At 44.9% G+C, this 104,209-nt stretch overlaps 3 protein-coding genes and 1 pseudogene across 3 annotated transcripts; 2 read left to right on the top strand and 2 right to left on the bottom strand.

Annotated features, from left to right (window-relative positions):
* Positions 1-2,696: 2,696 nt before the first annotated feature.
* Positions 2,697-8,904, top strand: ALDH1B1 (aldehyde dehydrogenase 1 family member B1). The gene is made up of 2 exons (XM_023201451.1): positions 2,697-2,802; positions 7,191-8,904. The coding sequence occupies exon 2, from the start codon at positions 7,201-7,203 to the stop codon at positions 8,752-8,754; it is 1,554 nt and encodes a 517-aa protein (XP_023057219.1). The 5' UTR covers positions 2,697-2,802; positions 7,191-7,200; the 3' UTR covers positions 8,755-8,904.
* A 9,110-nt stretch (positions 8,905-18,014) lies between these two features.
* IGFBPL1 (insulin like growth factor binding protein like 1) lies at positions 18,015-30,570 on the bottom strand. The gene is made up of 4 exons (XM_023201443.1): positions 30,126-30,570; positions 20,730-20,839; positions 19,872-19,988; positions 18,015-18,164 (listed from the first exon to the last, which is right to left on the bottom strand). Exons 1-4 carry the CDS (start codon positions 30,568-30,570, stop codon positions 18,015-18,017), a joined length of 822 nt encoding a protein of 273 aa, XP_023057211.1.
* Positions 30,571-55,882: 25,312 nt separating this feature from the next.
* LOC111536724 lies at positions 55,883-57,798 on the bottom strand (annotated as a pseudogene).
* Positions 57,799-58,654: 856 nt separating this feature from the next.
* Positions 58,655-97,625, top strand: LOC111536832 (stimulated by retinoic acid gene 6 protein-like). The gene is made up of 18 exons (XM_023203354.1): positions 58,655-58,707; positions 59,539-59,614; positions 61,785-61,885; positions 65,846-65,976; positions 73,622-73,742; positions 75,651-75,696; positions 77,175-77,303; positions 78,167-78,237; positions 79,979-80,090; positions 82,132-82,285; positions 87,989-88,064; positions 90,922-91,003; positions 91,192-91,240; positions 91,713-91,830; positions 92,894-93,013; positions 94,273-94,436; positions 95,169-95,315; positions 95,943-97,625. The coding sequence occupies exons 1-18, from the start codon at positions 58,655-58,657 to the stop codon at positions 96,086-96,088; spliced, it is 1,896 nt and encodes a 631-aa protein (XP_023059122.1). The 3' UTR covers positions 96,089-97,625.
* The last annotated feature ends 6,584 nt before the right edge of the window (positions 97,626-104,209 follow it).

The following is a 104,209-nucleotide window of genomic DNA, read 5'->3' as shown; positions in this document are numbered from 1 at the left end:
TCCCACCACTTGTGTTAATATTAATCTCTTCCTACTCAAAACACCTACAAACAAACAAACGAAACTAAGCTCCTCACTCATTTCTGATGTACAGCTAAGTTTGGGAGCCCCTTGTCTAGTTCTTATCTGATCTAGGATTTTGCCAGATGGTTATCTGTCCTTCCCTGTACTCCTCCAGTGATGAGAGGCCCACTGCCTTTCAAGGGAGGCCTCCCAGCCTTAGCCAGCTCTGCTTTGTCTGGGAGTTATTCCTCTGTACTCTTCACTGGTCTGGCTCTGCCTTCTAGGACCTCACAGATCCTGTCTGGTTTTGCCCTTCAGAGAACTGGAGGGCACAGCCTTGTCTTTCAAGTTCTAAAGGGTGAATATCCCAGATCCTTCAGCTGCTCCTCAAAGGGCACAGCCTCCAACCTTGCCCCATGGGGGACACTTCCTGTCTGCAACTGGCCTTTCAGATCTGCCACAGTTTCCAATGCACTGACATGAGGACTGATATTCACTTTGCCATAAACTCACTCCCTCTATCAATGAGGCCTCTTAAGGATTGCTCAGTTAATCATTAAGTCAATCAATCCTGGAGTGCTATGCCAAGCCCAAGGGAAGCTAGGCTGTTCACATGCTGTGGGGGAGGCAGGAGGGCCTTGGCAAGGGGCTCATGTGGTTGCTGAAGAAACCGGAGGAAAGCATGGGCATCAAGCTGATAATATGTCAATCATAGTGCCTTCATGGATGGCTAACTTTTGCAGCAAGGGCTGTGAACATCCTAAGGATGATATGGAAGCAAAAGATTCCATAGAGATGTAGCTTAAGGAAAGAACTAAGTGAATTAGGTCCAAGCAGTTGCATGTGAACACCCTAGATAGGTGGAGAGGCAGGGATTTAATAAAGGGAATTGGGTGCTCACAGAGCTGCTGCAAGTGTCGGAGGCAGAAGCAAGCCTTAGCCAGACCAGGACTGACTCTCAGGACAATACGGACATGGCCCACCAGCCTCGTGACTGTCTGAGGCCACTTCAGACAACCTCCTGCAGCCTCCATTCAAAGAGCAGGAAGCCAGGTCAAGGAGCGACTGCAGCCACAGCAGCCAGTCCACAGCCAGGAAGCTGGAGAAGGGACAAGGAATGCTGCCACAGAACATCTCCTATTTCTGCTATCCTGCTAGTGCCACCCTACAGGGGCAGGATAATACCCTCCAACACGTGCCCGCCTTCCACATCCGGCAGAGTACTACTGATTGGCAGCATCTAGTCCACATCCAGAACTCTTAACTGCAAATGAGGCTGGGAAACATGGCAGTTAGCTTTTGGACTTCCCTAGCCAGAAGGAAGGTGCAGTGAGGGTGGAGTGAGTGAGATGCGTGTTCATCTTGGCAACCTTTATAGCAACAAAATGGAGACAACTAAATGTCCAACAGTTTACCCCTACAACAGAATTCTATGCCACCTTGGAGAGGATAATGTCATCTGTAATTAGTGATAGGAGAGAACTTCAAAATACAGCGCTAAGTGTTTAAATTTTTTTACAGCAGCACAACAGAGGTTACTGTTTGGACTAACGGAGGCAGGATGGTGCACTTCCGGGTTCTTCTTCACCACCAACTCTTCCCGTGTGTGCGAGAATGCAGCTGACTCCCGGGAAGGTGCAGATTAATCAGGCATGCACCAGGTGATGTCAATCCGAAGAGACCAAGATTTACCTGGTGGCACCTGCGGAGCGCCCCCCCCCCTCCCCCGACATGCCCGTGCCCCGCCTATTGCCCTTCCACTCCTAGAAAAGTCGCTCCCAGCAGATGCGCCAGGGGCGGGCTTTCTCAGCCCCCACTCTTGTCCGGACTGTATTAGAAACTCCGCCCCCCCCACCCCCCCAGCTCCGGTCCCTGAAGCTAGATGACCAAAGAATAAATTTGCAGTTTTGCTTTTAGCCTTGCCTACTCGCTGGTTCTTTTGTGCCCTCTCTGGTGGTCTTAGAAAAACAAATCAGTTACTATATGATTTTATTTTTATTAAAATAATTCTTCAAAGATGCAGAGGAAACAATACCAGCAGGACGAACACCCAACCGTAATAATGGCGACCGTGGGTGAAGAGATTACAGGTGATCTTTTTCTTCTTTTTTCATCCTTTCCTGTGTTTTCCAAGCTTTCTACACTGTGCATACATTCTCTATGTCCTTATGTACAAAATGTCCGTATGAACAAAAATGTAGTTTGAAAAATGCCCAAATATAAAATCTTCTTAAAGGAACTGAAGAAAGGGGCAGTGAAAGTGGAGGACAGAAATTAGTGAATCCCGGACAAAAAAAATGAGGGACAGGCGAGGCAGAGAGGAGGTTAAGGGGAGTCTAAAGGATGGCAGTCAAGCAGCATCTTGCAGCGGGGAGAAAGGCAAAGCGTAGTTGGGGTTTGGTCTCCGAAAACTTTGCTGTGTGACCTGGGGAAGCCCCTGTCCCTCTCTGCGTATCTCTGTTTCCGCTCCCAAACCAGTGCCTTAGGACCCTAGATCTGAGCAACGTGGACACTGGGCATGCGGAGACGCGAGGGAGGGAGAACTGAAGCGGTGCGGGCTGCGGGGGGTAGAGGGGCGGGGACCGGGAAAGACCGGGCTGGGCGAGGGAAGAGCGGCCTTGGCCGGTGGCAGGAGGTAGGCAGCGCCCCAGGCGCAGGCGGAGCCTCACTGGCCTCTGGGTTCCAGGCTGCGCGGAGGCGGGACCTGCGGCCAGCCCTAGGCGGTCCGCTGGACAGAACTGGGAGGACCGGAGCCTGAACCCGAGCTTGATCCTGAACCTGAGCACAAGTCTGCTGCAGGTAACTAACGCGGGTCTTCCCTCGGCTCCCCCGGGAAGCCGCAGCTCCCGGCGCCGCGTGGGGGCTTTCCTCTCTGGGCCCCGGCGTCCCCATCTGGGGGCTGGCCTTTCCGCCATTGTGAGAGGTGACAATGTGCTAGGAGCCCTCACTCTCTGCGCCTCCTCTGCCTCCGGCCTCGGCGTCCACTTTGGCGGCGCTTGAGGAGCCCTTCAGCCCGCCACGGCACCGTGGGAGCCCTTCTCTGGGCTGGCTGAGGCCGGAGCCTCCTTCCTCTGCTTGCGGGGAGGTGTGGAGTGAGAAGCGCGGGCTGGAACCGGGGCTGCGCTCGCGGGAAGGTGTGAATTCCGGTGGGCGCCGGCTCGGCTGGCCCAGCACACGGAGCGGCCGGCTGGCATCGCCGGCCCAGGGCAGTGAGGGGCTTAGCACCCGGGCCAGCAGCTGCGGAGGTTGTACCGGGTCCACCAGCAGTGCCGGCCCGCCGCGCCGCACTCAAATTCTCACTGGGCCTTAGCTGCCTCCCGGCGGGGCAGGGCTGGGGACCTGCAGCCCGCCATGTCCAAGCCCCTCCCCTGCGGTGGGCTCCCGCGCGGCCTGAGCCTCCCCCACGGTCGCCGACCGCTGGGTGGCGCCTGGTCCCATGGACAGTCCAAGGGCTCAGGAGTGCAGGCGCGGCTCGGGACTGGCAGGTAGCTCCGCCTGCAGCCCGGGTGCAGGATCCACTGGGTGAAGCCAGCTGGGCTCCTGAACTGGATGGGGACTTGGAGAAATTTTATATCTAGCCGAAGGATCGTATGTGCACCAATCAGCACTCTGTATCTAGCTCAGGGCTTGTGAATACACCAATTGGTACTCTGTATCTAGCTAACCTAGTGGAGACTTGGGAGGACTAGCACTCTGTGACTCTGTATCTAGCTCAAGGATTGTAAACACCGCACCAGTTAGCACTTTGTGTCTAGCTCAAGGTTGGTAAATACACCAGTTGGTACTCTGTATCTAGCTAACTCTGTATCTAGCTAACTAGCACTCTGTGACTCTGTGTCTAGCTCAAGGATTGTAAACGCACCAATCAGCACTGTCAAAACAGACCAATCAGCTCTCTGTAAAATGGACCAATCAGCAGGATGTGGGTGGGGCCAGATAAGGGAATAAATGCAGGCTGCCAGAGCCAGAGAGCAGCAACAGGCTCAGGTCCACTTCCATGCTGTGGAAGCGTTTTTCTTTCGCTCTTTGCAGTAAAACTTGGTGCTGTTCAGTCTTTGGGCCCACGTTGCCTTTATGAGCTGTAACACTCACCACGAAGGTCTGCAGTTTCACTCCTGAAGCTAGCGAGACCATGAACCCACCGGGAAGAATGAACAACTCCAGACGCGCTGCCTTTAAGAGCTGTAACACTCACCACGAAGGTCTGCAGCTTCACTCCTGACAGCGAGACCACCCACCAGAAGGAAGAAGATCCAGACACATCTGAAAGTCTGAAGGAACAGACTCCAGAAACACCATCTTTAAGAACTGTAACACTCACACCGCTAGGGTCTGCGGCTTCATTCTTGGAGTCAGTGAGACCAAGAACCCACCAATTCCGGACACAGTTGCACGGTAGGACTCTCTCCACACCCCCTAATCCCAACCCCTGCCTCTGGGTGACGGTACAGGGGCCCCGAGGACACAGACGCCCCCAGACCTTCCCACGTTAGCTCGACTTCAACACTCCTGCCCACTCGGCCCACTCCAACAGAGGGCCCCTGATCATAGCCCAGAGGCTTGGACAAGCCCAGAGGCTGCGCCCTTTCCCCCACAGAAGGGGTGAAATGGGCACCACTGCAGTCCTCACGGATAGAGAAGATCCGGTCCTTCCTGCAGTGAATGAACTGTAAAAAATTGCCCATATTCTGGAGGATATGCAAAGCTAGGGCTGTGGAAATCCGGAGTGAGGCTCCTATACTTTCTTGCTGTGTATCCTCGGTGAGTCCCTGAACCTCGCTGGTGCCCAGCCTTCTTGCAAAATGGGGGTCATCATCGACCCTGATCAGCTAGGAGCTGAGAGAGGCTTGGCAAATTTCCCTTGAGAAGACTGCCTGCAAACTGTAAAGCATGATGCTCTGTGAGCTGTGATCTTCCTATCTGCAAGTGGAGGCCCCAGCAGGGACCCCATATAGGCCCCAAGAGTAGGAACAGCCTTTGTGTGATTGCAAAGGTTTGCCAGCCTTGGCCTATGACCACCTCTCCTGACTGCTTCACCCCTTCAACCCTTACCCCATGGATTGGTGACTCCCCTTTCCCTTTCCTCCTTTTGGTCTCCTCACCCTCAGAGCCAGGCCTGTTGTTGGCAAGGGCGCTCTGTCCCAGCATGTGGCAAAGTCGTGAGCTAAATGGAACCCTGGGGCACCACTGGCAGACCTGCTGACTCAGCTTCCCCCTATGGGATATGATGAGGTTTCTCTTCAAATAATCTTATCAATCTTTTATTCTTTAATTCATAGTAGCCCCCACCCCCTTTTTTTTTTTTTTTTCATTTTTTTCCTTTTTGCCTTTGTTAGATGCCCAGGCACGCCACAGTGCCAAGCGTTATCAGTTACCAGCTCACATTCCTTTGCTTGTTTGGAAAGAGGACTAACTTTCTAGCTCATTGCAGACACCCCTTTCCCTTTCTCTCCACTTTCTTTTACATGCCCACTCTATCTAAAAAAATCAAATGTTTAGCCAACCAGGATTAGTTTAGATTGTACGACCCGACCCCAGCCAATGGGGAAAGGGTACAGGGGCAGGACTTGTGTCAGGAATAAAGGCTCTTGTGCCCCTTTGTTCAGGTGTGCTCTCATGGCAACTGGCCAAGGAGGCACCCCTCTGCGCAGAAGTAAAATTGCTTTGCTAAGAAATCTTTGTTCGAGTGTTCAATTTCCTTAGGATTTTGAGCCTTATTTCTAACACCCCCAAGGGGAAGGGAAACTTTCTTGGTCAGCATTGATTATTATTATTGTTATTTTTAGATACAGTCTTGCTCTGTTACCCAGTCTGGAGTGCGTGGCACAATCATGGCTCACTGCAGACTCAACCTCCTAGGTTCAAGTGTTTCCCCCCAAGCAGCTAAAACTACAGGCATGCACCACTATTCTCGGCAAATTTATTTATTTATTTTTTGTAGAGACAGAGTTCTTGCTATGTGCTCAGGCTAGTCTCAAACTCCTGGCCTCAAGCAATCCTCCCACTTTGGCCTCCCAAAGCGTTACCAGCGTAAGCCACCATGCCTATCACATTGATTTTTATGGGGCTGGGGACCTACATGGAGCCTTGCTTTCCTGATTGAGTTTTTTGTTCCTCTGCCTGCCCAGGGGTGGAGGGTGAGAGGCTGGGGGTGAAGGGACAGGCAGGTGCAATTCCATTTTACTGTTGGGCGGAGCAAGATTCATGAGATATCAAAGGCAGAGAGATTCAAATTCTGACTGAAGAATAACTGCTTCAACTAATCTGGAAACGTTACACTCTGTTTAATTTTCATTTAATATGTATTATCCGCTGTTTTAAGTTTTGTAACAGTAGTTGTTTTAACGAAGTCTACACTTCTCAGAGTTGTAGCTTTTCTTCTCAGCTGCCTCCTGACTTGCTGCACTTCTGGGAAAGCTGAAAAGGCTATGCTGAGACCTGTGGTTAGGGGGTGCTGGGCTAGTTCAATTTCTGAGGCACGGCCGGTCCTGATGTCCTGAGTGGAACTTGCCAGGGTTTTTATATGCAAGACATCATTCAACATAACCCCATGAGGCATTTCACATATTGGGGAACTGAGGCACAGAGGTGAAGTGAAGCAGGTCCCTCTCAGAGAACAACTGTCTCCAAGTCTCTTTGATTTCTACTCAAGTCTTAGTCAATTCTTAGACAGCCTTTGTGGCAATTTCAGTGTTTCCCCTGTGTATCATTCAGTACTATGTGTTGAGCCACTGCTCTGTAGCAGGCATATCCCTAGGCTCGGGGACATAGCGATGAATGAAACAGAAAAATAAGTTCCTGTGCTCATGGAGCTTGCATTTTATTGTGGGGAGACAGATAAACATAGAAGCCTGTAAAGATAGTATTTGGGATGTGAGATAGAGAAGCAGCAAAGCAGGGTGGGGGGGATAGAGAGTGTTGGGGTGGGAAGAGTTGCAATTTTATAATGGGTCAGGGAAGGCCTTGCTGAGACCCAGCAGAGGTGAGGGTGTGAGCTGAGGATAGGCGGGACGTGATAGAGTTGGCCCAGAATGTTCATCAGGGCCCTCACAGCTCTTACAGTCTATGTTTTTAGAGGTGACAATCCTTAATGCTGGAATCTTGGAATGTCTGAGCTGGTGGGCCCTTGGGTACCGCCACCTGCCTTATCCCACCTTCTCACCCTGGTTTCTTTTGTCCCTCTCCAGAGTGGTCAGCATGCTGTGCTTCCTGGCACCCCGGCTGCTTTGCCTCCAGGGCAGGACTGCCCGGTACTCCTCGGCAGCAGCCCTCCCAAGCCCCATTCTGAACCCAGGCATCTCCTACAACCAGCTGTTCATCAACAATGAATGGCAAGATGCAGTCAGCAAGAAGACTTTCCCCACGGTCAACCCTACCACCGGGGAGGTCATCGGGCACGTGGCTGAAGGTGACCGGGCTGATGTGGATCTGGCCGTGAAAGCAGCCCGGGAGGCCTTCCGCCTGGGGTCCCCATGGCGCCGGATGGATGCCTCTGAGCGGGGCCGGCTGCTGAACCGCCTGGCAGACCTAGTGGAGCGGGATCGAGTCTACTTGGCCTCACTGGAGACCTTGGACAATGGGAAGCCTTTCCAAGAGTCTTACGCCTTGGACTTGGATGAGGTCATCAAGGTGTATCGGTACTTTGCCGGCTGGGCTGACAAGTGGCATGGCAAGACGATCCCCATGGATGGCGAGCATTTCTGCTTCACCCGGCATGAGCCCGTTGGTGTCTGTGGCCAGATCATCCCGTGGAACTTTCCCTTGGTAATGCAGGGTTGGAAACTCGCCCCGGCGCTTGCCACAGGCAACACTGTGGTTATGAAGGTGGCAGAGCAGACACCCCTCTCTGCCCTGTACTTGGCCTCCCTCATCAAGGAGGCGGGCTTTCCCCCTGGGGTGGTGAACATCATCACAGGCTATGGCCCAACAGCAGGTGCGGCCATCGCGCAGCACATGGATGTTGACAAAGTTGCCTTCACCGGTTCCACCGAGGTAGGCCACCTGATCCAGAAAGCAGCTGGTGATTCCAACCTCAAGAGAGTCACCCTGGAGCTGGGCGGCAAGAGCCCCAGCATCGTGCTGGCCGATGCTGACATGGAGCATGCCGTAGAGCAGTGCCACGAAGCCCTGTTCTTCAACATGGGCCAGTGCTGCTGTGCTGGCTCCCGGACCTTCGTGGAAGAATCCATCTACAATGAGTTTCTTGAGAGAACCGTGGAGAAAGCAAAGCAGAGGAAAGTGGGGAACCCCTTTGAGCTGGACACCCAGCAGGGGCCTCAGGTGGACAAGGAGCAGTTTGAACGAGTCCTAGGCTACATCCAACTTGGCCAGAAGGAGGGTGCAAAACTGCTCTGTGGCGGAGAGCGTTTTGGGGAGCGTGGTTTCTTCATCAAGCCTACTGTCTTTGGTGGCGTGCAGGATGACATGAGGATCGCCAAAGAAGAGATCTTTGGGCCTGTGCAGCCCCTGTTCAAGTTCAAGAAGATTGAGGAGGTGATTGAGAGGGCCAACAACACTAGGTATGGCCTGGCTGCAGCTGTGTTCACCCGGGACCTGGACAAGGCCATGTACTTCACCCAGGCACTCCAGGCCGGGACCGTGTGGGTAAACACCTACAACATCGTCACCTGCCACACACCATTTGGAGGGTTTAAGGAATCTGGAAATGGGAGGGAGCTGGGTGAGGATGGACTTAAGGCCTACACAGAGGTGAAGACAGTCACCATCAAGGTTCCTCAGAAGAACTCATAAGAGCAGCTGTCAGGGAGGCCCAGTCCCAGTCCAGCAGTTCCACAACCACCTTGACCAATGCTTGCCAAACTCTTTTAAAGCCAAGAACACCCTTTATTTGTTCCAAATTAACTCTTAGAAGAAACCCCACAAATAAAGCAATTCAATCAAGGCCGTTCTATTTAAAGCAGGGATGGGCACCAGGCTCAGAGTTCTACCTATCCAACCTCCAGCCACAGCTCCCTTGGGGGCCCATGAGTTGTTTGCATGAACTCTTAGGAGTCTCTGGAAGACAGATTAAAAACCAATGATCTGTAATTTGTAGCTCTTCCTGCTGATCCAGGGACTTTCCCATGGGTTGACTTGACGGTTTAGTGAATTGACTCAACTCAGACATAGGCTTGGAAAGCGTTAGGGGTTTTGAACTAGGTGTATACCAAATCTCGGCCCCACTCTTCATTGGCTTAACCTAAAAACCAAAGGTGCTTTTCCTTGTCTGTATGCCAGTTGCTGGCTCTTTTAGTTGCTTGCCCTTCATTTTGCTACTGATTTTCCTTAATTTGTGGGAAGGAGTAGACAAAGAATATGCTTACATAATTTTTGCTTGACCTTAAGAATGCCAACAAGGAGTGAGCAGAGAATGAGGAGGAGCAGGAGGAAGACCCAGGAGAGAGGAGGCAGGAAGTCAAGGAAGGCGGGTACTTTCCGGGGGAGGGAGACCCCAGCGAAGCCTGAGGCTCCCAAGAGGTCAAGTAGGATGAGCACTGAGCAGTGTCCCTGGCGGCAGCCACCAGGACTCCCTGTAGACCTTGGTAAGAGCAGTTGGTGGAGTTGGGCACAGAAGCCAGATCAGCCTGGGTTGAGAGTGTCACTTAATCCTCCCAAGCCCCAGTGATCTGTACATTAATCCTGGAGTTAGGAAGACCCTCAAGGGAAAACAAGAAGTCCTGGTATGAGGCCCTTTGAGAGCCTCTGGTGCCGTCCACCTCACTTAGCTGGAAATGTGGACAGAGCAACTTGGACAAGTTGCTCCCAGCCAAGGTTCTTCCCATGTGTATTAGCATAATGTTAGCTGCCACAACGAATAAACCCCAAATTTGAGGGTTCAATACAATGACGATTTAGTTTTGCTTATGTAACAATCTAATGCAGGTACCTGGCAAATTGGCATTTTCCTTCCACGTGGAGATTCAAGGACACAGGTTCCTTTCATCTTGTGGTTCCACCGTCTACAATGGTTCTTAACCTTTTTTTTTTTTTTTTTTTTTGAGACAGAGCCTTGCTCTGTTGCCCAGGTTGGAGTATAGTGGTACGATCTTGACTCGCTGCAACCTCTGCCTTCTGGGTTCAAGCAGTTCTCCCTGCCTCAGCCTCCCGAGTTGCTGGGATTACAGTCGCCCACCACCATGCCTAATTTTTGTATTTCACTATGTTGGCCAGGCTGGTCTCGAACTCCTGACCTCAGGTGATTCTCCCGCCTTGGCCTCTCAGAGTGCTGGGATTACAGGCGTGAACCATTGCGCCTGGCCTGTTCTTAACCACTTTTATGTTTTGTATTCCTTTGAAAAGCTAATCAAAGCAATGGACCTTTTCACCGTGAAAAGGATGTACACATGCACATGCACACAGTTTGCACGCTCTCAAGGAGTTCACAGAATCTGTGAATCTACCTGTAGAACCCGAAGGGGTCTAGGGATCCAGGTGAAAACCCCTGTCCGGGGCCTCAGAGATCTCCGTGTCAGCTGGCAAATGGGGGAGACAGTGCAGAAAAGGCACAGTGACTTTTTGAAAGCCCTGGGCTCTGCATAGAACACATCACTTCTACTCACATTTCACTAGCTACATGACCCAGCCTAGGTGCAAGAGGAGGCAGGAAGTATAGTCTGTGACAGGACAGTTCAACACTGTGGAAGACCCTAGATTTTGCTGGCAGCTCGCCCCAGTTCAGCCGCCTGTGGCACGTCCATGGAGATGTGCCAACAGGAAACTGCTTCTGACAAGGACGCTTTTTGAGTTTAATGCTCTTGTGGGCCATTTGCTGCCTCTCATCCAGCCGTGCTCACGCTGTTCCTTTTCCTTGGAGCCCTACTTAAGGGCCACCCCCTCCAGGACGGTTCCTCTGAAATTCTCATTTAAGCAGTCTCACCCTTTGAGCTAACCTTTTGTGCTAACCGCTGTGGCAGCACATGCTCTCTTAGCCTCTGAAGAGGTCTCTGGGCACCCTTCATTTGGTCTTGTGCTGAGGCAGCTCTCGGTGGTTGAAACGGGGCTAATGTTTCTGTCCTGCTAGACTGTGCCTCACATACTCCGAGCATGTTTGATTTCACTCCCAGCCCTCTGCCTCCAGCACACAGCCCTCCAAGATCTGTGCAGAACAGACAGTGCATGGCCATTCACACATGGGGCTCTCAGAGCAACAGGCCAGGGCAGGGATGCCACCCTTCCCGATTGAAGAGGAAATGGAGGCCGTAAGAGATGATGGAAGTGACCCAGCCTTGCAGCCTGTGACAGGGCTTGACCTTGGTTCTGGGTCTTCCAACTCTAAAGCTAGTCCCCTTTCCACCCGAGCAAGAGCTGCCTACACCTTCAACCGCAGAGAGACAGGGGCACGCCACCTGGCACCACAAGCAGCCCTCTGTGCCGGAGCTGAGACTCCAAGATCTGTGAGCAGTTGTAGACCCTTCGCAACCTGGCGATGCCTGGTGCACTGGAGGAGCTCTGCAACTGTGTGTGATGGGTGGATTTATGCATGGAGGAAAGAGGGGAGACTGGTCCCCGACTCCCTAGTACTCAGGATTTTTACTCTTCCCTCAAGAATCAACTGTTCCCTAATATGGAGGGGAGATGTAGGCATGAGGAAGAGACAGCCACAGTGAAAGCCAACACAGACAAGTCTGCCTCCTCGGACCCACACACTTCTCACTGCTGGATGCAATGAGGCTGAACTCAAAAGCAGCCCCGGCCGTAAAGGAGTTCACCTTCCAGGAGAGAGGTCAGCCCCAGGGAGCCAGAGCGTGGGCAAGTGTAGGTGTACAACTCAGCCCTGGGCACTGGGCTTCCACGTTCTGAATTCATTAAACTGAGACACCAGAGCACTTGGCTTTCCCTTAATTAATTAAAATATCACGGAATAATCATCATCTGATTTAATGTTCAAAAAGCCCTGGTAAAGACTGGGAAGGAGGACATTCATGAGCAGAGACTTTTACTGTCGCTGGATCTGCTGTTCTTACTCGTTTCTCCTGCACCATCCATCCCTGGAGGAAAGGGCGGGGCAGTGCTTTTAAAGATGTTGGTATTAATTTCACCATAAAACCTGAAAGAAAAAAAAAATCCACCTTAACTAAAAACTAGCCTTATTTGTATTTAAGGGGGAAAGCAGATACATTTGGGATTGAACATGGGCTATGGAATTGTCTTCCTCAAGCCCAGTGGACAACAGAAGGCAGAGATTCAGGCTGTCCACTGCTTATGGTAACAAGTTCAACCTCCTCTGTCAGCATTTACGGTTGTGGCCCAAAATGACCGCCGCCCACTACCACAGCTCTGAGCAGCAGCAACTGGCCATTCCTCCCTGTTCACAAACTACACTGCATTGCTCTACCCTGACTCCTTTTTGCATGCTGTTTCCTTAGCCTGGAATCCCCCACACCCACTCCCGCCAGTTCAAATGCCTGCTTCCTCTTCTGGGAAGTCTTCCTTGATCTCCCTCTGCTTTAACCACAAAGCAGACACAGTAGGCTGCCAGGGATAGTGACCTCATCTCACCCATGCCTCCACTGGAGTCTGAGTTCAGGACCTGATTCTACCTACTTTCATATGGGAGGAATCCAGATGATTCCATCCATATGATTTTCAGTGTCTTGTACCCGTCTGGCACCTGGAAAATGCTACTTAGTGTGTGTGGGAGAGGATAGAGCACATATCTCAGCAAGTGAATGAAGTACTAGAATGCTTATACGGCAGGACACACACAGTCAAGGGCAGTAGTGTAAGATGATTAGGGCTGGTTAAAAATTGTGGGCAAGGTGAACGGTGGGGCTGTGATCATAGCCCAGGAGTGAGAGGTAAGGAGGGTCTAGACTAAGTAGCTGAAGTGGGCATGCAGAAGAAAGGACAGGATGCATGAGGGATGATAAAGGAATACCAGTGGGACCTGCACCCACCTATACAGCATTCCTACAACAAAGACACCACAAAGACCATCCTTAAAAACATTTATTTTCAGGATGCAGAGATCGTTACATCCTGACATCTACAAAAACAGTAGAAAAACCCAGGTTCGGCACAGGGAGGGGAGAGCATTGTGATTATGTCTGCAAATGCTAACAGCTGCGGCAGCGGATGCTCGCTTAGCTTCTGAAGAGGTCTCTGGGCTCTCACACTTGAAAAACCATGAGGTTGGAACAATCATGTTAATGTGCCTTTTTGGTTTTGGTGAGAATTTCAGACAGTGTGACATTAATTATTTATTTGTCTTTGCACAGAATGATGATGCTAAAGCCAGCCCCATGCAGTCTTGATGCTCAGTACTTCCAGCGTGGGCTCTGTCCACCCTGCTCCTGGGTCCACATCCAGCCTTTCAATTTTCACTAGGCAAATTTGAGCGGAGTCAACTGAGTTAGCAAAATGTGCTTATTAGCAGGTGTGGGATGTTCTACTACCTTCTTCAGAGCCACAGTATCCCTGTTCCTTCTCACATCATTTCACTAAGGGTCTGACCAAATCATCTCCCAACCACTCAAGACACAGGAGAATTAACTGCAGGCCCTCCCACATGGAAGTAAGTCAGTGCGCGGGGAAGGGAGGGGTGGGAGGTGCTGAGTGACGAGGAGATGTAATTAACTGCAGGCCCTCCCACATGGAAGTAAGTCACAGTGTGTGCGGAAGGGAGGGGTGCGAGGTGCTGAGTGAGGAGGGGATGTGAGCAGGTCCCCTGGCAGCTCCAGACCCCCATGGACAAGAGCAGCTTCCAGTGCCATCCATTTCAATTCTCATCTTCTGTTTTCAAAGAGAACTTCCAATGTTTTAAAGTTTGAAAACCACTCATCTAGTTTTATTCCCCTTTTACTCAAATAAGGACACTGAGGCACAGAAAGTGAAGGAGACTTGCTCAGGGTCACACAAGCCAGGGATTAATATGCAAATAGATCTCATGTTTCCAGAATCCCAGGCCAGTCTCCTGCTGCTGCATAGTACAGAAGGTGATGCCATCCCAGTATTTTAGATATGGAATTGCAGGCTTACAGGCGGAAAGTTCACTTCGAACGAGGACTCCAAAATGTAATGCACGATGTGAGCAGTATGAAAGGGTGCCTTAAAAGTTGGGAAGAGTCTTGATAAGAGTCTCTGAAGCCTGTGGATTGGCAACATCTGCCTTTACATACTTTTGAGATGACCCTGAGTAGCAGCACCGTGAAGTAGAAAAGTGACCAAGGAGGGCCAGGTGCCCAGAGCTCTGCTCCTCTTTCAGAGGCCTTCAGACCTTGAGCAAGTAACTTTTCCTCTCAGAGCCTGGTTTCTTCATCTGCAAAAGGCAGGGACATTAACACCTGTCCTGACCCCTCTCCCAGAGTTGGGATCAAGCTTTATGAACTTAAAGGACTGTACATAGTAAGGGATCTCAATTCTTATTTTAAAAATTGTAATAACCTAAGGATCTATTTTTTTAAAGACAAGATAGCAAATATTCTCCTTTCTTTTTTCATTAAAAAAGAAAAAAAAAAGAGAGCTTTATTCTTGGGTGAGGTCAAAATGTTTATGGGTAAAATATATTCGACTACAACCTAATTCCACAGTCTAGAGATAACGGCTAATCCCCCGTTTTTTTTTTTGTTTGTTTGTTTGTTTGTTTGTTTTTTTTACAATTTGATCATCAGAAGCCTGGTCTCCACTGCTTCTAACCACCTGTTTAGAGAATGCTAGGCTAAGCCAGGCATAGTGGCTGATGCCTATAATCCAGCACTTTGGGAGGCCAAGGCAGGAGGATCACTTGAGCACGAGAGTTTGAGACCAGCCTGGGCAACATAGGGAGACCCTATCTCTACAAGAAAAAAAAAAAAAAAATAGCTGGGTATGGTGGAGCATGCCTGTGGTCCCAGCTACTCAGGAGGCTGAGGTGGGAGGATCACTTGAGCCCAGAAGGTGGAGGTTGCAGTGAGCCATGATCACACCACTGCACTCCAGCCTGGGTGACAGAGCATGACCCTGTCTCAAAAAATTTTTTTAAAAAGAGAATGCTAGGTTAATAAATGGATGCTCTGGTCTCCAAAGATCCAGCCAAGGTGCTCCTGAGTCTGGTAAAGCATCCCACATAAAACTAAGTCTCCTTAAAAGGGAAAAAGGTAGGAATAGAAGAGCTACAGCCAGCTGTCCACACCCTGGGGTAAAGCAATGGAATTTGTTTCTGAGGGAATACCATTTTAGAAAGAACACGAAGACCACATCTCCTGTAATTTTTCCAAAGGGCCATCTTACTCTAGGATGGCAGGGCTAAAAGGGACATTGATAACATCCAGTTAAAACACTATACTCACAGATGAAGGGACCAGGGCCCAGAGAGGGGAAGAGACCTGTCCAGGTCACACAGCACGTTACAGTCAGGCAGAGGACAACCGGGACCCTCATCCCTCCTTCTACAACACACACTAAGTCACAGAGCACCACTAATAGGTCATAGACAAATGAGGTAAAGAGTCACAGCTGACACGAGCCCTTTAGAAATTGCAAACGTGCCAATCTGTGATCTCCCTGGAAAAGAGTAATTAAAAAAAGACTTCTCATGGAACAATTCATTTCAAAAGTATAAAAAAGCCACATGCAAATCCGTTTCTCACTGTTTGCCCTGCTAAAAACTACATCTGCCTACAAATCTAGTTTGCATCTAATTTTAAAAAACATACAAAAGGGGTCATCTACAAACACAGGTTTTCCAACTCTTCACGAAGCACAAAGATCCATTATTTGACTTTTCCATCATCCTATGATCAAGACCCTAGGAAGAAAAGGATAAAAAGAATTAGCGAAAGTCAGCCTGCTCTGTTACAATCAACTATGTGTTACATGGAAGGCGGGGGAAATGATCCTTCACTTCAAATCTCTCCCCAGCAGGAAATGGTGCCAATGGGGAGTGAAGGGCCCTGTGGAGCCCCAAGAAATACTTTCAAGACCAAAAGGTGGATGTTTCAGAGTGGCAGACTCCAGCTTAATAAGAAGAAGACCTTTTCAACCACTGGAAAATCCACAGATGGCTATCAGTGGTAGTGAGCTCTGTATCCCTGGAGGTATGCAAGCCAGAGCTGGCAATACTGTGTGTCACAGAAGGAACCCAAGACCTAGGCAGCAGTGATTGTCTTAAAATTCCACAATTTTTCATGATATCCTTTTGATGTATTCACACCCCAGAATCATTTCTGCCTCAAAATAGATGTGTATTTGAAAATTATAGATATATATATTTAAAACTGGAAACATGTCTATATAAAACAAGTCACATATCATCAGGAAGACAATTTTAAGACCCAATCTCCTAACTCTTTGTTGAATTCCTATTTCACAGTTTTACATTTTCATATTTTTCTCCCCATTTCTAGGGCCTCTTAACTACTCACATACACCCATCCTTCAACCCTAATGCCACCTCCTTGATGATTCTTCCTTCATTTTCCCCAGTTCTAAGCTGCTTTTTGTGCCTTAACATCTCCTCCCATTCCCTTAACATCGCATTCCTTGTATTATAATGATGTCCACTTTTTGTTTTTCTGTGATCCCCTACAGACCAGAAGTAAGGCCTGGCACACAGAAAGCGTGCAACAGTAGTGGCTAAAAGAGTATTATAACTAAAACCATGGCAAAATCCTCTTGCTTTTGAGAAACCTTATCAGACTTGTTTCTAATTTTTCCTGTTCTATTAAGCACCTGTTGATCAGTCTTGGTAATGGTGCCTGTTTACCACTGCTCCCCCATTCCTGTAAGAGGATCATGCAGGCCAGGCGCGGTGGCTCACACCTGTAATCCCAGCACTTTGGGAGGCCAAGGTGGGCGGATCATGAGGTCAGGAGATGGAGACCATCCTAGCTAACACGGTGAAACCCCATCTCTACTAAAAATACAAAAAATTAGCCGGGCGTGGTGGTGGGCGCCTGTAATCCCAGCTACTTGGGAGGCTGAGGCAGGAGAATGGTATGAACCCAGGAGGCGGAGCTTGCAGAGAGCAGAGATCCCATCACTGCACTCCAGCCTGGGTGACAGAGTGAGACTCCGTCTTAAAAAGAAAAAAAAAAGGCGGGGCGGGGGGATCATGCAATCCCTGCCCTTTTGCCTCTGGCGAGTGAAGGGCACATCCTCCCACACACGATCCCCACTGGGAATCCCAGACCTATTGATTGGTCTGTAAGTGGGCGGGGCACACATCACATCCGAGCAGAAACTTTAAATGCAGTGGTGTGTGCAGCTTGGCCACAGAAAGGCCATGTTCCACACTGGAGCTGTTCCTCCAGCTGGGTCCTGAATGAGGGGGCACATGGGGCAGGGCCACAGCCAGCTCACAGCTATAACATGGAACATGAGCAAGTGATCAATGTCTGTGGCTGTGAACCAGCAAGATTTTGGAATTTTTATGGAGCAAAAGCTGGCTTATAAAGTGATTCCTTTCCCGAATTCCCAGTTCACCTGTGGGCAGGGAACAGCTGCAACCCCAGCTGTCAGCTGTGTGACTACCGACTAGCAGGCCCTGGCCAGAGGGGATGCGGAGATTCTCTCTGCCCCCACCCACAAGGAGATGTGTTGCGAAGCAGCATATAGTGTTGAGGACAGGAAGGCAGGGCCTGAGCCCCAGGAAGGAAGCTCAGGCGTCCTGAACAAGGAAGAGCTCCAGGAACACATAAAGGAAGCTCAGGCATCTTCTTTGCGGGAATATTTTCACATGGACGTGGTCACGATGACACTGTCTGCTACCTCTCTCAGTGCTCTTTCTAGAAGAATACAGAGGAAATATTCCCTCCAGCCCCAAAACACAACTGGTCTTTTCATCTCATGGACACACATCATGTTCACAGCCCTTGCCTTTGCATGCTAAGAAGCTCAGAGGGAGATGTGTGCAGAATATGCCAGAGATTCTACTGCTCATCTTAGTATGCTCCTAATCTTCTTTTGCTCTCTCCCTGGTTTCTCCATTTATGTATTTTTCTTCCTTTTTATTACAGGTCTTATAAGCCACTTCAAATATCTCATAACTTGGATGTAAAATACTAAAAATGACTTAGAACGTGTACTTTTCTCCATCACATGCGGTCATCGGGAGCTGGGAAGCGGAAGCTCCTGTATTTACTCAGATCTAGAACCGTCACCGTGCTGTGGGACTCAGCCTCTCCCACCATGTTGGCTGCATGGCACTGGTACACGCCCTCATCCTCCTTTCGTAGGGGGTTGATCTAGAAATACAACAGGCAAGTTTATACAGTTATATAAGGTACAGCAAAATGACTTCCTTAGTTCTTAATGATAAGTCTGCACACCTCTTCCTTTTCAGAATAAGGTAAAACTTGCTCTACTTCTCCCCTTGCCTTGGCTGCCAAGGAGCACGAAGGTAAATTTCCTTCCCAGGGACCCTCTTGAAAGGCACGCTCCCTACTGTGGCTGTCATCTGAATGATTCCTCCACATGCCTGCCATGTACTGTGAGCTACCTGTAAATGGTATATCATTTTGTATTAAAGGTGCAAGGTATAGATTATTTGGAAAATACCTCAAGTTAAAAAAAGAACAAAAATCTACTGACCAAAGAATTATCCACAAAGTATGCCCTATGGGGCAGCCTCTACAAAATATCACCAGAGATAACCTCTTTGTCTTTTCTCCTAAGAAAATGAGGGAATGTGCTTGATTTGAAAAAAGCCACACAACCAATTGCATTCCCAATCTCTCAGCTGGGTGGAGAAGAGTCACCAAGCCTCCCAGAGCTGTGGGTGGAATGAGGAGGTTGTCCTTAGGGAGCACCCCGAGGATACTCACAGCCAGGTCCATAACAAGCTTGTTTCTCTTTTGCTTTCTCTTGTTACAACCAACCGCTTCCATCAATTACAAATCATGCTACGGGCCACACACTGGGGTATGCACATCAGCTCATTTTAAACTCATGCCAGTCGGTGGGGGGAGAAGTGTGAGCATTATGGTCTTCTTTTTACAGGAGACTCACAGGTAAATCACAGACTGTCAGGGCCACAAAGGCCCTCAGAGGCCATTCAGTTTGAAGCCCTCTTTTAACAACAGTGGAAATCGAGGCTCAGAAAGGTACAGTGACTGACCCAACATGGACCCCTATCTCCTCATTCCATCACTCCTTCGAACATGTGGCATTCTTCATCCTAGTAAAAGTGCTGCGAGTGGCAGGAAAGAGCTCTGGAGGAGGACTCGAATGTGCCACCTCCTCCTTTACCAGCGGGTGACCTTAGGCAGGTGTACTAGTTTCCTTGGGCTGCTGTAACAAATCGCCACAAGCTGAGTGCCTTAAAACAAACACATTTATTATCTACAGTTTTGGAGGTTAGAAGCCCAAAGGGGGCTAAAATCAGTGGGCTAAAATCAAGGTGCCGGCAGGGCTGCGTTCTTTCTGAAGGCTCTCAGGAGACTCGTTTTCTTGCCTTCTCCAGCTCCTAGTGGATGCTGGCACTCCTTGGCTGTGGCCCTTTCCAACATCATCAAAGCTAGAAATGGTGGGTCAAGCCCTCCTCACGTCGAATCACTTCAGTCTGCCTCTGACTCTTCTGTTTCCCTCTTCTATACTTAAAGACCCACCTTTAAATTGGGCCACCCGGATAATCCAGGCTAATCTCTTTATCTTAAATCTCCTTATCTCAGCTGTTTAGCAACCACAACCTCCCTCCCACCACCTTGCCATGTAACGTTGTACGGTTCTGGGGGTGAGGACGTGGACATCACTGTGGGGCCATCACTCTGCCCCTGGCAGCAGATCACATGTGTTCCCAGCAGATCTGAAACCTGCCCTGCCTGCCTCACAGTTACTGGAGGGGCCAGTGAGAAATGGGTAAGAACAGCTTTGAAACATGTAATGCGTTGTAAAAATATAAAGGATGGTTTTTAATGGTCAGTCAATAATATCCAATAATCCTAAACACTCACCAAAATCCAGGCCGTGGCCTCATGGTCGGAAGGGCCCCCTCGCACCTGGACAGCTATATTGACATGGTCCCCAGGCAGCTCCTCCAGCGCTTGGGTGCCCTCAGGGGACTGCATGACCTACAGGGGACAGGAACGCCAGGAGGGGCCTCAGAAAAAGCATTTCTGGATAAAAACCATCCCACAGGCTTCCTCACCCTCCTCCTTCCTCCTCCTCCCACTGACTCAAAGACTGAAACCCTAACACTGCTCATTCCTATGCAAATGACATCAGTCATTTTTTAAACCTACTTGTACATGTAGACAGCACGCTCCGCCACACAGCAAAGACACAAACATCGCCACTATCCCACAGAAGGATTCAGAATTTCAACGCCCGTCTCAGGCCTGCTGACATTAAGGGGACAACATACACTGTGATCCTTGCCGGTCTCTCAAAAACTAGTCTTTAGAAGATTTGGTTTTGGAATAGGACTGAGTCTTCTGCCATCAGCCAGGTCTGTCTGAAACACAGCCCTGAAGTGAAGCAGGATACACACGCACACGGCCACCGCAGCTGATGCAGACTGGGTAAAAGCAGAGCTTTCTGGGTCCTTATGTGGCCAAAGGTGTAAATGGCACAGGAAAGGTTGCAATGTCCCCTTCTAAGGGGAGAGCTTTGGGCTAGAAGTTTCGAGGCAGAGGAGTGGTACAGAAGATATCTTTTCTTCATCCTCTGGCCCACCTATAAAAGCATATATACAAACACACTTAAAAGAAAAACATTTTACCACTCACGTCTTTGCTTCTCCCTGTTTCTTTCACACACACACACACACACACACACGCACACGAGACGCATGAGTTCTTGGACAGAAATACCTTTCTCCACGTGATGACTGGGGTAGGCACAGCCCTCACTTCACAGGACAGGCCCACCTGCGCCCCGGTGACATTGTGAACACTTCGGGGAGGAACGACAACCACAGGAGCTAAGAGGAGGAGACAAGGGGATGCAACCTTTACCCTGTCAGGTTCCAAGCAATCCACCTCTGAATTTCCCTGCCCACTGAGAGCCTGCTGGGATGTCCTGAAATGAGGGGAGCGGCACGTCACACTTGGGCAGGAATCCTAAAAGAGAGATTTCCTCAGACCTGGAAAGCTGCCTACCGATCTCCTGATCCATCTTTGTTTTACCAGTGGGGAAACGGGTCCAGAGGGGAAGGGCAACTTCCCAAAGTCCCCCAGCGCCATCTGTGGCAGAGCTTGGGCCTCAATGCTCCCTCCCAAGGCCTGTTCCAGGCTCCGGCTGCCATCTGCTGTAACTCAACCAGGAAACACGGCAGCTGACCCCTAGAGGGGCTGGTGTCACGCCACCAACGGCAGAGTCTTCTAATAAATGGGCCTTTCTCCTTCCACATGGAGGGTGTCAGGAAGAAGAATGCCAGGCAGAACAGCTGCACACACCCTGGAGCTCAACCCCCTGTGGTCCATTCAAGATGCCCATTTGCATGCACAGAGTAAAGACTCCCCAAGGCTCCCCCACTCCCTCTGCCTCCCCATCCCCAGAAGCCGACCCAAGCCTGGGCAAATCAGGGAATCAGACAAATGTGGTTTAGACTGCCAGAACATGACAGAGAGGAGAGGGAGGGTGTGGACTCTCTGGACAGGACCCGATGTTAGATGTTTCAAGCTGCTACTCCACACTCTGCCTTCCTCCCTGTGTCTGGCATTTGCTCTGCTCATGCTGGGCTGGAATAATCAAGGCTAGGCGTTTCTACCTGCTCTCACCTGCACCGGACAGCAACTCAGCCACCCTGGAATCCAGCACCACAGTGTGTTGGGCAAGGTGCAGTGTGGAGGCCTGGCCAGATAATGCTCACACACAGCTATCATCAATAAGGTGGGGATCACACCCCTGCTTCCTAGGGCAGTCGAGCTGATCTAACCATGGAATGACGGTGAAAAGCGTAAGTTAACGTGATATGCAAGTGAGGGCCAGGAGCAAACAGATGACTGGATGAACAAACACATGACAAATCAAGGAACAAACATGTTCATTTCCAGGCCATCAAACTGCAGAGTCTAGAACTCCTAGGGCTTTGCCTGGTGACTCAAGGACAGCCCTGTTGTTCTCCACAAGCCTGCACCTGCATAAGGCTGTAATACAAAAGGATGGCAAAGGGAAGAGACAGAAGGCAGGAGGAAGGAGGTGATGCACAGGGTCGCATCACACCCAAATGCACAGGAGGATCAGGGTGCAGAAAGGAGACTAGTTTGGCCCCTCCAGACAGACTGGGAAGCAGACCCTGTCAAGCCAGTGCCAAAAAAAAATCTCTGGAAAATCGCCTTAGAGCCATAGTCTCAAACTAGAGAGGCTCTTTAGCATCCTAATTCTCTGTGATTCTGTGTCTGACCATGTATGACATGCTCACCAAGCCTCCATTTGCATGCCTCCAGGGATGGAGAACTCACCACCTATCAGGCCAGGCCATTCTTTGGAGGGCTCTACTGAAAGGACATCCTCATCTAGAGCTAAAGCCTGTGACTCCCACCTGTTGACCCTGGGGCAACCCTCTGGAGCCCCGGAGCCCCTAGTTGTCCCAGCAGCCCACCAGGGAGTTGAATGCAGACTGCCCTCCCCATCCCAGGCTGCTTTCCTCCTCTTCTATCTGATCCACCCACTCCTTCAGCTGTGCCCATCTGAGGGCCCTCTGAAGGCTGGTGCCCAATCCATGTACCTGAGTGTAGCCAAAGCCCCTGGAACCAAGATCCTAGATGTCTAACGTTGCCTGACAGCCACAGAGAGCCACAACACTGAGCTCTCTGGCAGGAGCCCTATCTGTGATGACAAAGGCAGTCTAATTTATTCACATTGTTCCGCCAGTGCCTCCCCAACCACCCAAGTGCTGGGATGCCGCCTCCAGGGGAGCCCAAACCGGTGCTCCAGTGGCTCACTGTGGTGACAGTCAGAAGGACCTGGACACCAAGGGGATTGTCAGTCAGCGTGGTTTACTTTTGTTCATGTAAAGTCATACATTTAAAATGTGATTTCATCATTTCATTAGGCCTTCCAGGCCTAAATGAGTAAACCAGTAAATCACAATTCATCTCTCTCTCCTCATATTTCAGTCTCTCTCTTTCAACAACTACAGTTAAGAAAGACTGTCTTGGAAATACTGACTTCATAACTGATTTTGTGACAAAAAATACCAATTCTTTTACAAAAGAGGCCCTGCTTTTAAAGGGAGGTCAAAGCACATTAAAGGGACGTTTAAATTTTTATTTATTTATTTATTTTTAAATTTACATAAAGCATAATTCGTTCTTTCTGGTGTGCAGTTCTAGGTTTTGACAAATGGATACAGTCATGTAATTACCACTATAGCCAAGATACAGAACAGTTGTTCTGTGACTTCAAAAGATTTCATGTTGCTTGTGCCATAATAATCTGGTTCTATTTTTTTTTTTTTTTTTTGAGGCAGGGTCTCATTCTGTCACTCAGACTGGAATGAAGTGGCACAATCATAGCTCACTGTAGTCTCGAACTCCAGGGCTCAAGCAATCCTCCTGCCTCAGCCTCTTGAGTAGCTGGGACTACAGGCATGCACTACCATGCCCAGCTGATGAAACAAAATTGTTTTTTTTTTTTTTGTAGAGATGGGTCTTGCTATGTTGCTTAGGCTGGTCTTAAACTCCTGGCCTCTAACAATCCTCCCATCTTGGCCTTCCAAAGCTCTGGGAATACAGGCATGAGTCACTGTATTCCCAGCCCTGTTTTTAATTTTAACATATCTGATTTTAAATTTAAAATATTTTTATCCATAGTAGCTCTTTATGATAAATAGTTATCACAGTACCAGTAATAACAGTAATTATGCTATCAGTTAGCATAGCGCTCACTGTGTACTAAGCACTTTTCTGCCTACAGGTATTAACCTGTTTATCTCTCCAGCAATCTCACCAGCTGCCAGATGGTGGCGCTGCCCTGGGTTACCCAGCATTAAAGGGTGCAGAGTGAGTTGGCTATGATCCCAGTGATCTGGCTCCAGATCTCAAGCTCTTCTGAACCACTGTGCTAACACATCCTCCCTTTTCCCTAGAGGACCCTTCCATGTACACTACCCTTTAATCCTCACACCAGCTCTGTGAGGTAGCTGCTTCCATCCCCATTTTACAGATGAGAAAACCAAGACTCAGAAAGGTAAAGTGCTCGGAGAAACAGGGACTCAAACCCAGCACCATGATTCCATTCACTCCCACACTGGTTTCTAAAGTGGAACATTTGTTATCTGTATGGTCTCCTTTCCAGAATAAGAGATGAGTTGCTTAGGCATTGTGTTGGGAGATCCCCAAAACAACTCTCCAGTTCAATGATTTCCTAGGAGGACTAGGAGGACTCACAGGACCCAGCATACAGTGGTACTCAGGCTGTGATCTATTACAGTGAAAGGATTTTCCCATCTGGCAAAATCAGTCAAGGGAAAAAGTCAGTGTGGGGGAAGCAGGCACAAGCTTCCAAGAGCCCTCCCCATGGAGTCACAAGCATGTGAAATGCTGTCTACCAGAGAAGCTCAAGAGGGACCCGGTGCCCAGGGTTTTTACTGGGAGCTGGCCACAGGGGCACTGTCTGCCTAACTGAATACCTAAATTCCACACTCTGAGAAGGAAAGCAGGGGTTCCGCATAAACCACATGTTTGTACAGTTCAGGCACAGTGAGCCACTCTCATCAATTCTGAGAAGAGTGGAACCCCCCTGAAATCTAAGTCCCCAGATACCAGCCCAGGGTCAACCTTGCCAGCAAGTCTTTCTGAGGATATGGTCACAGGCCTGCCATGTTAGCTCTTTTCTATACAATAATGAAACATCCCAAACATCACCCCCAGGGAACAGCTCTTGTGAAGATAACCCCTAACATGAGCAATGTGTCCTTAACACCAGCAGGACATTTCCAGTTCCTACTATCCCCAAGGGCTCACTCCAGCATGGCACTGGAACGCTCAATGTCATGGCTGCCACCACAGGCAGGAAGGACAGCATGGCAGGCAGGGGTGGAAGAGTCCAGGTTCAAATCCTTTCTCTACCAGGTCTTGGCCTCAGTTTCTTCTTCTTTAAAATGGGCACAGGAATCTATTCCCTCCCCAGCCCACTCCCCAAAGGCTGCTGTGAGGAACAAAAGACCTCTGCAGAGGGACTTGAGGACTCAGCAGGGTGTGCTGTCCCTAGGCAGTCTCCTCTAAAGCTCTTTGCCTGCATGAGACCCTCCTCTGGCCTCAGGTGACAGGCACCAGGGGCCATGACTACAGCCCTCACTCTGGGGAGCCAAGCACATACTCTGACTGTTGCCAGAGCCACCACACTGCTGGAGGAACCAGGGCTTTCCTTTCCGCTTGCCTGTCACAGGAATGATGTGGCTTGCAGGAGGGAGGATGGCTTCTAGCTAGTCCAGTCTGTGAATGTGGAAGCTTCATCCCCCTAGAGCTCTTCCTTGTTGATACTTGTTTCCTTCTGCTTGTGCCAGCAATAGCCCTAGAATTGCACAAATCCAACCATCCAAGGGCTAACCAGCAGGTAAGACAGTCACCCAGATGCACATGGTCACAGGAGGCAGTACTGTGGGGTGAGCAAAAACAGTACCAGAGGGAGACTCAAATGCCCAGGAATCTGGCTGCCAACCACTTGAGCTAGGGCAAGTTGTTAATCATTTCCTTTTTATCTGCAAATGAAGATAATGACCACAGCCTCCCATCCTTGGGGTGAAGGGAGAAAATGGATGTGACTAAGTTATTAACTGTGTGGATCTGTACAAATGAAAGGGATCAATATTATTATTATAGCATGTGGTGCTTTGTCCCCCTACCTTGTCAATTATATCAGTCATTGATGGCTGGAATGAAAAAATCTTCCCTTGACCGGGCGCGGTGGCTCAAGCCTGTAATCCCAGCACTTTGGGAGGCCGAGACGGGTGGATCACGAGGTCAGGAGATCGAGACCATCCTGGCTAACACGGTGAAACCCCGTCTCTACTAAAAAATCCAAAAAAAAAAAAAAAAACTAGCCAGGCGAGGTGGCGGGCGCCTGTAGTCCCAGCTACTCCGGAGGCTGAGGCAGGAGAATGGCGTAAACCCGGGAGGTGGAGCTTGCGGTGAGCCGAGATCCGGCCACTGCACTCCAGCTTGGGCGACAGAGCCAGACTCCGTCTCAAAAAAAAAAAAAAAAGAAAAGAAAAGAAAAAATCTTCCCAAATGCCTCTGAGATTTCTTTAAAGTTAATGGTGCTAGGGAAAGAAAGAATATCAAGTCATCCCCCAGGACCCCATCTGCTTGTATTAAAAAGCACACAACCAAAGATTTTAATAATCAATGCACTGAACAGCCCTGATAATTTATGCTAATAGTCACGTTATGATGTGGAACGAGAAACAGCTTAATCCTGCTCCCTGCAGCCTCCGCCTCAGATCTCCTCCCTCGGCATGAAAGGGTTTTGAGCACAAACCCCCTTCTTTGTCCCTCTCACGAAGTGGCATTTGCTGCCTCTCCTGGTTACCTGGTAACACATATTAGCACAGACCTAGGTTTCTAAGTGGAGCTGGAATTTCACCCAAGGTGTATTTTCTAAGATTCAGGGTCTCAGGAGCTCACGGAAGCTGCCAGGGCTCAATGCCCTGCTGTCCTGCTGTCTGTAGGATCCCAACCCTCTCCCAATGCTAACAAATAGGGCACACACACTGAACAGTCCAGCCTTTAAAGTAACGAGAGCAATCATCATCATCATAATACTAAGGCCATACCACCTTACCGGTGAGAAGCTCAACCAATGATTCAGAATGTATTGAAGACCCAAGTATGAATAATTCTTACTGTTGGAAATTGTTTTTGCATCCTTCTTCTAATTTTGTTTTTGTATTTTTAGTACAGACAGGGTTTCACTGTGTTAGCCAGGATGGTCTCGATCTCCTACCTTGTGATCCATCCGCCTTGGCCTCCCAAAGTGCTGGGATTACAAGTGTGTGCCACCGTGCCTGGCCTGCCTGGCTGTTTTCAGATGGTCGCTGCACAGCTAGTCTGCTAGCAACCTGATCAGTAAAGTGCTGTGCACCCGCCAGCCTTGAATCTTGGGGGTTTCTCAATCTGGGTCCACCTTCCTGTTTTTCCCAAGGTTCGTCACTTGTCCCTCTATTTAGCACTGGGCTATAGCTCCTGAGAGAAGCCTTGAAGGATGGGGAGAGCATCCCAAGGCTGGCAAGGGGGAGGCACAGCATGAACTGAGGCTCAGAATTGGGAACCCTTTGGTGGGTGTGCAAGTGGGTCCATGGGGCCGAGGCCTGGTAGGATGGTTGGGAAAGGAGAAGACACCCCAGAGTAGTTTGGGGTAGGCCATTGCAAGCCTTGGGTGCCAGGCCAAAGGGGGAAGTTTCATTCTGCACTTTGGGAGACTGAGGTGGGAGGATTGCTTGAGACCAGGAGTTCAAGGATACCCTGGGCAACACAGCAAGATCCTGTCTCTACAAAAAATTTTAAAAATTAGCTGGGCATGATGGCATGTGCCTACAGTCCCACCTACTTGGAAGGCTGAGGCAGGAGGGTTCCTTGACCCCAGGATCACAGTGAGCTGTGATCAAGCCATTGTATTCTGCCTGGGAGACACAGTGAGACCCTATCTCAAAAAAAAAAAAAAAAAAGATGGATGCAAAAGCAATTTCCAACAGTAAGAATTATTCATATGCGAGTCTTGCGTACATGTGTGTGGATCAAAGGATCACTCTCATTATGTGGCAGTTTGGGACGTTTCAGGGCATAGGAGGAAAGGGCAGAATTTAAGCCTGAAAACTGCTTCCCCAGGCTCCTGAGAGGCATGTATAAGGACCCTTCACACACTGTGACCAACACAATAAATACTTCCCGAGGCCTCATTCCATGAAATCTAGGTGCTTGGGTTCCAAAGGAGTCAGGAGGGGTGATTTTATTGCCAATATTGAAGCAGAACAGCCCTGCTCTGACTCACAGTCTGCTTCCCTTCAACCGGGGTCCCCAGGGGCATTGTTAAAAAACTCCCGCTGTGTCTTCTGAATAAAAGATGGCTTCAGGGCAGCACAGAATGAGCTGCTGCCTGGGCTAGGAAACATCCCCTGTCCAAACCTTCATGCTTTATCCGGACACAAGGGCAGAGGCCACACAAGCACTTCAGGACAGAGAGTGACAGGCAAACAGTGCCCGGTTCTGTGGTGGATGACACAAAGGCTGATGCGGAAGAAGGGCTGAATCCCGGGGAGGCCTGACGCCTGTCGCTAATGAGATCATGAAAAGCAGTTCTGAGTTGCTTCTGTGTGGCCCCGCGAACAACTTTATTCCCTGCGTCTGTGCCTGGGGTGGGCGTCAGAGCCCGTAGATCAGAGTGGAGGGGCTGTCACATTTACTTGTCATTTGGTAATTTTCAGTGAATTAGGGGTATGGAGTTTCCATCTGCCATCTGGCCTCACTCTGGTAACCATGGTAACCACCATCTGCCTGACTTAATACTATCAAGTCCTATGCCGAAAGAGCACTGGACAGGGTGTTGGGACCAGGGAGCTGGTCATCCTTTACTGGTCACCCTGGACAAGGGCTCTGACCTTACTGTGTCTCAGTCTCTTTCTCTGTGTAACAGCAGATTTGGTCTGAATGTCTTTAAGGTGCCTTTCTCTTAGGAAGAGAATGCCACTCTGGGGAGAAATTATCTGAGACCATCAGCACCACTTACAGTCTGGGGACCTGGTCAGCATTTCTTATGTCTCCTGCATATGGAGTTAAAGTGTTACCTGTCTGGAGACAAAGAGAATTGCCTGTGAATTAACTGCTGAGGAAAGCAGATTATAAAAACGAGTGATAGGAACTAGCAAAAAAAGAGACAGCACTGCTTAAGTGCCACATGGCGGAGACAAACTGTTCCAAGTGAGAGGGACCTCAACAATGACTCCACTGGGGCTGATATGGCCAGAGAGGAGAAGGGGCCTGTCCAGGGCCACTCAGAGAGCCAGCGGCAGCACAGATGCACCCCCAGCCAGCTCTGTCCTCCATGGGGAGCTTCAGCTAGGAACAGTCAATGGTGACTGTCCTGTGCTCAACTGGCCACACACTGGTTTTACGTTTCCCAGGACAGGAGGCTTCCTGCCCCATCTCCAACAACCCATTGTGTCTCCTGGACTTGGGTACATCTACCTGAACTACTTGAGGGGAAAGACTACTAGATCCTTCTTAAGGCTTGGGAAGAACCCCACCCCAAGCTTCTTTCTTGAAGCTAAGTCATTACATTGTCTTAGGCCCTAAAGTCTGGACTTGGGCCAGAATTATTTCCCAGAAGCCTGAACCCCAGGCTGAAACCTAGGCTCCTTGGGACTCACTGGTCACCTTCTCACTCAACCTAAACTCTTCACTGCCCACTCCAGACAGAGTACACAGGGGCACTTCTCCAATACCTAATGGGCGGGATACACTCATGCTTAGGAAGCCGGTAAAGCAGTACTAATGTTTTGGTTTCTTTTTGTTTGGTTTTCAAAAGGTACATAAAGAGAGTGGGCAACTATAGCACACAGAGATTATTTTACTTTGATGTTAATGAAGCTTAAGTTTCTAAGTCCCTAACATTTCATAATAAGTTTCGAAGTCCCTAGCAGTTCTATTCCTTTACGTTACACAGGACTCTCCAAATTATTTATTATTTAGACCCACGAAACCTGGGTCTGCCCCTAATAGCACCACAATCTTTTCAGATCTTACGTCTCCAGAGGTCTTACTTTTCCTGGGTGGAGCTCCCTCAGCATCCCAGCTCAGCCCCATCCCACATCTGGGGCCCTGGTGCTCTGGTGCTATGGCCTGGTGACTCCTGATTCCCCAGTCTGGAACTCATCCTCCTCCCGCATCCTCAACTTCCCTTCCTCCCCATTCAAACAATCCACCTAGCGCTGGATACCTGGGAACTCTGATCCCCCTCCTCAACTCCCAGTCTCCTGCCCGGCAAACATACCATGCCTACAAATAAGTGACTGCATCAGCAGGTACTTACGTACCAAAAGGGGTAGCAGGCTCACCAAAATTTCGACTAGCACGGTGAGTGGTGTCTCCAAGGATTCTCGCCCCAGTCTCTCTGAGCACGAGGAGAGATACGAAATACTGCTCCCTAAAGGGAAACTGAGTCCTAGGCAGAGCTGTCCACCACTGGGCAGGAGGATCCTTCGCTCCACACCCCAGAGGGTTGGAATACCCCCTTCTCTACCCACCCGATCCCCGACGCCGACTCACCGAACTCGCAAGGGCCGTCGCGTGCCTTGTGCAGGTGACCGGGGTGCGCGCGGGGCTTGTGCCGGGCGCGCAGGCGCAGCGCGCAGACACTGGGGTAGGAGCGGCCGTCAGAGCCACAGACGGTGCCGCGCTGCGCGCACACGCAGAGCCCAGTGCCCTCGGGCGCCGCCCCCGCGGCCCGGCTCGCGCACACCAGGCCGGGGCCACAGCGCGCGCCGGCTCGGCCCCCGCAGTTCGCGCCCTCCGCTCCCAGGCAGCGAGAGCAGCAGCCGCACTCGTCGCGCGCCGAGATCCCGGGCGCCGGGCAGGGCGCGGGCGCCGGGCAGCGCTCCGGCCGGCACGGACCACACTCGGGGCGCCGGCCACCCGCGTCGCGGATCCCGAGGCTTGGGGACAGCGGCGGCAGCAGAAGAAGCAGCTGCAAGAGCAGCGACAAGCGCGGCATGGCTTACTCCAGGACAGCGGCGGCGCCTCTGCTTCGCGCTCCGCTCGGCGCCCGCCAAGCAGCCACCGCTCCCGCCCCGCGGCCGCTGATTGGCCGGGCCTGCACCGCGGGGCGCCCGCAAACCGCTGCTCCAGCCCGGGACTCGCGTGGTGCCCGCGGCCCAGGGCTCTGAGCTGGAGGGACGCCCCGAGAGCAGCTCTCCGACCTCCGATTGGACTCTTGAGGGAACCGAGACCCAGTCGGGGGGAGAACTTGCCCGAGGTCGCTGTGGTAGAGGCAGGATTGGATAACCGTACAGTCTCCGGATCCAAGGCTGGCTCCAGATAGTATGCCCGTAAATCCTGCCAGAAGGATGTGCTGTTTTATTTAATTTTATTTTGCATTCAGTAGTTTAAGAAGTTTTATTTTATAAAGAGAATATATGTTTTAAAATGTGTATTTTACATATACATCTAAGGATAAAAAGAGGGGTTTCCCTACCACCTTATATCACCATCCTCCAACTCGGCTTCCGGAGGCCACTATTGCTATCGGGTTTTTGTGTATCTTTTCAGAAATTTTCTCTATGCCTATAAAAGCACATGTGCCTATAAAAGCCCCTTCCTTTAAAACACACACACTCTGTTTCTCTCCCACACACACGGAGTAGCGTGCCATACACATTAGTCTGCACTTGGTTTTTCCACTTACAGTATTTCACAGTTTCCCCACCTCTTGTCATCTCTGAAACTGAGTTTCTTGTACAATCAATGGGAGCATAGTTCATTGGTTCTGTGAGTGTGTTTCTTAATGCTGCATAAAGTCATGGTGCATCTCTGTCCACAGTGACTTTGTTGTGATGAGATAGGTGATATGTTTTGGAGTTCATATAGAGTGGCCTTTCCACAGGGTTTAGTTGCAGTTACTTAACCAGTTGTTTTCCATCCTTCGGTTAATACGAATAATGCTCTGATGAAGTCTCGGTGCACAAGGGTCAGTGTACCTGTGGCTTAGTGGGGAATGCATGTTGGAAAAACGCAGGTTCTTGTAGTCAGTTATTCATGCCGCCATTGTGCCTTCTCTGGGCCAGGCTCTGTGCACACCATCCTGCCTGAGTCCTGGCAGGGCACCCAGATGAGAAACCTAAGAGAGTCTTGGCTGCTGGGATTTGATGTGTTGCCAGGTAAAAGCATTGAATGGAGGGAGGGACTCGCTGACCAGGTTTTATGGGAGACTTTTCCTGCCTTTACTGGCCACCCCTCATTTGTCTTGTGCTCTGTTGTTTTTTCTTTGCTGAACTCCTAGAGATGGAGAAAGCCTCTTGCAGCCTGGGAAGACCAGCTACAGTATTCTTGGGTGGAGTTCATTTTGTTTTCAAGCCTAGTTCCTTCCCAGTTTGCAGTCTTCTTATCCCTAAAAAGGAGCCTCTTCTGAGGCCACTTTATGTGGTGGTCAGAGGAGGGCCATCTGCCTGGTGGACGCTGGGCCTTACCTTACAATCAGCCACACAGAGCAGGGGTGGTCAGGCACCATGAAGGGGTGGTGGTAAGGAATAAATATAACAATATTGGTAATGCACTCAGTGCAGCTCTCAGAACGTATTAACGATGACTTTCAACCTGAAGGCTGCTGTCTTTACCAGGAGTGGCCTTTTAAAGTGCTCTCACCCCTTGACCTCTCTGTGCTCTTCTAGGAATCTCTCCTAAAAAAAAAAATCACTATGTGTGAAGATTTCATCCTGGAGTTGGTCACTACAGCAAAAAAAAAAAAAAAAAAAAAAAAAGGAAATGACCTTAATGCCCACTGAGAGGCAATCATTAAATAAGTTATGGTGCATCTAACAATAGAGGATTACATAGGCATTAAAAATTAGAAATAAGATATGGGTTAATAGAAATGAAAACATGCTTATAATACATTGTTTAGTAAAATAGCAAATTAAAAAGTGCACATCTAATGTAATGGCATACTTGTAAATATGTGAATGTGTAAACATGCAGAAATTTAAGATTGTTTAATGAGGTGAAGGAGCACTTTTTTTTTTTTTTTTAAAGAAATGGTACCTCATTCTGCTGCCCAGGTTGGAGTGCAATGTCATGATCATAGCTCACTGCAGCCTCGAACTCCTGAACCTCAAGCCATTCTCCCTTGCTCAGCTTCCTGAGTAGCTAGACTACAGGTGAGCATCACCACGCCTGGCTAATTTAAACAATTTTTTTTTCTTTTTTTTCAGAGATGGGGTCTCACTATGAGAAGGAAACACTTAACAAAGCAGGATTTGCAAACAAAAGAGATAAGCGAACTCCATGCTACTTTACAGGGACAACTTTGCTGGTAAGTTCAAACTTTCTAATGGTTCATAGTTGTTCAAAGAGAGATTAGGCTGCTCCAGAGATAGTGAGGTCCTCGTCAAAGAAAGAGTTTAAGAATGAGTCTTGGCAAGGAGCATCGAGAGGGTCAGAATTAGGGGTCAGGGGAGTTGATATTTGATTACCTCGAACTGAGCCACCATTCCCATAGTACAGTGCCTGACCCTGAGACCTGGACTGGACAAAACGTGGTCATGATTGAGAAATAAATGTGTACAGAAATGATTTGCCTCCTTTTTATGCAGACATTAAAGGAGCGGTAAGTGAACGGTGTCATTATAATGAAGTTAATGTGTGCTTAATGCAGGTTAGGATACACAATCTCACAGAGGCACATTTACATATGATCTGCATTCCTTTTAAATGGTAGGGAGAGTATTAGGTATGCATAATGACTCTTTGGGAATTAAATCAGAAGACTCATTTTCCAACACTGAGCCTGTGGCATCAAAGCCCCTGTATCTGGGTGGAGAAAACATTCCCAAGCTTTGAAGGTGATCAGTCGTGTCTATTTCCTTTTAAAATTGCCCGCAAGCCCATAGCCCAGCAGAGGCTTTTGTGCTCTTTCATCTCTCTGGTTCCCAGGGTACCAGTTAACACTGTGGGCCACACCTGTGGGCCCCCTAAGATGATGGGAGAAAGTAGGGACAAATTCTCCCAGTCGGGAAGGGGGTTGAGGTGCCTCTGTTGTCTGGCAGGTGGAGAGATCCCATGCACCCGAATAAGTAATTAGGCAACAAGAATGGGTGTGATTTTCTTCCTCTTCAGCTTCCAGCCTGAACACAAACACAGCACAGGGAAGACTAGTCAATCCCCCATTCAGAGCAGATGTATGCACACCCAGCAGCTGCTGAAGTGGATATGAATGTCCCATTCACTTATTCCTCCCTTGAACGTAGAGATAAATGGCAGATGTTCTCTGTCCTTGGAGAGCTTCCAGCACAGAGGAAGAGGACAGGAGCTCAGTTGAGCAAAGGCCACTCCATAGATAGGCCATGGATTTGAACCTCAAGCTTTAACAGTTAGGGCAATCATAGATAGTCTTCCTCCAAGCTAAGGGAAGGTGAAAGCCCTTTCTCCAGACCTCTGGTGGGCCATTACAGAACAGAAGGCAAGGTGGGTATCTAGAGGGAAGTTCCATAAATGACAGATGAGATTTTTAGGGAGACAGATTTTACTTCAATATTGCATGCAAGGGGGTGTAGCAAGATGTAGAACTCTGCAAAGATGGCAATTCAGATACTGAGCAGACAAAAAAGAATGATAGAAGATTTGCTGTCCTGCTGTAAACCACTATATAACTTTGACAAATTAAAGAAAACAGCTATGGACAGGCACTGGACAGTGTTCTAACACAGGGCTGTGATCCTTGAGAGTGTCAGGGGGCACACAATGTGAGCCCCACATCTACCCAAGCTTTCTTTCTGGGGATACTTTCCAGGCCACTGTGCAGGGAGGTGGAGGCCAAACAGTCTCACTGAACAGAAGAGGTAGACGTCAGAATTCAAGACTAAGGCAGAGATTTGGGGATCTAGGACAGAAAATGAGGAACCACAGAGAGGGAGTCCCACAAGTCTTAGACCTTTGGCTGACCCTGTACTGTACAAGTACAGGGCAAGACTTGAGGGCAGTTGCTGGGAAGTGAGAGCTGAGCAGAGATTTGGGGCTTACACAGTGCTATTAAGATTTTAGAGTTCAGGCCCAACCAGAATGAACCACCCCAGCCCCCCTGGAGTTTTTTCTCCAAGCTCAGTGACACTAGCATCAGCCAAGTGGTTGCAGGGTCTGAGTTTGAGCTCCAAGGACCCCTCCTATATGCATCTAAGTTTTAGTCATTCCAACCATTTCCATTGCTCTCCTAGCCCTAATGGTGGTAGCTGCTTCACAGTTGCTACCTCCAAGTTGCCTAATTAATTCTTCTTCTTCTTCTTCTTCTTCTTCTTCTTCTTCTTCTTCTTCTTCTTCTTCTTCTTCTCCTTCTCCTTCTCCTTCTCCTTCTCCTTCCTTCCTTCTTCCTTCTTCCTTCTTCCTTCTTTCTTCTTTTTTTTTGAGACAGGGTCTGGCTCTGTCATCCAGGCTGGAATGCAGTAGCATGATCTTGGCTTATTGCAACTTCTGCCTCCTGTGCTCAAACTATCCTCCTGCCTCAGCCTCCTGAGTAGCTGGGACTACAGGCATGTGCCACTATGCCTGGCTAATTTTTGTATTTTTTTGTAGAGACAGGGTTTTGCCATGTTGTCGAGCCTGGTCTTGAACTCCTGACCTCAAGTGATCTGCCCACCTCAGCCTCCCAAAGTGCTCAGATTACAGGCATGAGCCACTGTGCCCAGCCAATAATTCTTTTTCTTTTTTAAATTATTATTTATTGAGACAGAATCTCGCTCTGTCACCCAGGCTGGAGTACAGTGGTGCTATCTTGGCTCACTGCAACCTCCACCTCCTGGATTCAAGCAATTCTCCTGCCTCAGCCTCTCGAGTAGCTGGGACTATAGGTGCGTGCCATCACACCCTGCTGATTTTTGTATTTTTAGTAGAGACAGGGTTTTGCCATGTTGGCCAGGCTAGTCTCGAACTCCTGACCTCAGGTGATCCACCACCCTCGACCTCCCAAAGTGCTGGGATTACAGGCATGAGCCACCATGCCTGGCCCAATAATTCTTTATATTACATTCCATTTGTAGGCTTGGCACAGTGGCTCACGCCTGTAATCCCTGCACCTTGGGAGGCCAAGGTGGAGGGATTGTGCCAGGAGTTCAACAGCCTGGGCAACACAGTGAGACCTCTTTTCTGCTAGCAAAAACTTACAAAGTTTGCTGGGCATGGTGGTACATGCCTCCAGCTACTCAGGAGGCTGCGGTGTGTGGATCACTTGAGCCTTGGAATTCAAGACTGCACTGAGCTGTGATCAGGCCACTGCACTCCAGCCTGGGAAACAGAGCTGTTGCTTGCCTGAAAAAGAAAAAAAGGGAAATGAATTCTATTTGTCATCTGACTAGGCCTGAGTGATCCAGCTAATAGAACAAGGAGTGGTCCCAGGAAATAACTGTCAAAGATGGGTCACAATCAGAGAACTGGAAAGCTTAACTACAAATATGCTTCAAAAATAATACAAATTATTTATTTAAATGATAAATGAGAATATGTTTCTTGCAACTACAGGGTCAATATTGCTGAAAATGACACAAAAAATGTAATTGTGTGTGTTGCGTAATTATAAGTTGAATTCACAGGCTTGCCAGTCTCTTACGTGAAAGTTAGGGAATGAGAACCTGAGACTTGGAATGGGGAAATCTGGGTGGACTCAAATGAAGCTGAGAATCCTGAACTGTTGAGTCATTCTGAGCTTCCTTTGCCAATGGAAGCAGCTTGCCTGTCATGTCTGAGAAGACTCTCTTTCCCTTGCTTAAGGACTCTGTGTTAAGATCACCCAAGGCAGTTGCCTTGCAAGGGATACCTTTTCTCCTCAAGACCTATGGCTTGTGGCCGCTAGACTCTCAACTGACATCAGAACTCTAGGCACTTGAGTAGGGCACATACAAGATTTGCCCTGGGAAGATTTAGCTTCTATACCAAAAAAAAAAAAAAAAAAAAAGGCAAGATTTTGCTACATTACATTGTAGAAACCTGGAGAATGTATGCATGAATAGATTCTTAGGGTGTTAGACCAAGGAAGGCAGAATAGAATTTAGCATCAAGTCAAATTTATTGATACAAGTGCACTGATGAAAGATTCTGGATTCAATGTGTTAATTTGTGCAGGGGGAAAAGGCTCTACAGTTTACTTAGCTGCTTGAGTGGAACGGGGATTCAAAGGTGACCTGTATTTAAAGATATTGAGATGCCAGAACATCCTTGGTGTGTTGTAGGGGATGGGATAAAAAGGCTTAGGGAGATGTTGGAATCAATTTGTTATAGACAACTCGCACACTCACCCACCCAACCAACCACTACATTCTCCAAGGGGGCCCAGAGGGCATTCCCTTCACTATGACATTGGGAAATTCATTAATCAGGGGACCGCTACTGTCCTTGAAGACTTGGTGGTGGCTCTCCTCTTTTGGCCACATATGAAGATAAGAGATGCTACCACTGAGATGGACTCCTTAATCCACTGGGAATCATAGGATCCCAGAATAGCAGAGGCCAAGTGGTAGCATCCAACTGCCAAGGGCAGAGCAGGGCACATACATTGTAATGGGCAGTAAGATGGTGAGCATCACTGTGTTTTGACTCACAGGAATCTTGGCATTGGCTAGTTGTCACAGTGTCCCTAGGACTGAAAGAGATGGGCATCCTACTAAAATGCTGTATGCTCCATATAACAGGGAAAACTCCACATCTGGTGTCCAGAGCCTGTTTTGAATCACCACAGTGGAGAGCCAGAAGTTCTTGTCCCATTTTCAGACCTAGTATTAACCCAGAGCCTCTTCTTTGAAAGGATGGCTGGGTCCCCTTAAAGAAGGACTCTTTACAAATGTATCCTATAAACCATCCTGTAAGCCCCTCCCCAGAGGAACCTCTGACCATTTACGAGAGTGAACCACCATAGGCCACAGTTAAAGTCGGGGCATACAGCGCTCAGGGCCCAAGTTCAGATCACAGAGCACACATCCTGTGGTTACTTCCCTGCTTCCTAAATAGAATAGTTGCACTTGGCAACCAGCAAAATCCCAACATCAGCTCTGTGACACAAAGTGGAAGCCCCTGGAACTTCCTTTCTGACCAGGAGGGTAAAATATCTGCTGCCAGTTTCCTCACAAATAATTGACAGAGAATTCATCTTGCCAACGGGAGAATTCACTTTCTTAGAAGGCAGCACAGCCTAGTCTCATAGGAGGAAAGCACTTGCCCCCTTTTACATGCCTTTGGCCCTTTTCCTTTCAAAATAATAATGTGCCATTATTGTGCTAAGAGCATTTGATTGCTTTCTGATCCAGATCAACAAAAAATTACATAGCAAGTCCTTGTTTAACACCGTGGATAGGTTCTTGGAAACTGACTTTAAGTGAGACAACGTATAACAAAACCAATTTTACTTAGGCTAATTAATACAGGCAAGAGGTTGAGTTCCTATGGCATATTTGTGGTTATAAAAACATTACCAAACTTCTAAATAAAAACCCCAAAGACTTCTAATCATAAACATTAAAATGAATGTGAACATTTAAGAAAGATTAATAAGAACAAGGTAATTATTTACTCAGGGTAGCGAGGGGCTGAACCCTTTCTGAGCAGCTCAGTGCCCAAGGCAGGAACAGACCATGACCATCGCAGGGCGCACTCACACACACGCACAGTCACTCACACTGGGACCGTGCAGACACGCCAGTTCCCTCACCGGTGCACATCTTCAGGCATCCCACACAGACATCAGGATAATGTGCAAACTTCACACAGACAGTGGTCCTGGCTGGAGGTGGTTTCCTTTTTTCTCATCAGTGTTGTAAAAAAAAATCACGTTGAATGTGACAGCTTTATTCAAGGACCTGCTATAGCTTTCCACCCGACTTATTCTCAAATTTCTCCCGTATTGGGGAGGGGTACAAGTCTCAGTTCATCTTGCCACGTCACATCCCTAATCTGTAGATTCGCTGATGCATTGACTCATTTGTTCTTCATCCAGCAAGCTCTCAGAAGGCTCACTCTACACCTGGCCTGTGTTGGACACTGGGGAGTAGCTGAGGAAGCCATGCTCTGTGTGCTCAAGAAGGTGGCCCAGGTAGGGTGGATAGGGAAGCAGTTTCAGTGCAATGAATGTTACTATTGAAGAGTATTCAGGGAAAAAGAGAGTCAAGGAAAGCTCCTAGACAAAGCACTTCCTAAATTAAATCTCAGAGAGCCCATAGCTGTTGGCCTGGAAGGACGATAGAGAGGGGGAATCCACATGGAGGGAACAGTGTATGGGAAGACATGAGGACCAGAGAGAGGACAGCACAGTAAAGAACAGGAGCAAGCTCAGCGCAGCTGCAGTGCTGTGTGGGGTGTGGAGACATTGGAGGGGAAGCCTGAGAGGTCAGTAAGAGCCAGACCACCAGTCTTTCCCAGCCAGCTGAGAAGCTTGGGAATGGTGCAACCTAGGCTTGGGCATGGTAGAGCAGGCCTGTATTGCTTTCTGACAGATGGACACTTCACAGGTGGAGGGGAAGGGGACAGCACATACCCACCAGGGGCCAGAGGATGAGCCTTTTGGAGAGTCCTTCTAGTTCTCCTTTCCTCTGTCTCACAGGCGGGAATGCAGTAGTGCAATCATAGCTCACTGGAGCCTTGAACTTCTAGACTCAAGCAATCCTCCCACCTTGGCCTTCCAAAGTGTTGGGATTACAGGTGTGAGCCACCGCACCTGGCCCCTTCCTGGGGCTTCTATCCAAATGTAAGGTTTGTGCTGGGACCACCTGTAGGAAATTGCCACCTTGTGGGTAATGCGGGAATTACAGATCTAGAAAAGACAATATTCCTTAATTCTCAATTCAGTATGTATTGCCTAATAATTACAAGCCACAGTGCTGGAATAAGGAGCTGTCTATCAGGTGGAGAGAACAGAAATGCATACAGAAGTCACTGAATGTTCAGAGGTATGCCTGAAGCAATAGGTTGGTGAGGGAGGACATTGAAAGCTTCAAGATGACACCTGCACTGAGTCGGGTAAAAAGTGGTCTTTAGGGGCCATGTTCACTTTCCATCCTGCAGCACAGGATAGGAAAGGATTCATCACACAGCTCTTCAGGGCAGGGCTGGGGCAAGCACCCAAGTTTCTGGGTATCTCAGCCCTGAGCTCTTTCTTATATATGGTTGGCCTTCAGTTTAAATGGATCCCACTCCTGGTGCTCTAGAAATGGCTTTTGCAGAATCTGATCTTCTGCTCCTGACTGTTCCCAGGCCCCGTCATGGTAATTGGTCACAGCCAGCTTTCTGATGCAGTAATCTCTTCCTTTGTGATCTGCATTCTGTCTATGTGAAACTGCAAAACACTAAAACTCTCCCTAGGGTGAATACTGTGCTGCAGCCAGGATCTTGTCCTCCCTGGGAAGAAGAAACAAGGTGTGTCCCAAGAGAATTTATCCTCAGGGACTAGCATAGTCCTTGGTACGTAGGTATTTTGTAAATATTTGTGATATGAATGAATGAGTGAAGACAGGAGAGGTGGGTAGGCCTGAGAGGTTAGTCCCAGCTCTCCTGTGGGCTTATCCAGAGTTGAGTCTTCTCTGGAATAGTCTGGAAAGATTAGTTGGGGACAGATTACAAAGGTCGCTGAATGCCCAGCTAAAAAGATTGGCTTTCTTCTACTAGCAGAGGGGAAGTAAACCTGTTAGAGAACAGGGAAGGAGCAGGATCAGAATATAGGTTGATTGCATTTCTTGTCAAAGAGAGAAAAATAGTCCCAAGTCAAAACTCATATCTGTCCCAGAAAGCCATTGATATTACTTTGTGAACCCAAAAATATCGGAGACAGGTTTCAATCAATTTAGAAAGTTTATTTTGCCGGGGTTAAGGACACACCTGTGACACAGCCTCAGGAGGTGCTGACAACATGTGCCCAAGGTGGTCGGGGCACAGCTTGCTTTTATACACTTTAGGGAGAGATGAGACATCAATGAATACGTGTAAGAAGTACATTGGTTCTGTCTGGTGTGGTGGGACAACCGGAAGTGGGGGCTTCTAGGTCATAGGTAGATAAGAGACAAATGATTGCATTCTTTTGAGTCTCTGATTAGCCTTTCCCTGAATACAGAGTTTACGTGTGAGAGGAAGGTAGAGGAATAGTCACTTATCCATTAGTCTGGCTCAGTGAATCTGCACTTTTACATAAACAATAGGGCAGAGGAAGCAATGAGATGTGCATTTGTCTCGGGTGAACGAAGGGATAACTTTGAGTTCTGCCTGTCCTTTGTATGGCACGTGTGAAGATAAGCCATCAATTTACATAGCCAAGGTGAAATTCAACAGAACCATTTAGGGTAAAGACCTTGAGGCCCACAAAGAATTTCCTTGTGGCTAAATTATGAGAAAGGTATGTAGCTCTTTTTTTTTTTTTTAATTGAAACTTTGTAGCTACCTTATTTAGAAATAAAATGGGAAGTAGGTTTGCCTGACTTAGTTCCCAGCTTGGCTTTCCCCTTTAGCTTAATGAGGGTCCAAGATTGATTTTCCATTCACATCTTAATGAAGAAATTGCACTAGGTCTTCTAGATATCTGAGTTCTTTTGTTTCTAATTTCTAGTTCTAGTTTGGTTTCTATTTCTAGTTTCTATTGCTAGTTCTTAATTTAATAATTAAGCCATGTCTCTAGAGAATAACTAGAAGCTGGCCTGTAATAAGCTTACAAACACTCAGGAAACAAGCACAACCTTTGTGATACACTGTTGAATTTCCTTCTGTGACATCACCCAGGCTGTGAACCCTACTACATACAGGGCCCCAGGACAGTAACTCTTCCTAACCTGGATCTGGTGTAGTCAGTCATCTCTTTCCTCACTCTCTGCCAACTGCAGCACCATTGCATAACTCCTGGAAAAAAGTCTGTAGTGGAGTGCTATAGGGCTCTGTTCTATTAAATGTTTTTATTGGTAACCTAGATGAACTCAGAGAGAGTATTCAAATGCCCCCAAAGAAATTAATGTACATTGGATAGGAAAAACAATATTCAAAAAGTCTTGTGTAGCTTAGCATGGTGAAGAGAAATCAAATGTTGAAATGTTCTGGAGATACATGTCAAGTTCTATGTTTGAGTTCAATGCAAACATGAGAAAGCCCAAGAGAAGGGAAATGAAATCTATCGTGCTGGTTTCAAAAGGATCCAAGTCTGGAGCATGGCAGCCCCTCAGAAGAGAGTCTTTACTACTATAAACCAAATATTCCAGAATTTTGCATTTTAAAACCAATGTCCAGAATTTAGACATTTTAAAACCAATGTCTTAGCTTTTTTCCCCCACTTTAAGGTGGCTGCCTTTCCAATGTCCCCAGAACGGTTGGTGACTACTCAATAATGATTCTTCCTTAATGATATAAAGAGAGGAATTGTAAAATTGTGAGGAAACTTGCCATGATCATCCAAGAATTTAAAATATCCATTTGAAGTCTGGGAAATGGAGCCAGGAAGCACACTGCAGATGGGCACTCCTGGAAGTGATAGCATCTCTGCGTACCTAGAAAGAGAAGAGCTTTGCAATTATTTTCTACGAACCATCTGACAGAGATGTACCAAGAACCGCTTCTTTCAGTGAAGGAGACAGCCTGATTTCAGAGGAAATGCATCTACAGTGTTTCTTTGCTTTTAGACATCCAGCAAAAGAGGTATGTTGTACTCAATCTTTGTATTTCTCTTTCTCTTTTGTTTTTCTTTCATCATTTTCATTTTGAGGATAAGTATGTATGGAGCCTCCCCTGTATCCCAGACATCATGCTGAATCAGATCTAGCTGTGGCTTCCAAGCCACTCTGGCCTAGAAAGGGGCTGTGACTTTGTGACTGTGTGCTCAATACCTGGCACATAGTCGGCTCCCAATGATAGCTAATGTTCACTGAGTGCTTACTGTCTGTCAGGCACCCTGCTAAGTATTCTATGTCTACTAGCTCATTTCAGCCCCACTGTCCATAAGGTAGGTATAGCTTATCTTAGATACAACTGAGGCTCAGAGAGGTGAACAATGAAACTTGCCTGAGGTTACACAGCTGATAAATGATGGAGTTGGCCCTCAAGTCCACACTTGGAACCACTGCACCTATTTCTCCATAAGTGTGTGTTAAATGAACAAATAAACATATGACATGAAAGGATGTAGGTCAAGCCCAGACAGAAGATTGCATCATGGCAATCAGAAGATATTTCATGGCAGATTCTGCTTGAGGCAGGACTTAATGAACAAGAGCCATGCCAATCAGTAGAGGTGGGAGGAGCCGCTCCAGGCAGGAGTGAAGAGGTCAGGGTTGGCAAACACAAATGGCCTGAGTCTGTCAGTTATGGTGTTTGTTCACTGCCTCCATGACTCTCCTACTCCACCATGGCTGATTCGATCTGGGGTGTTATGGACCAAACCGTGTCTCCCTCCCGAATTCCTATGTTGAAGCCCTAACTCCCAGTGCTTTAGAATGTAACTGTATTTGGAGATAGGACATTTATAGAGGTAATTACATCAAAATGAAGCTTTATCCTTAAAATAAAGGATGGACCACGTGGTGCTTGCAAGTCCTCTATATTCTGTGCTGTGTCTGCTATGGTAACACCAGCTGCTAGAACAAATAAGCCCCACTCTTCACCAGCTTATTACAATAGAACTTTGCTTCTTGCTCATGCACTAGTCTGTGAGACGACAGCCTGTGTAGAAGACAGTTTTGTCTGCATGGTGATTCATGGACCCAGATGCCTTCCATCCTGTGATTCTATATCCTTTAGAGCCTTAGAGTCCAGCCAACAGATGGGGAAGGAGAAGGTGGGAAAGACACGCTTGTTCCTTGGCCATCTTGGCGTAGAAGTGACACACATCACTTTGGCTCACACTCCATGGGTGAGACCTAGTCCATGTCTGTCCCTAGATGCCAGGGAGGCTTGGGAGTATGGCCTGGGATGAAAATATCCTTACTTTATGGAAAGGGAGCAGGAACACCTGGTGGACAGCTAACGGGTCCACCATGTGGTTGGAATTCAGTTCTGAACTTGTCTCCAGCCTCTTCTCCCCACAAATGGGCTGCCTTGTTTCCAAGAGAATCTAGAAGCCAGTGCTCCTAGTGTATTGCCTTAAGGCAGAGTCCTAGTTTATTGCCTGTAATAATTTTTACACCTGACCAAAGGGGCCATGGCTGTTCGGCAATGCTCCGACAGCTCAGGGGGATGGTGCCTACAGCAGGAGCTTGAAAGGGCCAGCAAGAGCCCAGGAGAGAGGAAATAGGAGTGTAAGTCCTACGTCTGCAGCATGAGAAGGGGAGCTGAATAGTCAGCAGTGTTCTGGAATGAGGAAGCAGGCTGCCTGCTTGCTTTCATTTCTTAGGTAAATATTTGCTAGAAGTTTGCCTTTTCTCTGAGTTTTTCGGTGCTGTGACGAGAACTGGGCAGAACATAAGCTCATCAGAAGCAGTGACATCCAAGAGCCCTGAGAAACCCGAAGAACAATTGAGAGAAGTCTCCTTTGCCAACACGTTGCCCACTAGGGCTGCACGTGGTACCCCCACTCCAAGATGCTTCCCAAAAACACCAGGTAAGCTTTAAGAGGCAGATCTGAGACAAGTCATGCTGGATAGCTGCATGTTCCTAGTAACTGTCTTCTTTGATGCTGGTGATTAATGAAAACCGGGAGAAAGGCATGTTTTAGCTAATTCGTAGACAGGTTGGCATGGAGGAAATAACATAGATATGTTACTTGGTCAGTGAATAGATTTCCTTTCATCCACAGTTCAGAGACAGAGTGGAGTGGGCAGTGCCCAGATGTGTTGTTAGGGGGCCTGGGTTCAAATCCTGGAGTTTCCTCATCTCTGAATCAGGTGTGATAACCCCTGCCTTACCTAAACCACAGCTTTGTGAAGATCATATGAGAACAAGAATGTGAAAGGATTCGAGATCCGTAAAGTCCTGCCCTAATGGCAGGAATTAAGAATTCTTATTCTAACCTTCAAATGTTTTAGATCCAAGAACTGAAAGCCTACTCCAAAATATAACAAAAAATGCAACCATCACCTTCTGGCATCACAGTATCTGTTTAGAACTGTGGAGGATCAAAGAGGGAAATGAGCCATGAAAACACCAACAAGAATAATAAGAGTCACTTGGGAAAGGAGATACCCGGAATCCCACCCACGGGAAGGGGGAGGGAGCCTGAGTGCAGTGAATGGAAAAGACCTGAGGCCGGAAACAGACCAGAGGGACGGCTTGTAGGACTGGTGGACAGGGAGCACAGGAGACAGCCAGAGGTAGGCAAAGACTGGAACTGGAAGGTCTGAGAGCATTATTCCTTTTCCCCCTCTCTCCAGCTGGCCCCTTGGGCTTGGAGAAGATAAAGGCTAAGAGGACAATTTTTAGGAAGATCCCTCTGGTCACAGGATGGAAAATGGGTAGGAGGTAGGAGCCCGGACAGGAGGCGACTGAGATAGTCCAGACAAAGGGGACAGTGGCCAAGACGAATGTGGTGGCTTTCGGGGTGGAGAGATGTGTCTGGATTTGGCAGGGATTGGAGAGGAAGGAGTAGAGGATGACTTTGGGTGCATGACTTGGATGAATGGGTCTGGGGTGGTTCCATTCCTGAGATAAGGATGCCAGGGGAGGAGCAGGAAGTTGGGGTGTTCAGATGGGACATGTTGGACTGGGGTGTTCAGATGGGACATGTTGGACTGGGGTGCCCATGGGACATCCAGAGACAGATAACCAGGAGGCTGACAATTGGCCCTGTGGTCTGGAATTAGAGGGAAAGTCCAGGATGGACCCAGAGAATGTGGCCTACCCTTTGGTGCCAGCTGTGCCCCTTGGACCCTTGACGTTCCTTTGAAGTCAGCACCATGCCCCTGAGAGCTTCTCCCCATCCCTCTCAGGGCCCCCTTTCCATCACGGTCCTCTTCCTGGGTACGGCTCAGCTAGTCAGGGCCCTTCTCACAGGGCAGGACCCAGCCTGAGCAAGTAATTCTGATTTGTCTACCAGTGAGGGGTGGGGAAGGGGTGTCGCTGTCCCCACTAAGGACCCCAGAAACCTTTATCAATGTTTTAATGTCATTGTAGTGCCTGAATATGTTTCCTCTTTGGAAAATATAAGAAGGGTTCAAACTCCAGCTCTGCCAGCCTCTAGCTAAGTGACTTTGGGCTTTTAGTTAACCTCTCTAAAGCCTCAGTTTTCTCATCCATGAAGCGGGAATACTAGTACATGTTACACAGGTTGTGAAGGGTTAAGTGAGACAATAACTGTAAGAACCTTATCCAAATGCCCAGCACACAGCTCACATTCAACACACAATGGCTATTATTATTGTTACTTTTGTTAAGTGAAAAGAAATGAAAATGAGTATGGCTTTATTAGACAGTTAAGAAAGGAAGGAGGTAGAAAAGAAAAGTTTTTGTCTTCTTCAACCACCAATTTTTTTGGTAGCATTCTCTGAACTTTTCAGACATGCATGAAAACACCCCCATGTTTTCTAAAGCAGAGCATCAGCCAGAGCTGACAATTCCTAGCCATACAGCAAGGTCAAAATGAATGGAGAAGTCAAGGCAAAGACAAAGAGAACAGAGATTTGAACATACAGAGAAGAAAGAGAGAGGCTCCAGGATAAAGTGAAATAAAAACAGGGTGTTTATGTGTGGGCTTGATTGCAGAACTTTTCCCTGATTCTCAGAAGGTCATAGAAAGTGGCAGACGCAGAGACAAGCCAACACAGAGAGAGAGAAAGGCAGGGAGCTACATGTGATGCTCTGAGGGGCTGTCAAAGGCAAGCCTGCAGGGGAAAAGGAGAAACTGGGAAACAATCAGAAAGACAGTCAGCAAGCTTATGTGGGTTTATGGTAGTCATGGACTTCCTCTTATTTTATTTTAAAAATTTAAGCTTTTTATTATGGAAATGTACAAACCCATACAAAAGAAAAGAGAATAGTATCATGAACCACCAGCTTCAACAATTGTCAACACATGGCCAATCTTGTTGTACTGATACTCCCCCATCCCCTCCTCCTCTCCTAGGCAGCCTATTATTTCATCATGAATTTCATTTTGTGTTTTTGTTTGAGACAGTCTCACTCTGTCACCCAGGCTGGAGTGCAGTGGTGCAATCACAGCTCACCACAGCCTTGGTCTCCCTGGCCCAGCTGATCCCCCCAGCTCAGCCTCCTGAGTAGCTGGGACCATAGACATGCACCTCTAAGCCCAGCTAAGCTTTTTATTTTTTGTAGAGATGGGGGTCTCCCTATGTTTCCCTGCTTGGTCTCAAACTCTTGGGCTCAAGTGATCCTCCTCTATCAGCCTCCCAAAGTGCTGGGATTATAGGCTTGAGCCACCGTGCCCTGCCTGGATTTCATTTTTGAAAAGAATTCTGCTTTCTCCATGGAATTCTTAAAGTGGTGTACAAGTGATCTTGAGAAGTTTGTTCTCAAACCTCCACAAGCCCCTGCCATTCTCTTGTTTTGATTCTGAGAGAGCCCAGACTGCCCTGGCCATAGGAGCTGAAAATTACATTGAAATCAGAACTTGGCAGTCAGAGAGTTCTTTTATGATCATCCAGATTGTTAGCATTCAATGCCTGGCTCCCCAACTTGCTAGCTGTGTAAGTTGGACAATATTCTGGATCTTTCAGTGCCTCAGTTTCCTCATCTGTGAAATGGAGTGATAATGTACCTTTCCCATAGGGCTGTTGTGAGGATGAAACGAGGTGGTAAACATACTAAATGTTTAAAACAAAGCTTTGGCACATAGTAGACCCTTAAGGGATGTTAGCTTTCCCTTCACCTGTTTAGGAAACATGAGCGAGTGCCAACTGTTGCCAGAGGTATGGGCAGGAGCTGGGCACAGGGAGCTGAATGAGAAGGGCTTCTGCCCTCGAAGAGCTCCCCATTCAGTGGGGGACACAGACCTATGAAAAGTTAGCTCCAAACAGTGGACTGGTGGCTGTGACACTGGGCCGTGTCCCAAGCAGTCCATCCCATCCCCTCAATTCAGAAGTGAGCAAACAGAGACCTAGGGGTCCCCTGAGCCTAAGGAGCCACAGTGGTTAGCAGCAGAGCTGGGATGGGCTCAAAGTGAATTTTCCTGACTGGGCCTCTTCACATGAAGGCTTCAAAGGAGGTCAGCGGCTCAGGAGGGCACGTGGCCTATGCTGGGCAAAGGTGCTGGGCTTTGGGTCAGTCTTCCTGCAGTAGGGAAGGGTAAGATTGGTCATGGGGCCAGGCGTGGGCAGCCGTTCTGGTTACTGGTTAACCAGGTGGGGACTGCAATTCACTGCATGGTCAGGGGCCCAAAGGTAGTGGAGTCCTTGGCACTTTCCGCCCTAGCAGAAGGCCAGGGATGCCAGCCTGGCTGAGCACAGCTATGCATAGCACTGGACTAGGGCTGGGGGATGGAAGGCAGAGCCTGTGGGGAACGGGAGAGGTTGCCAGGGCTTACCAGATGCTCTGGGGACAGAGAAGCAGACAGGGTCCAGGCTCTGAGGAGGTAGAAACGCAACCAGTGACAGTCCCCTCTCAGTTCTGTGAAAGGAAAAACACCTTTCTTTTGTCAGAGTTGTCCAAAAGCGGGGAAAAGACTGAGAATAAGTACAAGTGATCTGATACAGAGGTTTGTTCTCAAACCTCCACAAGCCCCTGCCATTCTCTTGTCTTGATTCTGGGTAGTTGAATAGAACTACTCTTTGGGCACGAGTCTGGGCACTCGACTCTCATTGTATCTCATCCACACAGAGCCCTGGAAGGGGGACACTGGATCCATTTTCAGGATGAGAAGAGTAAGACCCAAAGAGGGGCATGGCTCGCCCACAGTCACACAACTGGCGCGTGGTGGAGCTGGGACTCACTCTCATGGTCTTCCTGGCTCCAAAGCCCACACTTTCCCACTGATCCTGGCTGACTCAGCAAGATGGCAGGGTTGGCCTGGGAGGTACAGGGTTCCTACCCTTGAAAGTGCCCATATGGAGCTTCAGGGCTGCCCTGTGGGGAGGGAGAGTGGCAGAGAGTGCAGAGGCATTCACACTTCCCATGGGTGGATGCTAGTCTGTGATTCCACTACTTGGAGTGGATGAGGGGCCAGGAGGCAGCTCAGCCATATACAGGCCAAGTACACACACTGCAGAGTGTGTGTCTCCCTGGCACCCGCCCTTCCTGCATTCTTTCCTTCCTTCCTTCACTCACTTATTCATTCAGCAAGCACTTACTTGGATTTATTATGTACCTTGCCTGAAGTCTAGAAGCTCAGGGTAGGGGTTGGGTAAGGGACAGTTGGAATTCACAGTTGAATAAAACGTGTTTCTAGCTCTTGAAAAGTTCATAACTGGAAAGTGAGAGATGAGACGTGAAAAATAGCATGAAGAAGATTTGATGAGTGCTAGAGAGGACCCTCAGCCAAGTTCAGTGGGGCTGGGGGAGGAGAAGTGGGAGGGAGGAGGGAATGACTTTGGGTCAGGGAGGAGCGAGGAGGAGGGCCCAGAGAGGCAATAAGGTCTGAGCTAAAGTTTCCACCCGACCTCATTTGCTGTTTACACATCTGAGCAGGTCGCAGTGTTCAGGATCCTACAGTGTGAAGACACATATTTGCAGAATGCATCAGAGGCCTTCATGGACAGATGGCCCCCTAGCAATCATCTGATAGTCAAGTTTGTGTTTTTTCCAAACACTTGGTTGCAACCCATTAGTGGGCTGTAAAATCAATTTAGCGTTTATGACCAGCGTTGTACAAAATGGAATGGGACAGAGTACAAATGACTTGAACCAAATTAGGACTACCAAAGGGCATTGAGCATAGTAAGGGTATTGTTTTGTGAAAATTCATTAAACTTGCATGCACAGAAGTTTGTTAAACATGCATGTGTGCACACACACATCTCAACTGGGTCATAGTTGTAACTATGAGTAGTGTGTTATATATGTAACACATACAACTGTGACTTGTAGTTAAAAAATGTTGTCTGGTCCAGTGTCCTCATTTTACAAAGTAGAGAAAAAGGATTTGTGCAATGCAGAGCGTAGGGAGAAGAGCATAGGGTGGGGCACTGGCTTTCTCCTGAGTTCTTTTATTTAACCTTGTTGTCTTTCCTCTAAAGCATAGTTAATATTGACCTTGATCCTAGAAACTCTGACTTCTTCATTATTCTAGGAAATGCCAGAGCCAAGGTCACTTGTGCCCAGTGCTATACTAGGAAATGTATCATAACTGGATCTTGAAAAAGTATGCATATGTATATATAAGCTTATTATAAATTATACTGATATAATACATTTTACATAATTGACAAATAAAAAACATACAATATCTTTATTGCAAATTCCATTCAGCCAATTAATTCTCATAGAATGCTTTCCTTAATTTCTGCTGAATTCATCTGTAGCCAAGCTATGATTGCAGTTGATGAGTGAACATAGTTTCAACGTGATTATTGGTTGATATTTTTATTTATATTAATGAGTAAGACAAATGGGAAAGAACAAAGACTAGATGTAAGTCAGGACTTGTTTGCTGATTGTCAGGAGTTACTTTGCTGAGTGGGGTAAACGTTTTTGAATTCTGGAAGAATATTTTCTCAATTATTTCTGCTATGCACTCTGCAATAGCTACAAACATATTTTTTAAAATCTGCAGTATTAACATTTTCTCTGTCACTTTACAGGCAATCTACAAAACAATAAATCAAGCCCTTATTTGTAGTGTTTGCCTATTGCCATGATATAAACATTCCCACTGTGGCTGATGTCAAGCGAGGTGATATCACTGCATATGGAGTTGGAAAGCGATGCACAACAGCACATCATAACAGTGTTTACATTATACAGATGTAATAAGAGCATATCCCAAGAGCATAGATGGTAGTAAAAGGTAGCAAAACAATTGGAAAGTGATGAGTTTTGTTGTTTAGAGACAGGGTCTCACTGTGTTGCCCAGGCTGGTGTCAAACTCCTGGGCTCAAGAAATCGTCCTGCCTCAGCCTCCCAAGTATCTGGGACTATCAGTGCCCACCACTGTGCCCAGCTTGAAGAGATGAGTTTTGAGTTTTTTTTATCTTTGTTCATAATATAACTTATTTACTTATAGGTTTATATAACTTAATTTTTAAAAACAATGGTGGTGCTTCACAACTGGCTTGCAGAATTCCTTACGGTATGACAATTGGTTCTTCCCATTTGGCACAAGCCAGCCTCAGCACCTCTACATCTACCTCAGACTTCTAAGGCAGGATTCTGGGGAATGAACAAGGGGATTCATGGGATTCACAAAAGCAGGGCAGGGCTGGTGCAGAATCAGACATCCCAAAGTACACATGGCTGCATTGCAGAAGGTATCACATGGATGCACACTCACATGCATTCTACACACACCCCTTCCTCCTTCCCTAACCCACTCTGCACTGAGAAGTGGGAACCATTTCTTCTGTGCCCACAAGGTGGTCAGTGCCCTGCTCAATGAGCACAAACAGGTACCTCAAAAGTCTTGGGCAACTGATGCTTCTGATCTCTGCTCCTCTCTGGGCCTCAGTTCCCTGGGAGAGAGTTCCATGGAGTTAATCACCATTCCCTGAGCCACTTGCCAGGCACTGGACTGGTCTCTGAGGACAGAGTTGAGTTGGCCACAGCCTGGAAAACCAGGGAACTCTGGAGCTCCAAGAAACCACCTGAGTGAGCCAAGGACTGGGGCAGAGGAGGGGGAGGTGAAGGGGAGCCTGACTCCCACACTTGCTTCCTCTTGGGTAAATCATCACACCTTGCCTGGCTTCAGTTCCTCGTTTTAAAAAAGGGCTGATACAACCTACCTCATAAGATTCTAGTAAAGGTTGAGTTAGGTAATATAAAATAGCAGAGTGCCTGGGACATAGGGACACAATAAAGTGACATCAATCAATGAAAACTACTATCATAGGTTTAACTTACTACTACAGAGTGATCATGTTAGGACCAAAAAAAGCAGAAGGATGTGGGAGACCCCCCCGCTACAGATGATCAGTGGCACATGTTGAAGAATGGAGGGAGGAATAGAGATAACTGTGTTCTAGAAGCAGCACATAGGTGTATGTCGCTCTTCAGATTGGCCCTCATTTTGTTTATCATTTAAAATAAAAATTTAATTGACATTGTAATTCTACATATTTATGGAATACAATTTGATGTTTTGGTATATGCGTATGCTGTACAATGATCAAATCTGGATAGTTAGTATACCTATTGTCTTATACATTTATCATTTATTTATGTCGAGAACATTAAAAACCTCTGCTTCAGCTATTTTGTAGTATGCAATACCTTACTGCTAACGATAGTTACCCTACCGTGCAATAGAACACCAGAATTTATTAATCTTATTTAATTATCACTTTGTAACCATTCACCAACTTCTCCCCGTTCTTCCTTCTCCCATTCCCTCCTGGTTTCTGGCAACTACTGTTCTACTTCCGTATCACCTTTTTAAAAGATTCTGCATGTGAGTAAGATCATTTGGTATTTGTCTTTCTGTGTCTGGCTTATTTCACTTAACATAATGTCCTCTGGGCTCATGCATGTTGTTGCAAATAATAGGATTTCATTCTTTTTTATGGCTAAATAGTATTCCACTGTGTATGTACCACAATTTCTTTATCCATTCATTTGTTGTTGAACACATGGGTTGATTTTGTACCTTGGCTATTGTGAATAGTGCTGTGGTAAACATGGGAGTGCAAATACCTCTTTGATATACTGATTTCATTTTCTTTGAATAAATACCCATACTGGGGATTGCTGGATTGTATGGTAGTTCTTGTTTCAATTTTTTTGAGGAACTTCTATACTATTTTCCATAATGGCTGTACTAATTTACATCCCCACCAAAAATGTGTTCTAATTTACATTTTCTTTGGATAAATACCCATACTGGGGATTGCTGGATTGTATGGTAGTTCTAGTTTCAACTTTTTTGAGGAACTTCTATACTGTTTTCCATAATGGCTGTACTAATTTACATCCCCACCAAAAGTAAATGTTCCCTTTTCTTCACATTCTCACCAACACTTGTTTTGCTTTGTCTTTTTGAATAGCCATTCTAACCGTAGTGAGGTAGTATCTCATTGTGGTTTTGATTTGCATTTCCCTAATGATTAGTGATGTTGAAATTTTTCGTGTTGGCCATTTGCATGTCTTCTTTTGAGAAACGGCTATTAAGGTCTTTAGCCCATTTTTTAGTTGGGTTAAATAACTAGTTGTGCTGTTGAGTTGTTTAAGTTGCTTATATATTCTGGATATTAACTCCTTGTCAGATAGTTTGCAAATCTTTTATCCCATTCTGTAGGTTGTCTTGTCACTCTATCAGTCATTTCCTTCACTGCACAAAACCTTTTTAGTTTGGTGTAATCCCGTTTCTCATTTTTGCTTTTGTTGCCTGTGCTTTTGAGGGTTTATTTTAAAAATCCTTGCCCAGCCTGATTTCATCAAGCATTTCCCTGATGTTCTAGTAGTTTCATAGTTTTAGGTTTTCCATTTAAGTCTTTAATCCATTTTGATTTGATTTTTGTATGTGTATATATTTGATTTTGTATGTAGGGGTGTCTATTCTCATTTTTCTGCATGTGGATATCCAATGTTTCCAGCCCCGTTTATTGAAGAGAGTATCCTTTCCCCAATGTGTGTTCATGGCACTTTTGTGAAAAATCAGTTAGTTGTAGATTCATGAATTAATTTCTGGCTGTCTGTTCTGTGCCATTGTTCTACATGCCTGTTTTTATGCCAACACCATGCTGTTTTGGTTACTATAGCTTTGTATTAGTAGTATATTTTAAAGTCAAATACTGTGATGCCTCCAGGTTTATTTAGGATTGCTTTGGCTATTTGGAGATTTTTGTGATTCCATATACATATTAAAATTGTTTTTTACATTTCTGTGAAGAATATTATTGGTGTTTTGATAAGGATTGCATTAAATCTATAGATTGCTTTGGGTATTTTATAGCTATTTTAACAACATTAATTCTTTCAATTTATGAACATAGAACATCTTTCTATTTATTTGTGTCCTCTTTAATTTCTTTTATCAATATTTTAGTTTCCATTGTAGAGATCTTTCACCTTATTGGTGAAGTTTATTCCTAGGGTTTTTTGCTTTTTGTTTTTTCTCTCTCTTTCTTTCTTTTTTCCTTCCTTCCTTCCTTCCTTTCTTCCTTCCTTCCTTCCTTCCTTCCTTCCTTCCTTCCTTCCTTCCTTCCTTCTTCCTTCCTTTCTTCCCTTCCTCCCTCCCTCCCTTCCTGCCTTTCTTTCTTGTATAGCAATGATATTTATTTGTACATTTTGATTTTGCCTCCTGACACTTTATTGAATTCATTTATTAGTTCTAATAGTTTTTTGTCAAGTCTTTAAGATTTTCTAGATATAAGATTATGTCATCTGCAAATAGGAACAATTTGACTTCCTCCTTTCTAATATGAGTACTCCTGCTCACTTTTGGTGTCTGTTTGCATGAAATATCTTTTTCCATTCCTTTACTTTCAGTCTATGCTTGTCTACCAGTGAGGCTCATCTCTTATAGGCAGCATATAGTTGAGTCTTGTTTTTAAATCCATTCAAGAGCTTACCTTAAACTGGATAATTTAATCCATTTATATTCACAGTTATTATTGATAAGTAGGATGTACTCCTGCCATTTGATTGTTTTCTGGCTGTTTTGTAGATTCTTTTTTCCTTTCTTCCTCTCTTACTGTTTACCTTTGGTTCAGTGGTTTTCTGTGGTATTAAGCTTCGTTTACTTTCTTTTTCTTGTTTGTGTGTCTGTTTTAATTTTCTTTTTTTTTTTTTTTTTTTTTTTTGTAGTTATTGCGACACTAACGCAGAGTCTTGTAGTTATAATAGACAACTTTAAGCAGATAATAATTTAACTTTGGTTGCATAAAAATACTCCATACTATTTTTTCTCCTTCCACAATTTATATTTTCATTGCCTTAATTTACATCTTTACTGCATGTTCCTTAGCCACTAATTTACATCTTTACTGCATGTTCCTTAGCCACTAATTGTAGCTCTTATTGACCATTTGATTTTTACTTTTCATACTAAAGAAATGAAAGATTTACATAGCACCATTATAACACTGGGGTAGTATCAGTTTGGTTATGAATGTACCACTACTGGTTATTGACTTTTAGCTTCCAGTTGTAGCACTCCTTTAAGCATTTCTTGTAAGGCTGGTCTAGTGGTAATAAATTCCCCCAGTTTTTGCTTATCTGGGAAGGTCTTTATTTCTCTTTCATTTCTGAAAGATGATAGTTTTGCTAGATATAGTGTTCTTGGTTAACAGTGGTTTTGTTTTGTTTTTCAGCACTTTGACTATGTCATCCCATTCTCTCCTTACCTGCAGGGTTTCTGCTGAGAAATCTGCAGTCTAATGGCGATTCCCTTATATGTGACGTTATGCTTTTGTCTTAAAGCTTTTAGGATTATTTCTTTGTCTTTGATTTTTGGCCATTTGATTATAATGTGCCTCAGAGAGGATCTTTTCGGGTTGAATCTAATTGGGGATCTTTGTGCTTCCTGGTTCTAAATGTCCATGTCTCTCCCAAAACTTGTAAACATTTCAGCTATTATTTTGTCAAGTAGGTTTTCTGTGCCTTTGTTTATCTCTTATCCATCTGACATTTCTATAGTACAGATATTTGTTTGCTTAATGATTTCCCTTAAGTCTCATAGACTTTCTTCATTCCTTTTTTTAGGTTCAGAAATGTATATATTTTTTACTTACAAATATTCATCTGACCAAAATTCAGCATAACCTTTATTGAACACTTAACAATTGTCTTGTATTTAAAATAATATTTCATTCAAACTTTATATAGTTTAGTAAGGTTTTTATACAGCAAGCAATGCTTAAAACCTGCAAAATCTGTAGAAAAAAGATTTTCACACAAAATAAGAAAAGAAAAATGTGACGTATCCCTCATACACACATACACATTCATTCTGGCCCATGTACATGCAAGTGCGCGTACACACACACACACACGCACCTGTGTGTTCACACAGACATATTCATTCTCACTCACAAAGTGAATAGTCTTCAGCATAGGCAAAAGACTGTAGGTCCAAAGGAACATGATTGATTGTTCTGATAAAGAGTCCATGTAGCTAAGAAAAAACTAAAACAAAACACAGTAATCTTCTGAGGAAATTACTACTTCAAAAAAATGTTCTGAAGGTGAATTTGAGATCTAAGGCTACTAAATTACTTTTGCACAACGGCTCCCTGCAGTCCAAGGCAACTTGTGCAAATAGAAGGAATCAAATGAAACTAGTTTCTGTACTTTCTTAAACAAGGATGTAGGATGTTCACAGGTGCCTAGGGGCACTCTCATCATGCCAGGTACTGCTGCAGGGTCATCTTTGCCTTGTCACAAAGGTCTGAATCTGGTGGCTGACTCAGTTTGTGTAGAATATCTATGATGCCCATGTCTCATAATTTATCCTGGCATTCTTGTGAACCTTCCTCTTCATTCCATAAGAGGTTTGATATACAAAACATCGCTGGAAGCTGCAGTTTGACATGTGAATGGTCCATGTAATATTTGGTTTTCTGAAGGATATCATCATTGGCCATAATAGATTATTTTGCTGTTGTCTCATGTTCTATGTTGGCTAAGATGCACAGTATCTACTCTTTGACCTTAAAGTTAGGTTCCCCTTCCAGAATAAGGATGACAGCTTGCATAATTTGCTTTCCATGAGTACTCATTATTTTATTATATGAGGCTAGGTCAAGAGGAGATTTCTAAGAAGTCCCAGTGTCTTCATCAGCACATTAAAATCTGAGTCTGATAATAACCAGAATAGCTTTCAGTACTCAAGCTTTGTAACATGTCTGCTTTTATTTTTTGTTCAGCCTGAAATGCCACATTCATTAAAGCCCAAATTCTGCTCACTCACAAAGCAGGATTTTCACTCTAGGTTAATCCACAAAGTAACTTTACAACTCCTGATTTTAAAATTGACTCTTTCCTTGGAGACAATTCAAGATTACATACCATGGAAGATGCTACTACTAGGATCTCATCTGGTGCATTTTGTAAAACCTTCATTAAAGGTTTTTACAGCGTGTGATCCTAGAAACTGTTTTGAAGCTGCTGTACAGATCTCGATAAATGGTGCATACATCTGACAGCAGGTAACTGCACCTTGACACTAGACTCAGACAAACCAGTCACAGTTCAATCCATCATATTTTCAGTCTCAAGGCTTTTCTTCTGAATGTCTTCATCATTTGCTCCAAGAGAGTTGTAGAGATTGAATGCAGCCTGGCAGAGTTCATGAGCATGTTTTTTTTTTTTTTTTTTTTTTTGAGACGGAGTCTCGCTCTGTCACCCAGGCTGGACTCTGTCATCCAGGCTGGAGTGCGGTGGCTGGATCTTGGCTCACTGCAAGCTCCGCCTCCCGGGTTTACGCCATTCTCCTCCTGCCTCAGCCTCCCGAGTAGCTGGGACTACAGGCGCCGGCCACCTCGCCCAGCTAGTTTTTTTTTTTTTTTTTTTTTAGTAGAGATGGGGTTTCACCGTGTTAGCCAGGATGGTCTCGATCTCCTGATCTCGTGATCCGCCCGTCTCGGCCTCCCAAAGTGCTGGGATTACAGGCTTGAGCCACTGCGCCCGGCCTATGAGCATGTTTTAAATCATGATCAAGCCTTTTAATATCAGTGATGGCACTCGACGAGTTGGGATACTTGAAATAGTCAGCAAACATGGCAATGAGGTGATCAGTTATGCTAGCGATTCTCTGTACCTCAATATCTGGTTCAATCAGATAGGCAAGTGTCTCAGCTCCTTTAACTCTCTCCTCTAGTAATCTCTTCTTACTGCACATTTGAACCAAATAAGGCAATGTCCTTAATACAGTTGTTATCTGTCTGAATTGCTCCAACTGCACACGTTAAACATTTTGCTGAAGTAAACTGTATCTCAATATGCTTATCCCTCTGTAACATCTTCACAAAAATCTGTGATAACAATTCTCCATCAACCAAAACATTTACCAGGGTAAAACTGAGAAACATTTCAGTGCTTGCATTTGAACTTTGTAGAAGAGTGAGCTTAGTAGGTGAGCAATATTCTTAACTGCACCATGGCTAAATAAAATTGTTTGATGATCTGGCCCTTTACAGCAGTGTGAGACGATCCGACAGAGGTACTCCTGGATATAGTGGAACCTGCTAAGCAGTGCCATGAGGTGCAGTGTCACTGTGGCATCTGTAAACAGTAGCTCCTTTGGAGTGACAGGACTGGAGAATTCTGGTAACTTTCATTCATGGTCCAAAAGGAAGCTCATGCAGATTGGGGTCTCCAACAGGCACACCATCTTGAGCCTTCCCGCTTGGCTGCTCTCATTCTTTTTTATTCTCATTTTCTTTTATTTTTATTCTCATTTTCTTTTCTGACTAGATTATTTCAAAAGATCTGTCTTAAAGTTTCAGAATTCTTTTTCCTCCTTCCTCTTGTTATCCTCCTTTTTTTCTCTTCCTCCTTCTCCTGTGGTCCGTTGCCAGCCCCATTCTGCGTCCACTTCTTGTACTGTGGATATTGAGCACATCCTGAGTGCTCCTACAATCTGCGGCCATGTTGGTTGATGCCTTTACTCTGATCTAGTCCCAGTTGCTCTCTATCTTTCAAGGTCTTCTGGTAATTTCCATGTCCCTGATAGAGCCCCTTCTTGCTTTCTAATGTGGTTATGCATTTTCTCTCTCTCTTTCTTTCTCTCTCTCTCTCTTTCTTTCTCTCTCTCTCTCTTTCTCCTTCCCTTCCTTCCTTCCTCCCTCCCTCCCTCCCTCCCTTCTTTCTCTCTCTCTCTTTCTTTCTTTCTTTCTTTCTTTCTTTCTTTCTTTCTTTCTTTCTTTCTTTCTCCCTTCTTTCCTTCTCTATTTCTTTCCTGTCATTTTGAGGGTTTTGTATGGGGTGGGGAGACTGGAATATATGCTCTGTTTACCTCCCTAAAAGCAGAAATCTGACTTTTACAGTTCTATCACACACCTGACAGTTTGGGTCTCACCCAGCCCTCCCCACAACTTATCAGATATTTCAGATCCATGGTTAGACATAACTGTGGAGCACTGGCGTTTTAAAGACTTACTGGGGAATATGCCATGCTTGTGGAATCCCCAGAGGAGTCCTCTTCTCTGAGATGTCTGAGGGAACAGTAGGTGCTGGCTAGGGAAAGAAGGTCAGCAGTTGGCTGGTGGATGCTGTAGGAGCTGGGAAAAGCATGAGTAAAAATGTGGACATATATGATACAGTGTGCTGTGGTGGCTTTGTGGAGATCAGAGCAGAAAGAACAAAGTGTGGTGGGAGTCCCAGAAAGAGGCATCTCTTTGAAGAGAAGCCATAACACTACTGCCATATGTTTTAGACATGAGACAATGACAATCCTGTCTCGCAGATAATGGGGGCTGGAGAGAACAGAGTCTGCAGCCTGTAGTCCAGTAGTCTCTCTCCTGGCCCAACAGCCCAGCAGGGGCTCAGGTGTGAGCTGACGTTTCTTGACCTTGACCAATGCTAATTTCTTGTGAAGAATGCTTTAGTCTCAGGGCCCCTCACTCACACAGCACCCTTCCAAGGCTCTGGGAGAGTGGGAAGAACCCTGATTAGGTGTTTACATGGTCATATGTCTCCCTTAAAATATGAAAAAGTAAGACATTTTATAGTATTACTTTAAAAGCATGCCAAAGTTATATGAGCTTTGAGCCCCACAGAACTGAATTCTGCCCCTAAATGAAGGACTTAGTTCCAGTTAGCAGAGAAGTTGGTTAATAATCAAGCTGGAGAAAAAAATATGAAAGATTATTCTACTTAGGGAAGACACACTACAGGTGAGCAGCCTTGGCTCTGAGAAAGTGAAGTTTAAAAAGATCAAATGGTCTTAGTGGATGGTCTTAGGCCAAACTTCTTGACAGTGATGTTCAAGGCCAAAGGATGAATGACAACAGCAATGACTGATGATATGTATGTGATATTTTTGGCCATTTTGCAGGACCAGGCAGTTAAATGGCACCTGTACCAGCTCGGTGAACATGGAGCTCTTCCTTCATTACTCCCTCATCCCATCAGTAAGTAAAGGCAGGGGAAGGATGAGGAGGACAGGAAAGGGCAGTTAGGCTGCTGCCAAACACAGACTCCCAAAGAGACCTGAATAGGTCAGAGGAGAGAGATCAGCTGAGTTTCCTTCTAAAATGTTTTATACTATGTACCAAAAATATGGCAGAAGAAGGCTTTGCGGGCCCAAGAATCAGGCTTCTGGACTTTTAGGAGAGTCAAACAGGCTTTTCCAATGAAGTAATGATGGCTCTGAGGTCAGTTGGAAGATATAGTTAAGGATATTGCAGACAGAAGGGAAGAGCACATGCAAAGGCTCTGGGGAGAGAGGGAGAAGACAGAGTGGGAAGAGCTGAGAAGTTCAGCCATGATTGGGGTGAAGAATTGAGGCAGAGAGGTCTGGGGAGGTGGGTAGGGCAGACCAGGCAGAGCCCTATGGGGCTCTGTGTTAAGTTTTGCCTTCATTCTAAGTACAGTAGGAAATAATGGAAGTGTTTCCAGCATGAAGGTGGCATGATCAGATTTATGTTTTTAAATGATCTCTCTGGTTGCAATGTGGAGATCGAGTTGGAGGTAGGCAAGAGATGAGGCAGGAACACCAACTGGGAGACTTGCAGGGATCCGGGTGAGACGTGATTTTATCACATCCTAGATGATGATGTCAACTCCAGAAGTTCAGGAGGTGAAAACAATAGGAATTGTAATGGGCTGGATAGGAAGGTTAGGAAGAGGGGGAGGTTGAGGATGACTTCGGTTTCTAACTTGCACAACTGAAAGGATGATGGTAGCTGCCATTTACTCATTAAGGAACATTAGAAGAGATCCAGGTTTGGGGCAGATATAAGACATACTTGGCCAGGCACAGCAGCTCATGCCTGTAATCCCAGCACGTTGGGAGGCCGAAGCAGGCAGATCACTTGAGTCTAGAAGTTTGAGAACAGGATGGGCAACATGGCAAAACCTCCTCTCTACAAAAATTAGCAGGGGGTGGTGGCACGTGCCTGTGGTCCCAGCTACTCAGGAGGCTGAGATGGGAGGATCCCCTGAGCCTGGGAGTTTGAGGCTGCAGTCAGCCGTGATCGTGCTACTGCACTCCAGCCTGGTGACAAAGTGAGACCCTGTCTCAAAAAAAAAGACGCATACTGAAACTTTTGATAAAAGCTTTGAGAAGCTTTCAGTACATTAAAAAGAAATATCAACTGTGTAGTTGGTTAAATAGTTTTGGAGCTCATGGACAAGGTCGGCGCTGGAGATTCAAATTTAAGTCTTCTGGGTATTTATTATCATTAAAACAAGGACATGAGGCTAGGCACAATGGCTCACACCTGTAATCCCAGTGCTTTGGGAGGCCACGGTGGGAGGATCACTTGAGGCCAGGACTTTGAGACCGGCCTGGGCCACATAAATGAGATCACCAGAGAAGATCAGGTAAGATGAGTAGCCCTTGGACTGAGCTATAAGGAACTCTGCAGCAAGGGCTGGGGTAAAGAGTGATCCAGCAGAGGATGTTGAGAAATAATGGGGAAAAATTAAGAAAGCATGGTTGATGAAGGCCTAGGGAAGAGAGTACTCAAAGAGGAGGGAATGGTCAACTCTTTAGAATGCTGCTGAGAGATCAAGCTAGATTTGGACTTCAAGTATACATGGGACCAAGCCACAAAACGATCATCAATGACTTTGGCCATAGCTGTTTCAGCAGAGTGATGAGGGTAGAAGCCAGGTTCGGGGTTGAGGAGCCAGTGAGAGGTAAGGGAATGGAGACACAAGTGTAGACAATTCTCAAGAAGTTTCTGATAAAGGCAGGAGAGAGAAAGAGCATCATGTTTGTGAGAACATGACTGAATCCACAGAAAAGCAGCAAAGAAGGCTTTGCAACCTGGTAGTTATTACTGCCTTTTGACAGATGAGGAAACTGAGGTACAGGAAAGTTAAATCTCCCTCTCAACTAGGATGTGAGAGAGACCAGATTTGAACCTACATCTGTTCAGGGCAGCAAAAGGGAAAACTCAGTACAGAACATTTTGGTAGCTCAAGGATACATTCAGTCAGCCCCCTGGCTCCGGAGTTTGAGGTGTCACTAATGTTCTGTGCACTCTGCTAACCCACACATTTGTTTTCAGGGAGGGCTCAGAGGCCATGCTGAGGTTGAACATGCCAACTAACTCTCATCTTCTATTCTTACAGCTCTTCATCATTTTGATCTTGTCCTTCCTCCAAAGACGAGAGCATCGTAAACAGAGAGATGATACCTCTTACCTGCTGGGGAACCACTTTGGCATTATCATGTGAGTTGAGTCAACCACTACAGCTTGGGGTACCCTGTGGTTGGAGCCAATGCCAATTATGAAGTCAGATAGCTATCAGGACCTCTCCTCCACCTCTACCCCACTGTGCACAGCCCTGCCTCTCCATGCCCCAACTCAACCAAAGCTCTCGGAGTTCAGAATTAGTTTCCAAGCCATTGCAGCTATCAGCACCCAGGGCTGCTCAAATATGCTTAAATCATCTCAGAGAGACTTAGCCTACTATGGAAAAGACCTTCCCACACTTGAGACTATGGCTACCTCAGGAGGCAGGAGAGAGAGAGCTCCCTGTGACTGGAGACAGCAAAGCTTCTTGTTAGGATGGCACCGTGGGTCATGCACCAGGAGAGCTTTCCGAGCTTTTCTAGCTCTGCCATTTTGAGTCTCTGCAGCTCATATCACATTCTTCCTTGAGTTCTGATTGTTCGTATCTCTGTTTCATCACTTCTTGTCATCATCTTCATCGTCATGCAGTTAACATTTATTGCACACCGTCTGTGACCCAAGCACTGAACCATTTGCTTTGCCTACATTATTCTAACAAATCCTCTTGCCAATCTAGCATGGTAGAAGTTGTTATCCTCATGCAAGGAATGAGAAAACTCAAGCTCAGAGAGGTTAAGTGACTTACCCACGGCCACGCAGCTAACAAGTGACAAGAGCTTTAGCCCAGATCAGCCTTATATTATTTTGAATCCCTCCAGTGTTATAACTTGAGTAAGCTCAAGCTGTGGACATGCTGAGGTCTCAGCCAAGGGCTCTGGAGAAGAGAGAGAAAGCACAGATGTCAGAACTGAGGCAAGGGGTGACCTGAGCTGCAGGTGAAAGATTCATTCTGGATACAACCCATTGGGGCAGTCCACACTTTCCAAGCTGCCAGGTCTGAGACCCATGGGTTGAGGCATAGAAAGAGATTGAACTGGTGGATAAAGACCTTCAGTTCTGCCCTAGGCATTTAACATGTAGGGGCTGGCACAGGACTTTATAAAAAGTAGGAGGTCTATAGCAGTTACATTCAACTACTTTGAATTACATTGATAATGACACAATTGACTTGCTCTCTGGCTACTTTCCCACCTAAACCCCTGTTTGTCTGATAATTTTGGCCACTATCTTCTCTGAGCAATAACCCCTCACATGTGTGTGACACTCTGCAGGTGATAAAGCAGTTCGTCATTTGCTGTCCACAATGACTGTGATAGGGGCAGAGTAGGGTATTCTATCTCTGTTTTAAAGATGAGGAAACTGAGTCTCACATAGCTCTTAAGTACTATAGCTGGGATCTTGATTACAATTCGATTCAATTAAACAAAATGCATGTCCACAAACCTGCACTAAGTGCCTACTCTTTCCAAGGTCCGGTGCTAGGTCCCTACCCCAAAGGAGTTTATAGTTTACTAAACAAGTGGAGAGCCACGGTTATAGGGAAGCAGAAATTCTAAGTCAGAGAGGAAATAATATGACAGACATAGACCCTGTCTCAAAAGGGTCTGGTATGGTGGCGCCTACCTGTAGTCCCAGGTACTTGGGAGGCTAAGGTGGGAGGATCGCTTGAGCTCAGGAGGTTGAGGCTGCAGTGAGCCAAAATTATACCATTGGCCGGGCGCGGTGGCTCAAGCCTGTAATCCCAGCACTTTGGGAGGCCGAGACGGGTGGATCGCGAGGTCAGGAGATCGAGACCATCCTGGCTAACACGGCGAAACCCTGTCTCTACTAAAAAATACAAAAAACTAGCCGGGCGAGTTGGTGGGCGCCTGTAGTCCCAGCTACTTGGGAGGCTGAGGCAGGAGAATGGCGTCAACCCGGGAGGTGGAGCTTGCAGTGAGCTGAGATCCGGCCACTGCATTCCAGCCTGGGTGACAGAGCGAGACTCCGTCTCAAAAAAAAAAAAAAAAATTATACCATTATACTCCAGCCTGGGTGACAGAGGTATGCTGAACACAGACATGAACTTAATGCTGAGGGGACACAGATGGGGTAGCCTCACTGGCGGTGGGTGAACAGGGAGGTTTCCTGGAAGGTGTGCTCCTTCTGCTGAGCCTTAAAGGTGAAGGTGAGTGAGTGAGCCAATGGGACTCCCTGCCTGCAGTGCCTGGCTCTCCCTTCCCTCCTGAGTTTTCATTAAGGCCCATTTAAATGGCCCTTTTCATTCAAAGAGACCTTTTTCTTCCCCCAAATGCAACTGTTTCCTCTGAACTTTACAAAGCTGTCTTGGTTAGAAGAAACAGATATTCACTCAAGCTTGTTTACATTAAAGGAAGAGAAAGGATTTTTTTATTTTTTTATTTATTATTTATTTATTTGTTTTTTTTTTTGAGATGGGGTCTAGCTCTGTCAGCCAGGTTGGAGTATAATGACATAATTTTGGCTCACTCCAGCCTCAACCTGTTGGGCCCAGCCCATCCTCCCAGCTTAGCTTCCCGAGTACCTGGGACTACAGGTGGGCACCACAACACCCGGCTAATTTTTGTGTTTTGTAGAAACAGCGTTTCTTGTTGTTTTGTGTTGCCCAGTCTGGTCTCAAGCTCCTGGGTTCAAGCAATTCGCCTATCTTGGCCTCCCAAAGTGCTGGGATTACAGATGTGAGCCACTGCACCTGGTGACAAAGGATTTCTTTTTTTCTTTTCTTTTCTTTTCTTTTTTTTCACAAAGTTAGAGGTCTCACATAAACCTACAGAACAGGCCTCATGGAAACTGGATCTCTTGAGATGGGAATCTGTGGGAGACTGATTTTGTCTCTCTCTTTCTGCCCCTCTGTGTCACTGGTGCCTCCTCAGCACCATTCTGCCATTTTCCCCTCTGACTTAGAATCTCTGCTTCCCTATAACCTTGGCTCTCCTCTGGCATTGACTGTGATCCCAACTTTTTATGACTTTCCAGACAAGTACTTTAACAGCTAACTTGTTCATGTCCTTAGGGTCACAGATTGAAAATATAAGCTCAGACATCTGATCAGCCCATCCAAAGACAGGCCCATAGTCTAGTCAACTGTGGCTAGGAAGGCATGATTATGTAGGGGAGGCAAAATTATTTCTCTTAATATTTTCAGCTGGGCCTGATATTTAAATTGACATAAGACAATAGGAGAAAAGTATACACATTTATTTAATGTAAGTTTTATGTGACACAGGAGCACTTATGGTGAAGTGAAGACCCAAATGTACAGTTAGAGTTGAATACGTACACATGGAATTAGACAAAGAATAGTTAAGTTGTGAAAAAGTAACTAAGTTGTGCGTGGAGACTAGAAGACAAGTTATTTAAATAAAGTCTGTACTAAATTCTCTTGGCCTCAACTTCCTGTCCCTGATGATAAGAATGTTATTTTCTTTCTGTATAGGGAGAGCATTTTTTGCATAGAAATTTCGTCTCCTGTTTTTAAGAAATAGCATGAGGGTCAAAGTGATCTTCTTGTACCTGCTGTTTTTTAAATGTCTTTAACTCAAAATAGTTGATATGCCAGAGTAACATATTTTAGGGTGCCTATTATTTACTTCTTCAAGCACAGACATAGCAAACGATACCTAGACCCTCATTGGGGATATTAGAAGGAAGAATTCTCATAGAATGTGGCTGTATGAGGGCAGGCTTCCCCAAATCTCTCAGACATACATCTTGTTTTGGTCCCTGAGTCATTCTGTCTGTGTCTCTTATAGATGAAACTCATCCCATTTTGCTTTCAAGGCTTCTGGTGTCCTTGCTTGTATCTCTTGCTCTTCTTGGAGCTCCTCCAGAGCAAGAGTTTTGTCCTCCTTACTTCAGTACCCTGAACTCATGCTTACCCCTAGGCCTGGCACAGTGGGCCCCATGAAATGTCAGTTGCAATGAGCAGCTGACTATTCAATAATCCCTCCTCAGGGTGGGATCGCTACTTTGGCGATGATCTGTGGGAATGTCTCAGAGCCACCTTCTGGCCTCACAAACTGTTTCTGTTGTTTGCAGGCCTCTGGACTTCGTGGGCACTTTCAGTAACCGATGGTCCTATGGAATCGCCTTTGGGGCCACAGCTAATAAGGTCATGTTTTTGTTCTCAGAAGGCTACCAGCCCCTGCAGATCCCGCAGTGGGCCCAAGGTACTAGGGCTGCCTCATACCTGCTGGAAACTACATCATGGAAATTCTTGCTCTCAGAGACCACATGGCCCACGCTCTCTGGGATTAGGGGATAAACTCTGTGAATGGTCATGTTCTTGCCAGCCTGTTACTTGCCCAAGGTCAACATCTAGCCCACAAATCTTCGAAGCTTCTTTGTGGGGCTTTCCCCAGTTACATTCAGAGGTCCTTTAGATATGATGTATCAAGTCTTAGGAAGTATGTTCTTCCTCACCTACCTGCCAAAAGCTCTCCTGTGTCATAACCATGGCTGCCTTCTTGATATTGATGAGCCCTATTCCTCCTCAAATAACAATACTTATGTTTTTGGCCATTAGTCTGAGGTGTCATCTTTCCCCATGCCTCATGCTCCCTCTGAAGGAGTGTAACTCTAAGCTACAAGTTCACTTTTCCTTTATACAATCATTCTCAAACCTCTCTGTCCAGTACAGTTTCCTCTCATGGGCTCCAAGCCTATATGATCAAATGCCCACTAACAGGTCATTAGTCTTTAAGAAAATGCAAATTAAAACCAAAATAATATGTCATTACACACCTCTTAGACGTACACAGTTTGAGAAGTTTTGGCAAATGTTTACATCAGTGAAACCATCACCACAATCAGGATAAGGAATCCCAGAGATTCCCTTGTTCCCCTTTGTAATCTCCCCTTTCTTCCCCTCTTCTGTCACTGCCCTCACTTGCAAGCAACCACTAATCTACTTAGTTTGCATTTTCCAGAATTTTGTATAAATGGAATCATACAGAATGTACTTTTCTTTGGTCTGGCTTCTTTCAGTCAGCATAGCTATTTTGAGATTCATACACATGTAACATGTGTTAGTAGTGTATCCTTTTTTCTTGCTGAGTAGTATTCCACTATATAAATTGACTACAGTTTGTTTATCCATTCACTTCTTGAGTAATATCTGATTTATTTCCACTTTTGGCCATTGCAAATAAAACTGCTGTGAACGTTTGTGTACAAGTCTTTTCATGCACCCATGCTTCAATTTTCCTTGAGTAAATACCTATGAGTAGAATGGTTGGATTACACAGGCCATATAGTAGATCATACTTTTAAAGGCTGAATTACATAGATCATATAGTAGATCATACTTTTAAAGAAACTGTCAAACTGCTTTCCAAAGTGATTGTACCACTTTAGATTATCCCCATCAGTATGAGAGTTCCAGTTTCTCCAATACTGGTACAGTCTAAATTAAATTTTAGTTTCTAAATTTAAAAAATTTAATTTTTTTGTAATTTAATTTTTTAAATTTTAAATTTTCTAAGGAGTGTATAGTGGTTTCTTATTGTGGTTTTAATTTGCATTTTTGTAGCAACTAATGCTGTTGAACATATTTGTATGTGCTTGTTTGCTATTCCTATACTTCCTTTGATGAAGCTTCTATTCAAATCATTTGCCTATTTTCAAAAATTGGGTTTTTTGCTTTCTTTTTAGTGAGTTTTGAGAGTTTTAAAAATATATTTTGGGTATGAGACCATTATCATACACATATATGAACTGCAAATATTTTCTCCCAATCTGTGGCTTGAATTTTCATCCTCCTAACAAACTCCTGTGAGGGGCTGACATCACTTTTGATGAAATCCAATTGACTCATTTTTTTTCTTTTATGGTGCTTATGGTGTCATATAAGAAATATTTTTCCTAACATAAGGTCGTGTAGATATTCTCCTATATTTTTTTCCAGAGTTTTATAGCCTCAAATTTTGCTTTGAGGTCTGCAATACATTTTGAGCTAATTTTTTTTTTCTTTTTTTGCATATAGTATATAGGAGGAGGTGTGAATTGAAGTTTTTTTTTTTTTGCAGTTGGATTGCCAAATAAAAAGTATTCTAGCACTGTTTGCTACAAAAGTCTGTCCTTTGTCCACTGATATGCCTTTGCACCTTTGTTGAAAAGCAATTGGTCACATATGTATGGGTCTATTCTCAGACTCTATTTTCTCCTATTGACCTATTTGTCTATCTTTGCACCAATACCATACTGTCTTCATTATTATAGATTTATAATAAGTCTTGAAATCAGGTGGTATTAGTCCTTCAGATACATTTTTATTTCAAAGTTGTTTTTGCTATTCTAGATTCTTTTCATTTCTACATGAATTTTAGAATAAATTTGTCAATTTATACAAATAATGCGGGAATTGGGATTACATAATTTGCACATCTTTAGATCCATTTTGGGAAAACTTATTTTAACAATCATGAGTCTTCTGACCCATAAACACAATATATATCGCCTTTTATTTAGAGTTCATTACTTTCTCTCAGCAATGTTTTGTAGTTTTCAGTGAATAGATCTTTCACATCTTCTGTCAGATTTATATCTGTTTTATATGTTTTATTGTTCATTGCTAATATATAGAAATTATTTTTGAATGTTGATCTTATAGTCTACAACCTTGCTAAACTTACTTAGTAGTTCCAGTAGCTTTTTCTGTAGAGTGTATAGTATTTTGTACATACTACATCATATTATCTGTGAGTAAAGGCAGTAGTTTTATTCATTCTTTTCCAATATAGAGGTCTTTTATTTTATTGTTATTGTTTTTCTTAATTGCAGAGGGTGAAATTTCCAGTACAATGCTCAGTGCAAGTGATCCAACCAAGCATCCTTCTCTTGTTCCTCATATTAGTGAGAAAGCTTGTTTTCTAAAAAACACTGATTTTGAACAATTATATTACTATGTGTCTAATTCTCTTAATGTTTCTCATGATTGGGGTTTGTTGATCTATACATTTTGATTTTCTTCAAATTTAGAAAAATTTTGGGCATGGTGAGGCGGCTCCTGGCTATAATCCCAGCACTTTGGGAGGCTGAGGCAGGAGGATCCTTGAGCCCAGAGTTTTGGGACCAGCCTGAGCAACATAGTGAGATCTCATCTCTACAATAATAAAAATAAAATTAGCTGGGCATGGTGGCACATGCCTGTATTCCCCACTACTTGGAAAGCTGAGGCAGGAGGAGCATCTGAGCCTGGATTGTCAAAGCTGCAGTGAGCCATGATTGTGCCACTGCATTCCAGCCTGGGCTACAGAGCAAGACCCTGTAGGAAGGAAGGAAGGCAAGCCTGAGTGGCCTTCCTTCTGTAATCCCAGCACTTTGGGAGGCTGAGGTGGGTGGATCACTTGAGGTCAGGAGTTCAAGACCAGCATGGCCAACATGGTGAAATGCCGTCTCTACTAAAAATACAAAAAATTTAGCCAGCTGTGGTGGCATGCACCTGTAGTTCCAGCTTCTTGGGAGGCTGAGGCAGGAGAATCACTTGAACCCAGGAGGCAGAGGTTGCAGTGAGCCCAGAGTGCACCACTGCACTCCAGCCTGGGTGACAGAGCAAGTCTGTGTCCCAAAAAAAAAAGGAAGGAAGGAAGAAAGGAAGGAAGGAAGGAAGGAGGGAAGGAAGGAAGGAAGGAAGGAAGGAAGGAAGGAAGGAAGGAATGAAGGAAGGAAGGAAGGGAGGGAAGGAAGGAAGTAGAAAGAAAAAGAGAGACAGAAAAAGAAAGAAAAGAAAAGAAAGGAAGGGAGGAGAAATTTTGGCCATTATTTCTTTAAATATTTTTTCTCTCTTTTCCCTCCTTGAGGACTACAATTTTAGGGCATTGGAGTTGTTGCATAATCGATGCTCTGCTCCTTTAAAAAATTGTAGTAAAATATATATAACATAAATTATTCATTTCAATCATTTTTAAATATACAACCCAGTGGCATTAATTACATTCACAATTTTGTGCAACCATTCCAAATATCTATTTTCAAAACCTTTCATCACTCTAAACATTATTAAGCAATAGCTCCTCTTTCCTCCTCTCCTCAGACCCTGGTGTAGTAGTACATTCTCATGCTGCTATAAAGAAATACCTGAGACTGGGTAATTTGTAAAGGAAAGAGTTTAATTGACTCACAGTTCTGCAAGGCTGGGGAAGCCTCAGGAAACTTACAATCATGGCAGAAGGCGAAGCAAACAGCAAACATGTCCTTCTTCACATGGTGGCAGGAGAGAGAATGAGAGCCAAGCAAAGGGAGAAGCCCTTTATAAAACCATCAGATCTCGTGAGAACTTACTCAGTATAGTGAGAATAGTATGGGGGAAAATCGCCCTCCCATGATTCAGTTACCTTCCACTAGGTTCCTCTACCACACTTGGGGACTATGGGAACTACAATTCAAGATGAGATTTGGGTGGGGACACAGCCAAACCATATCACCCTGATAAGCTCTAATATACTTTCTATCTCTGTGAATTTGCCTCTTTGAGACATTTCTTTTAATATTTGTACTTTGTGTCTGGCTTTCTTTCACTTAGCATAATATTTTCAAGAATCATTCATGTTGTAGCATGGATCAGAACCTCATTCCTTTTTACAGCTGATATACTGCATTATACTATGGCTAATAATCCATTTATCTGTTGATGAGCACTTGGGTTGTTTTCATCTTTTGGCTATTGTTAATAATGTTGTAATGAACATTGGTACACAGGTATCTGTGTCCCCATTTTAAATTATTTTGGTTATATACCTGAGAGTGGAATTGCTGGGTCACTTGCTAAGTCAAATCTATGCTTACCTTTTTGAGGAATTGGCACACTGCTTTTCACCATGGCTGCACCATTTTATATTTTTGCTAGCAATGTGCAAGTGTTCCAATTTCACCACATCCTAGCCAACTCTTACTGTTTTCTCTCTCTCTCTCTCTGTGTGTGTGTGTGTGTGTGTGTTGATTATAACCATCCTAATAGGTGTGCATAGCATCTCATTATTGTCTTGATTCATTTCCCTAATGACTAGTGATGCTGAGCATCTTTTTATGTGCTTATTGGTCACTTGTATGTCTTGTCTGGGGACTTGTCTGTTCAAGTCCTGGCCATCTTTTTACTGAGTTGTTTATCTTTTTGATGTTGAGTTGTAGTTCTTTATATATGCTGTATATTAAATCCTTATCTGATATATGATTTGCAAATGCTTTCTTATTCTGTAGGTTTTCTTTTCACTTTCTTGATAATGTCCTTTAATACATAAAAGTTTTAAATTTTGAGGAAGTCCAGATTTTGCTTGTGCTTTTGATGTCATGAAGTTTTTCAGTCTGGCTGGTGAGAACAGGCACTATCCTGGCACTGTGTGACTTGCAGACATGTTTACCTTTAATCTTTTCAAGTGGTTCTTTCCTACACAACCCTGCTGGTCAGCACTCAGCTGAAGACTCAGGGGAACCGTCTACAGATATCTGTCTCCCAGAACTCTCTCTTTGTGCAGCTCCCTCCTCTCCAGTACTATATCCTGCGAATTCTAGCTGTCTTTGTCTTCCCAGAGTCTCAGTTGTGTCTCCTCAACTCAGGCAAACTGCAGGGCTCTGCCTGGGTTTCCCCTGCCTGTACTGCATTCTGCATTAAGGTAGGGAAATTGTGGGGCTCACCTTGTTTGTTTCCTGTCCTTCAGTGATCATTGTCCTCTGCTGCCTGAAGTCCAGTGTCTTGAAAGCAGTTGTTTTATATATTTTGTCTGGTTTTTGTTTCAGGGGGAAGTGTAAATATAGTGTGTGCTTTATTTTCATGTGCTCTTCATATATTCAGGATACCAATTTTCTGTTTGTTTTACTTTGGTCTTCATTTCTAAAATGGTTTTTTTCTTGTATTTCTAAAATTTTTCCTGAGTTATCTAACCTGTCATCAAATCTTTCTTTTCTTTAATCACTTCCTTTTTTAGTTTTTCAAATTCTGATTTATAGATTATTTGTTCATAGATGCTATCATTTTCTTAATTTTTTTAGCTTATATTGAAATATTAGATTACAGTTTCCATCTGTCTTACAGGCCTCTTTCTGGAGTGGTTTTGTGATCTCTAGTGATATTTTTCTGCTCCTTATCCTTTTTTTAAATAATAACTTTGAATTTTGTTTTTTGAGATGGAGTCTTACTCTGTTGCCCAGGCTGGAGTGCAGTGGCATGATCTTAGCTCACTGCAACCTCTGCCTCCCAGGTTCAAGCAGTTTTCCTGCCTCAGTCCCCCGATAGCTGGGACTACAGGTACCCATCTGTGCCTCATTTTTAAGTGAAATAAGTTTTCTTATAAATTCAAAAAGTAAGGCTGGGTCAGACATTATTTCTTATTTTATGGCTTTAGAGTTTCCTTTTTTGTTTTCACAATTGACTGTATCTCTGTCTTTATCTATCTATCTATCTATCTATCTATCTATCTCATTATCATTATCAGTTATCTATCATCTACCTGATATCTGTCTATCATCCATCCATCTACATACGTTATCTATCTATCCATCCATCTATCTCCTCATACTTTCTGAGTCTGCCTGTCTTTTCCACCCTTGTCCACACACCTTATTTCCCAGCTACTCCTCATTTTGGATTCCACTGCCATCAATTTATGCTCAGTAAAGGGCTTTGTCCTGGGAGTGGCCTTAGGTTATTAGTATAGGAATTTCCTGGGGTTCAGACAACTCCAGCATCTTCAGATCCTACTAAGGTCTGCTTACACTCACCTATGAATCGTGGCCTTCAGCTGCATTTTCTCGTTAGTATCTGCTGCAAATTTTGAGTTCTTTAGCTCTTGGGCCTTCAGAACCCCTCTTGCCTTTCTTCCACTTCCTCTTACTCAGATATTGACATCAAATGGGTCTTGTCACCTAGATTTGTTGCAGATGTTGTCTGTGAGTCTTTAGTTTTGTCTTTCTAGCTGCTCTGATTCTATGGGGAGAATTCAGGGAGATTAGAATGTTTTGCTACTGCAACTGCTGTTCTCACCACAATTATTGTTTTTGTACTGATCTTTCCCGCCAGCCCTCCAGCACTCACATTCACATATTACCGACCAGCCAGTTATCTCCCATCCTTTGATGTCCTTCCTTCCCTACTTCTCTCCATTGTATAGTCTCCTGCTTATGTTGCATTGCCTCCAGGAAGCCTTCCCTGATACCCCAAGTGAGGTCAGTGGCTTCATCTTTTGTGTCCTCACAGTAGGCTGAATGTCCCTACCTTACAGGTCATTTCATGCCACTGACTTTCCCACCTGTCTCCCCTGTTGGACTGTCAGCATCTCAAAGCAAGAACCTTGTCCATTCCTCCTGTCCCGAGTTCCTGGCCCAGGAGTCAGCTCAGAGTAGATACTTTGAAAGTATCTAATCATCATGCATGATTAAATTATACTGGATGCTGTTAGTCCATCTCAGAGCTAGTTAGTGGCAGGATTAACATGACCGTTCCCTTGTATGTAAAGTGTGCTGTAGTTAACAAGCAGCTTTGCACATACCATAGCCCCTCTCTCTGAGTCTGGTGCACTTGCAGTCACTATTTTTGATTGTTCATTTGTCTGTTTGTTTATGTAGTCTGTCTCCATCTATCACACTGTGAGCTTACCAAGTACAGGGACCAAGTCTCCTTCATGTCAATAGTAAGCCCAGTGCCTGGCTCCAAATAGGGACCAGGAAGGGCCTGTTGTATGAACGAATGAAAGTCATTCCTGCTGGCCCTAAGCTGGAGCTGTTCCTGACTGGGGGTCAGCATGAGGTACCACAGCTTCCCTGGGACTCCCCTGAACCCAGTGGTAAGAGAAGCTCACAACATCTCTGGCCCTGTCTTCCCAGCCTTTGAGCTTCTGATTGGAGGCATTGAAGTCGGCCTGTCCCATTTCCCCTTCTTTGCCTGCCTCTCGTCGGAGTTCCAGCTGGTCAGCTCCATCCTGGGCTTCTGCTACTCTCTGATCTGGTAAGATGGTCTCTGCCTGCCCCCATGCCCCCGACTTCTTGTGTGTGACTGAACTCTGGGCACGGGGCTGGAGGTAATCTGAGAGCTCCTCTTGGAGGACACCTTTGCCCAGAACTGAGGCCCAGGGAGGGCAGGAGTGACTTGTCCAAGTTCCCATTGTGGGGACTGCATTGGAGGCTTCAGAAGGCCAGGCTGGCATTCTATCTGCTTCACACAAGGCTACTTATGATTAGAATGTTTCTAGAAGTCAGGGATTTAGGAAAACTCATTTCTTTTTTTTTTTTTTCAAATACATTATAATTTTATTTTATTTATTTCTATTTCAATAGCTTTTGGGGTACAAGTGGTTTTTGATTACGAGGATGAATTGTATCATGGTGAAGTCTGAGATTTTAGTGCACCCGTCAGCCTAGTAGTAGACACTATACCTGATCTGTGGCTTTTTATCCTTCTCCCTGCTCCCACCCTTCCCCCTTCTGAGTCTCCAGAGTCCATGATACCACTCTGTATGCCTTTGCACACCCACAGCTTAGCTCCTACGTAGAAGTAGGACTGTGGTATTTGGTTTTCCATTCCTGAGGAAAACTCATTTCTGTAAACTGCTGGGGGTCCCACTGGAAGACTCAGGAGCCCTTTTCAAGGCTTCTCATCAGTGCTGCCATGGCTTCTCTCGGGAGCCTTGGAGGAAGTTCCCGTGCCTTAGCTGGGCATTCAGGGCCATCACAGTCTGGCCTCTCCTTTTCCCTCCATCCCCCAACAGTGTCTAGCACACACCTCCAGCCATACAAGACTCCTACATTCCTTCATCCATCCACTTATTCATTCAACAACCATTACATCCCTACTACGAGCCAGGAAATACATTGGAGAACAAGACAGACTTGCATGAACCAGGTGTTCTGGCCTCTTTGTCTTTATGTCCCCATTCCCTGTGTGGGTCACGTCTAGGGATAAGTGTACACTCCTGCTTCGAGGACAGTCACTCCCACCAGATGGAAGTTTCTTGACCTTCATGTTGAGCTCTGTGCCTTCAGTGCCGGGCACCAGACTTGCCACCGAGCTGGCACCAGAGAACAGTTGTTGACTGAAAACACCTCCAACAATTCTACTCTCCAGCTGTGGAGACTCATTTCCTTGTTCCCAACTCCTTTGCTGGGCTCTTTCCCCCATCCAGCATTTTCTATGAGGGTGGTATTCTCCCACTTAGAGATGACAGGCAGGGACCTCACAAGCAACTGACACACCAGTGGCTACAATCATAAAGTTTGTAAGTGATCTGCTTTATAGAAATTTAAATGGAGGGTATCCAGGGTTAGATGTGGCATAATATCATCTCATCAGCCTCTGACAGACATTTGCCCAGGAGAGAACAGGGTGGTGGGAATCACTCAGCAGCTTGGGCACCGTGGGAGTACGGCCCAAGCTGGAATAGAACCAGGAATGCATGTGGGCTCGAGCGTCAAGGCTCATGACTTTGGAGCAGAGTCTACAAACAGATCACATAGAGGTAGGAAGAGCCTTGGCCATGGAGTCAGGAGACCTGGGTCTGCCCATGCCCGTGTGTGACTTTGGATAAATCCCTTGCCAACCCTGGACTTCCGGGTCCCACCTGAATGATGAGGGGAGGGAGGATAAACTCTCTAAGGGCCTCCTGCTCTGCGATCATGGATTCCAAGACTATGTCCTCCATGAGGGCAGGCAAATGAATGAATTTAGTGTGCACCTACTTTAGCACAAGCAGGGTGGCTGACGGGGGAGAGATGTCCATGGAGGCCTGGGCATTAGCTCTCCCAAGAGGGACAGGTAGGTGTGGGTAGGTGGGATCTGAGCCATTTTCACAGGGGCTGCTCCTGGGGCTGTGCTGGGAGGGAACCCCAGGACCCCCAACTCTTGTTTCTGTTCCTGCAGGTTTGCTGTCACCGTTCTTCAAGTTTCACAGTGTCCCCACGGGCAGGTGAGTCTCCGTTGGGGTTTTCAGTCCTATCACCATGGTCAACTTGCTGTGTGATCTTGAACAAGCCTCTGTCACTTCTGGGGCTCCACTTCCTCATTTGCATAAAAAGGTAGTTGTTGTCGTTCATGATGCTTCCATTTGTAGAGCACCCCATGTTCATCAAGGTGTGCATTCACAGAGAGGTGTTTTCTCCTTTACTCCTCACAGCAGCCCTGCAAGGGTGGGAAGTTCATCAAACCTAGTTCACAGGTGGGGAGCTAGTATATTAAGTGAGGCTCAAGTAGATTAAGTCACTCATAGGAAGCAGTGGAATTGGGTATTGAGGCCAGGTCTGGCTGACTCCAAAGTCCATTTCTTTTCACTATCTACAGCTCCAGTCTCTTTTTCTATAAAATGGAAGACTTGGACCAGATGAGCCCCTTCCAACTTTGCCATGCATTGTCCTCAGAGTTGGTGGGAACTGGTTCATATCCTTAGCCCTGGACCCTGGAAAAGGAGCAAGTTGAAAGAAGGATGTCACAGTACACCTAGAAAGGCTACCAGGCAGGTTGTGGGGAGCCCAAGAAAGCCACCTGGGCCAGGAGTGCATATATACAGACCTTTATGTTTGGTATGACCTCAATTTATAGTACATATAGATATATAGATGAAAGACATAGAAATGTTGATAGTGGTCATATCTAGCCATAAGCATATGTTGGAGAGGAGGATCAAGGGAAGACATGAGCCCTGCATCTCAGCATATCTCCATCCTGCACTTTAACATCACAACGTCAAACCCCAGTTTCCCATGGGAGGAAATATGACTCTGGAAATGTAAAAAACATGAAACCAACCAGTAAAGTGTAAGAGATAAGTCACAACGTTACTTGTTTTGAGACAGTGGAAAACCATCTTTTTCATCAAAATAAAACTAAAAACACAGAAATCTGATAAGTACCATCTTGAGAGAACTGTTACTCTTTCCCTCAGCTTGTGTTGCTCTCAGCCTTATGGCAATTATGGGTTATTTCTTCTTCTCTACCTCCATCCTTCCATTTCTTCCTCTCTTTGTTTCTCCTTCTCCCTCTCAGTCCCTCTCCCTCTCCACCTCCTCCTCCCATCTATCTACCCACCTCTGGTTCTCTCACTCATGTATTTTCCAAAAGGAGTACTCATTAATAGCTTCCTAATAAGGAAAAAATACCTTGAAAACTAGTTTTGTTTTCAGACAGGGTCTTGCTCTGTCACCCAGACTGGAAAGCTAGCTTTATAAAATAAAATGGGGGTGCCAAGACTTGAATCCAGGGTTGCTGTGCTCCAAGTTCACTGCCCATTCTGATAACGGGGGTTTTGGGGATCAGGGATTGGCCACTGACTCACAAGCCTGAGAGAGGGGGCCTTGCTGGAGCAAACTGGGGCAGGCAGAGTCCTGCAGCTTCAGCAGGTGGCTGGGCCCCATCTGCCTGGAGCCACATTGTGGTCTGCTTCTGTTGCAGTTTGTGGGGAAGTATGAGACCCTCATGTTTTACTGGCCCTCGCTGCTGTGCCTTGCCTTCCTGCTGGGACGCTTCCTGCATATGTTTGTCAAGGCTCTGAGGGTGCACCTCGGCCGGGAGTTCCAGGTGGTGAGTACTAAGTATGAGTACTGCATGTACTGATGGGTTTAATCGCTACAACAGCCAGAGAGGCAGGTACTGTTACTACACCTCACATTCTGAATTCAGAAACTTGGATGCAGACAGGTGAGTTGAGTTGCCTGAGGTCACCCAGCTGTGAACCCTGAAAATCTGAGACAGGTCTCAGTTAATTTAGAAAGTTTATTTTGTTAAAGTTGAAGACACGTGCCTATGACACAGCCTCATGAGGTCCTGACAACATGTGCCCAGTGTGGTCAGAGCAGTTTGGTTTTATACATTTTAGGGAGACATGAGACATCAATCAACATATGTACGATGAATGTTGGTTCAGTCTGGAAAGGTGGGACAACTGGAAGAGGCTTCTAGGTCATAGGTAGATGAGACAAATGGTTGCATTCTTTTGAGTTTCTGATTAGCCTTTCCAAAGGAGTCGATCAGATATGCATTTGTCTCAGTGAGCAGAGGGGTGACTTTGAATAGAATGGAAGGCAGATTTGCCCTAAGCAGTTCCCAGTTTGACTTTTCCCTTTAGCTTAGTAATTTTGGGGGCCCAAGATATTTTCCTTTCACATAGCTAACCTGTAGCAGAGCCAGAAGTGGAATCTAGACAGTTCAGTTGTGGAGCCTCTTCCTTAACCACTGTCAAACACAGCTTCTTTGACACAGGGCAAATTCAACAGTGGGGTGTAGGGGAGAGGAAAAGACCTATCTTGACCACAGCATGGCTAAATCCAAAACAGCAACTCCTACCCCAAATCCTGCCCTCTGTGGCCATTGCCCCCGCTTTAACAAGATCAAAACCCTAACAAGAATTTGTGAGCCAAAGTGTAAGCCTGTCTGCTGTCTTACAGGAAGAAAAGTCTGTCCTGGAAACGCACCAGGCAGAGCACGTCAAGCAGCTCCTGAGGACACCCCGCCCTCAGTAAGCCACAGTTCTGTTCATTCGCCCGCAAGTTTGCACCCACTCTGATGATGCAGCAGAGCCTGGGATGACCAGAAAGGCACTATAGTGGTCAAGACTCTCATTTGCTAAAAACAGAAACCCAACTCAAACCGGATTAAAGCAAGAAAGGAAATTAATGGGCTCCCATCACTGAAATGTCTAGAGGTAGTCAGTTTCAGGCAAGCTGGATCCAGAGGCTTAATTGATATCATCAGAACTAGGTCTCTCTCCCTCAATCTCCTCTCAGCTCTGCTTTTCTGTGTGGGCCTCACAGTTAGGTGGAATTCCTCCACATGGTGGCACCCAGACTCTCTGAATTTATACCCTCCTGGTTTAAGCCCAGAAGAAAGAGGAATGCTCCTTTCCAGTTATTCAAACAAAAGTCCCACAAATGTGTTTCACTGGATCAAACTGGATCACACGCCACCCCAGAACCACTTACTGTGGCGGTGATTGGAGTGCACTGGCTAAGCCTGAGTCACATGTCCCTCCCCTTTCCCTGGAGCCAGGAAGTGGGATCAGCATCACTTACCCGCTAAGACCCAGGGTCAGAGAGTGGTGGTTCCCCAAATTAAAACTGAGGTGTTAGCCTGGGCATGGCGACTCATGACTGTAATTCCAGTACTTTGGGAGGCCGAGGCAGGAGAATCACTTGAGCTCACGAGTTCAAGACCAGCCTGGGCAACATGGTGAGACCCCCGTCTCTACAAAAAATGAACAATTTAGCTGGGTGTGGTGGTGCACATCTGTGGTCCCAGCTACCTGAGAGGCTGAGGTGGGAGGATCACTTGAGTTGAGAGGTCAAGGCTGCCCTAAGCAGTGACCATGCTACTGCACTCCAGCTTGGGCAACAGAGTGAAACCATGTATCAAAACAAAAACAAAAGAAACAAACAAAACAAAACTGAGGTGCTGTTACCAGTAGACGAGGATATAGATGTTGCCAGGCAAAAGTACCAGATCTCAGAATCGTATAAGCCACCACCACATCTGCTCCAGTGAAAGGTATCTGCTCCATAGTGAAAATGCATGTGGGCATATATCCCAGTGAAAGGACGTGTCTGGTCCATGGTCACACAGTAGCAAAGCTAGTAATTTGGTTAGAATTCAGTTTGGCTACATGTAGTAGAAAACCCAAAATGATAGTGGCACAACCAAGAGAAAGATGTATTATTTTCTCTTATAAAATAACTCTGAAGGTGAGCAGTCCATCCTGACCCTGGATCAGTTCACCAATCACCTGTCTTTCTGTTCTAGCATCATGTATGTGCTTTCCATCCTCAATGCTGTCTCATGGTCCAATGTGGCTGCTGGAGCTCCAGCTTGGACCAGCCACCACATCTGCATTTCAGGCAGCAGGCAAGGCAAGGCAAGGCGAGGCAAAGCAGCTTTCCCAGCTGTGTTAGTTCCATCTGAGCAGCCTCTCCAAAGTTCCACACCACACTTGTGGTCACGTGTTATTGGCCTGGATTTAGTCTGGTCACTCTTAGCTGCAAGACAGGTTGGGAACTTTAACCTTTTAGTTTGGTGATTTTCTGCCCAAAATAAAATCCAGTTTTTGTCCTTAAGAATAAGGGGAGAATGAAAACAATGGAAGCTAACAGTGGTCTCTTTCTATAATATAATCTAAGATAAAAAGAAGGTGGGGTTATTTTCAGATGAATCAGGCAGTTGTTTTCCTACCAGCCTCTCATCTCTTGATATTTATTTCTCATCCACAGAGAGAAAAAAAAGTCTTGGTTCCAAACCAGGATATATGAGTGGGATCCCTGCTTTCAATTTCCAAGCAGAATGATCGGAACCATTGTGTTGGCATTCATCTGCCTGTATCTTGTAAGTAGCTCTAAGAAAACCTTTTTATATTTTATAAATGGGGCAGGGTTGGGGCTAGGGTTATGGAGTATTTGAGGTAAGCAGTATGTTCCTAAAGAGCTGGGTCAAAATTGAATCTTGGTAAATCAAAGAAGTACAGTGCTTCAAACCCACCATTTTGATTCCAAGGACACTTTTACCCACATGGTGAGTATGACTAGTAAAAATAATCCACAAAAAAAGACTCATAATGGTTAAAATGCCACATGGTGAAATTCATTATCAGCTAAAACCTGATAGAAGAAAAATATATTTAAGAATATTTTGATATGCAAAATTTGAGCCAGGAAAGTTTACTTGGTAGAAATAGTGATCCCTAAAGAAAACTTAACAATAGTAGAATCTGTGATCAATAAATTCTTCCGTGAGCAAAAATCAAATCATTTAAATGTAAAATAATTGATTCTGATCAAAATAATTTCAATTCTTTTTCAATAACTGAATTTAAAATTATTGAATTTATTATAAATTAATAATTGAATTCATTTTAATTTAAAAATAAAAGCAGATAACTACAATTGGTTTACTATACTATATTTTTAAGTGGATTAAGTATTCTTTTTTAAGTTTGCTTTCTCAACAAGACATTTTAAGTGCTGGCATAATTCTGACTTCATTGTTTTATTGAGCATAGAATCAAAACATTTTGTGTGGTCAAAGTTATCTAAGATAAACTGGCTGAGTCAAAAGTAGGGTCAAAATGGATGCATAAAAATGGCAAGGCTAAATTGTCTCCTGTTCATTTTAAACGTAGTAGGAGAATACCTATTGAAGTAAATCCTGTGATTAAGTTTTTAGGTGAGTGTATTAGGTAGGTTATGCTGAAGTACCAGATAACCTCCTAAATTCCTGTGGCTTAACAGTATACATTTTCTACCTCCACAACAGTGGTGAGTTGTGTGTTCAGGTAGGGGAAGCTGTAGTCCTCTGTGCGGTCATTCAGGAACCCAGAATTCTTCCATCATGTGCCTTCACCATCCTGGAGGACCTCATCACAATCTGCACATAGTCAACAGAAGGGGGCAAAGCAAGGAGAGGTGCTTGTGGAGGGTTTCAATGGACTAGGTGTGGAAGTATCATATATTCTTTCCACTCCTCTTCCACTGGCAAGAACCTAGTCATGTAGCCATACCCAATATAAGGGAAGCTGGGAAATGTAGTCTAGCTCTGTGCTCAAAGAAGGGAGAATAGATTTTAAGGGACAATTACAGTTGTGTGCGACAATGAATAACAAATTTGGAATTACGTTGTTTCTTAAGTATTTATGGAATATCTACTCTATGCCAAACACTGGACTAAGAATTGGAAGAGGACAGAGAGCTGATTCAGCTCAGTCCTGGGCTGGGAGAAGCTCATGGTCTATGAGAAGGAGATAAGACATGGTATGAGGGACCTGCCATCTTAAGAGAGAGAAAGGATAAAGTGAAATGCTCTGGAAGTTTAGCAAATCATTCAAGATCGAGCAGTTGCATGAACATGATAGTGTATGAACTCCACTTTCAGAGATAAACACGATTGGGTTTGTGGAGTGAACTGGCAGCAGGAACTACAAAAACAATGGCATGACAACAGGATGATAAGATGTTGGGCAACTGTGACATTTGTACAAGAAACATTTGTACATTTCTCCAACGTAGCTCCTGCAAAGATCAGTGAAGGGGATCAGTGTGACATAGGGCTGCAATTGTCCACCAGATCACACCTTACTCAAAGTTAGTCATTCTTTTTTCACTGATTCCATGGATGTTTGTAGAGTTTCTTGAGCCCTTGTGGGCCCTTGTCTTGTTTGCTGGAGGGTAAAGAACAGACCGTGAAGTGATTCCTGTCTCCCAAGAACTCAAAATGCCATTCATCTTAGAATAGCCAGTGTCTAGAATCATTTTCAGTAGAGTTTTGAATGGCTGGAAGACACTGGCCTTGACCCCAAGGGAAAAACCATATGTTATTCCCATGCTGAGTTGGACTCATGTGAGATCTGGAAACCTTTGCTCTGTGTCCCCAGTTCATTGTCATCGAGTTCTGCGTGTTTGTGTATGTGAGAGATGAGTTGGACGTGTTTGAAAACAAGCTGGAGAGCTACATCACCTTCACGAACCATTCAGGGGTCCTGACCCCAGTCATCCTGCAGGTGAAAGAGCTGATCAGCGTCACCAAAGGTAAAACCATAAGCCACCTGTTCTCACACCTGTGTGGGAAACTGAGCGAGGGGCTTGTAACTGATGGCAGGTGGACACATGTAGTATTTGTGGCTGCTAGCACTGATATACTTGGCAGAGATGACCATACTTGGAGAAAAATGTGTTAGAGCTGATTTACCTCCCTGGATTGACTAGAAAGACAAAGGGGTCAAGACACAGTCCTTTCTTTAATGAAGCTGGAGCTGAAATGAACATGCCCTGAAAAATTTCTCATCTTAAATTGCCCATTTTGTCTCAATGCTAATGGCAAGTACTAAAATGATTCTATATTTTCCATTTGGAAAAAAATAGAACACCAAACAATGACCTTTCTTTGTGAAATGTGTATTTATATCTTTCAAATTTTACTTGAAAGTCACTTAAAAAATAGATCTCTTTAACTTAATCTCTTGTCTAACTGAAATTTTGTATCCTTTGATCCACATCTCCCCAGTCCCACCCCCCTACACACACCCCTGCTTGCCCCTGATAACCACCATTCTACTCTGCTTTCATGAGTTCACCTCTTTTACATTTCACACCTAAGTGAGATCATGCAGTATTTGCCTTTCTGTGCCTGACTTATTTCACTTAATGTGATGTTTTCCAGGTTCATCCATGTTGTCACAAATAGCAGGATTTCCTTGTTTTTAAAGACTCAGTGGTATTCCATTGTATATAATGTATAATACATTTTTTCTATTCATTAATCTGTTGTTGGTCACTTAGGTTGATTCCATCTGTTGGCTATTGTGAACAGTGCTGCAATGAAAATGGTAGTGCAGATATCTCTTCAATATACTGATTTCATTTCCTTTGGGTATATACCCAGTAGTGAGATTGATGGATCACATGGTAATTGTATTTTTAATTTTTTGAGGAACCGCCATACTGTTTTACAAAAGGTTGTTACTAGTTTACATTCACACTAACATCCTAGATACTCTAGTATCCTAGAGTTCCTTTTTCTCCACATCCTTGCCAACACTTATCTCTTGTCTTTTTGATAGTATCCATTCTCACAAGTATAAGATGGTACCTCATCGTGGTTTTGATTTGTATTTCCCTGATAATTAGTGATGATGAACATTTTTTCATATACCTGTTGGCCATTGGTATGTCTTCTTTTGAGAAATGTCTGTTCAGGTCCTTTGCCCTAGGCAATAAGAAAGGCATTTTGTCTTAAAATGGAAACTTTCTTTGAAAATGACATATTCCAGTGGTGTGTCTATTGCCTGTGGAGGGATGAGAATTGTTAATTATTCCTAGATGAGAAAGGACCCTAGACAAGATGCCTGGATACATTCACTCTGTGTCATAAGACAAGTCAGGACCCCTCTCTTGGCCCCAGTTTCCTCATCTGTGAAATCACATATTTGTGTCATGGAAAGTTACCTTTTACATGAGCACTGAACAGATACTGCCCCTTGCACAGTACCATAGTTTCCTATTGCCTTTCAACAATTTTATTCATCTTCAGTGGAGATTTATGTTCAACATAATGATTCCCTGAGTATAACACTGAGAGAGTATATTCTAAGCTTTAATTTCAGTGATACCCATTCTAAATCTTACTTTTAGAAATACACATTTTTGTCTCTGTTTTCAGAAAAAATTTTAAAGGAAACCTCACTTTCTTGGTCTCTGTGCTTTATGGTGAATATATCACCATGTTCACTCATGTTTTGATGTATTTAGACATTTTGACAATCAAAACATTAAATTTGTCTTTATCCTGGTCTCTTCTAGCTTTAAAACAGCTACCCACTTGTCAAGAGAAACTTTCAAGCTGATCATACTTCACCTTTGTCTGGGAAGATAAAGGCATTAAATTAAATGTGTAAGGTGTTCGTGCTGTTAGCTGGAGCAACTCTACACTCACCCTTCTTGTAGCCAGACTCATCTCATCCTTCCCCTCCAAACACGTTTTCCTCTGCATCCTCTGGGGTGGGATTTATGGCAGTTTTGGGGTTGGTTAAGATTTGGAATATAGCCATTGCCTAGTCCTAGTGATCCTGGGACAAGGACAAGGACACATTTGGAACTTGAAAGGAAATCTGCTTTCATTTTCTTTCTTTTTAAGAAACATTTTTTTTTTCCAGAGAGGGTATCACTGTGTCACTCAGGCTTAGATGCATGATTATGGCTTACTGCAGCCTCAACCTCCCAGGCTCAGGCAGTCCTCCTACTCTGCTTGCCAAGTGGCTAGGACCACAAGCACATGCCACCACACCCAGCTAATTTGCTGATTTTTTTCTGTAGAGACAGGATCTTGCTATGTTGCCCAGGCTGGTCTCAAACTCCTGCAGTCCAGCAGTCCTCCCACTTTGGCCTCCCAGAGTGCTAGGATTACAGATGTGAGCTACTACACCTGGCCTTGAAACACCTTTATGGAGACATAATCCACATTCCATACATTTATCCATTTAAGTGTACCATTCAATGGTTTTTAGTATTTTCTCAAGATTGTGCAACCATTTAGAACATTTTTCGTCACCTTCCCAAAGCATCATGACCCATTTCCCTCTAACCTTTCTTGTCCTAAACAACTACGAATCTATTTTATATACTTAAGGATTTTCCTATTCCAGACCTATCATAGAAATGGAATAATATGATAATGTCATCTCTTTTTCAAATTCATTTTTTAAACTGACATAAAATTGTATGTATTTATTCTGTACAACATAATGTTTTGAAGTATATATAATTTTAAAATGGCTAAATCTAGCTCATTGACAAATACATTACCTCAAATAGTTACCATTTTTGTGATGGAATACTTAACATTCATTCAGCATTTTTGTAGAATATAATATATCATTATGAACTACAGTCACCATGTTGTACAATAGATCTCTTGAACTTATTCCTCCTATTTACAATACATCACCCTTTGTGACAGGCTTCTTTCACATAGCACAGTGTTTACAAGGTTCATCCATATCATATCATGTGTCCAAATTTTTAAATTATTTTTCATTCCTTTTTATTGTCAATTACTGTTCCATTATTTGAATATACCACATTTTATTTATCCATTCATCAGTTGATAAAAATTTGGGTTGCTGTAACTTTTTGGCTATTACAAATAATACTGCTAGGAACATTCATGTACAAGTATTATATATATATTTTTTACATATTTTGGGTATATATCTAGGAGTGGAATAGCCTGTTAAACATATGACAACTCTATGTTTAACCTTTCGGAGAACTGGTAGACTGTTTTCAAAAGTAGCTGCATCACTGTCTAGTCTTACCAGCATTGTGGAAATTCCAATTTCTCCACATCCTTGCCAACACTTATTATTATCCATCTTTTTGTTTATAGCCATCTAGTGGAGATGCAGTGGAATCTCACTATTGTTTTTATTTTCATTTCTTTAGTGGCTAATAGTGTCTAGTAACTTTACATGTACTTTTACACGTACTGGCCATTTGTATATATTCTTTTGAGAAATGTCTGTTCAGATTCTTTGATCATGTAAACATTGGATGATTTGTCTGTTTATTTATTGAGCTGTAAGTGTGCTTATATAGTTTGTATACAAATCCCTTATGAGATACATGATTTGAAAATGTTTTCTCCCATTTTGTGTGTTACTTTTTCACTTTTTTTGATGATATCTTTTGAAACACAAATGTTTCCAATTTCGATGAAGCCAAACATATCTGTTTTTTCTTGTATCACTTGTGCTTTTGGTGTCATATCTAAGAAACCATTGCCTAACCCAAGGTCACAGGGATTTTTCTCATATTTTCTTCTAAGACTTTTTTAGTTTTGGCTCTTACATGTAGGCCTTTGATCCATTTTGAGCTCATTTTTATGTATGGTGTGAGGTAGGAGTCTAATTTCATTGTTTTGCATGTGAATATCAAGTTGTTCCAGCACCATTTGTCAAAAAACACATTTTTTTGCCCCATTGAATTGTCTTGTCATCTGTGTTGATAATAAATTGACCATAAGTGTGAGGGTTTATTTTGGATTCTCAATTCTATTCCATTGATCTATTTGTCTGTCCTTATGTCAGTATCACTGTGCCTTCATTACTATAACTTTGTAGTAAGTTTGAAATTAGGAACAGAAAGTCCTATAATTTTCTTTTTCTTTTTCAGAATTTTATTGCCTGTTCTTGGTTCCTTCAATTTTGTATGAATATTAGAATTAGCTTGTCAATTAATGCTAAGATGGCATTTGAATTATGATAGGGATTGAGTTGGATCTATAGATCCATTTGGGTAGTATTGCTATGTTAACAATGAATATCCTATATGTGAATGTGGGAAGTCTTCCCAGTAATTTATGTCTTCTTTAAATTTTTTCAAAATCTTTTGTGGCTTTCAGTGTACAAGTTGTACATTCTTTTGCTAAATTTAATATTATTTTATTATTTTTGATACTATTGTAAATGCAATCATTTTCTTATTTCATTTTCAGATTGTTCATTGCTTGTGTATAGAAATACAATTGACTTTTATGTATTTCTCTTGTGCCCTGTAAACCTTACTGTACTCATTTATTAGTTCTAATACTTTTTTTATGTATTTCCTGGTTTTTCTATATATGAGATCATGCATTTGTGAATAGAGTTTTATTTTTTCCTTTCCAATCTGGATGCATTTTATTTTCTTTTTCTTGCCTAATTGCACTGGTTCGAACCTCTAGTACAATTTTGGCTAGAATTGGTGAGAGTAGATATTTTTGTTGTTGTTGTTGTTCTTGAGGTTGGGGGAAAGCATTCAGTCTTTTACCACTAAGTGTGATGTTAGCTGTGGGTTTTTAGCAGTGCTCTTTATCAGGCTAAGGAAGTTATTTTGTATTCCTAATAAGTTGAGTAGTGTTTTTTTGTTTTGCTTTTTTTGTAATTGACACATAAAAATTGTACATATTTATTAGCTACAATGTGATGTTTTAGATACCTATATACATCGACTGATGATTAAATCAGTAAACCCATCCCCTCAAACATTTATCATTTATTTATGGTGAGAACATTCAAAATCCTGTCTTCTAGCTATTTTGAAATATACAACACATTATTGTTAACTATAGTTTCTGTACTGTGCAACAGAACACCAGATGCTGAATGTTTTTAATTGCAAAGAGATGTTGGATTTTGTCAAATACTTTTTTTGCACCTATTGATCATCAACTTCTACAGAAGTTTTTAAACCAACAAATCATCCTACTTCCCTGTTTCTACATCCCTCTTTTATGAACTCACACAGTCTCTCTAAAAGCAAATTAGATTCTCAATATCAAAACTTGCTGGAGGGTGGGTGAGTGAATAGCCAAGACATCTTGATCCCAGCTATCTTTGTACCCGGTTGAGGTATAACCAACACCCCTCCCAAAAAAGTGGCAATCAATTAGAGGTCAAATATGTTTTTCGTGGACAGAGGCTATGTATGATATATGGGAAATACTCCACAGCTTCTCTTCCTTTATTCACTGTAGAGTGAAAATACTAGTACAAAATGAGAGGAGTATGCAGGAAGTATACTAAGGATGTGTGCAACTAAAATAAAACAGAAAATGAGCAAAAGTTTACTTACACAAGAAATGTGTTAAAGTCTACTTGATTTGCTTAGAATTTTCTGGTGCAGGATTCTGCATTTTAAAAAATTCCATTTCATGTTTATTTTTCAAGGATTCTCATATCACTTTTCATATTTCAGGAGTCTGGGTGGCGACCATTTTGCCTGCCTCTCTCACGTGTGTGAGCTATCTGTTCCACATTTTGGTCTGTTATAGGTAAGAGCACTCTCAGAGTCATTTGTGTGTCTTTCACCAGAAATATGTATGACAAGCTTTCCTCAGAATCTCCAATAGTGCCTTCAGTGGGCCTAGGAAGTGAATGCAAGGTCCAGGGCTAACCACATTTTTTAGTAGGAAGAAGAAAAGCATTATTGATTTGAACTTCTACATTGAGCTAACATTATGCTTAGAGTCTTTACTTGAATTTCACAATAACTCTGAGGGATAAGTCCTTTCATCCCTATTTTTACAGTTGAGAAAGCTGAAAATCAACAAAATTAAATAACTTGCCCAAGCAATTAGCAGACGATCAACTCTTTCTGACCCCAGAGACCTTGTTATTTCTTTTACACTCAGACACCTATACTGGGTATCATACCTGCCTTGCTCTACAGGGCTATTAACACTGGGTCCCCAGCAGGTGAATCTGGCTCAAGAGAACATCAACGAATATTGAATCAAGGGGACAAGGGGCATCAACTCAAGAAAAGCAGTATAGGAAGAGGGAATGGCTTTAAACATGTTGTGAGCATTTGCAAGCAGATATCAGTTGGGTTTTAGGTACCTGCTGGTCATCTCTCTCTCTCTCTCTCTCTCTCTCTCTCACACACACACACACACACACACCACACACGCACACGCACGTGCACACACACAGACACACACACACACAGTCTTACAGGAAGTCCAGGCCAATTTCCAGCTCTGAAGAGCGTCCTGCCTTTACATCCTCCTCATCTGCCTGCCCAAAGGGCGAGTCTCTTGCAGAGGACACCCACAAGAAGACTCTCCTGGCAGGAAGCGTCCCAGCTCTCCACCAGCCCTGCCTTGCTCCCTGTCTCTACTTTCTTCTCACTGGACCCCACAGGTGGTCTGGATACTGCTACTCCCTCTGCCCTGCCTGATGTGGGCACATGTCTGCTCCTTCCCTCATTAGTCTGCGTGTGGCTGGGAGATATTCACTGAGACATTTGAGCACAACCAGGGACAAACATGATGCAAAGGGAGCTGCAGGGACATGGATGTGCGGCCGAGGGCACAGGGAGAGGAGGCCTGCATCCCCTTCCAGGCTGCCCCTGCCTCCACCTGTCACCCAAGAGTGATGATGCCTGTCCTGCTTCCTTATCTGAACCATGAGGCAGAGGACATCAAGGATGAGAATCACACTACAAACTGCAGAGCACTAGCATTGTGCCAGCGTTTTAGTTTTTATTATTCCAACCTACATACAGGTGCTTTAAAAAATATTACAAAAAATGTTTAGTGTAAAGTAAGTCTTCCTCCTACTCAAACCCCGAATTTTTTGCCCCAAGCTAACCACTGTTAATTGTTTTCTGTGCATACTTTCAGAAATTTTCCATGCACAATGCAAATATGAGTGTGTGCTCTGTGTGTGTTGTATGTGTTGGTGGTACCACACTCAACTCCATGCTGCCAAACAGAAACAAAATGAAATTCACATGTTCAACTTTGAAAGTTCTAGTAGCCTCTGTTTAAAAAGTAAAAATAGACAGGTTACATTAGTCTTAATCATGTTTTATTTAACCCAATATATCTCAAATATTATCACTTCAACATGTAATATATACAAAAATTATTATTGAGATATTTGCATTCTGTATTTGTTCCAAGTCTTTCCAGTTTAGTGGTCATGAAAAGTACAAAACAGGCTGAAAACTGCTGGGGATAGAATGAGAAGTAAAAAAGCCGGGACACAAATATGAGTGTAGACTATGAACATAATGCTATCAACCTCATCTTTATGCACGGGGCCAAGGACTGGACTAGAACATTGAAAGATGAAGCTGTGACTTGTGAGGGGTTGTTTCCCCTTTGTCGTTTTCCTTTACATTGTTATAAGGTTAGGCAATCAATGAAATTGGTTTTCTGTTTTCAACTTTATTTATGTATTTTTTTGACAGAGTCTTGGTCTGTCGCCCAGGCTGGAGTGCAGTGGCACGATCTTGACTCACTGCAACCTCTGCCCCCCAGGTTTAAGTAATTCTCCTGCCTCAGCCTCCCGAGTAGCTGGGACTACAGGCACATGCCACCACACCTGGTTATGTTTTCAACTGTTTTTAAATCTTATTACATAGGTAATATATATTCATCATAGAAAAATAAGAAAATATAGAAAGAAAAATAGGCCAGGTGCAGTGGCTCGCACCTGTAATCCTACCACATTGAGAGGCCTAGGCAGGGGGATGGCTTGAGTCCAGGAGTTTGAGACCAGCCTGGGCAGTATATTGAGACCCTGTCTCTACAAAAAGTTAAAATAAAAAAAAATTAGCTGGACATGGTGGCGTGTTCCTATAGTCCCAACTACTTGGGAGGCTGAGGTGGGAGGATTGCTGAAGCCCAGGAGGCAGAGGTTGCAGTGAGCCAAAATGGTGCCACTGTACTCCAGCCTAGGTGACAGAGTGAAACGCTGTCAAAAAAAAAAAAAAAGAAGAGAAGAAAGACAGGAAAGAAAGAAAGAAAGAAAAGAAAGAAAGAAAGAAAGAAAGAAAGAAAGAAAGAAAGAAAGAAAAAGAAAGAAAGGAAGGAAGGAAGGAAGGAAGGAAGGAAGGAAGGAAGGAAGGAGGGAGAAACAAGTCACACATAATCTCATCTATCAGATTCAGTCACCATTATGACTCAATAAATACATATTATTTTTATAAAATATAATCTAGACTAAAGATCAAGACTTTTAAGGCAACTCGGGGCTACCTGGTGAGCTGCAGTCAGCACAGGGAGGCCAGGGTGCCTACTATCAGCCCTGTAAGGCCTTCCTGTGCTATCTATGGGACTCTAATTACGCACAAAGAACCATCAGTTATGGGCACTACTTAATGTACTACATCTTTTCCAGAAAGCACATAAAGAGGCTTTGGGCAGGAGATAAACATTTTCTTCCTTTGAAGTTCCATAACCCGGCCTCCTCAGCGAGCGTGGTGAGTCTGCCGAGGTCTCTCTCTGATCTGAGACTAAGCCATATGCCAAAACCTGAGGGTGAGCGTGACACCCGCCTCACGGGGTTGGTGGGTGAACTTCCAATGAGAAAGGGATGCTGGGCACATGTGGCAGAGGTAATGAAGTTTTCCTCCTTCTCTGAGACCTCTTTTTTCCTTTGAAACCTCAGGTGGCCATTGCAAGGTACTCTGGCTGGCAAATAGCCTATATTCTATGGGGTAAGTGCCGATATGTGACCCATCCAATTCAACACACATGCCTTCATCACCTAGGGAGTCCTGGCTGTGAGTGGGGAGGAGAGAGGTGGTCAGAAGCAGCCCTAGCCTCTGCCCTTGAGGGACCCTTAGGACAGAAGGAGAAACATAGTCTCGAGGTCCTCCTCACCACCCGTCCTGAACCCAGGGAGTACATATGCTAAGGGTGGTGGTGACCCAGAGGAGAAGAAAATGACTATCCAGCCCCAGGGCGGGGCTCAGATGCCTTCTAGGGGAGTTGACAGTCGAACTGCACCTAGCAGGTAGAGTAGGAAGTGAACAGGAAGGAAGGTGAGGCCTTGCCAGGCAGAAGAAACAGATAAGCAAGCGTGCCAGGGTGTCTGGCAGGAGAAGGGTAGAGGGTAGCCTGCAAGGAGGGGCATAGGGGGTGGCTCACGAAGGACCTTGAGTTACCACCAGCTCCCTTCATTCCTAGGCTACCTCATCATTCACGTGGTGCAGAGCCTATGTGGCATGGCAATCATGTACGGCCTGGTGCTGCCCATCGTTCACAACCAGGGCCTGGAGATGCTGCAAGGGCTGGGCATTGGGATGTAAGTGCTGGGCGGGTATCCTGTCATTGCTGTGTTCTGAGAGCTGGTGTGCCCACCAGCTGCTGTGTGGACCCATGGTCTTGGCCCTGACCCAGAGATGGGTCATCATAGCAACTTATGGGGAGAGGAAACAGCATTCATAAAAGACTGCCTCTCACATCATTCCATAACACCCTCACAACCATGTGTGTGTGGGGGGGGATACATGTATGTCCATTTTCCAGCTGGGAAAATTGAAGTTTAGGAAGGTAAAATGAGAGGCAAGACAGTATGATGGAAGGAGGCAGGAAATCCTGGCAAAGCTTTTGGATCTGCTGTGTGACCTGGGGTAAGTTACGCCACTTCTCTACCTCTCAGTTTACATATCTGGAAGACAAAGTGAATGTTGGCTTCATTGAGCATTTAGTATGCATCTTTTCTCATAACAGCCTGTGAATTTGGTGCTTGTGTTACCTTCCATTTTGCAGACCGGGGAACAGAGGCACAGAGAGACTGAGCGTTTCCTCCAAGCAGGGGGAGGACTCAGGATTGGGAGCTGGGCAATCTGAAACCAAAGCCTCCTTTTAGCCACTACCTCTCATTGCCACTCAGGGGATGTCAACACAGCATGCAGTGCTCTCTGGGGCCCCTCCCTTCTCTGAGCCTCTTGATTCCATACTTGCCACCTGTGAGTTGGAGGCAGAGCCTGTCCTGTCCACTCTCTTGTGGTATTCTCAGGAACTTCCAAGAACCCCATTCCATTTTTTAATTCCCAACCTGTTAAACTGCTCACCTAGCGGCCACCCCTGGTGAAAGGGACATCAGTGAAATCCTGGAGTAATGGTCTGTGGTCTGGAGCTAGAAGGCCTGACCATGTGGTCTTGGGAAGGTCACCTCCCCTTTGTGAGCCTCGATTTTCTCTGCATAGTGGGCATGGGAATGCCTTGTAAGCGTAAAGCATGGAATTCACATTATCATTGTTCTGCCGGGTGGTCAACCTGTCTCCTCTCTCTCGCTGGGCATCAGAGAAGGGTCTGGCAGAAAGGAAAAGGCTGCCTCAGGATGGCCCCACCTTGTGTTTCAGCCTCACCATATCCATCGTCGTGGGTCTCATGATCCTGCAGATGTGGATTGCTGCCAGCTTCTTCCTACAGCCAAAACTGGGCACAGCTGACAAGCAGAAGCCCCTGGCTCTCAACAACAGGTGACAGTGAAGGAGGGAATGAGGGAATTGTAGGCCTTTGGCTTCAGCCATCTCTGGGTTCTTCCCTGTCCCCCATGCCAGGTTCCTAGGTGGGCCCCACATTCTCTCAGAGGGTGAGGTACAGTGGGTCAGTGGTGGGCTCTGGAGCTGGACTGGCAGGGTTCAGATCCTGGCTTCACCCCTTAGGAGCCATGTGACATGTGGGATCTTACTCAACATCTATGAACCTCAGTTTCCCCATTTACAAATAATTGTGCATACCTCAAAGAGGTGTTGTAAGGATGAAATGTGTCAAAATATGAACTTAGAACAATAGTGCTTGGCACATGGAAATCCTTTCTAATTCATTCATTCAAAGCCATCCATTCATTGGGGGAACAACATGGGCATGAGGGTAAAGAAATAATCCCAGCACAATCTGTCTGTGAGAAGCTCAGTCCACTGGAACAGACAACGGGCACATAAACAAGGACAGAGGACGCCAGGGAGTGTAAAAGGAGAAACCTGGAGGAGGAGGAGAGGCAGGGGTGGTTAACGCCACTGCAGATGGGTCTCTGGAGCTGAGGTCAGCAGAACGGTAGGATTTCTACAGGCAGAGAAGAGGAGAGGGTGTGGCTGGCAGCCAGCACCACAAGGACAAAGGCAGGAAGCCACATAAGGGCAGAATGTGTTAGAAGATTGAGAATCACAAATGGTTGCCATGCAGTGGCCTTAGTGAGTGACAGGAAGGGGACACAAAGTGACAAGACCTGAAAACCCCTGGGGGCAGTGAGGGGGCTGAAACTCAGGATGCAAAGTTTGGACTTTATTCCAGAGGCAACAGGAAACCACATGATCAGGTGGTCATTTGGGAAATTTCCTTTGGAAGACTTTGGAACAGCTGCAGCTGGGAATAGGTCCCTGGTGCAACAGACAGTGGGGAAGCCCCACCCTCTGCCATAATCAATGACCCACTGCAGCCCCGTGAAATTTCTTATCATGCAGGAAGCCTCAAACCCCAAGGATCACATGAAACAATGACTGTTCCCACTGACATTCATCCTTCAATGTGCTCAGCAGCCCCCACACTGTACCTGAGCCATTCCTCACACCAGTGCTGTGAGGTGAGGGCAATCAGCTCCCCTTTAAGGCACGAGGTCACAAAGCTTTGATCCTGAACCTGTAGGATTTGATCCTGGGTCTGGGGGACTCCAGAGCCCACCTGCCCAGCCACCTTGCTCTACTGAAAGGTGATGCCTTGGGCTGGCTTCTGTTTGCAGGAAAGTGTTCCACAACTTCAACTACTTCCTGTTCTTCTACAACGTGCTACTGGGTCTGGGTGCCTGCCTTTCTAGGCTGCTCATCAGTTGCCTCCTTGGCACATGGCTGATTGCCCGCATCGACAGGACTATCATGCAGAATGGCTATGAGGGAGCAGACATGGGTAAGTGACCAGCACCCACCTGGTCACATCCTCTGGAGAGGGCTGGTCTTGCACCTCTGTGGCAGCTGCCTGGGAAGACAAGTAGCAGAGGCCCGGAGTTCATGCCTTTCATTTATGCTCAGAGTTTATCTTCCAGCAGAGGCTATACAGCTGAGTAGTAAAGACACATTCAGCCCCCTGGTCAAAAGAGAATTCAAGGCTATTACATTCCTGCCCATTTGGCAGACCTTTGGGGTATAGAGGAGGAGGAGTCAAAGGTAGTCAAATTCTGTCTGAACACTTAGAAGTTAATTTATGAATGCATAGCTCTGAAAATTTTTAGGAAGAACATATCTCAGAATTATTAGTGTTGTTAGTTGGAAACAGTGCAGAAGATGTTCTGTTCAGTTGAAATGCTCCAAATTCAAAGCCATTTCTGATGAGGCAAAAGTAGTTTTTATTTTATTTTGAGCCTGGTCATTCATTTACTCATCTATTCAATAAATGTACCGATGCTTGCTTGGGATTAGCCACAGCAGCTCCTAACCCTTTGAGCTTTGAGTTCCCCATAAAATGGGCAGATTAGAATATGATCTCTAAGAGTCCTGCAGATCTTTCTACCTCATTTTCTAGATTCTCAAAAAAGACTCAGGCACCAATGGAGAGCAAACTGGCTCGTAGTTATATCATGAAAAGCACAAATGGGGCCATGTCAGGAGGTACTGCCTGGCCTGACCTGCCTCTGGATTTCAGGGTTCAGTGCATGGATCGGGATGCTCTATGTGGACCATTATCACACCAACCCTGTGCTCGTCAGCTTTTGCCACATCCTGATCGCAAATCACAAGGAGAAGAAACTGCAGCAGACCACCAAATACTGGTGCCTAAATCAATCGGCAGGTAACGGCTCCTGTTTGAGCCTATGCTGGATTCAGACAGCAGGAAGTAAATACCCCAAGGCTCCCTGGGATCCCTGTGGTGCCCCAGGTTCCACTTTTCCTGCTCCTTTTCTCTATACTGCATGCCCTGGGTGCCCTTGAACTAGGAAGCCCAGGAGGCTTAGCTCCCAGTCAACCTGACGATGGGACCCACTCAGGCCTTGTGTCCTTGTCCTGTTAGGTGGCCTCCTGCCTTGTTCCTGGAAATGAACTCTAGTTCTGCTAGTGGAGTTCTCCATATCCCATTTGTTTGAGTCTCCAACCCATATCCCAGGCTACATGGCAGATGCCTTCCAAGATGAGGCTACAGTTTGATGATTCTGCCCTGTTGCTTACCACAAGATCTCTGAGGCTCTCTGCCTCGCTAGGGCTCAGACTGTGTTAATTGCTATTCCCAACACTGCAGATACTCAATTCTAAAGGACAACTTACATCCCTTCAACCTCCCTCATGTCCCCAGGAGTCCCTGTCCAGCTCCTTCTGCCACATCTTACACATTCCAGGCAGCCCTTGCAAACACTTTGGAGAGGGAGTTCCCCTCCCTGAGACCCCTCACTCCTTCAGTCCGTCTGCTCTGATTCTATCCTAGGTCCCCGTGTCTCAGCTAGGTCCAGAACAAGGTGGTTCCTGTTGCAGACCCTAATCAACAACCCAAGACTCATCATACACAGAAAATTAAAATCAGGGCACAGTTCCCAGGAATCCCAAATTCTGATGGCATGCTTGGAGAGCTGACGCTGGCCCCCATCATCTGCTCCAAAGCCAGGCTAGGACATCTGCCACCAAGAGAGGGCTCAATCTAAGCAGAAGCTGTCCCCTGCAATGAAATGGGATGGCACAGCACCATCCATGCAGATGGCAGACAATATTGGCCACTCATGGGGTGGCCACCTGGGCTGAGGAATGAAGTCTCAGGACTATTTCACTCCCTTGGCAAAAAAGATTAAAAAACTAAAGAAAAATCTGTTGAACAAACTTTGCCCATTAATGACTTTCACTATCCGTTGTGGGTAGGCATCCTTGGAGAGTTACCTGTTAAAAGCACTTAGTTTACCTACAAAGCAGAATTTTATGTCAATGGAGAAGGTGGTAAAATGTGTACATCAGGAGAGTTTAACCATCAGATACCATTTTTCTCTGGAACAGAATGTGGATTTCAGTATCCTCATTGCTTCCTTCTTGCCAGGCTTTATGGTGGATGTGAGAGAAGGAAATCCATGATCCTGGCCCCAATGTTGTTGGACAAGCAGGCACACAACAGGCTTTCTCTCCCATTGCCACTGGGATGAGGAATGGATCAGAGCTAACTTGGGCCTTAGTCATAAAGCAGATGTACAGATTCTCTCTAATAAGGGTGGGATTACTTGGAAAAGCCACCTGTCTGAAGATACAAAGACAGGGTAAGCAGGTATTCTAGGTGGGGGATCACAAGAGTAAAGTTGTGTGAGCAAGCAAGCCCCAAGCATGTTTGAGGAAGGTGAGTCATGTGACATGTCGTGGTACAGAGCTCTAGGGGCTGGCCAGGACCATCCCAAGAAGGGCCAAACGTTGTGCCAGGAGGCTTGGACATTTGTCCTGTGCAAAGCCCAGTACTTAACCACATTTCATGCTGAAACACAAAAACCTGGCCCAGAACTTGTACAAAATCTGTCCATTCAAAATTCCTTATGAAGCTTCTGCAGTTATTATGAGGATCCCACCAACAGGGCAAAGGGGAATCCCCATTCCCCTCATGAGTCCAAGAGCAATTGTAATTCAGTTGTTATTGTTAAGCACCTAATGTAAACCTAGTCCTGTTGCTAGGTGTTTGCCAGCATTGTCTCTTTTTAGTTTAATCTCTAACTGAGCTTTATCATCCTGCTTTTTAGAAACTGAGAAAACCAAGACTCAAAGTGTTGGGATTCCCATGCCACCACTTTGTAGGTGTGTGATAGCAGCCCAATTACTTTGCCTTTATTCACTTTTCTTATCTATAAAAAGACAGTAATACCCCCTAACACCTAAAATTGTTTTGAGGAAAAAAATAAGTTAATAGAGGCAAACACTCTTAAGATAGTGTCTCACACATCCTAAACTCTCAATAGATATTAGCTATTGTTATTTGTCATATAACACTTTGTGATGATCTGGTTAATATCTGCTCACCCTCTCACTAAAATATCAGCTCCATGAAGAAAGAGGCCTTCTCAGGTTTTGCTGACTATCACCAAGCACACACCTATAACATAATAAGATCTTGGAATCAATAAAATAATGAGATCAAGATGAATAAATCTTTTGACTATGAATTCACTTACCAAAATCAATCCTGGCATCATGGTGTGAATGAATAGTGAGTGAATACCTATTGGAAACCTTGCAGTGAATTGAGGAGGCTAATATGTAAAACAGCTCTCTGTAATCCAACCCACTACATATAATAACATCAGCTTGTATAAGTTCTATGGAGACTTGGAAAAGAAAACTACTAATTCTGCCTGTGAAAAGTTAGTGAAGAGTTTCCAGAGGAAGCGACATGGGAGCTGGATGTGACATAGGGCATTCTTATTTGTGTTAGGGAAAAGGCAAGGCATACCTTCCAGCTTTGAAGTTTCCTGGGAGTTTGGAGATCATGCTAGATGAAGACACTCAACATGAAGAAGCTTTATTTGGGACCACTAGGCCTCATTGCTTTCTAGGGATCAGATGAGGTAGACACAGAATGTATTAACAGAAGCATAATATTTAAAAGAACCCAGTGTCAATCTTAGGTAGTAGAGCTTCAGGACTGCCTGTTCCCATGCCACCCTCAGGCAGGCTCAGACAAGACACCAAGGCTGTCTGAAGACCCTGGGTAGCCTTCAAGGTCACCAGCATGAACACAACCTGAGGAACTTGTGAGACATATCAAAAGAACTAACATACACATTATAAGAGTCCCATTAGGGGAAGAAAGAGAAAAATGAGAAGAAAAATATTTGAAAAAATTAGTGGCTGAAAACTTTCCAAATTAAATGAAAGACATGAATCTACACACCCAAGAAGCTTAATGAAGCTGGATAAACTCAATGAGATATACACTGAAACACATTATAGCCAAGTTGTTGAAAATCAAAGATGAAGAAAAAAATCTGGAAAGATGCAAAGGGGAAAAGACTCATCACAAGTGAATGATCCTCAATAAGATTAACAGTGGATATCTTATCAGAAACCATGAAGGGCAGAAGGTAATGTGATGATATATTTTAACTGATGAAAGAAAAAACTGTCAATCAAAAGTTTTATATTTGGAAAATCGTATCCTTTGACAGAAGAAGAAATTCAGGTATTTCCAGATAAACAAAAGTCAAGGTAGTTTTTCACTAATAGACCTGCCATAAAAATATTTTAAGTGAGTTCTTCATGCAGAGGTAAAAGTATATAGTACCTCAAAGCCATGTGAAGAAATAAAGATCACTGATAAAGGCAACTTCATTAACAAATAGAAAACCCAGTATTATTGTATGTTTCATTTAGAGTGCCTTTATTTCCTCTATGACTAAAAAAGCAAAAGCATAAATCACTTATGATAAATCTATGTTATTGGGCACACAAGGTATAAAAATGCAATCTATGACAGTAACTTTATAAAGGGGAAGGGATGAAAATGTGTGGGAGCAGGGTTTGTTTATAATTGAAACTAAGTTGGCATCAGTCAAACTAGGTTGTCATAAGTTTAAGATGTTAATTTTAATACCCAAGGTAACAACTAAGAAAATAACTAAAAACATGCAGAAATGGGAAATGAAGATAATCAAAATAGTACACTATAAAAAAATCAACTAAACACAAAAAGACTGAAATGAATGAATTGAAGAACAAATAACATATGAGACATACAGAAAACAAATAGATAGATAGCAGAAATGTATCCTTCCTTCTCAGTAATTACTTTAAATTTAAATGTATTAGAATCATCCAGTTATAAAGCAGGGGTTGGCAGAGAAGATAAAGAACATAATCTGTCTATATTCTAGATCTATAAACAAAAAAGATTGAAAGTAAAATGATGGAATAAGATATTCTATGCAAGTCATAACCGAAAAAGAGCCAGAGTGGCTAGATATTATCAAAACAAAAAGATTTTCAGAAAAAATGGGTTAAGGAGATAAAGAAGTGTATTATATATTGAAAAAGGGTTTAACCCACCAGGAATATATAACAATTATAAACATATGCATATATAACATTAGACTCCAAAACATACGAAGCAAAATTGACAAAATTGAAGGGAGAAATAGACAATTTTACAATAATAGTTAGAGACTTCAATACCTCATTTTCTTTCTTTATTCTCTCTTTTTTTTTTTTTTTTTTTTTTTTGTGAGACTGGATCTGACTTCATTGCCCAAGCTGGAGTACAGTGGTGTGATCTCAGCTCACTACAACTTGCACCTCTTGGGCTTAAGCAATCCTCCCACCTCAACCTCTTGAGTAGCTGGGACTACAGGCATATGCCAGCATGCCTGGCTAATTTTTTCCTTTTTCTTGTATTTTTTTGTAAAGACGAGTTTTCACCATGTTGTCCGGGCTGGTCTTGAACTCCTGTCCTCAAGTGATCGACCCACTTTGGCCTCCCAAAGTGCTGTGATTACAGGCATGAGCCACTGTGTCCAGCCAATACCTCACTTTCAATGGATATAAAAACCAGACAGAAGATTTATAAGGAAATGGAGGACTTGAATAACACCATAAATCAATAAGTTCTAGCAATACATACAAAATACTCTATACAATAACAAAAGAACATGTATTCTTCTCAAGTGTATATGGAACCTTTTCCAGGATAAACCATATGTTAGGCCCTTTAAAAGTCTTAATAAATTTTAAAAGACTGAAAACATACGATCATCAAGAAGCACATGCAGACTGCTCTAAAACAAAACTCATTGGTTTCAGTGACTCATTTCAGGACTTGGTGTTAGTTCACTGGGAGAAGATAGCTGTTTCTAGGCAAATGTCCTGGCCCAAGTGTCTTATCTGAAATACTGCAGGTCAGAGAAGATTTCTGTGATAAGTTCTATTGTTATTCTGTTAACAAGGTATGAAGGAGATATGCAGGTATTTCAGAATGCAAGCGTGAGGGCTTCTGCTTTATGGATCCTCCCTGACACCATTTTGGTTAGAGTTTTGACACAAGTGACTCCATTTTGTATTGTTCACTTCCACATTAGATACTCCCCATGAGACCACAAGGTACAGGCTGGGAGAGAGAAGGCATTGTAACAAGAGTAGGAACCACAGGCATTTGGACCACTTCTTCTTGTAACTTATTTGTACCTTCAGGTCCTGTTCAGGCTCAACCATATATATATATATATATATACACACACACACACACACACACACATATACACACACCACTTCCATTGAATGATGAAGTGTTGCTGTGCATGGCAACTTTATGGGTTGGTGGATCAGATAACACCAAGTTCATGATGGGCAGCTCAGGGCACGTAGTAACTTGGTGGCCCATGCATGATCAAGCATTCAGTTTCTCCTAAGTCCCAGTAGCAGGTCAAGAGCCATCTCTTAAAAGAAGATTAGTTATCTGTAGATGATGGTAGTAGCTTTCTCCAAAATCCTAAAGACAGGAGCTGCAATTTACCTATAGAATGCCAAAGGCTCTCAACAGCATCCCTATCTGCTGCTAACACCTCAAGTACCATTGAATCTGCTGGATCAATGGTACTTGTGGCAGACCAAGTGGCAGACCAGCTTGGACAGCTGTCTGGACCTTTGCAGAACCTTCTCCTATTTTTCTTTTTTTGAGATGGAGTCTCGCTCTGTCGCCCTGGCTGGAGCGCAGTGGCCGGATCTCAGCTCACTGCAAGCTCCGCCTCCCGGGTTTACGCCATTCTCCTGCCTCAGCCTCCCCAGTAGCTGGGACTACAGGCGTCCACCACCTCGCCCGGCTAATTTTTTTGTATTTTTTAGTAGAGACGGGGTTTCACCGTGTTAGCCAAGATGGTCTCGATCTCCTGACCTCGTGATCCGCCCGTCTCGGCCTCCCAAAGTGCTGGGATTACAGGCTTGAGCCACCGCGCCCAGCCACCTTCTCCTATTTTTCTAACTCACTCAAAACTAGCAGCTTTTTGGGCCACTTGGAAAGGCCAGAGTAACATACCTAAATGAAGAATGTTGTTGCCTCCAAAATCCAAACAGCCTCACCAGGCATTGTGTCTCTTTCTGGTTGTAGGAAGAGCTAGATGCAACATCTTTTCCTTCACTTTAGAAGGGATAGGTTGACATACCCCACACCACCCAACCCCTAAAAATTTCACTGAGGTAGAAGTCTTATGAATTATAGTTAGATTTATTTCCGACTTTTCTGACACGCAAATGTCTTACCAATAAGTCTAGAGTAGTTGCTATTTCTCATTCATTAGGTCTAATCAGTCTAATGTCATTAATGTAATAGACTAGTGTGATATCTTACGGCAAAGAAGGGTGATCAAGATACCACAAGAATGTTTCAGTTCTCCTGAAATCAGTGTCAGTTCGGAGCCAGTGTCCAGCAGTCCGTGAAATGTCTGATTATTTCCTTTTCCTCAATACACAGTTACCTTGGTAAAGAGCTGTAGGTCCCTTGTGGAAGGCTGAGAGATTAACAGTACTGTCTAAATTTTCAGTTGTGTCCTTCCTTGAGGGGGCCCAGCTTCCCCTTCATTCAAAGGGTTCCAAGTGTATAAACAGGCTCAAAACTTGGAATTGATTGAGGAGCCGTGATTTTTTGTTTTTAGATTCAAATTAGACTTTTGGTGACTTGACCTGGAATTTTTCTGCTTATATGGATCATACAAGAATTTAGTAGACTTCCTATCTATTTCACTTCTAAGAACACTGTAATTAACTAGTCCTACAATATGCTGTAGTTAAGCAAAAGAACCCAGAAAAGTAGTGAAGTAATTTAGTCTGAGTCTGAAGACCTGAGAACCTGGGAAGCTGCTGGTGTAAATGAGTAGCCAACATTATAGGTCTGTGCAAGTCACATAATTCTGATTGTTTCTTTGACTCGGCTATTCATTATGGTAATTTAGCCCACCTTATCTGGGCTGTTGAGCCTCCACTTGACCCCTGCCAGTCCAAAATCCAAATACTCCCATTGCATTTAGGTTTTCCAGTTGAGTGACTGCTGTTTCCACTGTAAGGTCTGGCCTACAGAGAAGAGAGATTGCAGAGCTCTTTAAGGATACTGGAGCTCCTCTCACAAATTTATTTCTCAAAGTACTAGAGAAAAACATGTCTTCTGGACCCTTTGGTGTGGGTGATTGGGTTTTAAATGACAAATTCACATTAACATTCCAATATCCTTGAACCTTTAAGTCCCTTCTTCTACTTTAAACCAAGAAAGATCAGTCTTTTCCAATTTGCTCATCTTTTGATCCATGACTCAGCAAACTGACCAAATTGTTAGAGCTCTTTCTAACTTCTCAAGCTGCAAAATCTCTGCTTAGTGAGCCCATTTAATAAATTCAGTCTGGTTCAGCCTTATGCTCCTTCACCATTATCCCATACCTTTAATATCCATTCCCACACATGTTCTGTGGATCCCTGCTTATATAAATTAGTAAACTCAAGCAGATCTTCTGAAGTGTAGTGTACCTCCACATGCGTCACACTTTGTACCTAACCTTAGGGGCCTGCTGTGACTTGAGTCTAGTTAGAGGTCTAGAGAGGGGTGGTGGGGGTAGATCTTGAGAAGAATCATCATTATTATCTTTCATGGTAACTACCTCATATAAGGCTTTTATTTCTTCAGACAATGCAGGGTTGATGCCCTCAGATAGAGGTTGAATGGCTGATACCACTGTGGGTGGGAAGCTATTTCTGTTGGGAGTGGGAAAGCCCTTTTTTCTGGGAGTGGGGATACCTCTTCTATTGGCAAAGAAGACTTCAAAATTTAGAAGCTCTGTGTCCCCAGCTTCATCAAAATTTTCTCACACATCCCCATCCCAACGTATAGAACCCTGTTTCCCAATGAAGGCCTGAACGTTAACAGTGGACACCCTGGGAGGCTTGGAGTTCAACTTGCTTGCAATTCATCCAATTGCTGGGATAAGATCCTGTGTCTGATTTTCAGTAATTTCAGTCCTGCAACTACAGGAGATAAGTCTCTCCCGCAGGACACACCTAGACACTCTGAATTAAGTCATTTATGTAGCTCTTGAGCTTGGAATTCAAATACTTGACTCAAATAGCTTTTCTTTCACCTCTTTATCCAGTAGTGAAAGCAATCAACCAACATTATTATATTTCTTAGTTTTCAAAAAATGTTTGGAAGTATCATACACAGACTTACTTACCTCTTTCCTTCTTATAAGTGGTTAATTAGAAGTACCCAATCCAGATATTTTGCACATCTCTATAAATAGTTCACTACATGGACTATCAGTGCTCTCTCTACTACTGGAATAAAGTCATTAGCATCTTTATATCTAAACAGATTAGAGAGCCATTTTCAGAAACCCCAAAACCAGTTCAAAAAACTAATCCTTAAATTTTTTTCCCTCTATTCTTAGTGTCAAAATCTGTGTTAGTTAGGGTTCTCCAGAGAAACAGAACCAATATGATAAATAGAGAGATAGATATAGATATATAGATATAGATAGCTAAGAGAAGATTTGTTATGATTACAGAGGCTGTGAAGTCCTACACTATGTTATAGTCAAGCAATAGAACCAGTAAAAGTAGTGATGTAATTCAGTCTGAGTCTGAAGACCTGGGAACCTGGCGAGCCACTGGTGTAAATTCCACAGTCTGAAGGCATGAGAACTAGGATCTCCGATGCCCAAAGGCAGGAGAAGTTGGATGTCCCAGTTCAGAGAGAGAGAGAGA

Source organism: Piliocolobus tephrosceles, chromosome 14 (assembly GCF_002776525.5).
Source record: "Piliocolobus tephrosceles isolate RC106 chromosome 14, ASM277652v3, whole genome shotgun sequence".
Taxonomy (NCBI): domain Eukaryota; kingdom Metazoa; phylum Chordata; class Mammalia; order Primates; family Cercopithecidae; genus Piliocolobus; species Piliocolobus tephrosceles.
Note: the sequence above shows the minus strand (reverse complement) of the source record. Positions and strands in the feature narration are given on the sequence as shown.

Excerpts from the sequence above, each read along its gene's own strand:
- IGFBPL1 (XM_023201443.1), bottom strand. The coding sequence starts at position 30,570 with ATGCCGCGCTTGTCGCTGCTCTTGCAGCTGCTTCTTCTGCTGCCGCCG. Across the intron at positions 20,840-30,125 it reads CGACGGCCCTTGCGAGTTCG|CTCCTGTGGTTGTCGTTCCT; the intron begins GTGAGTCGGCGT and ends TCCTCCTCTTAG. Across the intron at positions 18,165-19,871 it reads AGGCCACGGCCTGGATTTTG|ATCAACCCCCTACGAAAGGA; the intron begins GTGAGTGTTTAG and ends TTGTATTTCTAG.
- ALDH1B1 (XM_023201451.1), top strand. The coding sequence starts at position 7,201 with ATGCTGTGCTTCCTGGCACCCCGGCTGCTTTGCCTCCAGGGCAGGACT.
- LOC111536832 (XM_023203354.1), top strand. The coding sequence starts at position 58,655 with ATGCTTGTGGAATCCCCAGAGGAGTCCTCTTCTCTGAGATGTCTGAGG. Across the intron at positions 65,977-73,621 it reads GATCCCGCAGTGGGCCCAAG|CCTTTGAGCTTCTGATTGGA; the intron begins GTACTAGGGCTG and ends CTGTCTTCCCAG. Across the intron at positions 91,004-91,191 it reads CGGCCTCCTCAGCGAGCGTG|GTGGCCATTGCAAGGTACTC; the intron begins GTGAGTCTGCCG and ends TTGAAACCTCAG.